Source organism: Diabrotica virgifera, chromosome 1, assembly GCF_917563875.1.
Source record: "Diabrotica virgifera virgifera chromosome 1, PGI_DIABVI_V3a".
In the NCBI taxonomy this organism is placed as follows: Eukaryota; Metazoa; Arthropoda; class Insecta; order Coleoptera; family Chrysomelidae; genus Diabrotica; species Diabrotica virgifera.
In genome coordinates this window covers 107494069-107638247 of record NC_065443.1, presented here as the reverse complement: position 1 = coordinate 107638247, position 144179 = coordinate 107494069, and the positions used below count along the sequence as shown (strand labels likewise).

Genomic DNA, 144179 nt, shown 5'->3' with positions numbered 1-144179 from the left:
ACATCAGATAATTCCAACGACAAGTTCGACCAAATGGTTGCAGTTGCAGGCCAGTCTCTAAACCAAGTAGAAAAAAGGAAATTAAGGGAATTTCTTCGGCAATATCGTGACATATTCGTACCGAAAGGAGGAAAGACAGGAAGAACGACAGTTGTCAAACACAAAATTGACACTGGTACCGCTAGGCCAATTCGTCAAACAGCTCGACGATTACCACAGGCGAAGAGAGAGGAAGCTGAAAGGATTGTTCAAGAAATGAAGAAAGACGGGGTGATAGAATCTTCTACGAGCCCATGGGTCTCTCCGGTGGTCCTGGTCAAGAAGAAAGATGGAACTACGAGGTTCTGTGTGGACTACCGTTTGTTGAACAATGTTACCAAGAAAGATAGTTATCCTCTACCTCGGATCGACGACACGTTGGACACATTGGCTGGAAGTAAATTGTTTTCTACGTTGGACTTGAAGTCTGGATATTGGCAGGTAGAAATGGATCCAGTGGACAAGGAGAAGACGGCCTTTACGACAGGATCTGGATTATGGGAATTCAACGTTATGCCGTTTGGACTCTGTAACGCTCCTGCGATATTTGAGAGGCTTATGGAAAATGTGTTGAGAGGGTTATCTTGGAAAACGTGCCTGGTGTATTTAGACGACATAATCGTTTTGGGAGAGACGTTTGAAGACCACCTGAAGAATTTAGAAGACGTTTTTAATCGACTTAAAGCTGCCCAGTTAATGTTAAATCCCAAGAAATGCCAGTTATTTCAAAGTAAAGTCAATTATTTAGGTCATATAGTCAGCAAAGAAGGAGTGGCCGTGGATAAAGGAAAGATCGATTCCATTAAGGAATGGCCTGAACCAACTGATAAACATCAAGTGAGAAGTTTTCTGGGACTATGTACATACTACCCGAGATTCATTAAGAAGTTTGCAGATATTGCTAAGCCATTAACGCGACTTACAGAGGAAGCAAGGGATTATTGCTGGGATGGAGACTGCCAAACGGCCTTTGAAACTTTGAAGAGGCATTTAATTACAGCGCCAATATTAGGGTATCCACTGCCAGAAGGAGAGTTCATCTTAGATACGGATGCAAGCAATGTGGGAATTGGAGGAGTGCTGTCGCAGATCCAAGGAGGACAGGAACGAGTCCTTGGATATTTTAGTAAAGTGCTTTCAAAACCTGAACGAAATTATTGCGTCACGAGAAGAGAACTTCTAGCAGTAGTAAAATCAGTGGAACACTTCTATCAATACCTCTACGGAAGGAAGTTTCTAATCCGAACCGACCATGCCGCCCTTAAATGGTTAATGCAGTTTAAGAATCCAGAGGGTCAGATAGCCAGGTGGATTGAACGACTTCAAGAATATGATTTCAAGATCGAGCATCGGGCCGGAGTTAGCCACAGGAACGCTGACTCTCTATCTAGAAGACCGTGTCCAGCAGAATGTTCCCATTGCAACAAAACAGAGTCAAAGGAAGCAGCAGTACTAAGAACAACAGTGGTCAACGACGAGTGGACGCCTACTAAGATCAGGGAAGAACAAGAAAAAGATCCAGTTTGACAGAAGATTCGAAAATAGAAAGAAGAAAATCGTCGACCATCTTGGCAAGAAATATCAAGCCTAAGCTCAGTAGTTAAGACGTATTGGGCCCAGTGGGACTCATTTATCTTGGAAGACAGCTTGCTTAAACGAGTAATAGAAAATGATGATGGTTCAGTGAGGAGAACACAGTTGGTGATTCCAAAGAGCAGAGTAGCCGAAGTACTTCGTCAGTTACACGACAGTCCATCAGGAGGGCATTTTGGTGTAAAGAAGACCCTTCAGAGAATTCGGGAACGATTTTATTGGATGAATAGTTCCGACGATGTGAAGGACTGGTGTAAGAAATGTACTACCTGTGCTACAAGTAACGGGCCCTACCGGAAAAGAAAGGCTCCTATGAGACAGTACAATGTTGGAAGTCCGTTTGAAAGAATAGCTTTGGATATTGCCGGGCCATTTCCAGAAAGTGACAATGGATGAAAATACATGTTGGTGGTAATGGATTACTTCACGAAGTGGGTGGAGATCTACGCAATTCCAGACCAGAAGTCCGCCACTATTGCAGATGTGTTAATCAAAGACTGCATCAGCCGATTTGGAGTACCTCTGGAGATCCATAGTGACCAAGGAAGGAACTTTGAGAGCGATCTATTTCAAAGAATCTGTGATAAACTAGGCATGAAGAAGACAAGAACCACGGCCTATCACCCGCAATCGGATGGAATGGTGGATCGTATGAATAGGACAGTCGGCAAGTATTTGACAAAGATGGTGTCCAATCATCAACGAGACTGGGACCAGTACCTTCCGTTCTTCGCAATGGCCTATAGATCTGCTGTTAATGAATCAACTGGGCAAACACCAACAAAAGTCCTATTTGGACGTGAGATGCGTCTACCCTGTGATCTAGAGTTTGGATGTCGATGGAGAAGATGTTGCTGGTAAGGATTACGTGAATGAATTACGAAGAATGGACGATATACATGAGTTGGTCCGTTCTAATCTTCAGATCGCTAGCGACCGAATGAAGAAACGATACGATACCCAAGCCGAGAAGGGATGTTTCAAGGAGCACGACAAAGTCTGGCTTTATAATCCAAAGAAGCGAACAGGTTGTTCTCCCAAGTTGCAGCAGTTCTGGGAAGGTCCGTACCTCATTGTCAAGAAAATCAATGACGTTATCTACCGAATAAGCAAGATTCCTAGGGGAAAGTCGATGATAGTCCACCATAACCGGTTGGCGCCGTACGAGGGAGACCACGACGTAGATGAAGAAGTGGAAGTCAACCAAATTCGAGGAATACCTGACCTTACCTTTGAAGAGTTCATGGGTGCCTACGGAGGTACCGGTAAAGCAAGACATGGTGTTACCACTGAAGAAAAGCGAGATCTTCTCGCACTTCCCGATGACTATTCGCTGGCCCATACCATCCCGGCCAGTATCAAAGACGCACGAGGGTTGGCATCCTCCTTCCGAAGGAAGTTTGGTCGAGTTGCAGAACTTCAATGCCAACTGCCAGCTCCTGGCAAAGCATTGAAACTCCAAGATGCATCACGTTACCTATTCTATCTGGTAACAAAAGACACTGTCCGTGACCAACCTACCTGTCAAGATGTATGGGATGCATTAATTCAATTGAGAGAGCACGTGTTGGAGTCCGACGTGCAAAAGTTAGCCATGCCAAAGTTAGAATGCAGCCAATTAGACTGGAGAGTTATCCGAAATATGGTAGAAGAAATTTTCCAAGACACCGAGGTCCAGGTGTTAGTCTGTTGCAATCCGCATAGTTACTGGTGCGGAGAGAAGACCGTCCCCTGCCACTTTTATACAACTGGGAGTTGTAAAAGAGGGTCCAGTTGCCGATACCAGCATCCAGTTCCAGTCCTGACAAGTTTCCAGGAGGAACCATCTTTTAAGGAGGGGGCAATGTGACGAATTTCTAACTGAGGCCGGTCCTGCCCCTAGCAGTCAACAAACAACAGCGACACGTCATCGACGAGTAATGTCTCCGCTAATCCAGAAGTTTCCCGATGATAGGCGGAGACCTGCCTCAGGCCTTCCAAATGTTCTCGAAGCAGAGCCGTATCTATATAAGCGGATGATTTTTAAGCAGCAGGGAGTCAGTCAATGAACGAGCCGCGACGCGTGATGTAATTGTATTCGAATCGGATTTAGTGAAATGTATTTATTAGTTATCGGAAGTATGTTTAGTTAATTAAATCATAAATTTGAGTTGTAAATAAATTAGATGTGTTAGTTGGTGTTATTTGTAATTATTAAATAAATAAGCGATGTAAAAAAAATAATATAAGTAAGTCTTCCTTTATTTAAATTAGTGCCTAAAAATATAAATAAATAAAATAGTAGAGTCAACCGCGTAAAAAGACAGATTTATAACAATATTTTACATCTATATATATATATATATATATATATATATATATATATATATATATATATAGTGTGAATTGTTCGTAAGGGGATTTTTCCACATTCTCTATTTCATCTATTTGATTTCGTACGAGTGGTCGTTAAACCAATAACCTTGGATCTTTGGTTCACTGAGTGTGTTTCAAAGATCTACATCTTATGTTTTTAAACATATATTTTACTTACTTTAAGTAATTAGGGAATTAAAACTTGAGACTGTCATTGTCGGATTTGCCGTAGACTTACGCACCTTCTATGTCTAGGTCTCGAATGTTGTTTTTTGATTAGAATGTGTCTAAAGATATTCAACCTCTTGTCTTTACCGACGAGCCCAGAGAGGTTGAAGAGGGCGAAACACATTTCTAAGAACTGGTGTTTGGATCTTTGATTCTATTCGAAAAATTTTTCCCAGCCCGAAATGGTGGATGTGTGAATTGTTCGTAAGGGGATTTTTCCACATTCTCTACTTCATCTATTTTATATATATATATATATATATATATATATATATATATATATATATATATATATATATATATATATATATATAGATACAAGTTTTTATTGAGGTTGCAGTCAGTGTAAGGGGCAGGATGAGAGAAACTCTTTGTTACAATCGATTAAAATAAGGATATTTTTATATAATTATGTTTTGTGGAAATGTTAAATTAATGAACTAACCTCACGTTCTAATCTTGACGAAGCAAATAAATTTTGCGAAAGCTCGATTGTAACAAAGAGTTTCTCTCATCCTGCCCCTTACACTGACTGCAACCTCAATAAAAACTTGTATCTACATATTGTCAGTCAATAATACCAAACTACTTTATATATATATATATATATATATATATATATATATATATATATATATATATATATATATATATATATATATACATTACTCTATTAATACCAAGCCCACTATATTAGTCAGACAACCGGAAGCCCACCCTTAATACGCCCGATAGAGGAGTGTATTTTATGTAGTTATATAGGAAATTCTAAAGTTAGTAAAGGCAACCTTTGAGGGGTAAGTTATTTTAATACACAAATAGTAGATATATGGTTTAGGTCTTTCGAAGCCCAAACATTTGAAGGTAATACGAAGCCAATTGTATAAAATGTTTATATTTACCAGACTATATGAAGCCCGACAGGGTTGTCAGATTTCTCAACTTTCACTATTTTATATTGCGTACCTGATCATATTTAAAAATGATCTTTTCGTACAAAATTCGGATTTGTTTAGGTTTAAACATTTTTGAAAATAAAATATATATTATTTAAAAGTAATTTATTGGAACTAAAAATAATCTATTACGAGTATGTGGTTCAGTAAAATTAAAAATAAGCAATCACTTCCTTTCACGGAATGTATTATACACATATGTTTTTATTCGGACCCAGTCCTTATTTTCGAACACGTGTGGATGTAGTTTCAGTAGTTCGTCACATTCATGTTTCCGAGGGGTAATTTTTTTTTCAATATGTTTTTCAAAGTACTGAAGTAAAACTTGTTTTTCATTATCTGACCATTTGGCTCTGAATCTCTGGATAGATTTCGTGGATGATTCTAAAAACGTCAAAACGTTAAAAAAATACAAAAAGAATCACGTATGAATATATTTTAACTAAATATTTTAATATCTAATATTATTATTTCATATTTTTTCCAGGGACGGATCCACAGGAATAATCCAAATTTTAAGCACAGAAAAGTAAAGTGGTCGTTTAAAAAGTTATGACCTATATTCATTTAAAGTTTTATTTTAATATTAAAATTTCTAACCCCCAAAAATATTTTCTGTTAACCTGGTAATAACGGTGGTAATTTTGAAAAAACAAAAGTAGGGAAAAATCTCAGGTATTCCCGTTTTTTCTTTCTTTTATCTTTTTACTTTTATATTTATTCATTGATAACGTAACTTTAAACAAAATATGGCGGAATATCAAAAAATTTTGTTTTGTGATGATCGTAGACACTTTTACTTATTCATACCTTTAGTTTTTTTTGTTGGTGGTTCTTCACTATTTTCTTCATTAGATTCGTGAAACGGCCTAGTCGCCTTTTTAAAATAATTTCTTGATAATGTGTTTTCATTATGTTGATCACGTTCCGTTGACTGATGCACATATCTGTCAGAATCTCCAGTATCTAATTCGTTTTCAGGTTTTTTCCCCTTGTAACCCGCTTTAGCAACTTCTGCATAATCGGTTCTTCATCGCCTTCGTATTCAGAGCTATAGTATTCGTTATCATCTATATTGATTTCACTTAATTTTTTTCCTCGGTACCGATTTCCCTTGCCTTTTTCCATAAGTAAAAGAATCTTGGCTACTTTAGCAGTCTGGTAGATATCTTGCGGTAGTCTAAAAGTATTTTATTAATTTTAAAAGGATTTAAATGTCTATGTAGATACATGGTTTAGGTATCCATCGAATTTACCTTATCGGAAACAGTGAGAGTCTAATAGAACAATAATTTATTTTAAATACGGATTTATGAAGCATACATTCTAACAACGATTTTCGAATATTAAAGGGGAAATAACGATTTTTCATATATCGCATTCAAATATATCGGAAAGGCTGAAAGAAAATATGCTGGTAAATTTTAAAAAGAAATGTTTATTCATTAAACAAATTTAGACTCAACACGCGTTTTGCTAAGTTCGGACAAGGAACAATTAACACCCGGTTTTAACTATTTTTCAAAGAAAGCTTTTTTAAATATTTTGTGTACGAGATACCTTTAAAGTAAACTTTTCGAAACTTAACCATTGTTGCTAATTCTATTACATTATGTATGATATATCATGTCAAGCATAAAAAGTTTAAAAAAATCCTAACCAAAATTAACAGTGCATGCATACTCTTAAAGTTGACATTAACTGTTAAACTCGGTATGTGTCTTCTTTGTATGTCCCATAAAAGTGGCGATTTGTTCCATTTCGTCATCATCGAGGGCTAATAATTGCAGAGTCGTGGCAATTTGTTTCCTAAATCTAGTTGATGTCAATAGTTCTGGATGTTTGGCTCCACAATTAATAGCTATCTTTCTAATTGTGTTTGCGCCAGACATCCAGCGATATTCGGAATCAGGATTTGCAAAAAGATATGGATTGGTTTCTGGTACAACATTGGTTTCTTGTCTGACTTTTAGTAAAAGGCTAATGTATTTTTGCGTCTGGATTGAAAATAAAATTGAAACAGGTTTTGAGCCTTTACCTCCAGTTACAACACGCCTATGATTTTTATATATAATCTTTTCAACTTCAGTGAGTGCCTCTGTAAAACTTTCTTGATTAAGTGTATCGTAGTTCCTCCCGTAGGTTTCTACTGTTAAATACTGCACGTCCCCTACTCGGTTAAAAATCACCGTCTTAGCCAAAATACATTCTGTCAATTTTTTATAATTACTTCTAATATTGGTATTTTCCTGAAGTAGTTTAAACGATTCAGCTGATAGCGCATTTAAGTAGTCATTAAAAAGCTTTATACAGGGTGTTTCATTGGGAAACGGAAATACTTTAATGATGAATAGAGGTCACCAAGGCGGTTCTAGGTATACTAAATTTTTTGCCCTACCCACTTTTATATCCGAGTTACAGGGTGTTTTACCGATTTTGCTCATTTCTTTCCTAAGCCATAATTTTAGAACCACCCTGTATATTTTTTTAATATTTGGTACACATATCTCTCATATAAAACCCAAACGACCGACATACTAACCACAAGAAAAATCCAGGTCCGTATTAACAAAAAATTATAAAATTATTGTGACCTTAAAACAACACCCTGTATATTGAAATTTTAAAAATCTGTTTGCATATTTGAAAAGAGCACAAAAAACTAAGTCTAATAGTTCGCTTCGATGTTTCGGCCAGACAATTTTTTGGTTTTAATTTTGAAATTAGATTGAATTTTTTTAAGAACTCCACATTAATAAGCAGGAAATACTCATTTTAAAATGAATCAATATTTATTTACCACATTGGAAAGACCCAATTATTAATCACAAGAAAAATCCAGGTCCGGATTAACAAAAAAACATAAAGTAATTTTGACCTTGAAACAACACCCTGTATATTGACATTTTCAAAAATTGTTTGCACATTTGAAAGGACCACAAAAATCCGAGTGTATAGATTCACTTTGATTTTTTGTGCAAATATTTATTAACTTTAATTTTGAAATTAAAAATATTAAAATTTTCAAGAACCCTGAAATTAATAAGCAGGTTTTTAAAGCACTTTTATTAATAAATCATTCAAGTTAATGAATAAATACTAATTTTAAAAATAATCAGTTATTATTTACAGCATTAGAAGGACTTACTTACTAATCACAGAAAAATCCAGGTCCGTATTAACAACAAAATACAAAGTAATTCTGACCTTGAAAAAACACCCTGTATATTGAAATTTTTAAAATACGTTTGCACACCTGAAGAGAGCACGAAAAACTAAGTTTAATGTCCCGCTTTAATTTTTTGTGCAGACAATTTAATGACATTACTTTTGAACTTATATCGAAATTTTTATTATGAGTTCCCAGAGTTCTTAAAAATTTCGACATAATTTCAAAATTAAATTCATTAAATTGTCTGGCCAAAAAATTGAAGCTAACGATTAAACGTAGTTTTTTGTGCTCTTTTCATACCTATGTGCAAACGGATTTTGAAAATTTCAATATACAGGGTGTTGTTTCAAGGTTACAATTACTTTATATTGTTTTGTTAATCCGGACCTGGATTTTCGTTGTGATTTGTAAGTGGGTCATTCGAATGTCGTAAATACTTATTGAATATTTTTAAAATGGGTATTTATTTAATAACTTTAATAATTTATTGTTAAAAGTGCTTTAAAAATCTGCTTTTTAATTTCAGTGTTCTTAAAATTATCAATATATTTAATTTCAAAATTAAAGTCATTAAATTGCCTTCACGAAAAATTAAAGCAAACCGATAAACTCAGATTTTTGTGGTCTTTTCAAATGTGCAAACAAATTTCGAAAATTTCAATATACAGGGTGTTGTTTCAAGATCACAATTACTTTACTTTTTTTTGTTAATCCGGACCTGGATTTTTCTTGTGATTATTAGGGTCGTTCCAATGTGGTAAATAAGTATTGATTAATTTTAAAATGAGTATTTATTCAATAGCTTTAATAATTTATAATTAAAAGTTAACAATAGCTTCTTTTTAATGTCAGAGTTCTTAAAAAATTCAATATAATTTTAAAATTAAAGTCATAAAATTGTCTGGCCGAAAAATTGAAGCGAACAATTAGACTTAGTTTTTTGTGCTCTTTTCAAATATGCAAACAGATTTTCAGAATTTCAATATACAGGGTGTTGTTTTAAGGTCACAATTACTTTATAATTTTTTGTTAATCCGGACCTGGATTTTTCTTGTGATTAGTTTGTCGGTCGTTTGGGTTTTGGATGATACACATGTGTACCAAATATCAAAAAAATATACAGGGTGGTTCCAAAGTTATTACTTAGGAAAGAAATTGGCAAAATCGATAAAACACCCTGTAACTCGGTTATAAAAGCCGGTAGGGCAAAAAATGTAGTATACCTAGAACCACCTCGGTGACCTCTATTTACAATTAAAGTATTTCCGTTTCCCAATGAAACACCCTGTATCACTTGCTATTGGCAATTGCAAAGGCTTTTCCCAGTGTTTCTCTTTAAGGGTTTTCAAAGCTAAACTAGACAGTTCGTTACATCAGTGACCCTCAATTAACTTTCTTAGATCTTTAATTTCGGTTTTTTTAATTTTCTGATCGATCCATTCTATACCAGGAAGACGTTTTTTTTCTAGAACTAGTTTGTATGCTACATCACAAACCGTTTTTAAGTTGGATCCCATATGCAACGCTAGTGATGGTGATTTGAAGCTTTTACTCTCTACACTATAACCACTTATTTCTTTGGTAGCAAGTATTAGGTAATTAAATAGTTCTGGTTTCAAGGCATCAAATAAATTTTTAATATCATATGATTTTTTTAATGTAATAAGTAAACGGCCCAACTCTCTCATTTTATTCGAAATAACATTAATTATGTGTTTTCTTTTATGTTTTGAGAGAAGAGTTTCGCCGTACATACAGATTAGGGTATCATTCTTTACTGTTTCACTTATGTCATCAGGACGCATGATACTGAATACTTCGTCTTTAATTCGAGAATTTTGTAAAAAAGTTGAGTTTTTCACATTAACCATCGCCATAAAAGTTTGTGAAGCAGATAAACAATTCTTTAGGTTTGACGATGACCTATTTTTACAGCTTTTAACGTGTTTGCTTAAAAACTCTTTAGTGTAATGTCCCAGACAATGACTACAAACAAAGTATTTTGGATCTAGTTTTTTTTAAGATTTAACAGGGCGTGTAATATTTTTTTCTGTTTGTAGAATAAAATATCCTTGTTTTCTTAAAGCAGCTACAAGTTCCATGCGTTCCTTACTTTTGGGCTTTAGATATTTGATTAACTGAACTTCCTTATTATCTGGATGGTGCCTGAAAAGGTGTCTGGTAAAATGAGTAATAACGTCTTTGAAGCAAATGGCACATATTGTTGGCCGCTCTCTTGCTGAAGGTTTTCTTTCGTAGTTAAACAAGAATGTGTGTGTACTTTGTACGCACGTAAGAAGTTATACTTCTACTACATATTATCTGATTTTTAAGACAATACCAAAAATTTAAAAAAATAAAAGAATAAAACGCACACAAACACATTGAAAAATGCCACAAAGAAAAATGATTTCTGAACGATAATAATTGTTGGCAAAAATTTTAAATACGCATTTTCTGAAAAAAAATTATATAACAAATATACTTACAATCATAACATGCATAAAAAAATAAAACTTGCATCGGGAATTGAACCCGTGAATTTCGTGGCGCTTGGATTCGTAATCGAAGCGTAGACTCACTCGTCCAATCCCACATTATTTATCATGTGGAAAAATACGGTAACTGAACGTTTTACTGTTTGACAGTTGTTTTGAAAATTAAATTATGTAGTTTAAATTTTGTGGAAGAAAATATAAAAATATAACAAAACAGTAAGAAAACAATATATTAGATGAAGATTGGAAGAACTTTTGTTGGTAATCAAATTAAGTATGTAAATCAAAGCATTACATACCTACTAGATAAATAAATCTACGCCAAAAAATCATAATTTAAAAATAAAAATCGAACCTAATTTGGGATTTCTCTCTAAAATCCGCATTCTTGAGAAAATAAATGTATGTATTTCAACCTAACCCAAATGTATAATTACAATATGATTATAATAAAAACTACTTACCAAATTAGAATGAGTTTTCCTTGTCCAAAATAGTCCAAAAATATAGGTATATGAAAACTATTTAAAAACGCAGTATAACTATTAACTAACTTTTGTTTGTTGTTTCTTTTCACACAAATTTTAAAACGCAACAACCATAAAAATAATCTTACAGCTGTGCCACAGCCGCCATATTGAATAATTTTTGACATGTCATTTGAACATCCAATCAGAACAAAGTTATAATGCGCATGCGCCCGGTCGCTAGGTTTTACCATATAAAAATTCACCCTCTATCGCCGGTAAAGAAGTATAACTTCAAAAATATCTGTTTTACGGACGAATGTACTTTCACTCTGAACAATGAACCCAATATACAAAATTGTAGGATATGGGCTACTGAAAAATCGCAGCTTTTTCTAGAAACACGCACCCAGTACCCGAAGAAGACAAAGTCTGGTTGGGAATAATAGGTCATCACTTAATTGGGCCCTTTTTCTAAGAGGAAAATCTAACTGCAGAACGTTTTATAATGTTATTAGAGAAAGACATTTTGCCTGCTTTGGCAGAGGTTGTCCGAGAAGACCACGAGGTGTGGTTCCAAATGGACGGATGTCCTGCCTATAATAGCCAGACTGTAAAAGAATTTCTCAACAATTGTTTTAATGATTGTATTATTGGACCAAATTGCCAAATTAATAGGCTCCCTTGGTCTGGAGATCTTGCCCCAAACGATTTTTTTTTTGGGGCATTTGAAAACCAGGATTTATTCCGAAAAAAAGTTAAATTCACTAGAAGAACTTAAAAATAGTATATGCGAAGAATGTAGAAAAACTTCTCCTCGGATATTGGCTAACGTTCGTAGAGAATTTTACAATAGATTAGGGTATTGTTTAGTTCAAAATGGTGGAATATTCGAGCACTTGCTTTAATTAAATATTAAAACTGTGTTGTATGTTAAATTTTATGATTAGTGTATTAAGTATTAGTATTATTATAGTATTAAATCATTTAAAATAAATAAATCATTTTGCAGTTATTTTAGTGTGATAAATTGACGATAATCTTGTGCCAACAAATATGACAGATCTTTGAAATTTTTAAAAAAAGGTGTTGATTGTTCCTTAATAACTCAAATAGGTGATGGAAAGGGGAAGATATTTTCGACAATTTTCACTCCACGACTAAAATAATTCGTTTTTTGAGAATGCCATCTGATATAAAAAGTAATTTGCTACCAAAAAAGTCTTATGGACTTTTTAGCTAAAACAATTAGGGAAGCGGGAATATGTATTTCTTTATTTTTGCATTGTAATTCCTATGGTGCGTAATGAGATGCAGCACCCGGTATATATTTTTGATATACTTCTATAAAAAACATCATTACAATTTAGAAAGCTGGCTCATTAAATCCGCACAAGGTGTCTCGAGTATTAAAAACAATCGCCAATACTTTGAAGCAATGTTGCCAATTCAACGGGACTCGTACTGTATGTGAATCAACTCGGGCTTCGAATACGCTGTAAATATATTAAATGTGTATATAAATATACACCTAATGTTCGAGACGCCCCCTACCCATCAAATCGATGAACTAAATGGCGTATGTTTGGAGATACTCCCTGACAATTCGAAGCCCAAAAAAAAAATGTGTTATTGATAGCGTTGTGCAGCGTACAGTTTAGGCTCAAACATATACACGTTAATCTTTAGGAAGCCCGGAGTCGGGCCTCGTATTGTCGATGCGGGCTTCATATTAATAGGGCAATATGGAACTTTTGGCTTCGTATTATCGGTTAATGAGTATATATATATATATATATATATATATATATACAGGGTGGTTCATCTTATTCGCCTCGGTCTCTGTACAGAAAACCATTTGATATTTTAAAAAAATTTCTTCACAGAAATATACAGGGCCTTTAATACTACAACCTAAAAATAATGTGAATTATACAGGGTGTTCCAAAAAAGAGTGGTATATCAAAGTTATATTTTTTCTTATGGAATGCCCTATATCTGATGACATTATTGAATTGACCTTAAAAAATAAGCTAAACTTTCATAAGGGTTCCCTATACCTAAATACAGGGTGTTTTGATTTATTTCGATTTTTATAAAAATGTAAGGTTTTAGAAAAAAATAAATATCTACGAATCTAAGAAGCAGTAACAAATTCTTTCTTGGATCTTAATAATAGACTATTTAGCATACTTAAACAGATGCTTATTGCAACAAAATTTCTTACAGGGTGGTCAAAATATGATATTGTTCTATTAACAAATTCAAGCTGTAATAACTTACTTATTTTAAATGGAACACCCTGTATCTTACAAGTCTATCGCGTAGAAAATTTACTTAGCTTTCAATTTGTACTAGGGTTTCCTATACCTATCTTTTTACAGGGTGGTCAAAATATTAGATTGTTCTATTAACAAATTCAAGCTGTAATAACTTACTTATTTTAAATGGAACACCCTGTATCTTACTAGTCTATCGAGTAGAAAATTTACTTAGCTTTCAATTCTTATTAGGGTTTCCTATACTTATCTCCCTTCATTTTTTAAATATTTAAAGATTTCCTAATTTGTAAGCTTTAAAAGTTAGAATTAAGTACCTATGTCGTGGTTATGTACAACACATCACCAACACCGGCAATATACTTAAATATCTTAGTCAAGATAGTTTCATTAATAAAATTCACATTTTTATCATTTAATCACACAGAGTGTTCTTATTTTAAATGACATACTCGATATTATATTCTTTATAATGGAAGATATTTAAAATCTCTTCAATTCCATGTTAACATTCTCAATACACATGTTATTCTGTAGATATAAATTCCCATGTTATTCTGTAAATACCCATTTTTACATATTTTTGTACAATAGGCTCGTTTTCGTCAAAGTAGCCATTGCATTTAATTGTTTGTAATTGCGATTTAAAGATTCAAACAAAAAGTGGCGTTCTTAAAGTTACTTAATAACCGTTGGGTTAAGATATGGAAAATACTTATACGGAATGAAAATAATTTAAATATCTTCCAGAATACGGCATCTAATATAGGGTATGCAGTTTAAAATAAACGTATTATTCAATTTCACATGTAGGCCAAAATCAACTAAAATAATACAACACTCTGTGTGACTACATGATAACACTGAAAATTTCATTAACGACAGTATCTTGTCTAAGTATATTGCCGGTGTTGGTGATGTGTTGCACATAAACACGACATAGGTACTTATGTAATTCTAATTTTTAAAGCTTGCAAATTAGGAAATCTTTAAATATTTAAAAAATGAAGGGAGATAGGTATAGGAAACCCTGATAAGAATTGAAATATAAGGAAATTTTCTACTCGATAGACTAGTAAGATACAGGGTGTTCCATTTAAAATAAGTAAGTTATTACAGCTTGAATTTGTTAATAGAACAATCTAATATTTTGACCGCCCTGTAAAAAGATAGGTATAGGAAACCCTAGTACAAATTGAAAGCTAAGTAAATTTTCTACGCAATAGACTAGTAAGATACAGGGTGTTCCATTTAAAATAAGTAAGTTATTACAGCTTGAATTTGTTAATAGAACAATCTCATATTTTGACCACCCTGTAAGAAATTTTGTTGCAATAAGCATCTGTTTAAGTATGCTAAATAGTGTTTTATTAAGATCCAAGAAAGAATTTGTTACTGCTTCTTAGATTGGTAGATATTTATTCTTTTCTAAAACCTTACATTTTTATAAAAATCGAAATAAATCAAAACACCCTGTATTTAGGTATAGGGAACCCTTATGAAAGTATAGCTTATTTTTTAAGGTCAATTCAATAATGTCATCAGATATAGGGCATTCCATAAGAAAAAATATAACTTTGATATATCACTCTTTTTTGGAACACCCTGTATAATTCACATTATTTTTAGGTTGTAGTATTAAAGGCCCTGTATATTTCTGTGAAGAAATTTTTTTAAAATATCAAGTGGTTTTCCGTACAGAGACCGAGGCGAATAAGATGAACCACCCTGTATATATAAAAGACAGTCGAGGTTATGTTAGTTACATCATTTATAACTCGAGAACGACTGAACAGATTTTTATGAAATTTTACACGTATATTCGAGCGGACTGGGAATAGGATAATATGGAGTTTCATACCCCTACGTCATAAGGGGGGTTGCCCCCTGATATATTGTTTTAATTTTTAGAAAAACCGTTTTTTACTATTTTTATGAGATGTAGAAGCAAAAGATACATGCAATCCTAAATTTTCAATTTTCTATCTCAGACTGTTATTTTTTAATAGCCATTTAAATATTTTACATCTATATAAAAATTCTCCGGTCGCAGTGTTTGTTACCATACTCCTCCGAAACGACTTGACCGATTTTTATGAAATTTTGCAGGTATATTGGACTGGACTGGGAGTAGGTTGCTGTCTATATTTCATACCCGTACGTCATTAGGGGGTTGCCCATGACGCCGTAACTCTCACAATGACGTGAAAAATATGAAATTAAGAAGGTAGACTCCTTGCTGAATTCCGAGCAGAACCGTACTAAAATTTTTTCTCTAGCACAATCGGTGTCCGAAATACAATATCTCAAGCCGTAGCAATATTCTGAGGACAGAAGAACGAGCGACAAATTCCATAGAAGAGAAGTGGAACAGTTTAACTTTGAGACTCAAATTGGGCAAAATATGAATTTTTTAATTCTGCGAAATTTTCAAAAAATATCTCTAAACGGAACCGTAAGCAGGAGAAAAATTCTGAGCACACGAAAAGAACAAGCAGCAAATTATAAAATTTTATTTAATTTTAATTAATTTTGTTTAATTTAAGTATTTGATTTATTTTCGTTTATTTTATTTTATTTCATTTTATTAAATTTTATTTATTTTTATTAGACTATATTTTCTTTTATTTAATTTTATTATTATTTTTTAATTTATTTATTATTTTTATTTATTTTTTTTTAGCTTTATTTAATTGTATTTAAGTTAATATGATTTTATTTATCTGTATTTAATGTTATTCAGTTTTATTTATTTTTATTTACGTTTATTCAATTTCATTTAATTTTAATTTACTTCATTTACTTTTTTATTTAATTTTAATTGAATTTAATTTTATTTAATCAACACCTATAGACTTAGAATCTCCCCGAACCCAATCATAAATAGAGGGTTGTTTTGAATGTCGATATATTAAAGCTGTTATATTCATTATAAGATAAACAAATTTAAGATTGTAACTGTTGCACCGTTGACTGATAAATATACTGGAAGATACGAAACTAAATGAGCGTTTATGTACGACACCAGTGGTTTTAGAAATAGATGGCGTTAGCAGCTTTCTAGGTACGAGATTGAATTTACCTGAGACAACGATGAGACGTATTCAGGTAGCTTTGGTTATCGGAATTTGGGGTCGGTCGGGTCGAACGGATTATAATAAAAATTATTTATTTCTTTTGATGCATTTAAATTTGAGTTCTCATTCAACGATAACAATGGCAATCTTTAAAATAATTATTGGAGTGTACCTATGTATTACTTTCTAAAAACTCGTTTTTAAATTAGCAAGAATAATTGTGGTTGTAATTTGTCTTTTAATTTGAATTCTTGAAACAAATCATTGAATATTCTAAAGTTTATTTAATAATTTTATATAATATATATATAATAATATAATTTATTTAATAAAAAATTTATTTAACGAGAAAAATACTCAGTGGGTGATTTTAGATATTGTAAATTTCTTATTTGCCTAATAATCTCGATACAAAATTAGGTAGTTATTTTCGTTAATTACAGTCTCTTCTGATGATTGTATATTTTGTTTGGAGATATTGCAACCGTATTTACTTAAATGAAATTGACTTAGTAACCCGCTCGGCCACTTTAAACTCTTCGAGAGAAAAATGGTAAGGACTCGTAAATTGTTGCAATCGCGATTTCCTACAATTTCTTCCAAGTTTTTTCGTGCGATCGATATTTTCCGAGTTAGGGGGAAAATAGTGACTAATATAAGTATAATTATTGAATTATTTATTATTAACTTTACTTCTTAAAGGCGCCGTGTATTTCTGCGTAGGCGTCCACCGTGCATTGTATTGTCAGGTGTGAGATATTAGATAGTCACGATTACATTATTCTAATAAGAGTAATTTCATTAATATCATTTGGCGAATATTACCCAGCCATGAAATCTTTTTCTAGACCTCTCTTACCCTCTATGTTTCCTTCGAGTTCCAGTTGCCGACAAGTATATCGTTCTCCTCGCAATATGTCCCTAAGTATGTCCATGATATTTTAAGCATTCGGTGCAGGCACCTCATTTCAAAGACTTCAAGCTTGTTAGGAGCTGGCCTTTATTATCCATGCTTTCATTCCATACAAGAGAACAAGCTAAACGTAACACTTTAGCGTACTGTTTGTATCTCAGGTTGAAACCCAACTTTCAGTGGACAGTCATAAGAGTTTGGAAGTCGGCATCCCATTGTTTATGAGAGATATTTTTCATTAAGTTGAGCCCGTTTGAACTGACAGTCGGAGTGAGTGTATATTGTCTTACCAAGATAGACGATTATCCAGTTTTATTCCCAAGAACTTAATCAATTCTGAATAATTTATTGTAAACTCTTTAAGAACTACTTATTAACTTTTGCGTTCAGAACGAATTTCGAATAAACAATACGTTCTTCAGACACAAAGATCAACAAAATATACATTCAAAAATACAAGCGCACACAGATCCGATATTGATTATATATTGAAAAACAGAAACATCCATCATTCTCAAGTACTAGTAATAAAATGTTTAAGTGCAGCTAATATCGGAAGTGATCACAACCTAGTACTTGGAAAAATCAGAATACATCTACAAAAAACAGGAAAAAAGACCCTATTAAATGTGAGACAAGAATAAAGGTAGAACAGCTACAAGACTTGTCAACACGAGATTTTTACCAGAAAAGACTGCAAAAAGTACTGAACGAAAACTACATAACACCAGATGAAGACATAGAAGAAAGTTGGAGGAAGATTAGAGATAATATCAAAATGGCAGCAACGGACGCACTTGGAGAACGTAAGATAAGTAAACATATACGAAAGAAAAGGAGAACACCATGGATCTGTGAAGAAATAAAAATAAAATGCCAAGAAAAAAAGAAAATCTAGCTAGAATACAAATTCAAAAGAAGGAGACAAACATATGAAGAATATAAAAAAATTTGAAATGAGTTAAACTCAATAGTAAGAAGGAAGAAAACAGAACATTGGTAAGCATTTTCAAAAGAGATGGAGCACGACTTATACGGGATGCAAAACGAAATGTGGAAAATGATAAGAGGTCAAACAGCAGAGATGAAGGAATTGATAGAAGTAAAACATATTGATACAAATACATGGACAACCCACCTAGAAAACCTGTATCAAACAGCTAATCATGAAGAACTGGAAAACCAGGATTAGAATCGGATGAGCAAATAGAAATTAAAGAGGAAGATATAACAAACGCCTTAAAACAGATGAAAAATCGAAAAGCACCAGGGAAAGATTGAATAGCTAATGAACTTTTAAAATACGGAGGAGAAAGACTTCACAAAGAACTGAATATCCTGATAAGTAAAATAATAAATACAGGAAGAATTCCAGAAGAATGGAGTACCACTCAGATGATAGCGTTATTTAAGAAAAGTGATAGGGCAGACCCCAGTAGAGCACTATACTGAAACTCACAACAAAAATACTGATGAAGAAAATAATGGCGTGCATAAATATATCGGTTTAACAACAAGGATTTAGAAGTGGAAGATCATAACGATGCAGTTTTTGTGATAAGACAAATGGCGGAAAAATCATTAGAATATAACAAGCGAGGGATTTTCTGTTTTATATACCTAGAGAAAGCGTTTGATAGAATACAATTAAAAGATGTGATACACCTACTAATTAATTAATTAATAACTCCTGGACAAAATTAACGCACCACTTTAATTAATCTAAATATTTGCAATATGAACACAAAATAAAACTAAGTTACATTGAAATAATAATAAACACCTACAAAGAAATCCAACATGACTTTATCATGACCTTAAGTTGCCTTATTGTTTCTTTAAAAATTTGTTTTTGCCGGAAATGCGTAAATAAGCTAGCATATCTCCAAATTACAAAAAGAAAAAAATCAGGAAAGTAACACAATAAAATGCATCTGGGTCAACACTAATACACTGTAGGCCCTCCTCTACTTCTTATGAACGCATTTATGCGTCGAGGCAAGCTTGATACCAAATGTTCAACAAAAGCTTGCGGAATATTCTCCCATTCTTCAATAACTGCCTCAATGAGTTGGTTGTGATTGGCAATAGGGATCCTACGACTTCGAATCTTTTTCTGAGATAGTCCCATAGATGCTCTATAGGATTCATGTCCGGACTGTTAGGTGGCCACTCTAATAATGGAATGTCAACATCATTTAGGTAGCCAATAACCTGTCGAGCCACATGAGGACGAGCGTTGTCTTGCATGAATAAAAAATTAGGTCCAAGAAACGGAGGAAAAGGCCTTACATGTTCGACAATAATGTTGCCTAAGTAATAATGGGCGTTCATAGACCTCGTACGTATGGGGACCAACTCCGTACGAGCTTCAAAACAAATTCCCCCCAAAACATTTTAGAGCCACCACCAAAAGGTACTTTAGGAGAGAAATTGGAGCTGCCAAACCTTTCTCCACGCCTTCACCAGACACGCTCACGACCATCTGGAGCTTTTAGGCTTACTCTAGTCTCATCGGAGAAAAGAACTCGTTTCCAATCATCGATGGTCCAATTTTGATGCAATCTTGCAAAATTCAATCTCTGAACCCTGTGTTCTCTGGTAAGCAAGGGTTTTTTGGCCGGTTTCCTGTTGGTCAATTCTGCTTCATGTAAACGTCTTCTAACTGTTCGAGACGATATTGCGACATTTCGAACATCTGCTAGTTCATTTTTTAGCAAATTGCTGGTGACTCTCCTATCTCTGAGAGCACGTTGTCTCAAAAAACGATCATCAATTTGATTAGTGCAACGTTTTCGCCCTTGCTCTTGTCTTCGATGGTACGACCCTGATTCATTATATCGCCTCACCTTGCGACTGATGCTGGAATGATGTCTTCCTAACAAACCTGCAACGTATCGCATTGAATACCCTTCATCTAGGAGTAGGACAGTCGATGCTCGCACTGCCTCCTCCATTGACAAATTTCTTTGGCGGTTCATTTTTTTATTTAATTTTTGTGCAAATGAACTTCCAAACATGCAAGTGATGAAAAATATCACAATAAAAAGCTTGCTTCTCACAAGCACTTTTCTTTAATCGGCACTTTTTATGAAAAGTTTAACTCACTTTTAGTCTAAAACGAAGTTTAATACAAATTATTGTTAAAACAAGACTATTATTAGCTTACATAACAACTGTCACTATCAAACAAGGTCCATAGGCAACTTGTCATACAGTAAATTATCAATAAAAAAAGATTATTGAGAAAAATATGAGTGGTGCGTTAATTTTGTCCAGGAGTTTATATGAAAAAAATTTACCACTGGATATTATAAAACTGATAGAAAACATTTAAGTACGAAATAAAATAGGAATGAAAGTCAATGGAATAATAACAGAACCCATATAGAAGCAAACACAGGAATCAAGCAAGGAGATTCACTAAGCCCTCTACTGTTTAACATAACGCTGGATGCAATAATAGAACAAGTGAAGAAAAAAAGAGGGTAGAAAATAGGCGATAAAGAGATAAAAATACTCTGTTACGCTGATGACACCGTGTTAGTAGCAGAGGGCGAAGACGACCTACAAAGATTACTGAACGAATTCAACATTAACGCAAAAGAAATGAATATGAAAATATCAGCCCAAAAAACAAAAAGCTTAGTAATATCCAAAAACCAATAAGATGCAAATTGGACTTAGACAATAAAAGTAAATACCTGGGAATTAATCTATCAGCCGACAATAATATCGAAAAAGAGGTTAAAGACTAATAATTAAAGCCAATAAAACGGCCGGATGCCTAAACGACACAATTTGGAAAAACAAACATCTTAGAGTGGAAACAAAGGACCGAATATATATATAAGTCATTTGACTGAAGTTATTAGACCAGTTATGACTTACACTGCCGAAACAAGACCAGATGCAATCAAAATACAAAGACGTCTGGAGACCAACGAAATGAAGATCTTAAGAAGGATTGCTGGAAAAGGACTACGGGATAGGGTAAGAAGTCAGGAAATCAGATGCATATGTGGGGTAGACAATATAAATACCTGGGTAAAGAATAGAAAAGAAGAGTGGAGTGAACACATAAGCAGGATGTCTGAACCAAAGATAGTAAGAATAGCCAGGGACAAGTCACCGTTAGGCAGAAGAAGTATAGGACGCCCAAGGAAAAGATGGAATGACAATTTAGGGGCAGAATGAAAGGCACCATTGAAGAAAAACAGGCAGTACTACCTTTATAAAAAAAGAAGAAGAAGAAGCAATTCTTTAGGTAGATTTTTGGTAGTATAATGTGCTTCTTTCGAGTTTTACTGAAGATTATTGTTTTCGTTTTAGTGGGAGAAAATTCTAGGCCAGTAGTGTTCGACCAATTCTCTAATTTCTAAATGACTAGTGGGTTAAGTGATTTAGCGATGTCATTGATGGCAATAAGGAAAAGTGCAACGAGTAGACCATTGAGGAATGTCGTTTAATTGGATTTTTGAGTCTAAAAGAACGTTATCTATTCGAATAGTTTCATCTATATAGGAAATTACTAATAAATTTTATATTTCCTGGAATTGACCAACTTAATAGAATTCTTACATCTAATCCCCAAATGGCACGCATTATAAAATATAATAAAAATAGCCATAAGCCAAACATACTTGATCACATCCAAATGACCCATGAATTACAGATTCAATATCCACTAGGTTGTCTAATGTAGATGTGGACTTTCTAAATCCACTTTGTATAAGGCTAGGTAGCTATAATAACAATAAGTCTAATACTACCTAGTATCTATCAAGTGGATAAACTGATTAAATTGTAGCAAGTTTTGTTCTATTGAGTTTTTTTACTAAGCTAATAATTTTCGAGTTATTTGCGAGTGAATATGTTCGTTTTTTAACAAACAAAAAAAACACGTTTTTAGACGGTTTTACGCAAATAACACAATAAGTAAGTATTTTATCGAAAAAAATATTCAATAAAAATATAGTTTATAAAAACTTTAAAAAAATGTATGTATCAAGTCTTTATACTCAGTAGAAGCAGAGTTGTAGCTAATGAAAAGTAAGTTCTTATTCGTCAAATTCCAAATCGAATATTTCAACGTGAAATAACCAAAAAATGAAGCACATTTCTGGGAAAACTCATCGCAACTTTTTTAAAGTGTTTAAAAAAGCTTTGTTTTTGTTTTTAAAAAAGTTTCTAGCATTAAAGTAAGCACGTTACGCTGAAAATAAAGTTGGTCCTTTTTTGTAAAAGATAGTTTTAAAAAAGCGTGAAAAAGTATTTTTTTTACAAAAAAAAAGGGATCAACTTTATTTTACGCGCAACTTGTTTACTCCTGATACTAAAAACTCAAAAAAAATAAAGCTGTTTTTAAACTTTTTAAAAAAGTTATGATGAGTTTTCCCCGAAAAGTTCTTAATTTTTTGGTTATTTCATGTAGAAATATTCAATTTTGAATTTGACAAATAATAAGAATCTACTTTTCATTAGCTACAACTCTGCTTTTACTGGGTCTACGACTTCATATGTCATATTTATATAAAACATATTTTTTCCCTTTTTGATAAGCTGTATTTTTGCTATGAATGTTTTTTTTTGGTGAAATACTTCCTTTTTAAGTTATTTGCGAAAATCCGTCTAAAAACGTACTATTTTTTGAGAAATGAATATATTCACTCGCAAATAACTCGAAAATTATTTACTTGTGAGGTCAAGACTAGTGAAAAAAAAAACTCTATAGTCAATTTATATTTTCAACATTTTTGCAGAAACAAAAACAAAAAAAAATAATACAGATTAATATGATAGTGACTGCTGCGTTAAAATTTTGAATACGGGCCACGTAAAATAACCGCGTGTTCTTGGCTAGTTCCTTCAGTAGGGAGAATTTTACACTTCCCTCTAAGGCTAGTTCCAACAAATTTAAGCTAGGCGCGCCACTATACGGGCAGGTTTTAAAGACAACAAAATAATGCATAGGCTTTCGTATCTTTCAGTATTTATCAATCAACGGTTGCACTACAAACTTTATTTTGTTACTTCTAACTAAACTTTATTATTTCAAACATCATGTGTAATTAATTAAAAACAATAATAAAACCTCATTCACATCGAGCATTTTTGTTTATTAATTACGAATTCCTTTTGTTTATTTTAAGTTTATTGTATACAAAAGTTTGTTTTTATCTATTGAGGCAGTACGAAGTCTGCCGGGTCAGCTAGTTACTTTTAAAATTAAATCGAAATTTTTGTTGAGTTCTTAAAAACTTCGACATAAGTTCAAAATTAAAGTCATTATATTCTCTGCGCAAAAAATGGAACCGAACCATTATAATTTAAATTTTGTGCTCTTTTCAAATGTGCAAATGGCTTTTGAAAATTAAATTTCAATATACAGGCTGTTGTTTCAAGGTTACAATTACTTTACATTTTTTTTTTGTCAATCCGGACTTGGATTTTTCTTGTGATTAGTAAGTGGGTCGTTCCAACAGTGGCGGATCTAGCCTTAGGGGGGGGGGAGGTAGGGGAACTTCTAATGAAACACTTAAATGCATTAAGTTCCCTTAATTTTCCTAACTAGCGTGTTTATTGGGATAAATTAGTCTTTGTGTGGTTTAACTTTTATGTCGGTTAATATATCTTTGTTTCAAATTTTTTTTTCTTTGATCTTGGACCTTGCTAGGGGGGAATTCTCCCATTTTTCCTCCACGTAGATCCGCCACTGCGTTCCAATGTAGTAAATAATTATTGATTATTTTTAAAATGAGTTTAAAAATCGGCTTTTTAATTCCAGAGTTCTTAAAAATTTCAATATATTTAATTTCAAAATTAAAGTCATTACATTTTCTGCACAAAAAATTAAAGCGAACCTATAATTGTGCTCTTTTTAAATGTGTAAACAGATTTTGAAAATTTCAATATACAGGGTGTTGTTTCAACGTCAAAATTACTGTTTTTTTAATCCGGAACTGTATTTTTCTTGTGATTACTAAATGGATCGTTCCAATGTAGTAGGAACTCGTTTTAAAATGAGTATTTGTTCATTAACTTTAATAATTTATTATTATAAGTTAATAATACCGGATTTTTAATCTCACAGTTCTTAAAAACCAATATACAGTAAAACCTGCCATATCCGGATCAATGTGGCGACAGACCGATCCGGATATGAAAAAAATCTGGATATCAATCAAGACCACTTCTTTTATAGTCTCTAAAACGTTTTCTCCTTCATACATTCCAGTAATCAACGCCGTCAATAACCTTCGTCGATAGACCTGTTTTATAGATTCTATAATACATTAATTCGCCATCTTTTAGTTCTTTTGTGTCGAGATGAGACGGTGTGTTGTCCAACAGCAGGACTGCAGCTTTTCTCGGTATATTTCGGTAGATGCGGACGGCAGAACCGTCCGGATATGGGGAGGTCCGGATATGGCAGGTTGTACTGTAATTTCAAAATTAAACTCATTACATTGGATGGGCAAAAAATTGAAGCTATCTATTAAACTTAGTTTTTGTGCTCTTTTCAAATAGATGTAAACGGATTTTGAAAATTTCAATATACATGGTGTTGTTTCAAAGCCCCAATGAATTGTATAATTTTTTTAGTCCGGACCTGGATTTTCTTAGTAGTTGGCTGGTTTGGGTTCTAAATGAGACATATGTGTACCAGATATAAAAAAAATATACACGATGGTTTTAAAGTTATGGCCCAAGAAGGAAATGGACAAAATCGATAAAACACCCTGTAACTAGGTTATAAAAATCGGTGGGGCAATAAATATAAAGGGTGTAACAAAAATACAGGTCATAAATTAAATCACATATTCTGGGACCCAAAATAATTCGAATGAACCTAACTTACCTTAGTACAAATATGCACATAAAAAAAGTTATAGCCCTTTGAAGTTACAAAATGAAAATCGATTTTTTCGAATATATCGAAAACTATTAAAGATTTTTTATTGAAAATAAATATGTGGCATTCCTATGGCAGGATCATCTTAAAGAAAAATTATAGTGAAATTTGTGCTTCCCATAAAAATTTTATGGGGGTTTTGTTCCCTTAAACCCCCCAAACTTTTCTGTACGTTCCAATTAAATTATGATTGTGGTACCATTAGTTAAATTCAATATTTTTAAAACTTTTTTGGCTCTTAGTATTTTTTCGATAAGGCATTTTTTACCGAGTTGTGGCTTCTTCTTCAATATGTTTACATAAACATTTTATGGGGGTTTTGTTCCTTTAAACCCCCCAAATGTTTGTGTACGCTTCAATTAAACTATGACTGCGATACCATTAGTCAAACAAAATGTTTTTAAAACTTTTTTGCCTCTTTGTATTTTTTCGAGAAGGCAAGTTTTATCGAGATAATATGGCTTTCTTTTTTAATACGGTTCAAAATATACCTAAAAATGTAAATCATACATAAATTTTCATATTATTACCAAGTCTCCATAATCGTACTTAACCATATACAAATATGTGGTGGATTTGACAAATATTCAAAATATCTCGATAAAAACTGAATTTTCGAAAAAGTACTAAGAGCCAAAAAAGTTTTAAAAATATTGTGTTTAAGTAATGGTACTACAATACTAATTTAATTGGAACGTACACAAAAGTTTGGGGGGGTTTAAAGGAACTAAACCCCCACAAAATTTTTATAGGGTGTCCAAATTTAACTATAATTTTTTGTTAAGATGCTACTGTCATAAGAATGCCATATGTCCATTTTCAATAAAAAATCTTAAATAGTTTTCGATATATTGGAAAAAATCGATTTTCATTTTGTAACTTCAAAGGGTTGTAACTTTTTTTGTATGCACATTTGTACTAAGGTAAGTTAGGTTCAATCAAACTATTTTTGGTCCCAGAATATGCGATTAGTTTTATGACCTGTATTTTCGTTACACCCTGTAGTATACCTAAAACCGCCTCAGTAACCTCTATTCACCATTCAAGTATTTCCGTTTCCCAATGAAACACCCTGTATATTTGCCGAGTATAAAAACTTAAATATTGTGTGTTCAGCACAATATTTCTTGGACGTCTTCTTCTGGATTATTTTTCTTTTAAAGAGATCGAAGGATATTTATCTATCACTGAATTTGATCAAAGCTTTATTTTTTGGGAATCACGATGGGGAAAGTCTTCTTTTTGTGTAGACATGACTGTATGTTTTTTCAATGTTCCTCCAGTAACTTGTCGTTTCATCGTTTTCGTGGTCTTCCCACTAATCGTGTTCCTACTGGTGAACCGTCTCTCGCCGTACTGACTACTTTATTTGTTGCCATTCTATTCTACTCTTCGGTTTCTTGCCCAGTATTAATGTTCTCCACCTTGCATCTCTTTCTAGCTCTGTCCATAGTGTCTTACCATCGATCTTTCGAAATTATCTCTACTGTTTCTAGTATCAATTTTGCCCTGTCTGTGCCAGGTAGTAGACGGAGAAACAGCGCTGAAAAATCTCTTTGAATTTACTAAAGCTAAATTTTTCACAGTTGTTGATTACTGTGATTGTGTAGAGAAACATACTGCGGTCGGTCAAGCGAAACGTAGAACAGGGGTTACTGAGAGGGTATCAAAGTTGCTTTCCTACGAAGGTAATTAAATCCATTTACTAAGGTTGAAAATCAGTACACACATTCTAAATTGAATATAAATAAAAGTTATTATAGTCGGTCAGCTGTATAATGGGACAGAGCCGGTCGGTCGGCCCCAATGAATGTGCAGGGTTATTCACTATATTTTGACCCCCTTGTAAACTGCTTTATTTACAAAATTAGAAAAAAATGTAAAATACAAAAGTAACAAAAGGAGACTATAACATCGAAAGCGTAAAATTTTTTACATATCTAGATTCACTAGTTATCGCAGATAACAATGTCAGCGAAGAAGTTAAGAGAAGAATACATATTGCTAATAGAACATATAATGGAATAATTAAACATCTAAGATCTAACATCACGAGAAAAACCAAATGCATAATATACAAAACCCTGATAAAACCGGTCCTTATATATGGATCAGAGACGTGGACACTGTCGAAAAGCGATGAGAACTTATTAGGTACGTTTGAACGAAAAATCTTAAGACACATATATAAGGGGGTGAAAGAAAATGCCGTATGGCGCAGAAGATATAATTTTGAACTATACGCAGCATACAACGAACCCGACGTCATAACATCCATAAAGATCGGACGTCTGCGCTGGATGGGCCATGTTGAACGAATGTTGGAGACCGAAACACCAAAACATATAATGAGGCAAACACCAGTAGGGAGAAGGTCAAAGGGAAGACCCAAACTTAGATACATTGAACAAATGGAACAAGATCTGAAAACACTTGCGATTACCCACTGGAAGAACAAAGCAAGAAAGAGAACAGAATGGCGGAAAATCCTAGAACAAGCCAGGACTCAAAAAGGGTTGTCGAGCTACTGATGATGATTCGATTTTTTAATTATGTGCCATCCATCTGGGCGTGATAACGTAATCGACTATTTTTTTTAAATGAGAATAGGAGTCGTTTGCTAGCTCATTTGAAAGGTTATTCAATTCTCTTTATTCAGTACTATAAATATTAAGATCATTATTTATACAGGGTGTCCAAAAATTTTTTTTGAATTATTAATCAAACAATTAATTTAATTTAACATTTTTTTTTGGAGACCCTGTATAATTCATCATTATTAATGTTTATATTACTGAATAGGGAATTGAATGATCTTTCAAATCAGCTCTCGACCCCTATTCCCATTTAAAAAAATAGTTGATTACGTCATCACGCCCAAATGGATGACGTCACTAGTACGATATATATGTCAAAAAATCATAATTTAAAAATCGAATAACTTTTGTATTATAAATTTTTTTGTAATTCTGTAAATAAAGCAGTTTACAAGGGGGTCAAAATACAGTGAATAACCTGTACATTCACTGGAGCCGACCAACCGGCTCGTGTCCCGTCATACAGCTGACGGACTATAATAACTTTTATTTATATTTAATTTAGAATGTGTACTGATTTTCAGCCTTAGTAAATGGATTTAATTACCTTCGTAGGAAAGCAACTTTGATACCCTCTCAGTAACCAAATACGTTTCGCTTGACCGACCGTAGTATGTTTCTCTACACAATCACAGTAATCAACTGTGAAAAATCTAGCTTTAGTAAATTCTGCCGTGTTTCTACCGTATGTCATTATTTGTCTGATGACTGTTGTATAAATTCTGCCTTTCATTTCTTTTCCGAAATTTTATTTTTCCTCCATATTGTTTTATTCAGGCAACCGACGACTCTGGTTGCTCTTGATCTTTCACTTCTGTCAAGCTTTCCGTAGCTAGGCAGTGTGATTCCTAGATACTTAAACTCTTACTTGTTCTATTATCTGACCGTTCAGTCCTAATTTATATTTTAGTAGATTTGCTGTTATAACCATGCATTTTGTCTTTTTTGGGGAAATTAACACGTTAAATGTTCTGGCGGTTATATTAAATTGATACAGCATACGCTGTAAATCATCTTCATTTTGAGAGATTAGTATTGCATCGTCTGCATAGCAGATTATTTTAAGTTGTTTTTCTCCCCATTTGGTATCCTTTTTTTAGTTCTCACTTTTTTATTGTTTTATCCACGATTAAGTTAAACAATAGGGAATCCCCCTGTCTATCTCATTGCCAACTTCAATTGGGTTACTTAGTTCTTCTACTTTAACTTTTATTGTGTTATTCTGGTAGGTATTTTCGATCGTTTTAATTATTCCTACAGATACCTATCTTGCGTATAATAAATGGATAACGTCCTTTAATTCGACCCTATCAAATGCCTTCTTAAGGCCAACAAAACAAATATGTAGGTTTGTTGTAACGTATAAAATAAACGAACATGAAAGACCGTCATGTGTAAAACATTCTTTAATAATATTTATACATAGAAATCTGAAAAATATGAAGCTTTTAATAATATACAAAACTATATAAACCAATAAATTTACTTCAAAAATATGATATATTTTTATTTTTGAGACATTAAACAGAAACCAATGTGACGATTACTTTATTAACAGGTTATCATAATTTACATAACTATAACAAGGTTATAATTATTAATAAAAAATACTTCTTTCAATGGTAAGTAGTTTGAAGGATAAACAAAATATCACTGGTATAAAAATTATGACTTACAACTAACTGATGTCTTTCTTTTCATTAGTACCAGCTAAATTATCGATTAAGGGGCTATCCTAGTGTAAAAGTACGAAATTCATATAATTTTTTGGGAATTTCTAAAATAAAAAGTACTGTACCAATTGATTTGAAAATGTAAATTAGGATTTATTATAAAAAGAAGTACCTTTAGAACAATTTTCATAAAAAGATATTGAAAATTAAACGATTTATGCGCCATCTTCTAACACTGCGAAAAAGAAAACATAGCTCCACTGCTGCAGTGGTTGGGACTAACAGAGATCCATAAACATAAAATGTCAAAGTGATTATTGAAATATAAGTTTTTTCTTATACCATCAACTAGGATTTTTGAAAAATATTAAAATTTGGAAAAATGAAGTGTTGAAAAAAATTTAAAATAAGCTAAAACATTCTCAGTTTCAAAAGCTGCCAAATTGACATTTTTTATCCAATCAAAAAAATTCCTAATTGAAATTTTATGTTTCATGATCTCTATTAGTACCAATCACTGCAACAGTGGAGCTATGTTTTTTTTCGCGGTGCCAGCAGATGGCACATAATTCGTTTAATTTTCAACATTTTTTTATGACATTTTGTTTACGTGTACTTCTTTTTATAGTAACTGCTCATACAAATTTTCAAAACAACTGGTACAGTTCTTTTTATTTTAGAAATTTCCAAAAACGTATATGAATTTCGTACTTTTACACTAGGATAGCTCCTTAAAAGTGAAGAAGCAAATAAATTATCCATTTATATAAATATAATACAGTTGTAATACAAAACGGTTATAATAACCTGTTAATAATTTACGGCATTTTTTAAAAATGAGCAGCATCAGCTTTCGATAGTTCTAACAAGGCATCATACAACGGTTGTGGCGTTGAAAACCTTTCAACCCAAGATTGGACCAAACCTTCTAGCGATGGTTCGTATGATTTCAGGCTAACGCCATTTTCTGCTGTAGATGTATTGGCTTGGACAAACATTTTTCTTGGTTGTTTATTGGCTAGTACAATTGACCTAAAAAAATTAAATTATTCATTATAAATGAAGACTCAGCTAATTCCAAATCGAATCTTTCAAGGTGAAATCACCGAAAAATTAAGCACTTTCAGGAAAAACCCATTTAAACTTTTTTAAAGTGTTTATAAAAAGCTTTGTTTTAATTGTTAACAAAAGTTTTAGCATTGAAAATAAGCGAATTACGCTCAAAATAAAGTTGGCTCTCATTTTTTTTTGTAAAAAATCATGAAAATCTCGCCGTGTTTAGCTCCCCAAATGAAATTAATCGCTACCGCTTTACAAACAATTTATTTACCTATCTATATTTTATATGATCTGTCAGTCTCACCGGTTTAAAGTGTTTATTTTTGAACGGGTTATAATTGAGAAAGCTTGAATGGGTCACTAATCACGAGTGTATGCAAATTTTGAACAGCCATATCTTAACCAATTTTTGTCTTACGGAGAATCAAAATGAAACTAGCATATTTATAATAGCAAAACCTACATTTTTTTACTCTTTAAGAATTTTCTTATCACTAATACTTTTTAAGTTATTTTGAACAAATGAAATTTTTCAAAAATTTTTAGAAAATTTTCTTTTACTATAAAACCAAATGTTATCAAAAATAAGCACTTCAATAAAACTTACAGATCATATAAACAATACATATACAGTTAAAATAGATGGTAAAGCTAAAGCCTTAATTTCATTTAGGGTGCTAAATAGAGAGAGGTTTTCACGATTTTTTTACCAAAAAAAGGGGCCAACTTTTTTTTTCAGTGTAACTCGTTTATTTTTGATGCTGTAAACTTTTGTAAAAAACAAATAATAAGCTTTTTTTCGATACTTTAAAAATATTAATTAAGGATTTCCCGAAAAACGCTTCTTTCTTCGGCGATTTCGCGTTGAATTATTCGATTTGGAATTAGACGAATAAGAACGTATTTTTCATGAGCTACAACTTTGCGTCTACTCAATTTGTAGACTTTACTGGTACACCATTTTTTTCGATAAAATATTTACTTTTTGAGTTATTTGGGAAAAACGGTCTGAAAACGTAGTTTTTTTGTCGAAAAATCAACATTTTAAATCGCGAATAACTCGAAAAGTATTGACTTACGTAAAAAACTTTATAGAAAAAAAGGTGCTTAAAATATGTCAATTTATCCATTTCCGGCCTTATTTTAAACAGGCGTTTTTCACCCCCAAGAAGGGGTAAATGTCACCCCCCGAGTAAAAGCAACCAACGGCACAAATTCAACTTTTAAGTGGAGGGTAAGTAGAACCTAAATCCAAATTTTCATGCAATTCGGAGTTGCCCCTGGAAATTACACTCCAAAACGGTCATTTATTGGGCTACTACTAACATAAAACAGAAGATAACGTCATATTTTGACCATGTAATATAAAAAACAGTATTGCAGTGCTTTTGAAGTTAATAGGGAACTAACATAAAATTTTAAATTCGAAAACAATGTTATAAATCACAATAGAACATAATTTAAAACATGTATCAAAGATAAAAAAGTTTTGTTTGTCTTTCGTTTGGCCCTTAAAGGCGATTACAAATTCAAATTATACCAGCCAGCTCAAAACGCGTCGTGACGTCATCCGGTTATAAGTTTACATTTTGCACCAACAATGTAAACAAAATTGTATATAATTTTAAATTAGACATTATAAACGTCAGTAGAAAATACAGTTATGTGACGTTACAAGTGTTTTTGATCGTATGAACTATTCATAGAAAACGTAGAATGAAGTAAACACTTCTGTTGTATATAGGTATATTATAAATTTATTAAAAAATTTTTAAAATTCATCCACAAGGGAGTGGTTGTACAAAACGTTTTCGGTCAAACTGACCATCCTCAGTGTAAACCTGGAAATAAGTGAACCACTTAGATTGAAATGCAAAAGGGTGAAATTTTGACAGTTAAAAAAGAAAATGTGGTTACTTACGTCCAGTGTACAAGTAATTGAAACTAGCCACTTGAATAGGTGTAAAACCTCAAAATAACATTATTGTTACATTATGAGCTGTATAGTAATCGACAATAAGTCGATGTCTTAAGATTAAAAATGTATCACATGTGGATGTATGTCATCCTTGCTCGGAATTAGCACAAGGTTGTGATCAGGTGAGAGGTTAACAACCAACTGATTAGACAGATTGGTGCCTGAAAATTCATGACAAGATGTCAAAGAAGATAGGTGGATTTCTCAAATGTCAACCGAAAAATTTTTGACAATGTGCATTAATATTTAACTTAATTATTCAATTGTGAATATGCAACTATTAAATTTGTTTGATATGAATTCTAAATTGTAAATAAAGGTTAATAAGCTATAATGATATATTCATTAGTGCACCGTAAACAAAAGCAAAATTCTACTCATATGCTGTGACGTCATAGACTGTTTGTCTACTGTATAGGACTGATAATAATTATATTAATTTGAGCAAAGTTATAATGAATGAATATTATTGAAAATTATATAGAAAATTTTTAAAATTTTTTTATCAAAATATGATATTTTAATAGAGTAGCAGCTGTAGAATTGGAAGAAATGCCAATAGGGAATGGTCGGTTGCATATGTTTCAGGGAACCAACGAATATAATGAGAAAATACCAATCTATAGATCTGTAATGTGAATTATTGGAGGTATTAAAGGAAATGATATTAAAAGAGGGAAGTGGAATTGAAAAAATGTATGTACATATCTTAATCAAGAAATCTTCTCTAAAAATATTTTGTTATGACTGAATGTAAAAAGTTTGTCCCATATAGAACTATTGAAAATCTAAATTTAGAAAAATTATTAAAAAAGGTGATAAGGTAAGTTGCCTATGTTCAGTGGACAAATAAATGAAATATAATTACTGTTTTGAAATTAAATTGTGTGAATTGTTAAATGGATAAAGACTGATATTAAATTAGGAAAACTGCGCTGAAAGAAATGTACATGTTTTGATCAAAGAAGAAAATTAATTTTGATTGTAAGCTCTAAATGTAAAAAGAATATGTCACATATTAAACTATTGAAATTCTAGATTGAATATTGTATTGACCAAAGTTGATATTAAGTAAATTTATTAAATGTTGATAGCTGAGATTTATTTTTTAATTTTAATCTAAATGAAAAATAGAGTGAATCAATTAAAATGTTGGAAATTCAACAAAATTTTTGGTTATTGTCTATATTAGAATGTCATATCCGAAAAGATCAAGGGTTCTCTAAAAATATTTTGTTATGACTGAATGTAAAAAGTTTGTCCCATATAGAACTATTGAAAATCTAAATTTAGAAAAATTATTAAAAAAGGTGATAAGGTACAAGATAATCGACAAGCTCATCCGGAAAAGAGAATCCAATCGTCTTCAGCAACTAGCTTACAATTCAAACCCAGTCATCACACCAATCTATAGGTCCCTACCTTTTCATAATACTGTCATATCTGAGAAGATCAAACACATTCTCTGTTCTTCGGACAATGTCCACATATCATTTAAAGTCAATAACACTCTCAACAAAACATTATCTAACACTAAAGATCCAATCAACTTTATGAATCGTAGTGGTGTTTACAGATTATCTTGTTCCGATTGTGATGCCTCTTATGTAGGAAGAACCTATAGATCACTGTCTACTAGAGCAGCAGAGCACACTAAACGTGACAATACATCAGCTTTCTCTCACCATCTCAAAGTCAACAAACACCACCTTAACATCCCAGATGGTGTGACTTTGATTCATAACATCCAAGATAAGAATACCCTTCGTTTAGACCTATATGAGGATTTAGAGATTGTCAGGGACGCAAGGACAAGTCCAAACTGTGTTAACCGTCAACTTTCTCTTAACCGTGATTTCACCCCCATTCATAGACAATTATTTCCATAATTCTATATTTTTATTCACCTTCACATTGGCCTTCTTTCCTATACATACCACGACAAACCCAAAATAAACAAAAAACCCAAACATTATACCTAATCAAATATTCTTTTAGTACTTCCAGTTTCTTTCACTCTGTGCTCCTGTCAAGACTCTATCTCTTCCATCTCATTCTTTAATTATTTTCACTTAACAAAATCATTTTCTCATTATATCAAAATCACACCATGGAACCCTTGATCTTTTCGGATATGACATTCTAATATAGACAATAACCAAAAATTTTGTTGAATTTCCAACATTTTAATTGATTCACTCTATTTTTCATTTAGATTAAAATTAAAAAATAAATCTCAGCTATCAACATTTAATAAATTTACTTAATATCAACTTTGGTCAATACAATATTCAATCTAGAATTTCAATAGTTTAATATGTGACATATTCTTTTTACATTTAGAGCTTACAATCAAAATTAATTTTCTTCTTTGATCAAAACATGTACATTTCTTTCAGCGCAGTTTTCCTAATTTAATATCAGTCTTTATCCATTTAACAATTCACACAATTTAATTTCAAAACAGTAATTATATTTCATTTATTTGTCCACTGAACATAGGCAACGTACCTTATCACCTTTTTTAATAATTTTTCTAAATTTAGATTTTCAATAGTTCTATATGGGACAAACTTTTTACATTCAGTCATAACAAAATATTTTTAGAGAACCCTTGATCTTTTCGGATATGACATTCTAATATAGACAATAACCAAAAATTTTGTTGAATTTCCAACATTTTAATTGATTCACTCTATTTTTCATTTAGATTAAAATTAAAAAATAAATCTCAGCTATCAACATTTAATAAATTTACTTAATATCAACTTTGGTCAATACAATATTCAATCTAGAATTTCAATAGTTTAATATGTGACATATTCTTTTTACATTTAGAGCTTACAATCAAAATTAATTTTCTTCTTTGATCAAAACATGTACATTTCTTTCAGCGCAGTTTTCCTAATTTAATATCAGTCTTTATCCATTTAACAATTCACACAATTTAATTTCAAAACAGTAATTATATTTCATTTATTTGTCCACTGAACATAGGCAACTTACCTTATCACCTTTTTTAATAATTTTTCTAAATTTAGATTTTCAATAGTTCTATATGGGACAAACTTTTTACATTCAGTCATAACAAAATATTTTTAGAGAAGATTTCTTGATTAAGATATGTACATACATTTTTTCAATTCCACTTCCCTCTTTTAATATCATTTCCTTTAATACCTCCAATAATTCACATTACAGATCTATAGATTGGTATTTTCTCATTATATTCGTTGGTTCCCTGAAACATATGCAACCGACCATTCCCTATTGGCATTTCTTCCAATTCTACAGCTGCTACTCTATTAAAATATCATATTTTGATAAAAAAATTTTAAAAATTTTCTATATAATTTTCAATAATATTCATTCATTATAACTTTGCTCAAATTAATATAATTATTATCAGTCCTATACAGTAGACAAACAGTCTATGACGTCACAGCATATGAGTAGAATTTTGCTTTTGTTTACGGTGCACTAATGAATATATCATTATAGCTTATTAACCTTTATTTACAATTTAGAATTCATATCAAACAAATTTAATAGTTGCATATTCACAATTGAATAATTAAGTTAAATATTAATGCACATTGTCAAAAATTTTTCGGTTGACATTTGAGAAATCCACCTATCTTCTTTGACATCTTGTCATGAATTTTCAGGCACCAATCTGTCTAATCAGTTGGTTGTTAACCTCTCACCTGATCACAACCTTGTGCTAATTCCGAGCAAGGATGACATACATCCACATGTGATACATTTTTAATCTTAAGACATCGACTTATTGTCGATTACTATACAGCTCATAATGTAGCAATAATGTTATTTTGAGGTTTTACACCTATTCAAGTGGCTAGTTTCAATTACTTGTACACTGGACGTAAGTAACCACATTTTCTTTTTTAACTGTCAAAATTTCACCCTTTTGCATTTCAATCTAAGTGGTTCACTTATTTCCAGGTTTACACTGAGGATGGTCAGTTTGACCGAAAACGTTTTGTACAACCACTCCCTTGTGGATGAATTTTAAAAATTTTTTAATAAATTTATAATATACCTATATACAACAGAAGTGTTTACTTCATTCTACGTTGTCTTAACAAAGGTATACAGCCAACTACAGGGTTTACCCTTTTAATGTTTTATTCATAGAAAATTTGTACTTTTACAAAATGGTTTTATTTTCCATAGTAAACCTTCTGTCCTTTCCTTCAATAACTATATCAAACTCCAATCTCAACAAACTGGTATATATTATTACAATGACATACGATAAATGTCATTAGAATATAAATATTTTTCCTTTATTCCGCGACGACTAGCTGGCCAAATACCCAAATAGGTGGAGGCCAATAAACTAAAGAAGAAGACGAAGAATATACCTAAATATAACCATAAACGGAACTATGTGACGTAACGGGTCGTTTGAACTATTTTAAAATACAGAAGACTTCAAATTTGTACTTCTAAGTTATTATGAGGTTTTGAAGCGTGAAATTTTGGAAATCTCATTTTTATACATAACTGAACATTATTATGTAATAAAAAAATGTGCAAGTTCCCTATTGAGAGAACTAGAAAGACCTAATCATTCGCGGTTGAACAATGTAGGAGATTGGGATGGTTTGGACTCACTTTCACAATTTGGAGCCGCACAAGATAGACATTACTTCGCTGACATTCTTGCCAGCTTTTAATAGAAGATGGTACCATAAGACGAAGATAAACTAGTATCAGGAGTCATGGTGCTTAGCCGGATTTGGTGCTGTGGCTAAAAGACATTTAGGCTATTTTCGCAAGTTTGCAACTCGTTTTTTTTGTCACCTAGCTCGTTACTAACCAAATACATACTCAGTGATCTACTGAGAACATGACAAGGATTGTAGCTGTCTTTAACTGTACCTACATTTATTGATTGAACATCACACACAAAATATAGATAGATAGACATCTACACCATGTTCATGGGAAAATCACTAGACAGTCGTACCACAACTGACTGTACTGCGACTATTGTGCTTCCTAATAGGAGGTAGCTTTTGTCCAAAAGTTGCTATAAATAAATAGGTTGACATGGAAAATTTTCTGTAAACTTTCAAACATAGCATATTGGCGTTATAAAACAATTTTCAGCTTGTGGGTATAAAATCAATATTTTTCCACAAAAGTCAGACAGTTGGCGAACAGTGGGGTATTACAGCCTTGATAAGATATTGGCTCAATGTCATGCTTGACAGCATTTCATCCTGTCTCATGAGATTCAGAAATCAGTTACTTTTCTGAATCAATAAACATGAAGGAACAAGCAAAAAGGCGACCACGGTCACATACTTTGTATCTGTTATCTTTCTACAGTGAAAAATAATTACACTTTTATGAAAAAGAACTTTTTTTATAATAAAACGTTTTTATTTTTTATAGGAGAGAATATAAAAGAATTTTTGACAATACAAAATGCTTAAAATTCCAAAAATTACACTATAATTAAAAAGTACTTTTTGTAATAACACGGTTTCGTTATATACAGGACACAACATGTTTCGAAAGAATAAAATATGAATTTTTAGTAGGTGTATTAATTATAATTCCAAAAATTACACTAGTATAAAAAAGTAATTTTTATAATACCACGGTTGTTTAAAATGGTATATATATTTATATATAATAATTAATTTATAAAATATGGATTTTAACAAATTGAAGAGTCTCAAATGCAGAATTCACCATTAAAATGGTAAATAGTTATTTAAATCTGAGACTCTTCGTGTTGAAAGTTCCTTCTGGTACATCCTTAATCTGCGACTTTTACAATTTATAAGACCGCAGACGGCGAATATAGAAAACAAAAAGGACTCCTTGCAATCACATTCCGTTTTCATTCGTCTAGGAAAAGGACAGAAGAGGAACTTTCTAGTAATCAAATCTGAGTAAAGATAGAAAAGTAAATAGATGGTTTTGCTTGTTTTCGATTCAGAGGGTTACATAATCGCTCGACAGCTGTTTCCACCATTTCAGGCTTCCTCAACAGCGCTAGCATGAGTGCTAGCAGGAGTGCATGCTATCGCTGTTGAGGAAGCCTGAAATGGTGGAAACAGCTGTCCAGCGATTATGCAACCCTATGAATCGAAAACAATCAAAACCATCTATTTACTTTTAATACGGATTTTAAGTATATCAACTTTTAATTATTTATTTAAAAAATTAAAAAATATACGCAACAGCCGTGTTCGAACTAGGGAACTCTTGATCTGCAGTCCAATGCCACTGACCCACCATCAATTTGTAGATATCGATTTATTAATGTACTTTAAAATATCATTGCATTAGTCATATTATTAAAATAGTTTGAAATTAAAAAAAAATCGATTTATCCATACAGTGGGATTGATTAGTGGGAAAGAGCTCCGTAAATCCATTATAGTAATAGATAGCAATAAAAGTTAATAACAAAAATTGTAGCCAACTTTGATTACAGATTGATAATCAGTAATCGTAAATTGTCAATTTTAGACAATTCAGTCATGGCTTACCAAAAATTTGGAAAGATTTAGACCCGTAATTAATAATTTGGTCTGAAAAATGAAAATATCTCGAAAACTAATAAATTTGGACATAGGGAATGTTATATAAAAATTAAAGTACGAAAATGGTTCTTTTCGACAGTGATATAAAATACAGGGTGTTACATTTAAAATTACTGAGAAAATAATTTACTTGCGTTTTGACTCACCCTGTTTTTAATATAAAGAAAATTAGCAATATCGATCATTTATGAAAATTTTGACAATAAATAAAAAAATATGGCATCAATAAACCATCGCCATTGTGCTTATTTTTATGTACATATACAGGGAGTTAAACTTGTTACGATTTTCATATAAAATTGGTTATAACTTTGTAAATACCCTGTATAACATACCAACCCTTTATATTTTTTTAATGGAGAAGTTAAGATTTCGAATATAAAATAAAATACAGGGTGTCCCATTTAAAAACATAACTTTGATCTGCCACTATGTTATCGAACACCCTGTAACATTCTAACTAATTTTGTAATGTGAAGCTCAAAGTTGGCTACAATTTTTGTTATTGACTTTTATCGCTATCCATTACTATAACGGATCTACGGAGCTTTACCCCACTAATCAATCACCCTGTATAATAGCAGTTAAATATTGCATTGTTAGCTAGTTCTAAGCTATTCTGAAAATTTCAGGTACCTAGGTAGCCTAGAACTATTTTTAAAATGGATTACAAAATTTGCGGAGACCGTGACAACAACCAAGCCAAGTACCTATATAAAAACGTTTTAATAATTTCAGTTCTTTCTTTCACACCTCAGTTCACAGAAGTCATTTAAAATATCAAATTTTAATAAAACTATCTTACCTCCAACTCAACCATGGTTCTGTCACTTCGGCGTAGTGATTGTACAGTTCCTGGGCTTTTTCCAAATTTCCAGTTGCTTTGTAAATTTGTAATTGCAACAGGAACTGACCTATGGCTACCCTACCAGCTCCCTGAATTGCTGATCGGTCCAAAGTTACCAAGAGGTCATTTTCTGAAGGTTGTGTGACTGACACTACTCCAGCTTGAATCAATACTCGGGATAGTACGAAACGTGCCTAAAAAACAAGCATCACGATCATATCTTTCTAACTTACTGTTCTTACAGCACATAATGTCATAATAGTGAATATACTCATTGACATTAGACGTGCTACACCCAGAGGGAATAATTCCTTGATCTTAATCGTTTGGCAACACAATGATTATATTTTAAAGCATGCCATGATAACAATATCAATGTTTTACCTTACAGAAATTTTCAGTGATTATTCCTCAGTTTATTTATTGTATTCAGTGTAAGAAAAAGACTCGAGTTCGAAGACACCTAAATTACCACTTTAAAAAGGGGGTAAACTCTGTAGTTGGCTGTATACCTTCAATATAACAACGTGGGATGAAGTAAACACTTCTGTTGTATGTAGGCATATTAATTTATTAAAAAATCCTTAAAATTTATCCACAAGGGAGTGGAAGTACAAAACGTTTTCGGTCAAACTGACCATCATCAGTGTAAACGTCCAGTGTACAAGTAATTGAAACTAGCCACTTCAATAGGTATAAAAACCTCTAAATTACATTATTGTTACATTCTATATTAAAAAGTGGTCGACATGAAGTCGATGTCTTAAGATTTTACAGATCACATGTGAATGTATTTCATCCTTGCTCGAAAATTGCACAAGGTAAGTACTTGTGTTCAAGTGAGAGGTTACCAACCAACTATGAGAGTTGCGTATGTATGACAGCTGCGCGTTATGTTGATGTCATCTTACAAACCACTTTACGCTGTCGACACGTTCTTTTTCAGCAAGACAACGCGCATCCCCATATTGCTCGTCGAACTATGGACTTTCTTCACAGTTTCGGGTCACCGTGGCCACCTCGTTCACCGGAATTAAATCCTATCGAACACGTGTGGGATATGATGGGAAGGATACTGTCCATTTTGCACCATCCTCCACATACTCTGGCACAATTAATGGATGAAATTGAAATTGCTGGTAACGAGGTGCCTCAAGCAGACATCGATCATCTGATTTTATCAATGCCTAGACGAGTACAGGAGTGTATTCACCTAAGGGGTCGCCAAACATATTATTATTTTTTAAAAACATGAAGAGAAGTATCCATTCTCAAATATGGTCTCGAGGTAAGGAAGTACAAAACTCAAAAAGTACTACAAAATGTATATATTAATAAAATGGTCATATAAGGACGCGTTTCGGCTCTTCACAAGCCATCACCAGCTTAAAAATACAGGAGCAAAGACAAAACTGACCAGACCAGGAAGGAGGAAGAATCTACTAGTTTACATTTTTATGGTTCTATAGACTTCATTATTAAAAGTTTTTTTTATTTTTTATATGTTGTATTAACATTTAGTTAATTTGAATGTAATTTTTTTTTAAAAATTCTTTAAGACTTCCACGTTGGGAGGAACCATCTTGCGAACCAAGTGTTAATACAACATATGAAAAAAAAAGAATGTGTGTACTTTGTACGCACGTAAGAAGTTAGACTTCTATTATATGATTTCAACGAAATCAATATACTTTAAACAGTTTCTCTACTACTTTCCAAAAATTTTTATTAAAACAATACCGAAAATTAAAAAAATAAAAGAATAAAACACACACAACCACATTGAAAAATGCCACAAATGATTTCTGAACAATAATTGTTGCCAAAAATTTTAATTAAATGCGTATTTTCTGAAAAAAATTATATAACGATATACTTACAATCATAAAATCTACAAAAAAAAAAAATAATAAAAAAATGATATAACTTGCATTGGGCTTGAACCTACTTCCCGTGTATCCCGCCATACGAGAGTCGAAGCGATTTCAAACTGCACCACCTTCGCGTATACGTCATGTGGGAATATTCACAAACTGAACAACTTTTTGACATTTTGTTTATATGAATTTTTATTAGTTTGATTTTTGTCGAATTAAAATACAACAATATATAGAGTAAGAAAACGATACATTAGATGAAAATTTGTAGAAAGTTTGTTCGTAATCAAATTATGTAAATTAGAGCATTGCCTACTAGGGGTATAGCATAGCAAGTACTAGGTAAGTACATTATTTTTGAAGTGAAAACTTCTTTAGGCACGTTGTGCACTTTCTTTGGATAGGGGAAAAAGCATTGAATTCGCGACCGTCATCGCGACCGTCATTGCGACCGTCATTGCGACCGTCATCGCTCATGCTATATATTATGTGTATGTATATATACATTGTGTAGACGTATTTACATTTATAATAAATGTAAAACCTATTTTACGATGGGGAAAAAAGATTCAATTTCGCGACCATCATAGCGACCGTCATGTCTTCGGCGAAATAAATTTTGTATATAAATATTAATTTATTATGTGTATCTATATATAAATTGTATAAAAGTATTAAATTTAAAATAAATATAAAACCTATTTTACGATGGGGAAAAAAGATTAATTTCGCGACCATCATAGCGACCGTCATCTCTTCGGCGAAATAAATTTTGTATATATGTTAATTTATTATGTGTATGTATATATAAATTGTATAGAAGTATTAAATTTAAAATAAATATAAAACCTATTTTACGATGGGGAAATAAGATTAATTTCGCGACCATCATAGCGACCGTCATCTCTCCGGCGAAATAAATTTTGTAGGTACATATATATTTTTTATGTGTATGTATATATAAATTGTGTAGAAGTATTAATATTTAAAATAAATGTGAAACCTATTTTTGGAAGGTGAAAAAGGATTTATTTCGCGACCGTCATAGCGACCGTCATCTCTTCGACGAAATAAATTTTGTACTTTTCTATATTATGTGTATCTATACATAAATTGTATAAGAAGTATTTAAATTTAAAATAAATGTAAAACCTATTTTTCGATAGAAAAAAGGATTTATTTCGCGACCGTCATCTCTTCGGCGAAATAAATATTTTGTACGTATATGTATTGAAGTTAAAACTTCTTTAGGGACGTTGCGCACTTTTTGGATGGGAAAAAGTATTAAATTGGCGACCGCTGTTGCGACCATCATCGCCTCGAAGAAATAAATTTTTGAAGTGAAAACTTCTTAAGGGTCGTTGTGCACTTTTTAGATGGGGAAAAAGTATTAAATTAGCGACCGTCATCGTTTCGACGAAATAATTTTTTGAAGTGAAAATTTCTTTAGGGACGTTGTGCACTTTTTAGATAGGGAAAAAGTATTGAATTAGCGAACGTCATCGCGACCGTCATCGCTTCGGCAAAATAAATTTTTAAAGTAAAAACTTCTTTTGGGGACGTTGTGCACTTTTTAGATGGGGAAAAAGTATTGAATTAGCGACCGTCATCGCTTCGGCGAAATAAATTTTTGAAGTGAAAACTTCTTTAGGGACGTTGTGCACTTTTTGGATGGGGAAATATTATTAAATTTGAATGGGGAGAAAGTAATAAATAAGCGACCGTCATCGCTTCGACGAAATAAACATTTGAAGTGAAAACTTCTTTAGAGACGTTGTGCTCTTTTTGGATGGAAAAAAGTATTAAATTATCGACCGTCTTCACGACCGTCATCGCTTCGATGAAATAAATTTGTAAAGTGAAAACTTCTTGAGGGACGTTGTGCACTTTTTGGTTGGGGGAAAAGTATTGAATTAGAGACCGTCATCGCTTCGACGAAATAAATATTTGAAGTTAAACTTCTTTAGGGACGTTGTGCACTTTTTCGATGGAAAAAGTATTAAATTAGCGATCGTCGTCGTTTCGATGAAATCAATTTTTGAAGTGGAAACTTCTTGAGGGACGTTGTGCACTTTTTGGATGGGGAAAAATATTAAATTAGCAACCTTTATCGCTTCAACAAAATAAATTTTTGAAGTCAAAAATTTCTGTAGGGACGTTGTGCAATTTTTGGATGGGGATAAATTACTAAATTAGGGACCGTCATCGCTTCGACGAAATAAATATTTGAAGTGAAACTTCTTTAGGGACGTTGTGCACATTTTGGATGGGCGAAAAGTATTGAATTAGGGACTGTCATCCATCGCTTCGACGAAATAAATATTTGAAGTGAAACTTTTTTAGGGACGTTGTGCACTTTTTCGATGGAAAAAAGTATTAAATTAGCGACCGTCACCGCTTCGATGAAATCAATTTTAGAAGTGGAAAGTTCTTGAGGGACGTTGTGCACTTTTTGGATGGGGAAAATATTATATTACCGAACCTTCATCGCTTCGAAGAAATACATTTTTGAAATGAAAACTTCTTGAGGGACGTTGTGCACTTTTTGGATAAGGAAAAATGATTAAATTAGCGACCGTCATCGCTTCGACGAAATAAATTTTTTAAGTAAAAACTTTTTTAGGGACGTTTTGCACTTTTTGTATGGAGGAAAAGTATAGAATTAGAGCCGTAATCGCTTCGACAAAATAAATATTTAAAGTGAAACTTATTTAGGGACATTGTGCACTATTTCGATGTAAAAAAGTAATAAATTAGCAACTATCATCGCTTCGACGAAATAAATATTTGAACTGAAAACTTCTTGAGGGACGTTGTGCACTTTTTGGATGGGGAAAATTATTAAATTAGCGACCGTTATCGCTTCGACGAAATAAATTTTTGAATTGAAAATTTCTTTATGGTCATCACTTCGCTGAAATCAATTTTGTACATATATAAATTATGTGTATGTATACATAAATAGCATAGGGCATACGCATCGCGCATATCGTATATGATATAGGTACAGCACTTTTTTTAGGATGGGGTAAAAGCATTGAGCTCGTAATGTATGTACTATAAGAAGTTTTCACTTCTGTCTGCACTCCCACGAGTGCCTTCAATTTTTTTTTTTACATTTTCCAAATAGGTATGAAGATAATTTTTTATTGGAATACAACTGAAACATTTAGAATTACGTACCTGTGGCTTTTCAAAACTATTTAAAAAGTCACTGTAATTATAAATTTGATTTTATTTCTGTCCTCACAACAATAAAAACTAATAGATTATACAACATTTTTGTTTACCGATAACCTCCATACTCCATATTGAACAATTATTGACAGATCATTTCAACACCCAATCAGAGCCCGTATAAAGACTAATACCAAACTGTCGGTGTGCGCAAGCGCGCAGATCAATATAAATTCACCCTCAATCTCAATCGCGCCTAAAGAAGTATAACTTCAATAAAAAACTTTAATAATGAAGTCTATAGAACCATAAAAATGTCAACTAGTAGATTCTTCCTCCTTCCTGGTCTGGTCAGTTTTGTCTTTGCTCCTGTATGTTTAAGCTGATGATGGCTCGTGAAGAGCCGAAACGCGTCCTTATATGACCATTTTATTAATATATACATTTTGTAGTATTTCTGTGAGTTTTGTACTTCCTTATTATTTTATTTTATTACATGTTAATAAAAATTCTTGCTAACTTTATCGTTTCATTCTAGATGTAAATCTGCCATGGTGCCAAAAATCAAGGTCAATAAATTATTCCTTCTGTGTGTAACACTTCTAATGTCACTGAGTATAATTTGCAATACAATCTTACCTGTGAATGTGCTTGCAACCATCCTTTACTAGGCTCCCACATTTCCAATCCCCTTCCAGCTCCGGCCCACACAAGGGAAAGCCAATTGACGTAAGTAATTTCTTCCGCTTGCTGACCTTCGTGTCCAAATATTCTTAGTACATCCGGATCGAGACTTAAATAGAGTCCTACGGCTTCTGCCCTGCATTCTTCATAAGTCGAACTTAACGGACCGAATTTACTATCATAGGTGTCACCTGGTTCGTAGCATGATGCCGGAGGTTTACCGGTAAGAGGGTCTAGAAGATTGGAGGGGAAGTTGAAAGTACCGTCTTTTTCTTTTCTTAATAATTTACCGGATCCGTGTCCTAGAAGTTCGTGAAGTCCTACCTGTAAAGTAAGTCATTCATTATGTAAGTCAGTAATTTATAATTACAATTTGTAATATGCTTTATTATGATGTTTATGTGGGATTGAGCCAAAATTGTTTGTGTAATGAAAATTAGTTTTATTAATGAACTATTGTTTGACGTTTTGATTTCCACTCCGGTAATTGTCCTCAGATGTAGACAGAAACGCACTATACAAAGCCATGATAGAATTTAATATCTGAATACACTTAGTGAGATTGGTGAAAGCAACCCTCGCAACAGTCGAGTGTAAGGTTAGAGTGCAGAATGGAATATCAAGAACTTTCCAGACACAACCAGGACTTCGACAGGGGGATAGTCTATCTTGCCTTCTATTCAATATTGCCCTAGAGACAGCTATTAGAGAATCGGGCATAACAACAAGAGGGACCATTATTAACAGGAGTGTACAAATACTAGCGTATGCAGATGACATCGATATAATAGCAAGAAGAAAGGCGGACCTGGTTCAATCGTTCACGGCATTGGAAGCAGCATCAAAAAGAATGGGGCTACAAGTTAATATTGTGACACTATTTAGTCCGCTCACGAATTGGCCTATTTCTTCCCGAAGCTTCACGGCGTTACGAGACCATACCATTCCTATCCACGGCGTTCGGAGACGACCGCTGCCGAAGTATATATAGAACCGAGATTCGAGCACAGGCCAGTCATTCATTCATCGAAGCGCGTCGCGTAATTTAATGTATTCGAATCGAAGATATGAAATGTATTTATTAGTTATCGGAATTATTATGTTTAGTTAATTAAATCATAAATTTGAGTTTGTAAATAAATTAGATGTGTTAGTTGGTGTTATTTGTAATTATTAAAATAAATAAGTGATGTAAATAAAATAATATAAGTAAGTCTTCCTTTATTTAAATTAAACTTAGTGCCTAAAGATATAAATAAATAAAATAGTAGAGTCAACCGCGTAAAAAGACAATTACGTCACACTGGTGATCAGAAGTGGATAAAAAATAAATAAGTAATATAAGCTCGGTTTAATACAGTGTGGAATCTTTAATAATAAGTCACATCTTTGATATTTTATTTTTAAATAATTATTTTACCTTATTTCCTTTAATATTTCATTAATCATTATCTTCTTCTATTTGGTTTACCCATTTTCCCCTTTAATAAAAATCGGTTGGCGCCCGTTCTATAATAGGCAACCCTATTTACATTGTATCATCTCTTGTGTTCCATGTTCGTGATTTCAAATTTCGTCCAAGGTTCATTGTCATGTCATTTTTATGACAGTGACAACCCCCATATTTTATTCTCCAAAATAGTGGTGGTAATGTTTTAAAAGGCAGAGCAGCCTCAAAAATAAATCATTTTTATTTCAACAATTATTTTCCTCTTGGGGTGAGTTACATACAGTTTTTTTAATAATTTCTTACAGTCATTATATTCCATCCATACCCAGCTTTTTATAATATTTTTTTTATATCTAACCTAACTTTCAATGTCAGACCATGTGTTCTGATATTTTAGTTTTAAATATATTATCTTTTTAATTTATATATATGCACGTTTAGTAATCAGAATTTTAACTATTCTCATCTAAATTTCATTTTTTTATTCTTGTCATCTGCTACTCTTTCTGACGATTAGAACGGCAGATGGCACACGTTGGTTTTTCTTCTTGATGATTGATATGTGTCTCTATTTTATAGTTTTTGGGAATAAAGATCACAGTCCTCCCTCCGGGAGCTTCAAGCCATCCACACCGGTGATGGAACTAGGGCTATACCACAACAATGGACCATGAAATCTAGGATGCAACACTGAACATCTTTTGCTGCACTGACCTAGGGCCTCAACATCTGCCCAGGTCAAGAGAAGTCCACAGCAGTACCATTCGACATCAAGAAGATACCATCAATACCAAAAGCCATAAGTATAATCCAGAATTGTTAGTTTTTGGCAAGAATTTGAATACATTTGTCAATGCAATTTACTAAGTCATTTTTTTTATTATATCTTTATGAACAATAAACATGATTAGTTAAAAATATTGTTTTGTTTGCTTCCATTCCAATTTTCATAGTTCATATCTAAGGTTAGGACAAGACGAACACACACCTGAGTGACTGAGATAAGCTAAGGGTGTAACGATGGCTATCTTGGTTAGTTGGGGTAATATTTTCGAATATTATTTCAATTAGCTGGGTAGTCCATCGCTTATACTCGTTTCAAAGTACAAAAAAATGTTTAAAATTAAATGAAAAAAGCACAACTCCGGTCTTACCCCGCCACATGCTACGAACTTGCCCCATGCACTAATATTTGCGGGGCGAGACCAGAGTTGTGCTTTTTCCAGTAAATTTCAAATAATCTAAAGGATTTATTTAACGTAAACTTTAAGCAATGTTTAATATCTACCAAAAATAAATATACAAGACGCAAAATTTGCTGTAAAATACCGGCATTTGTTAGACAGCTCTAGGTTAGATATGTACTGCACACGTACTCACATTTTATAAATGGCAAAACAATGGAAGAATTACTTCTGAGTAAGAGACATATATGTCAATCAGTTCATACTAATCCAGAAAAGATTTCTACTCCTTAACTTGTACAATTGAATGTATCTTATGATATTTTTAGAGCAATTACGAACTTGCCCCGTTTACGATCTTACCCCACTTCACCTTACAAACTAAAAATAAACCGATATAACTTCGATGATTAAAGGTTTAATCAGAAGGGAATATACTGACCCTTCCTACTGACTTATATCTAAAACTTCCTGGCCCTGCAACTCAGTTGGCTGGTATCTTTGGTTAGACCCATACATGGTCGCCATTTCGAGTAAGGGGCAGTATATTCTCTTCTAATTAAACCTTTAATCATCGAAGTTATATCGCTTTATTAAAAAACAGCTTATGTTTCAATTCGGTTCAGAGGTGATGCACCATCCGCATACGTACGTTTCTGTCTCTCCAGACGTCTTCAGAGGGGCTACAGAGAAATGAGAAGTCCCAGATTTAAACAATAAATCTGAAAATTCTCGTGGAACCACTTGCTGGTAACATCTTTAATCTCTACCTTTTACAATTTATAAGGCAAGGAGACGACGAATAAAGAAGACCAAAGGGACTCTACAATATGCAGGCTTTTTGGTTTTTTTACTCATATTTTGAGTACATATATGGAATCAACTTCCCTTGGAATATTTCGACGGAATAGACGGTGACTGCATATTGTAGAGTCCCTTTCATCTTCTTTATTCGTCGTCTCCTTGCCTTATAAATTGTAAACGGCAGAGATTAAGGATGTTATCAAAGAGTGGTTCCACGAGAATTTTCAGATTTATTGTTTAGATCTGGGACTTCTCATTTCTCTCTTTAAATCGCTTTATTTTGAATTGTTATAACATTTATAATGTAAATAATCATAAACGTATTAAAACGCCTCTAGACAGTGCCGAATTATCAGATGATTGGAAGAATACCGAAGTCGTTTAGACTAACCTGAAGTTCAAAAGCAGGGACTCGCCATTTTTGTAGGAGGTCTGCGTCTTGTTGGGTTAAAAATGGTGTTACGGATGCTTGATAACTAGCCGGAATTACATTTCCCAAGGAAACATTTTTAAATCCTTCCTCTTGACGGATTTCATCATCTAAAAAATTAAAATAATAAACAAAATTGATCACCGTGTATGTAAGAAAAAAAATATTGAGACCCTCAACAGCTTATAATCAGTAAGATTACAAAGGCGGAGTTCTCAATACCAAAGAAACTCATTCGGATGACTAAAGTCTGTATGGAGGGTGGAATATCAAAAGTACGTGTAAATAATAAACTGCCTGACAGCTTTGAAATCAACAGTGGACTCAAACAGGGTGATGCGTTATCTCCACTACTTTTTAACCTTGTACTAGAGAAAGCCACGAGGTCGGCCGAAATAAAAACAGAACTGCTATCGGTTCAAGGTCCTAAGTTATTACTAGCTTACGCAGATGACATTGATCTCGTTGGGGACTCCATCCTATCCACAAAAGCCATTTTCAACAAGGTGGAAGGACCAACAAGCGAAGTAGGGCTGAGGATTAATGAAGAGAAGACGAAATATGTGTATAAATAGAACGACACGAAGAGACACGATAGGACAAAATGTGACGGTCAACACCTTCAATTTCGAAAGAGTACGTTTTAAGTATGTGGGGGCCGTAATCACAGGTGACAACGATGTTACTGAAGAAATAAAAGACAGAATCCAATCAGCAAATCGCTGTCTATTCGCACTGGATCTTCTTCTTGTAGTGCCTATGCGTTTCGGATGTTGGCGACCATCATGGCAATCTGTACTTTGCACACTGCTGCCTCTGAAAAGATTTGTAGTGGTTGTGTTGAACCACGTACGCACTGGATAAGCTTATAAAATCAAAAAATCTTACAAGAAGTTCCAAAATCAAAATCTATAAATCCATCGTCAGACCTGTACCAACATATGGATGCGAAAGTGGACCATGACCAAATCAAACGAAGAAAAGCTCAGACGTTTTGAACGAAAAATACTTCGGAAAATTTTCGGACCTCACCATGACATTAACACACACCAGTATAGGATCAGAACCAACATCGAATTAAAAGCACTCTACAATGACACCAATATTGTCCAAGAAATTAAATCACAGCGACTAAGATGGGCAGGCCACATGCACAGACATCATAACGAGAGGCTTGTAAGACTGATATGGGAGGAGATTCCTACAGACAAAAGACCACTCGGACGTCCCAGAATGCGATGGAGAGATAACATCCAATCAGATCTCCGAAAAATGAACATTCCATTTGACCCAAGGTTGATGGAAGACCGAACAAATTGGAAGAAAGTTGTATAGTAAGCCAGAACCCACCTAGGGTTGTAGCGGTACGTGATGATGATGAAGATGTTACAAATGAATGAATCATTCTGAATTTACGAATTTTCTATATTACTAATTATCCCACAGTCCTTATGTAGACCAGTAGTCCTATGTAGCATATATCTCCATCGATCCCCTCTTCTTCTTCTTCTAGCGCCGACTCCACTAATGAAGGTTGGCTACAATAACCAACGAATTGCAAATTCGTCTCTATCTTCTGCTTTTCTGCGTCTGTGTGTGTAACCCGGTCCAGTCGCGAATGTTTTTCAGCCAGAATATTTTGTCGTCTACCAGGCCCCCTTTTCCTTCGATCTTACCGTAATTATCATTTTTAAGTATGTGCCCCAAATATGCTGTTTGGGGACTAAATATGGACAATTGATGGATATAAAATCGAAGATCGAACTAGACTGATTTAGCAACATTTAGTGCGCCTATGGGTATAATAATTATTATTATCACAATATTGTGCCCACGTTTTTGATAGAAGTGTCACGTACTGCCGACGCACAGTGGTTCCAAATGCTGAAAACGTGGTCATGACGCGAAAAAAGTCCCTATTTAGGGATTTTCATGTTTAGTTGTTTTCTCATACTATTGTAGAGTACTAATACGTAGGTATGAGGATCAGACTGGATGTATTCTGGTTCACAGCTCAGTAACAAGTGAGCCATGCCCGAGATTATAGTGGCCGGCAGGGAAAGTGAAAAAGAACGCATGTATTGAAAACGCTGTAAAACGTTTTGCAGTTTATCAATTTTATTGCTGTAAAGCAGATTCTTCTTTTTTAAGTATGTAGTAATGTAATATGTAAGTTAAATCAACATTTATTAACAATAAATGCCTTAAATTTGTTAATGCATAAATAGTGAAAACATACTTGAAATAATTAAAATTTTGTAAAGATGCACTCAAAAAGTACAAAATTCTGCATAATTCTGCGACTAATGTTTATTAATCTTAAAATATATAGTAAGGAGATACAGAATCACTTTGATTTAGCTGCCTATAACTGCCTATGCATTACTGGCAGTTGTTTGAATACAAAAGTGGGAAATGACGCATATTACATGATCCTGGCGATTGTTGAGTATGTATGGGCAGTTGTACCTAAGTAATAGGTTCTGAATATTGTACTTCACAAAGAAAATCTATTGGTAATCCGCAGTTTCAAAAGACCCTTATAATAAAAAATTATGCGGTTATAAACAAAAATGCGGTTAAAATAAAATTTTCGAATTTCTTTCGTCCATATTGGATCCGCCATTTTGTTTAAAAAAAAAGTAATGTTAGATTTGTAATTAGCGACCTTAACCTACCAAATCTGACAAAATTTTTTTTAATTGCTATTTTCAATTTCTTTCCGCCATTTTGTTTTTCAGAAAAAATAATGTCAGATTCGTAATCAGCAATGCCAAAAACCCTTATGAACGAAAGTAATTCCGAAATGTATAAACGCTTTTAAAGGTTCATGACCACGTTTTCGGCATTTGGAACCACTGTGCGAAGCACTGTTGAAAGTTCGCAGACCTTTCGAAAAAATAAATATTGATGACGCGCTGATGTAGCCTCAATAATATTAGTTATGGAGTTTAAAAAAATATTACTTACAATTTGGTATATTTATACCGGCTGGTATTCCACTGCCAGCGAAAGTGAGAACATCCAATGATGTGAAATCAGGTTTCAAAAATTTGTCCTTTTCGAATCCCTTATTCCAAGGAAGAAGTGTCAAGAATTGTTCAGCATTACTAACCAACGTTGCAAACTTGGCTGACATTGCTCTATTTACAGCTGCCACAAATCCTTCGAATTCTCCTCTTACACCAGCGGGATCCCTAGAGCAAAAACGATTATTAATATATCTTCTCTCTTTACACTATTCATTTTATATAGTCATAGTGAACCTGGCGTTGGAACAGTAGAAGCTCTGTATAGTTTCGAAACTCTTGCCTAAAAATGTCGACAAATGCCAACGAAAACATTTTTTCGTCACATTTACAGACTATGAGAAAGCTTTCGACAAAATAAATACCTGTAAGTTTCTATAAATCCAATATAACTTTCTACAGCAGGTCCTTTATCTTTAATCCAATACCTAGAACCCAACTTGTGATCATCTAGGGACCCAGTTTGAAATGATGAAATGTAAGCTTTAAGCATATCAACTTGATTCTGATTAGCAGCGTATTCTATAGCTTTACTAAGGTCTTTGGCAGCTTGTCCTATTAAAGGAGAATAATCTCCACATGATATCTGATATGTTACATTGCCATCAGTGTGCGTCTTTAATACTTTCTTGTCTTCAGACGCCAGTCTAATATCATAGGTAATCTAAAACAAATAAAAAATTAGACACATTGGAAAAGTCTAGGGATATTTCTAGAAAGAGACGTAATTTTTTCTTTGTAATGATACGCCGCGAGCAGCACGTCGACAGATCGAACCGTGGGCGTTTCACCGTTCGCGCAACACGAGATCCCACTCGTTTCCACTTCTCCAAAACAGTCCAGACAGAGAGCGTACTTAAGGAGGCCACCGAGCCACAGCATAAAAAACGCAACAGCAGTGACACACTAGAAGGAGGGAAAAGTTCGCGCACTATTACTGCGCAGATCGTCGGCCATTATTCGCGTAGTACCAGACAGTGTAGAAAATCGACAGTGTTGCCGATTTTTACATATAGTATTTTTACTACAAAAGCAAGATTACGTAGGTCAAAATTTCTGACGTAAAAGCACTGTCAAAACATTAGAATGTGACTTTTCTCATGGCCACGTTTATGTCATTACTTGTCAGATATTTTTCTTTGTTTTGTTTACTATAAAAATAATGTCTAATTCTTTATTCTAATTAATGATGTCAATCGGATTTCATCAATTGCCGAATTATATTAATCATATGCCAAAATATTTGTTAATGTTAACGAAAATAATGATATTCCATAACATCAACTCTAGAATTGAAATTTGTGTAGCACAGCTAAAATACGACACCAACACGGAACTTCCCGGTCTTGAATAAGCGTCCACATGGTATAATATTTTAATAAGAAAAACGTAATCGCGATTACATTGAGAAAATTTAGAATTATATTAATTAAATAACCAAAAACATTTATTATTATCAATAATATAAATTTTGTAAAACAATTATTTAGGTTCAATATTCCAAAGAAATAATAATTTTAGTTAAATATTTTAGACATTCGTACGTACGCTGCTCATACATTAAAAAAAGGCAAATGACAGTTCATTGTTGCTGGTTGCGGTCAATTATGCTGTGAGCTGTGAAATAATATATTTTAATGATTATACCTACACTATGATAATATTCTAATAATTAATATATTTCGACAAGTAATGAAAACCAATTGACATCATTAATTAGAATAAATAATTATAGATATTATTTTTTTAGTAAACAAAAACGAAGAAAAATATCTCTGACAAGTAATGACATAAACGTGGCCATGGTGAAAAGTCACATTCTAATGTTTTGACAGTGCTCATACGTCAAAAATTTTGACCTACGTAATCTTGCTTTTGTAGTAAAAATACTATAATTATCAGATTTACTTAACTTTTATGACATTCTGATAATAAATATTTTTTAACATAATTTTATACGTATGCCTGTGGGAATTATGTTAATAATTGGGGCATAACACAAAATATTGACGATGAATGGCGATTGTATTGTTAATCTTTTGCAGAAATTCCAGAAAATATTTAAATAGAATCTCTTACGGGTAATAAAGTTAGTGCAATAACTGACTGCAGCAATGCAGAAATTAAAAAAAATCACGTTTTCTTAGATATCGTTGTCTGTCGACGTTTAAATGCGATATGTGAGCAAATATTAAATTAGTGTTAGCAAAAGTGAAGGAGTAAAAAAATGTTACTCCTTTCAAACAGACAAAAAATATTAAATTATTTTAATCACATAAAGTCTTCATTTTCACAAGATGAGGATGAGGAAATTTTATTTGAAAGCGTTCCAGCTGTAGTTTTATTATAGTATAATATATGATATTACATATAATTTTGATACAAGTATTTTTGAATTAACAAGTGAAGTTGAATAAAATAACTTTTTTCTTAATGTATTTTTATTACCCTTAGAAACTACCAAGATCAAAAATTTTAACATAATTTTTGACAAAATCTGATCATTTTAGCAGTGAATTAATATAATTTCATATAGTGACATCGGCAACACTAATCACCACTGAGATGTACTACTCGATCAATGGCGGCTCCGTACTTTTTAACTTCAAAGGCGGCATCGTAGTGTGTCCTTGCTGGTTTCGTTTATTATGCTGTGACCGAGCAGAGAGTCTTCAGTCTTGTAGCGACAACTCTGGACTCCAAGGCCAACCAAGCGGAGTGAGCAGGCAGGCCGACCTGAGTAGCGAGGCACCGCATTGAAGTGATTCGCATACTCGTAATTAAACGGTAGCCGTGGAGCCACATCGTTTTATTGTTTTCCAGTTGCAGGTCAGTAGTTTCCTCTCCCACGCAGAGGTACACCGTCTTTTGCATGTTCATTATCAAACCCCATTTTTCAAATTCTTCATTCAATTTTCGTGTCATGTACTCGAGATCCTCTTTGTCATTTGCACATATTACTTGATCATCGGCAAATTGGAGGGTATACAAACAAGTATCATCGTCCACCTGTATGCCCATTCCTTTGCATTTCGATTTCAACTGGTGGAGAGCTTCACCAATGTAGATTTTAAAAAGTGTCGGTGATATACAGCACTCCTGTCGTAGGCCTTTTTTGACTCTGAATGGTTCCGATATTCTGTTGCCTAATTTTATCTGGGCTTCCATGTTGTTGTATATATTCTGAACAGCCTTTATGAGTGTATGATTGATTGAAGTTTCCTGGAGCACCTGGCATAGTTTCGAGATAGGTATGTTATCATATGCTTTTTCTAAATCTATGAATGTAAGGTGTGTTGATCTATTCCGTGTTAGTTTCTTCTCTATAATTTGTTTCAAGCAGAACACGTTGTCTGTGCAAGATCTACCAGCTCGAAACCCGCTCTGCTCCTCTTCCTCTTGGTTTTTGTATTCGTCTTCGATCATATCTCTGATTATTCTTCCATAGATCCTACTTACCGTACTCGTTACTGATAGCCCTCGGTAGTTATTGCAGTCTAATTTGTTACCTTTTTTATATATCGATGTTATGAAAGCTGTTTTCCATTCTTCTGGGATGCTTTCTCCATTGACGTACTTTGTGAATATGTATGCAAGAGATCTAAACAATTTCTGCGTTCCGTTTTTTATCAATTCTGCTGATATTCCGTCGGGCCGGGGGATTTTCCATTTTTAAGCTGTTTTACTCCTTTAGTCACTACTGCTACATCAATTAGTACTTGTTCGCCTTCTATATTTATTTCATTTTGAGCTTGATCTTTGTATTCTGTTCTTTCTTCGGTAAGTAGATTCTTATAATGATCTATCCATTTTTTTGTTGGTATTAGCTGTATTGGGTTCTAGGATTTTTTATCGACTTTTACATTGTTAATGAATTTCCATGCTCACTGCATTGTCTACCTCCGATATAAGTATCTATTTCTTTGCACTTTTATCCCATGTTTCTCTTTTTCCTTGCATGATCTTTCGCCTTGTGTCTTTTTTCTTTTCTTTGTATTTTCTGAAATCTTCATCGTGTTTTGTGTTTAGCCATTTTAGATATAGCTCCTTCTTTTCTCTAACCAGTTCTTCAATCTCAGAGTTCCGCCAATATTTATTGCTTCTGGTTATTTGTCTAATTCCCAAGGCTTCTTTAGCAGCTTTTATTATACTGAGCAGTACTTTTTCGTATGCCTCCTTTCCGGTAAGATCCTCTGTTTCTTGAAGATATTTATCTAGCCTTTGTTGATAAAGATATTTTGTACTATCATGTCGTAGGCTTTCTAGATTATACTTTTCCTCTGTGATATCTGTTGTGTTTTCTTCCGGTATTTGTGTTGATCTTTGCTTGTTCGATTGTACTGGGAAAAAGATTTTAGTTTTAAGCAGGTGGTGGTCCGATATGTTACATATTCCTCTATATACCCTGACATCCTCAATATCTAATACGGTTTTCTGTTTGGTTATCATAAAATATAGTTGTAATAAAACCAAAATTAATAAAAAGTATGGAGTCCACCCTGATCTATTATGACTCTACATCTGTCGTTCATAGACAAAACGCGAATGTAGATATCCTATTGACGTACGTTTGCCCATTCTTCTATCAGACGCTCTCTGAAAGGAAATAGCATGTATATGTTACTCATACGTGGAGTAATTATTCGCTGAAGCATATCCTATACATGGTCTGTGGGATTCATGTCGGAGGATTGTGCTGGCCAAGGCAACACATCAATACCGTCTTTGGTAAGTCAGTCTGTCACTACTCGTGCGACATGTGGATGAGCATTATCATGCACGAGGTGGAAGTTTTGACCAACCACACTAGCAAGCAGATGAGCGATAGGTTGTAGAATGGTGTCGAAGTACTGCTGAGCTGTAAGGATGCGGTCTGGAAAAACGAGGTACGTTCTTCGGCCGATTATTATTATACTCCATACCATTACTGTACCACCTCTGTATGTATAAACGTCCTGAACATGTTTTAAGCCTTCTACATTTCCAGATCGAGAATCTGGATGTAATCCGAATCTAGATTCACCGTAGAATAAAACTATAGCGCAATTATTTGCATCCCTGTTTTGATATTCTTGACACCAATATTGCAGCGAGATAGCCTCTGGAGATAGGTGGACATCTCAATGGCCTTCGACTGTGCAGATTGGCTTCATGGAGACGATTCTTACAGTGGCATGGCCTATGGTTACCTGGTGCCTTGTGCCTTGCCTGGTTTTTGTGCCTTGTAAATCGTCACTATTTGTTTTTCAGTTTTAAATTGTTTATAACTCGAAAACGATTAACTTCAGAGAAAAATTACAAGACCCTTTTTGTTCCCAATGATCAAAAGAAACTAAAATAATATCTGCCCGGGCCGAACAAATGATTTTTATAATTTGTTTTAATTTTTTTTAATAAATTTTATTACATGAAAATAATCAGTATCTTTTAAGGACTTCAAAACAAAAAATATACAGTGTGTCCCATTGGAATTAAGAAACTTCATTAGATTTCCAGAAAAACGAAAGATCTGACAACAATGCAAATACCATCACAATATCGGCCGCATTACACTACCATTACTCACTAAAATCTATAAAAATCCTTCAAGCCGTTTCCGAGATAATTGAGGTGTTCCATACATAAAACTCATTCTGTATCTTCTTCTTCACGTGCCATCTCCGAGACGGAGGTTGGCAATCATCATGGCCATTCTGATCTTATATGCTGCTGCTCTGAATAGTTCGGTTGATGTGCATCCGTACCATTCCCTCAAGTTACGCAACCACGAGATTCGTCTCCTTCCTACACTTATCTTGCCCTGGATTTCCCCCTGTATAATCAACTGAAGTATGTTGTATCTCTCATTACGCATAATATGCCCCAGGTACTGCAGCTTTCGTGTCTTGATGGTTTCCAATATTTCCAGTCTTTTGTTGACTCTTCTCATGACTTCGTTGTTTGTTATATGCTCGGTCCATGATATCTCCAGGATTCTTCTATACACCCACAGTTCAAATACTTCCAACTTTTTAGTAGTCGATGCTTTAAGTGTCCATGCTACTATCCCGTAAAGCAGAGTCGAGAAAATATAACACGTTGCCAGCCTAACTCTCAAGTCTAATATCAGTTCTCTTGCACAAAGTACCTTTCTCATTTTATTGAAGTTTGTTCTTGCTTTCTCTATTCGAACTTTGGTTTCTTTGGAGTAATCGTTTGTGTGATTAATTATTGTGCCAAGATAGTTGTAGTTCTCTACTTGTTCTAAAGTTTTACCTTTAATTGTCAGGCTTTCATCATTATTTTGGGTTTTTGATATCCTCATAAATTTAGTTTTCTTGACGTTTATTGATAATCCATATTCTTCTCCATACTCAACTATCTTATTCATTAGCTTTTGGAGGTCTTTAAGGTTGTCTGCTATTATGATAGTATCGTACGCATATCTAATGTTGTTAATTGGCGTTCCATTTACCTTTATTCCTGCTGTTTCTCCCTCAAGAGCTCTTTTCATAATTTCTTCAGAGTATGCATTAAATAGTAGTGGTGATAATACACACCCCTGTCGCACTCCTCTTTTAATTTCGAACTCTTCTGATGAGTGTTCGTTAATGCGTTTGTGTGCTTGCTGTTTATAATATAGATTTGTTATAATTCGAAGGTCATTGTATTGTAATTGTTTTGCTGTTTTTCTGTATAAATATAATAATATTGTATCACATAAAATCAAAATATAATTACCTTGTCACCTACTACAGTTTTGAACAGTCTTGTATTATAGCATTCCATATCCTGGGTCTTGAGCCAGTTCTGAACCTTTTCATTATCTTCTGGAGTACAATTATGTGACAAGTACGTAGTAATGCCACTGGGGCTGTATCCCAAACAACATTTTCCATTTTCTAGGTCATATAATCTATCTTTGAACTGAAGCCAGATTGGTTCTAATTCAGGCCAAATTGGACTGAGTTTTAATAAGGCCCCAAAGCGGTCTTTCTCGAGGTTCGGAATGAATTTTGTATCTCCAAAACCCTAAAATAAAATAAATTGTACAATCTTTTTACGACCGCAATTTAAATACATTTGAAAAAAATGATAAAACAACAAAAATATAAGAAATTAGAGAGAAATATAGAAAATAAACTAATGCAATGGTGAAATTTCAGAAGCAAATTTTGTTCTTGGTTGCTCGAGAAATTGGGTCTTTCTTTGAAAGGTAATGACAAAAGTAAATTATCTTAAAATTAACAAAACTTTATAGTTTACAACTGAAGTAACTAGAAATGACCATGTGCTTCATCATCATCATCAACCCGTACGCGTCCACTGCTGGACATAGGTCTCCCTCAGCTCTTTCCATCTTTTTCTGTTTTGTGTGACTTGCATCCAGTTGCCGACAATACGTTTCAGATCGTCAGCCCATCTGGTTGGTGGTCGTCCTCTGCTCGGTAGTGCTTCTTCTCGTGGCCTCCACTCGACAATACGTTTTGTCCATCGGTTGTCTGGCAATCTGGCGACGTGTCCTGCCCAATTCCATTTGAGCGACGCGATTTATCCATGTGCTTAGCGGCATTTTGAATACCTCTTCTGTTACTCTACCTTTCTTCTGTTTGTCAAGGTATTTCCTAGGGCTTCCAATCACGGAATTCCGAGATCTCGGTATTGCGGGATCCCGCGTCATTTTCCAATCCCGCGTGATGCGGGATTACAAGCGCGGGATCCGCGGGATTTGCGGGACTGAAAAAAGAGTACATTCGACCTCTAGCCAGCGCTATCGCCCGGTGACTTTTGTGAGTTTTGATGCTTTAGTAAATCTAAAAAATATCTTGAAGCCGGTAAAACTTGCTGTTGAACTCCTTTACCGTCAAGATGCCAATTTCATTACTGCTGAATCTACGCTCAAATTTATTGTCAAGAAACTGGAAGATAATCATTCAACGTTAGCTTCAGAATTAGCTTTGTCTTTGCGATGACTTATTTTACAACAACATAGAAATGTGACTGCACTACTAATTTATCACGCGTCGTGTGACGAAGAGGCTGGGAGCAATGATGACGAAGAGGCTGATCAAGTAAGAAACGTCAATGTAGAGGTTCCGTCATGCGGTTCCGATCTTGACATGGGGTTCCGATCTTGATCTTACATTGCAAAAGGAGTTAAAGTTAACTTTATCGTCAGCATGTAATGTACTTTTGCCCGTCACCATATCGAGCTAACACATTTGAGTTCATCATAAAAAAGAAATGACTCTATGAATCTGGGGGTCAATGGGAAAATATGTTACATTTACATATAAAGCCTTAAAAGGAATACCGCCGACAAGTGTGGAAGCCGAAAGGGCATTTTCTGCTGCCGGCTATATTGCCTCTAAAATACGCAGTAGTTTGGCAGACGACAGTTTAGATATGTTGTGTTTCCTTCGCATTGAAATAATTGAAAGCTTTAGCTAAATAATAGTAACCTATAGCTAAGTAATATACCAACTAAATAAGTAAAGTAAATAACATGTCAATTTTCAGTTGAAAATGTGTTTTTTTGTTGATTTTTAAAACTTGGTGTATTTTTTGTTTTTTCAGTATTTGTTACTGTTTTTTGTGAAGAATAAACGGTGTAATTTGATTGATCTCATACCAATAGTGATACTTAAATAAATGTGGAGTTAATTGATTAATTCATTGTTTTATTTGCCTTATATAAATACGACTATTTTTAATATACGGGATCTCGCAAATACCGAGATCCCGCGGGATTGAAAATTGGTAGTCCCGCAAATACCGAGATTGAACTCATGCTGCGGGATTGGAAGCCCTAGTATTTCCCTTGATAGTAAACTGAATTAATATATTCCACTAATGAATTTATTAAGAAAGGCTTTCTAAAACTAATTCGTCCGCAATGGCCAACAACATTCTGGTACGTAAGTGAAAATGGTGTTGAATAAAGGTTTATGTACTTCACAAGTTCACCGATAGAAAGGCAGATTTTTTTTAACACACTTTACAACTTTTGAAGGATTTTCATTATACAACCATAATGCCAAATTAATGTAATAATGAATATATTCCACTAATGAATTTATTAAGAAAGGCTTTCTAAAACTAATTCGTCCACAATGGCCAACAACATTCTGGTACGTACGTGAAAATGGTGTTGAATAAAGGTTTATGTACTTCACAAGTTCACCGATAGAAAGGCAGATTTTTTTTAACACACTTTACAACTTTTGAAGGATTTTCATTATACAACCATAATGCCAAATTAATGTAATGCTTTTCAGGCTTGAGTTATAATTAATTACGGAAATTAAAGAAAGGCTACCTAAAACGAATTCGTCCACAATGGCCAACAACATCCTGGTACATAACTGAAAATGGTGTTGTTGAAGAACGGTTTATGTACTTCATAAGTTTATCTAAGATAGAAAGGTAGATTCTTTTTGCAAATAAGTTTTACAACTTTTGTAGGATGTTCATTGTGCGGACAGACTACCTTACGATGGTGCAACTGTCATGTGAGAATAATACAACACATTTAGTTTTCGAGTAAATATTAGGCGCTAAAATAGGCAACATTACTTATGGGAATCAGTTGCATTGCCACTGTAGATCTGTAGAATGACTGAATGAATCGGTACGAATCAAGTGCGTTAGGTGGAGAGCGAGGAAGCAGTGTTGCTATTTAAAGTATAGGCTGTATATCTAATTTAAAACTGAACAGTCTGTATATAGTGCTCTTCGGGCTAGAGTTTGGAAACATTACTCAAGTGCAACATTTATTCACTGTTATGCCTATAAAGCTAATCGTCGACCTAATCTGTTAACTGCGTAACTCCATTGATTCAAATTTTACAGGAGACACAAAAAACTATCTCTCTAAATATGACTAATGCGAATACTATGTATCTTCCATTTTAAAAGATGGTAAAATGGAAATATTTTATAGACACATACCACTAACATTTGTATATTGTTTAATAAGTATTTAATATTACTTACCCCCAACTTTTTCTTGAAAATATCACTATATAAACAGTGATAGGTCAGCCGTGTGGTATGACAAACTAGGGAGTTACGTATTTTTCGTACTAAATTTGGCGGCAAGGGAGATATGGTGTATCTGAAGAGGTCGCTATTTATGGTACGGGAGCCCAAGCGGGGATTTTTGCAGTTACTCGAGCGCGTCAGATTATCATTTGGGGAGAAACCTGGTACCTTTGTACCTCTATCATATAATGGCTCTTAACACAGGGGAGTTCGTTAAGGGGGCCCGAAAAAAAATCTATCCTTAAAGAAACTCGAAATTGTCAGATTAAGATAAGGTAAGTTAAGTACATGCAAAAGAGTTTATATTTCAAAAATCTGACGATTTCAGCCGGGAGTAAGAAAATGGGTGAATCCCAAAGTTTCACAAGAAAAAAGCGAATATTTCGCGAAATAAATGACAGATCGAAAAACTAAAAAATATGTGCTCAATATTTTTTAAAAATCTATCGAATGATACCAAACACGACCTCCCACGGAGAGGGGTGGGGGGTACATTTAATATTTTAAATATGAATACCTCGATATTTCGCGAAATGAACATCAGATCGAAAAACTGTAAAATACTTATTCAATATTTTTGAAAAATCTATTGAATGGCACCAAACACGACTCCCACAGAGGTAGAGTGATTTGGATTCCTTACGTAAAAATAAGTAGCTTTTATTCCAAACATTTTTTCGAATTATGGATAGATGGCGCTATAATCGGAAAAAACGATTGTTGGAAATGGAAAATTAAATTAAAAAATGGCAAGCGCCCACTAAAATGGAAAATTTTACTTAACTTTTTTTGGTTTTAGGACCTACTCTTCACAACCCAATAGGTCCCCAAAACGCTCGAGTGACTGCACATTTAGCATATTTTGCTCCCCTACCATTACTCATCCGGTAAAAATATGCACATGCGCCCTTTTTTAAGACGACCTAGAACTGGAAGATGTTGACACCTTCATATACTTAGGCTCGCTGCTAACTAAAGATAACAATGTCAGTGAAGAAATTAAAAGAAGAATAGCGCTCGCCAATAAGTGTTACTTTGGCTTAAGAAGACAGATGGCCTTAAACATACCTACAAAAATTAAATTGACTTTCTACAAAACAGTAATAACACCAGTGCTAACATATGGTTTAAAAACTTAATCACTTACACAGAATGACCAAGAACTGCTCAAACGTTTTGAGCGAAAAATCCTAAAATGAATATAATATGGAGTGATAAAAGAACAAGTTTTGTGGCGCAGCAGGCGTTACAACAGAGTTGTATAGAAGTTTTGGAGAACCTGACAATGTAAAAGCCATTAAAGTAGCATGCCTTAGATGCAATCAGGCGAGAGGAGGCCATAGTCAGAAAAGTGTTAGATCGAAGAAATTGGATAGGACAACAAGCAATAGGAAGACCGAGACTTAGGTACCAAGACAACCTAGAAAATGATTTGAAATCTACAGCATTGAATTAGAGCATGAAGAAGAGTTGCCAGAGACTGGGGTGAATGAAGGATTCTCTGAAGAAGGCTTTGGCTCATAAAGAGCTGTAACGCCACTGATGATGATGATATCTTTTTTTTTTAATGATAAGTAGGGACTTTTTGAAACAGATGGCAGTAACAACTCGTTTTTAGAGAATTATGGAGTTACGCAGTTTACAGATTAGGACGACGTAATGTAGTTTTATCTCGATCAGAGAGTCCTGTTGGATACTTTTAGCATAGACCTTGTATTTTGTTTTATTACTTATTTTAATTAAGACTATTAACAAGCAAAAATTCTTCAAAAATTTTATCAACTGTCAGGGTTGTTTCGTTTTAAACATTTTGTTTTAATTAACTGTTTTAAAGAGGTTTTAAACATTTGTGTATGTTTAAAACAGTTTTTGTTTAAAACAGTTTAAAAAACTTAAATTAAACAAGTGTTTTTCTTCATTTTTTTTATTATAATGAACATAAAAAAATCATTAAATACATTATATAAACTTTTTAACATACATATTATTTATTTATTAATAATCGGAACACAGAAAAAAAATTGGAAAACTTAAAACATTTTGCATACAAGAGTTAATCAATTTCTCAAAACTGTTTCAGTCTCATAGTAATATTGTAATCTAAATCATCAATCTGATCAGTCACGTCATCACTGATGGAATTAAGTTCCTTAAAAATTGAAACCAACTTAGAAGCTTTGACATTGCCTTCTGGGCCTAGCTGATTACGTAGTTTGGAATGGTAAACCGTATGATGAGAATATTCTTTCTATGTTGGCTGACGATGCAATAGCTCTGTGAAGCTGTTGAGCAAGTTTCAATGCTGTAGTATTTATATTTTGCTTAGAACGCCACCATGCCTATGGTTTTACATTCTCAATTAGATGTTTAGAAAACATATGGTTTAAATAAAGGGTACACACTTTGCCTGGTAATAATAATAATAATTGAAAATGCTTCTGGATGATAATTTATAATGGATGGATGATAAGTTTATTTCCACTAAAGCGATGATGAAGCAAATTTGCCAAAAAAAATGAGCTGGGGTCACCACAAAATAACTGACAGTAGACACTATTGCAATAACTAACTTACAATGCGAATTTATAAATAATAAATAGTCTGGGGTTCCCCAGGGAATTTCTTATCTATTATTTAGTAGAATAATAGATCAAACACCTTCAATTAACGTTATGTTTAAGAAAATATGATTTAAACAATGTTTTCTTCTAAGTTTTATTTGTTTAAAATATTAAATTAAAAAACAAAACAAAAAACATGTAACAAAAAATAGGTTTAAAACAAAAAAAAACATGTGCTTTAAACAAGTCTTATTTGTTTAAAACATACAATTTAAAAACAAAAAAAAAACATGTTTAAAACAAAAAACAACGTTTAAAACAAAAAAACATGTGTTTTGTTTCAAATTAAAAAAACATGTTTTTTGCAACCCTGTCAACTGTTTACATTCAAGTATTTCTTACAGGATTTAGTAATTAAATATTTTCTCATTCACTAAAGTTTTAAATAAACAATAACTCCTTTTTATAGCTATTAATGAAAGCTTTTGTTTAATGTAGCACACATTTGTTCATTTTTATCCTAATATTATTTGTTTAGATAAAAGTAAAATATCATACAAACAAAAATATATTTAATTTTGCAGCCAGATGTTTGTCAGTGACTTTACAATATTTTTTGTTTACAAAATACTGTGCTTTAGAAATTTAGGAATAAAATATAAATAATAAATGGTATCCATATAACTAATTGTAATAACCCTTTAATAAAACAATATTCATATAAGGCGTACGATGAAACACTGTTTTTCAAGACAAAAAGTTGAAGTCAATTCTTCTCAAATCAGTCAGTGCTTCTGAAATTTCAGAAAAATAAACTTCAAAAGAAACATCTGAAAAAGATTTGGCCAAGCCTTACTTACGAAGAAATGCCTGATCTAGAGGCTGAAGAAACCAATTTGTTAAGGGACCTTGTTAAAATACTGCTGGCTATGAAGAGGCGAATAACAATGATGTAGAATGTAGAAGAATGGTTGCGAGCTGATAATGATGGCCACGAGATATATGATGATCAGCAATATTTGCAATAATATTTTACTGTCATTTTCAGATATATAAAGTAGTGGTTCTTAGAGTAACTGCATATTTATGTTCCCCAAATCTATTGCTAAATTCAGTTTCAGATTAAGCTGATTTTCAGATTACCGAAGTTCGGATTAGTGGGGCTCTACTGTGCAAATAACACACACTGAATAAAGGACTAACAGATTAAAATAATTGTTCATTCAGGACCCATATTATCTGCTATATTTGGAGATAAAATGCTATTTTGTTGTGTTATATTAAAAGTTTTTTCGCTCTTGGTATTACTTGACAACTCTGAAATCTTTTTTTTTATTTGGCTTAAATGCCTCAACAACTAAGGATATTGGCAAGGTACAGTGTGTGTGTTGAGTAAATGTCTTGTTACTTAGTAAAGTCAACTTCATTGTCTTTACAAAGAGACCCTAATTGTATCAGAACATCTGTGGTCTCAGGTGAATATCAATCAACTCTGAAATCTTGCTAGAGCACTTATACTTTATGAACTTCTTGGTAAAGTGCTTGATCTATTTGGGATATATTTATATGCCAATTTCTTCTTCTTCTTCTTGTAGTTCCCTCTCCTATTGGAGGTTGGCTATCATCACAGCTATCCGTACCTTATTGGCAGCTGGTCTGAAAAGATCCACTGAGCTGCAACTACACCACTAGCTTAAATTTCTCAGCCAGCAAATTCTTCTTCTACCTTGTCCATTCAGAACTTTGGCAATTAACATGGCTATTCTGACCTTGTTTACAGTAGATCTGAATAGTTCGGCAGATGACAATTTGAACCATTGTTGCAGCAAGTTTTGGAGCCATGAGTGTCTCCTCCACCCTAGACCACTTCTTCTGTCTATTTTCCCTTGGATGATTAGATGTAGTACTCTATATTTGTTGTACCTCATAATGTGATCCAAGTATTCCAACTTTCTTTTCTTTATAGTTATTCCTACCTCTCCCTCTCTTTACATATACTCCGGTCAACTTACGCATCCGAGGCTACAAAAATTACCATCAAGCTGAAAATTGGCAGGATTGTTCAAAATACCATCATAAATGAAATCTAAAAAGTCCTCATAAATCCGACCCCTGCTAAAAATTTTACGCGGGGTCAAAGGTCACCAAACATGGTTTTTAGCGATTTTCAGCGAAACGGTAAGTTTTATCGTAAAATTAGTTCTAACAAAAAATGTAGATTAGATGATTATCTATAAAAAATGTCTTATTACTTTTTCTCCTGAGAGGCACCGTTTTTGAGACATAACGATTCAAAAAGTGGTAATCGTCATAATATGCGCACACGTTTCCACGCCACCTTTGAGGTAGTGTACTTAGCGCATTTTTTTAACGTGGTTTCCCCAGTAGGCCTATTCAACGGATCTGTTATGATTCTGTTTAATTTAAAACTATTTAATAATTGATATTGGCAAGGGTTAAAAATGATAAAAGTTATATAAAGCGGTATAAATTAAAAAAGGGAAATTTATCAAACTGGTTCATAATTTTCTAATACTTCTGCTTCCCTTGTTTTTCTTCTCATTGTTCTTCTTCCTCTTCTGCATCTTCTTGTTGTTGTTGTTCTTCTACTTCTTTTTCTTGTTCATCCTGGGTGCAAGTAAATTGTCCCAATAATGACACATCGCATGGCTCCTCGATAGAATCAAATGAATCCTCAATTGTTGCTGATTCAACATTGGAGCACGACCGGTTTTGACAATTAGTCCCTGCTACCGAACAAAACTTTTTTGCAATCACATTTAGCGCTACATCCCTTTTTACAGTTGCAAAAAATTGTGTTCAGGAGTTTTTCCGGCGCAGTGGGGAGTAAAGTTTGAATTGGTTCTAATGAACTGTCGACTAATTTCCATCCCCAGTCTTTTGGATCTAGCTGATAACCAAGCCACACTTGAACGTGGTAATATACCCGAAAAAGATGTTGATGAGCAGCCGCTGAGGTTGGAGGAAGACAAGATAACTTTTTTTTTTTTTTTTTTTATTAAACACAAGCTGTGTTTAGACTACTGAAATCTGGTCATCAGTTGACCAATTATCAGTTCTTCTTTAACTAATATTACTAAATGATACATAATCTAAGATCTTAACCCTATGGTGTCCTCTTATTTTTTTAACAAGTATGAAATTTTAATAGTAAAACTAACACACAATACAACACTATGCTCTGCTTTTACACTAACACTTTACACTAACTCAAATGGTTTTCTTCGTTTGAGTCTTCTTTCTAGCCCAGTATTATCGAGGAGCTGGATGGCCTCGATGTTTACATGACTATGGAGCCGTTGTTCGTGACTACCTGCCATCTTCTTGATAACTTTGTCTACATCTTCCATCTCAAGATCCTTGTGGAGGTCGACATTTCGGATATACCAAGGAGCATCAACGATGTTCCGTAATACTTTATTCTGGAATCTCTGGATAATCTGAATATTACTTGAATTGGCACAGCCCCAGAGTTGGCAACCATACATCCATACTGGTCTAAGTATTTGTTTGTATAAAAGTATTTTGTTATATGTGGACAATGCAGAGTTTCTTCCCATCAGCCAATACATTTTTTTGTAACGGATACCTAATTCTTCCCTTTTCTTTTTAATGTGGACTTTCCAGCGAAGCCTTGCATCAATTGTGATACCTAAATATTTTGCAGAAGATGCATATGGTATTTGGGCATCATTTATTCTAATTGGAATGTTTTCGATTTTTTTATTTGTAAAATTGATATGAATAGATTTAGATTCATTTAATTTGATTTTCCATTTTTTAGTCCAGTTGTGTATTTTATTGATTGCCAACTGTAATTTTTCTGCTGCTTCTTCGCTGGTATCACCTACTGCTAAGATAGCGGTGTCATCTGCAAATGTGGCTATAGTATCATTTTCCATTTCAGGTATATCGTATGTGTATAACAGGTAGAGAACAGGACCTAATACGCTTCCTTGAGGGACTCCTGCTCTGATTTCTTTTAGATCAGTGTACACGTCTTCTTGCTTAATTCTGAAATATCTGTCAGATATATATGATTGTAAAATTTCTGAATATTGTTTAGGCATAAGAATTTTGAGTTTGTAGACTAAACCTTCATGCCAAACTTTGTCGAAGGCCTTAGCTACGTCTAAAAAGATTGTAGAACAGACTTTCTTTTCTTCTAATGATTTCTCAATTATGTTAGTCATTCTGTGTACCTGATCAATCGTAGAATGTTTATTTCTGAAGCCAAATTGGTGGTTTGGAATCATTTTTTTCTCTTCTATTATTGGTTTTATTCTTTTTAGCAGAAGTTTCTCAAAAAGCTTCGACATCACTGGTAAAAGTGATAATGGTCTATATGAAGACACTTCATTTGGTGATTTTCCTGGTTTTGGTATCATTATAACCTCAGCTATTTTCCATAAATTTGGAACATATCTCAATCTAAATGCAGCATTGATGATGTTGGTCAATTTGACTATGGCTTTACGAGGCAGGTTTTTTAGTAATTCTCCAGTAATTAGATCATATCCTGGTGCCTTCTTAGGATTTATATTGTCTTTTATTTCATCAGCTACTTCCTTCGGGGATGTTGGTCTGATTCTCTCCTCTGTCTGATTAGGCTCTATCGATATTTGATCATTATTTTGGTCATCATGCGGTTTAAATGTATTTTCTAAATATGTGGCAAATCTCTCTGCCTTTTGCTCATTACTTCTAGCCCAGCTACCATCTTCTAGTTTAATGGGTGGAGAATGGGTTACTGGTCTTTTTAGCCTTTTTGTAGCTTTCCATAGAGAGTACTCTGTGTTACTATTATCCGTCAACTCTCTCAGGTAATAACTGATTGACTCATTTTTTATATTTTGAATCTCTCTTTTAAGTTTTTGACTAGCATTGTTTAAATTTGTTTTATCTTGGGGTGCTCTGGTTTGCTGCCACTTCCTTCTAAGTTTTCTTTTCTCTTTAATTAACTTTTTAATTTCTTTCGGATAGTTGTTTCCTTTGACGTTTGATCTTATAGTAGGAGTACTTTCCCATGCTGATTTTTGTATATTTTGTACAAGAAACTCAACTTCCTCATCTAGTTGTTCAGGTTTTTTTAATGGTACTGCTAGTTCAATTCTATCTTCAAGGATTGATCTAAAACTTTCCCAGTCTGTTAGTTTATTTGTTAGTATTGGGTTACAATCCTTTCTGATAATCGTGTCACTCACAGTGAGTATTATGGGTGAATGATCTGAATTCATATCCCAACCTTCATTAATATCTACATAGTTGGATGAAATATTTTTAATAACAAAGAAATCAATTAAGTCCGGTATTTTGTTTGTATCTGTTGGCCAATAAGTCGGTCTACCTGTTGATATTACTTCACATTTCTATTCTTTTATGGCTGCCAGTAACTCTTTTCCTTTAGTTGTTGTTAATCTTGATCCCCATTGGGTGTGCTTTGCATTAAAGTCACCTCCAATGATATATCTTTTTCGCAAACTTTTCAAGTATTCTACATACTGTTCTTTTTTAATGGAATGCCTAGGGGGGCTATAAATTGAGCTTACATTAACTTCGCAATTAGTTTTGAGTTTGACACATACCGTAGTTGCTTGTATGTGTTCTGTTTCATATTTTAGCTCCTCATAATGTTCAATGTTATCTTTTATTATTAGTGCGCTGCCTCCTTTGGCTGCATTGTCAGGATGTATAGTGTGGTATACCCTGTATCCTCTAAGCTTTATAAAAGATTGTTTCGTGAAATGTGTTTCAGCTATGAGACATAAATCAACTTCTTCTGTATCTAGGATAGTTTGCAGTTCATTTTTATGTTGTAGAAGCCCATTGGCATTCCATTCCATGATTCGTAGTTGCTTAGCCATTTCGAATTTTCGGTATAGCTCCTTTAGCGCTATGTTCCAACCTAGTAACGCGTATATCTATTTGTGTTATTTTGTCATCTATCTTGATGAGTTTTTCTAATATTATTTTCAATGTATTCTCGGTTTCCAATTCTTGGTGCGTTTGTTTTACATTATTAACTACATCACTGTATTTTCTATTTGCAGTGACGTTTTGTGCTTTTGGCTTTTCCTTCTCATTGACCCTTTGTGGTGGTTTTGGTAGACTGGCCTTATTTGTTCTCTGATTTCTCAGCTTTTGTATTTTTTTGGCTACATAACATCCTCGGAAGCTTGCAGGATGATTTTCACCACAATGGATACACTTTGGTTCCTCTTTTAGTGGTTTCTGACAATCTTTGGTAAGGTGCTTACCGATGCATTTAACACATCTTGGTTCCTTATTACAATATTTCCAGGTATGACCATAGGCCTGGCATCTTTTGCACTGTGGTACCAGCTTCAAGCTCCTTAGTGGTTCAATTTCTACTCTCATGCTCAAAATGTCAGTTATTCCAAAGATTTTGTTTATATCTTCATCTTGTCTGAACGTCAGGATGAACATATCAAGAGGTTTTTTAGTTCTCCACTTCAATTTTTTATCAGCTTGTATAGCTTTATATCCTCTTCTTTGTAGCTCATTTACTATGTCATTAGGCTGATAGGAATGATGTAGTTTCTTAACCATTACTCTGATTGGTCTTTCTTGTTTATTTTCATATGTGTGATAGGAAAGTTTACTCGTGTTTAAACTGTTTATTAGTTTTCTATACTCATTACTGTCGGGTGTATTGATTTTTATGACTTCACTGTTTATTATTTTCATGGTGAATTTAATACTAGCATCGGCTAGAGTCTTACTTAAGTTGGCAGCATCTTCGAAACCTTCTACTACAACCGGAGGTGGCAGTTTTGGCTTTTGAATTTGCTTTACAGCTGTTGCTTTCTCTGGAGAGGGAGAAGATAATGAAATATCCATTTTGCGTTTTTTGGTCCTCCTGTTCTCTTGTCTTATCCACTCCGTTTCGTTGGCTAAATCTTCTTCATCGGTAAAATATTCAGATTTGTCTGTTTTGGTTTTTGTTTTATCGGCGCTTGCTGTTGACCCTATATCTTGTTGGGTATTCTCAAGCTTTGCTAATCTTTGCTCCATTGTGATAATTATTTGATTTAGGCGCTGATTATCTATATTAAGTTTTTGAACATTATTTTCTGATTGAACCCATGCATTATATAATGCTTGTTCATTTTTCGAACGTTGTGCATTTTCTGAAAATAAAACGTTCTTTTCCTGAACTAATATTGCCTCAGTTGGCGTCTGATTAGGAAACATTTTAAAATAATAATTGTTCCTTTATTTTTAATAAAAATAAAAGTAAAAACTTACTTATTAATCGACTTTTGGTTTCTGGTTTCGTGATAACATAACGACCATTTAATTGGATCGTCGGACATCACTCACGATAAATAATATCCTTAATAATATACTAATTTAACTACTCGTTGATAAGAACGTCTCGGATACAACCTTACCGTTCGGAAGTCTATTTGTTACTACAACTGCACTTGTTTTTTGTTTCGAGTACTTTTAAAAAAACATGCATATCGAAACTTATCTAAGCAGGTAGTTTTCTTAGGCGTTCCATACATAGAGAGAAGAAAGCTAATTCCGTTGGAAATAACTTCTTGTGGTGTTGAATTAGTTTTGACAAAAACTTCAGCACATTCAAGTAAATCGTGTTTTTCAAACATATTTAAAAACAGTCGTCTTACCCCTCCTGAAAAATGCAGATGTCATATCACAGCCAGTTATTATGTGTAAAAATAGTATATGATTTTGACATTTTGCAAAAGTAGATAAACTTTTCGATGAATATATTTCCGATTGGTGTTGAGCTTTCCAGGTTTTAGAAAAATATAGTTTTTTTCGATTGGAGTTCTACCAGTGAGTAATATGAGCAAGTCTACATTTTCACCTACAACAATAGTTGTATTTGTTAAATTGAATTGCTCTATGGCTGTTTCAATTATCATTACGTCAGCATCATTATTAGCTTGTTTTACCGATATATTTTTAGCAATAAACTTATCTTTCAGCATTGAAATGAACCGAGATTTGTTGTGAGTACTTGCAAGAAATTTCTGTTGAGTGGTAGATACTGTCATATATTGATCAAATAAAATATTAGAAGCTGAAGATGTTGCTGAAGTTCTACGACGTTGTCCTGCAGCTTTAATATTTCTCGTAAAATCATTATAGCCATCAAATACGACAGTAACTCTGGGACCAAAATGACGCCGTACATATCAATTTACTATTTTTGTTGGGATTAAGCCGTAAAATTCAAATAATTCTTATTATTTTTGCGTTACATTAACTTTGTAAAGATTTTTTTATTGGCACTGTAATATAATACAGCTTATACATTGCATCCCTCGGTAGACTTCAAGATGTATAGTAGAAACATTATCATATTTATAATTTTATATTATTGTGTGTAATATAAGTTAAGTTGACCGATAGAATATTATGTTTACTTGTATTACAGCTTCAGTGATGTATATACCTGGTGTACTAATAAATATATATTATGACGATTAGAAGTCTTTCAACTCTTTGAATCGTTGTATCTCAAAAACAGTGGCTCTAAGAAAAAAACTATTAAGATATTTTTTATAGATAATTATCCAGTTCCAATAATTACTGGCGAAAGCACATATTTTCCTGCTCTGTTAATGATGTACAATTTAAGTGATATTTATTAGTGTTTAATGTGTTGTTTTGTATCAAAAAATCCGTAAAAGTTCAGACCCTATTATCTGTAAGTTATCTTTCATTTTTATTAGTGAATGTTTCAGAAATTGCATTTATTTGCAATTAGAAGCACATATTCTCCTAATTGAGTTCAACAAAAACTTAAGTACTCTTCATAAAAAGTTATCAGTACTTCTACAAATAATATATTTTGAAGATAGGCCAGTGCTTGATCTAAACTTTTAAATATGTCATGCACAAAATGTTTGTTGGATGTCAGTGGTGGTGAATGTTGGGTTTGTGATGGTTGCGATCAAAATATTCATCATCAATGTGCCAATCTGACAGCATCAGAAATCAGGGTGTTGGAGTTGAAGGGTAGAAGAGTCCTTAAACTTTTTTGCGAATCCTGTGAGGATGGAATCAAAATGATTCCTATGATGAAGAAACAAATAAGTTCTCTTGAACAAAAGGTGGAACAACTTATTAATAATCAGGCCATGGACATGATTGAACAAATAAAGTCTTTTAGAAGTGAGTTGGACTCTTTGAATGGCTCTTTTCAGGTAAGCTTTAATGAACTTAAATCTGAAATTCGATCTGAAATATCCAGTTTGAAAGATATAAGAGTTGCTCAAACAACTGAACCTACTGAACAAATCACAACAGACCAATCAGTGTTAAGTGAAATGATCGAGAGACAGAAAAGATCCAACAACATTATGATTTTTAATATGCCTGAGTATGGTGAGGATGACGATTTAAACAAAGCCACAGACCTCTTGTCTGGATTAATGAACTCAGCCATTGATATTGCTGAGGCCGTACGAATTGGAAAAAAGAACAAAAATGGATACCGTTCATACAGAATTGTCCTTCGTAATCATAAAGACTATCTGGCAATACTCAGAAACAGAAGAAATATTGATAGGTCACTAAAGATTTTTATCGATTCAGATCTTACCCCACACCAGAGAACAGCATTAAACACTGTCAAGAGTGAACTTAAGGAAAGAGAGAGAAAGGGCGAACAAAACTTATTTATCAAGTACTTAAATGGCACTCCTAGAATAATGTCAAAAAACTAACACAGTCTTCCTCTGGACTGTGGGTTTATTTCCAAAATGTAGGAGGTCTCAGAACTAAGCTTGACCATTTGTTTATGAATGTTTCCTATTCTCACTACAGTATCATCATATTCAACGAGACCTGGTTGACATGTAACTATGCCGATGAAGAGCTGCAGTTGTTTGACCTCAACGTATATAGAACTGATCGCTCCAGTGAAACAAGTTCATTCTCAAGAGGTGGTGGAGTCCTTATTGCAGTTCATAAGGGCTTAAGCAGTAGATCTTTAAAAGTTAACGGGACAATCGAACAGCTTTTTGTCTTGGTGACCGAAGGTGCAAATCAGTTTATTATAGGAACAGCATATTTTCCACCTAAGTCTACATTGGACAAATATTCCATATTTTGTGAAACCCTGGAAAAAATAGCCGAAGATTATCCATCTGCACACTATTATCTGGCTGCTGACTTCAATTTACCAAACTGCGAATGGTTTTCAAATGATATGTGCTCTTCAACAATTCCTCTGCCAGGTGCCACAGCTTCTGAAGTTGAAGCCCTGCAGGTTGTGACTGGTATGTGTGCATACCACAATTTGTTTCAGTCCAATACTATTGTGAATGCAACTGGTAATATTCTGGACTTGGTGTTGGTCGATGATGCTGATGTAACTGTGTCCAGAGCTAATGAAGCTCTTTTGAGGGAGGGTATGCATCACCCACCCCTGGAATTTGAGATAAAGATGACCAAAAGGCGCCCCAATGATGGTGGTTTGGTTAGTGACGGTTTTTATAGGGACTTCAAGTCGGCTGACTATGTGAAAATAACTGATTTTTTGTCACAGTTCTGTTGGGATAATTTATTTTTAGGAAAAACACTGAATCAAATTGTAAATATTTTCTATGATATAGTTTACTTAGCTATAGAATTATTCATCCCCCTAAAAAGGTATTCAAAACGTAGATTCCCTCCTTGGTTCTCTTTAGAGTTAAAGAACCGGATAGTTGAGAAAAAGAAAGCTCACAAAAAATATCTTTTATCTAAATCAGTTCTGGATTATCAGACTTTTTCACAGCTGAGGGCTAATTGTAAATTGTTAAAAGCTGAAAGCTACAGAAATCATATTTACTTAACAGAATTATCAATAAGAAATAATTTGAAGGGATTTTGGTCGTTTGTGAATTCACGGAGAGGAAAGCCCTCTATGCCCGCTGTGTTGAGGTATGGTGGTGTTGAATCCGGTCATGGACCAGATATTGTAAATCTTTTTGCAGAATATTTTTCTAAAGTATATTCCACTCAAATATGTGTCATACCCAGTGACTCACCTACATTTGGTCTTACTAATCTGACTGGTTTCAACATAACTATATCTGATATTTATCTAAAATTATCAGAACTGGATGCGAATAAGGGTCCTGGTCCTGATGGATTGCCTCCTAGCTTTCTCAAGAACTGTTGTTTTATATTATCCAGACCTCTTTTTCACATCTTTAATCTATCCTTAAATACGGGTGAATTTCCAGAATGTTGGAAAAATAGTTTTTTAACACCCATTTATAAAGCGGGAGATAATTCATTGGTGAATAATTACAGGCCCATTAGTATAATTAGTGTGATACCAAAGATATTTGAATGTTTTGTATGTGACTATCTTAAAGCTTCACTTGAAAAACAACTAGTAGACCAACAATTTGGATTTCGGAATAACAGATCAACCGAATGTAACACACTAGTATTTGTGGACTTCCTGAGGAAGGCATTGGAGAGGGGTTGTAGGGTACATGCACTATACACCGATTTCTCCAAGGCCTTTGATCGGGTCAACCATAATATTTTAATATTTAAACTTAAACAAATGGGTGTTAATGGTCCACTTCTTGAGTGGCTGAGAACATACTTGATTGACCGAGTTCAGATGGTGCGTATCAGGGATTTTGTTTCCAGTGAGATTAAGGTTCATTCAGGAGTACCTCAGGGTTCACATTTGGGGCCCCTGTTATTTAACATATTCATCAATGATATACACCACTGCTTCCGACACAGTTCACCTCTGCTTTTTGCAGATGATCTAAAGTTCTATACAATTATCAACAATACAGAAGACTGTATTAATCTTCAACATGATCTTGATCGGTTGAATGAGTGGTGTATGTTGAATGCCATGGCCCTGAATGAATCTAAGTGTCATGCTATTTCTTTTGGACGATCGAGAGACCCAATAGAATATAATTATAATATACAGAATATTCCTGTTGACTGGGTTACTGAAATTCGTGATTTGGGAATTAATTTAGACTGTAAACTTTTATTTGAATCACATTATACATCAAAAATTTCCAAATCTTTACAAATGCTTGGTTTTATAAAAAGATGCACTAGAGACTTTCAGAATATTGATGCAATTAAATTACTATATTGTTCTTTAGTTAGACCTCATCTAGAGTATTGTTCTTGTGTTTGGTCTCCATCTTACAATATTTACATAACAAAAATCGAGACAGTCCAACACAAGTTCTTAAGGTACATAGCATATAAACTGGGTATACCTTTTGAGTTAAATCAGTTAAATTCTTATCAAATTGAAACCCAATTGGGTATTCTCTCATTGCGTGACCGACGAGTAATTAAGGATGCAAGGATGCTCTATGGCATAATTAATTCAACAGTTTTGTGTCCTCAGCTACTTGAGCAGGTTGGTCTCCATGTACCTCTCCGCAGAACTCGATTAAATCAAACATTCTATGTTCCTATCCATAGAACCAACTATGCATATAACAACTTTTTATCTCGAGCACTAAGATGGGCAAACACTCAACCTGATCTAGATTTCTTTGCACCGAAGTCTGAATTCATCTCTGGCCTCAGACGTTTGTTTGTTTGAGTAGTTGTTGGATATTCATTATTGTGATATATGAATCTGATTTATGTGTTTAAGTTTGTGATATTTATATTTTATTGTATTATTGTTTTATTATTACTATTTTACTGTAGTTTTATTATTATTGACACATGTATTATGTATATTGGACTTATAAACTTGTAATCTTATTGGGCAGTGTCCCGTTGAAAATAAATAAATAAATAAATAAATAAATATCTAACCTACATTTTTTGTTAGAGCTAATTTTACGATAAAACTTACCGTTTCGCTGAAAATCGCTAAAAACCATATTTGGTGACCTTTGACCCAGCGTAAATTTTTTAGCACGGGTCGGATTTATGAGGACTTCTTAGATTTCATTTATGATGGATGGTATTTTGAACAACCCTGCCGATTTTCAGCTTGATGGTAATTATTGTAGCCTCACTCCTATTTTTGAGTCTAACTAGACCGGTATAATATCTGGCATAGTACTTCCTTATTGGTCACATGCTCAATACAGGATATATTGTACTTAACATACAGGGTGTCCTGAAAAGATTGGTCATAAACTATACCACAGATTCTGGGGTCAAAAATAGGTTGATTAAACCTCACTTATCTATATACAATAATGCACACAAAAAAAGTTACAGCCCTTTGAAGTTACAAAATGAAAATCAATTTTTTTTCATATATCGAAAACTCTTATGAGATTTTTTATTGAAAATGGACATGTCTTGTGTCATTCTTATGGCAGCAACAACTTAAAAAAAAAAATTAAAGTGAAATTTGTGCACCCCATAAAAATTTTATGGGGGTTTTCTTCCTTTAAACCCCCCAAACTTTTGTGTACATTCCAATTAAATTATTATTGTGGCACCATTAGTTAAACACAATGTTTTAAAACTTTTTGCCTCTTAGTACTTTTTCAATAAGTCAGTTTTTATCGACATATTTTGAATATTTGTCGAATCCACCACATATTTGTATATGGTTAAGTATGATTATAGAGATCAACTTGTCAAACTTGTCAAAAAAAGACTGAGAGGCAAAAAAGTTTTAAAAACACTGTGTTTAACTAATGGTACTACAAAAATAGTTTAATTGGAATGTACACAAACATTTTAAAGGAACAAAACCCCCATACAATTTTTATGTAAATATATTAAAAAAGAAGCCGCATCTCGATAAAAACTGGCTTATTGATAAAATACTAAGAGGCCAAAAAGTTTTAAAAACATTGTGTTTAACTAATGGTACCACAATAATGAATTTATTGGAACGTACACACAAAAGTTTAGGGGGGTTTAAGGGAACAAAACCCCCATAAAATTTTTATGGGGTGGACAAACTTCACTATAATTTTGTTTTAAAATGTTCCTGCCATAAGAATGATACATGTCCATTTTTAATAAAATATCTCTAATAGTTTTCGATATATTGAAAAAAATCGATTTTCATTTTGTAACTTCAAAGGGCTGTAATTTTTTTTATGAGCACATTTGTACTAAGGTAAGTTACGTTCAATCGAACTATTTTTGACCCCAAAATGTGTGGTATAATTTATGACCAATCTTTTCGGGACACCCTGTACATCAGTAAGCCCACATTTCGAAGGCCTCTACTTTTTTCATTAATGTTGCGGTCATTATCCACACCTCCATTCCATATAACAAAACCGGGAATACATTTCAGAAGTCAGATTTTGAGAGGTAGGGTGAGGTTGTTAGAGGTGAAAATTTGCTTCATGCTAGTGAACGACACTCTTTCTTTTTTCTATTCTTATACATATTTAACTGTTATTCCTAAGTAGATGTATGAATCCCCGTGTTCAATTCTTTGACTGTCTAATATCCAATGAACTGTCAACACGGATGGAATGGGCATGAAGCGAATTTAATGCGGCTAGGATGAGAGAGCAATAGCCAGGGAAAGAGGGAAGATAATCGCCATCTTTCGTAAACAAACAAATTGATAGTGATAGTCAGGGTTGCCAGATCGGGATATTTTCCTACAATTTTGGAGTAATTTAAAAGCGTCTATGGGATTTTTCTAAGCAGAAATGATTGGGGGATTTTTTGGGGGGAGAGTTATGGAATATTTTAAGGAGTCATCGGAAATTAAATTTGCGAATGTACATAGAACTGTATATTATACTCTCATATAATCGAAGAAGATAGGACCTATGAATTATTTCCAGGGCCCTCTGTTGATAAGTAGTATAATTTTGGTTTACTGTTCTCTACATTTGACTACTAATTTATTAACATGCGGAAAACATTTTAATTTGCGGGATTTGAGCTTAATTTGAGGGAATTGCAGTTTCTAAGTGGAGGATTTATAAAATCACATCTGGCAACTCTGGTGGTAGTTGTAGATTGCAGGAATATCCAACCAATGAAGAAGTCAAATTTTCCCTTGCAAGCTCTGTCTCTCTCTAGACCTCTCTCTTGTATGTTGGCCGCAATCTCACTTCACTATTTGAATGGGACGGGGCCATTCCATCCGTGTTGACAGTTCATTGCTAATATCAGTTATCAAGTGGATAAAAGAAAACAAACATGCAAATTCCTCAAGGTTCTCTTCTTTTATCCTTATATTAATGATCTGCTAACTACTTGAATAAATTATAGATTAAATAAAATATGTAGGTACATGGCTGGAGCTAAATATTTTAAAGATCTTTAAGTATTGTTAAGATGTTATTGTAGCCCATTGGCCTATTGTATTTTGGATTTCTCACTGTTGATCTCAGTGTAATCTGAAGTCATCAGTTAGACACTCCTAAGTAACAACTCGTTGGAAAAAAACCAGCAGGGAATGTGTCAACACATTCGCTGCCACCTGAGTTAGATGCCACTGAAGCCTTTTGGTGTTCATAACCTGTAGAATTAAATAGGGTTCTTTTCGTATTAGCATCATACGAAAGTGACTGAATATACATAGTGGCAGCGAATGTGTTAACAGACCAATACAGAGACCTGAACGTTTGAAAAATAAAATTGTTTATTTTGACACGTCATTTGACACTTCTATTTGCTGTATAATCAGAGTTAGAAACAATTTCCTCTTGATCAAAATCAGGCATTCTGTCACTTTGATAAAATAACATTGATTACTTTAGCTTTAATATATACACAAAAAAACCTTCAGGCCATTCAAGTATTACGTAACGCAGGTTGGATGGGTGGCAGGTCAAAAATCTTCCCTTACGCAATAGTTAAACGCCCATTACAGTGTGTTACATAGGGGGGAGAGGGGTCAAAAATCTTCAAAAATCGCATAACGTAATACTTGAACGCTCCCTTCACAGATCAGCCATAATCAATTTCTTGAATAGAAGGGTACAAAAATGTAGTTATGAACTATTGTTTGTTAACTTCGTTCGAGTTTAATACATGGTAAGGAATTTTAGAACAAGATCAGATTTGCAACAGTTTTCTGCTCTTATAAGAACATGTAAGGTAATTAATTGGTTGATACACTCACCTTATAATTTCCAGAGTTAGTAAAAACTCCACAAGTGTACACAAAAACAGCTGTCACTTCGTCTTCAGTGAATCCAGAACTTATTGCTTTAGCTTTGAAGTCTGTTGGTGACTGGGAAGAAAAGAGTTTATGTAAAAGCACCAATACTGGTCCCGATTCGGGGCTGGTTTGGAGGAGTGTTATTAGGCCCCCATGCCATGAAGCTTTGCTAAGATGATGTGCATATAATTTTTCCTTTGTAGTTAGGCCATCGAATGCAGACTTGACTTCCAAAGAGACCACAGGCTGGTTGTTGGGCAAAATATACTGGGAGGTATTTTTGTTACTCATGGTACAAGCCAAAAAATAAAACTAAAAAATAGAACAAAGAGCAGTTATTTTCCCTACACAAGAAATCTTTCTAAAAAACCAAAGCACAGATTATCTATTTTATCTAGAAACAATACCGGCTAGCAGATGACACCGACACGTCATGTCATTAATGTCATATCAATCAATCAGCAGGTGTAATGTCATGTCATGGCGCCACTGTCAAGGTGGATTGTGGGTTGTATAATCAGTAGTCGAGAGAAATTATCTACTTAAAATGCATTTATGATAATAATAATTATTGGTACAAGTTGTAGTTTTAATTGGGTTTAAGAATGATTTCTGTTTTCACAACAATATGGATTTAAAGTTAAAAGATTAGCTAGTACTCTTGTAGATTCTTTTTTTGTATTTATGATCACCAGGCGCGGATCCAAGGGGGGGTCAATGGGGTCAATTGCCCCCTCCTTGAGACTTCGCCTGGTGTCGCCTTTTTTTAAGAAAGAGATAATTACGATTGAAAATAAATAGTGAGTTTTGTGTCCTGTTGACAACAGAATAACGAAATGAAACATAAAACAGAATTCCTTATCCAAAGTACGTGTTCTCGGTCTTACTGTATGGCGTCGAGTCTCGGACTGTGAATAAAATCGATCTACTTACCTAAATCGCCTTGAGGCTTTCGAAATGTGGTTCTATAGAAGAATTTTAAAAGTATCTTGGGTGAAGAAGATTCGAAATTCCACAAGACTAGAACGTCTCAGCAAGACTACTGAGATTATAGAAGGCATCAAGAAGAGAAATGTGGAGTATTTTGGACATGTAATGAGAAGTTTCAAATATAGGTTGCTACAAAATATTATGCAAGTTAAAATAGAAGGCAAACGCACTCCAGGACGAAAAAGCACTTCGTGATTGATTTAGGGTGGCAGTGAATAAAATTAAGATAGCTATGATAGTAACCAACTTTCTGAAAGGACATGCTACATGAAGAAAAATAAAGTAACAGCTCATACCGAAAAAGAATCCTGCGTACGCGAGTGACGAGAAATTTTTTATTTCATTGCCCCCTCCTTGCAAGGTTGCTGGATCCGCCGTTGATGATCACCAATTTAGATTTTATTAGCATTCTTGGCCACTTCACCTTTTTTGTTTCCTTTTGTAAATCTAGCTTTTATTTTTATTCTTCACGTCCATTCCTATAATTCTCAATTTCAAATAGGTACCACTCTCCACCTTTACAAATCTGTAGATATAATAATGTTCGTTTAGATTTATTTCTAGATAATTACCAAATACTATTGACTGTAATACATCCAACTCCCACAGAAATCAATCTTGGAAGCACGTTGCCACTAGCGCGCTAGCACCACTGTCGGCTTGAAGTGAAACTACGTTTTGAAAATGTAAAATTTGACGTAAACATTCAAATTTAATTTTATAAATTTTTGAATAACGAGCTAATTTTGCTAAATTAAATTAAAATAAAAATGGTTCAAACACTTATACAAAAACAATAGGTATAAATAAAGCAATTTTATAAATGTAAGGTTAGATTGCTCTGGTTATCACCGCACACCACTAGATGGCGCTATATTGTTTGCTTCCTCAAATGTAATGGGAAATGTCAAGAGTTGCATGTATTACAGTCAATAGTATTTGATAATACCTACTGGGATAATGCCTACCAGCTTTATTTCATTTTCTATTTCTTGTTTGTAATTATAGGCCTACACTCAACCAATATGGAATCAATATGTATTTGAAACCTGCAGCTTTTGAAAACCATAGGTGTAAATGTTTTAGTTGAAACGATAAGAAGAAGAGTTGCCGTGCCCAATGACTATATAGCAGGAGGAAGTTATGGGATCCCGAGTTAACACGGAACACGGCAGCACAAGATTGATCACGTAAATTGGTGTCTTCCACACCAAAACTGAACATTGGAAATTGGAAAAGTGTGCTATTTTCAAACGAAAGTAGGATGTGTAAAATAAGATGATTACGAATTCGTGTACTTAGAACCAGTGGCGTAGCTGAAGATTGGGGCCCCCCGCGACAATTTTTGTGGGCCCCCGTCTTGCCGTCTTTATAAACATAACGACAACTAATAGGTAACAGTATAACTACTAAAATATGTGTAAATGACAATGTTTGGCCTTTCTTTAATAAGTCTTCATCAGTAAGTGTTAATAGATTTTTGGAAATAGACAGTTGTTGCAATATTATAACTAAATTTACATTGAAAAGATGAACTTCAAAACTTTTTTTGCTATAAGTTATTTTTTATTTCATTAGCCCATTGTAAAAATTTTTATACGTTATTGGTTTATTTTTAAATTCCGCTATTGTCAAAACTGTCAAAACATTAGAATGTGAGTACACAAGTTTATAATAAACCATAGAGGTATATATTAACATAGAGTGAGCCGGAGTGAGCCTACTTTCCGCGCTTCCTGACGACAAGATCTCATGGACTGGTTTGCGACATCTCTTTCTAACACATTGTATCGAGAATCTGTGATGACATTCAGTGTGAGTATAGGCACGGAAGGGGAGGACAACTGTAGCAGCTTTACTATGCGTAAGAGTGAAACAGCACTAATCCAAATAAAAAAGATGGTGTCGTCACTTCGCTCTGAATGACACTCTCTCTATGCTAATATATAACTCTATGTAATAAACATGGCAATAATGAAAAGACACATTCTAATGTTTTGCCAGTTCTCTTGCGTCAAAAATTTTGACCTACGTAATATCGCTTTTGTAGTAAAAATACTATACGCCTGAATATACACCACTCATAGCGCTTGTCCCATCATACCCCTTTCCTCTGCAGTTGTGTACCGAAAGGTGCTTTGACTGTATAAATTTAAAAATTTTATTTACAAGACCTTTGCACTTTGGTCTAACATGCGAATAAATCCCAAAAAAACTTTCAATAACTTCTGCTTTGGAAGGTAAATTATTTTCATCACAAGTTATTTTACGTACCGGAAAATAACACTAACAGTAGGGGAGGAAAGTATGCTAAATTTGCAGTTAATCGAGCGTTATGGGGACTTATTGGGTTGTGAAGATTAGGTCCTAAAACCAAAAAAAGTTAAGTAAAGTTTTGCATTTAAGTGGGGACTTTCCATTTTTTAATCTAATTTTCCATTTCCAACAATCGTTTTTCCGATTAAATGTCTCGAATAACAGTTACTTATTTTTACGAAAGGAATACCAAATCTACAGTGAAAAATGGGGCTCCTGTTTAATATTTTAAAGTAAGCCCCCATCCCACCTCCGTGGAAAGTCGTGTTTGGCGTCATGCATTCGATAGATTTTTCAAAAATGTTGAATACGTATATTTTGCAGTTTTTCGATGTGATGTTTATTTCGCGAAATATCGCGTGGTTCCTATTTAAAATTTTAAATTTACCTCTCTCCGTGTCGGGTCGAGTTTGGTATCATTCGATAGATTTTTAAAAAATATTGAAAACGTATTTTTTAGTTTTTCGATCTGACGTTTATTTCTCGAAATATTCGCTTTTTTCTTGTGAAACTTTGTGACTCACCCATTTCCTTACGCTCCGCTCAAACCGTCAGATTTTTGAAATATACACTGTTCTGCATTTATAGTCGAGGAAATGAAGCATTTTGGCTCGCAATTTTTTCGTCCAGCATGGATTTACTTGAAATATTCACAGAAGGTAGGAAATAGTCCAAGGATCATTTTCTATATCATGCCGCTGTACGCTAAAACCTTGGGGGTGGTTGCCACCCCTTCTCGGGGGTGGGAATTTTTTATTAAATTTTAACCATATAAATCGATGTAAAACGTAATTCTAAAAAAAATGTATTTTACATTTTTTCGTAAAACTAATATTTTTCGAGTTATTCGCGATTGAAAGTAACAGTTTTTCGACGAAAAAATCCACTTATTTAGAGAGTTTTTGAGAATAACTCGAAAAATATGCATTTAATAAAAAAACTGTAGCTATCGAAATTGTGTCTTTTTGTAACAAAAGCCAAATTCTTTTTCTAGTTAGGTTAAAAGTTAGCTTTTTTCGTCAAATGTTTAATTTGAAATATTCAAAGCCAAATAACGGGAAACTTGTATTTTTCGAGGAAAACTTGGATAATATTTTTTCAAGGACACAATTAGACCTTTCAAAAGAAATAAACAAGAAGCTTCTAGCATAAACAAGAATGTGTGTGTACTTTGTACGCACGTAAGACGTAAGAAGTTATACTTCTACTACATATTATGTGATTTTTAAGACTATACCAAAAATTAAAAAAAAATAAAAGAATAAAACGCACACAAACACATTGAAAAATGCCACAAAGAAAAAATGATTTCTGGACGATAATAATTGTTGGCAAAAATTTTAAATACGCATTTGCTGAAAAAAAAAATTATATAACAAATATACTTACAATCATAATATGCATAAAAAAATAAAACTTGCATCGGGAATTGAACCCTTCAACTTCGTGCCGCTTTGACTCGTAATCGAAGTGTAGACTCACTCGTCCAATCGCACATTATTTATCATGTGGAAAAATACGGTAACTGAACGTTTTACTGTTTGACAATTGTTTTGAAAATTATGTAGTTTAAATTTCGTGGAAGAAAATATAAAAATATAACAAAACAGTAAGAAAACAATATATTAGATGAAGATTGGTAGAACTTTTGTTGGTAATCAAATTAAGTATGTAAATCAAAGCATTACATACCTACTAGATAAATAAATCTACGCCAAAAAAATCATAATTTAAAAATAAAAATCGAACCTAATTTGGGATTTCTCTCTAAAATCCGCATTCTTGAGAAAATAAATGTATGTATTTCAACCTAATCCAAATGTATAATTACAATATGATTATAATAAAAACTAGGTACTTACCAAATTAGAATGAGTTTTCCTTGTCCAAAATAGTCCAAAAGTCAAAAAATATAGGTATATGAAAACTATTTAAAAAGGCAGTATAACTATTAACTAACTTTTGTTTGTTGTTTCTTTTCACACAAATTTTGAAACGCAACAACCATAAATAATCTAACTACAGCTGTGCCACAGCCGCCATATTGAATAATTTTTGACATGTCATTTGAACATCCAATCAGAACAAAGTTATAATGCGCATGCGCCCGGTCGCTAGGTTTTCCCATATAAAAATTTACCCTCTATCGCCGGTAAAGAAGTATAACTTCAAAAATGAGTGACTTATGATCAAAAAGAGGTCGGTACCTGCTTTTCTTTATGAAATAATCAGTGAAAACAACCCCCTAACTACCCTCCTAATTAAAAACTGGTCTTCACCTTCCTGTAATTCCTTTTATATTTGTATTATCAATACACCCAAGAAGTTTGAGCCATTTAAAAGGCCTAATTCCAGAAAAATTAGAGTTTAAAAAAAAATTGATTTTTTGCAATTTCGTATTTTTCACCATTTTCTTCAAAATATCTCCGAAAATACTAGAGATACGAAAAAAAGATGGATCACTAAATTGTAGCTTTTTTCATGACTAAAATTTCTTTATACATAGATTTTCATTACAGTGAACAGTTAGCGAGATATAGCTGTTTAAAACCTCAATTTACGAGCAAACATCCCCTTATCGAGCCTTTTATACCCACCCCAATTAAAAACTAAGGGATCTAACGGAATTTAATTTACATAGTCTTTCTTATAGCTCTTCAAAATTTTTTTATCGCCAAAAATAAAGGAGCTATGTTTATAAAATGAATTTTTTTTTCGAAAAATTCGAATAGTCCGCTATAATCATTTGCAATGTATGTATATAATACCACATAACTAGTTCGTATACTGGAAGATAACTAAAAAACTATTTGTGTTTGTATTTGTACATATTTGTAAATTCGTATTTTTGTGTAAATAAATGTTTTTGTAATTCTTTAATTCTACTTTTTTCTGTATAGATCTATTAAATTATCTACTTATAAAAATTGCAATGTTATTAAGGGTAGTTTTTAAGGGTTGAAATATGATATTATATCCTTTAGCATAAAACAATCATTATTTAACCAATCACAACCAAATTTTACCCATATTAAAGTTTACAATGTTTGTATATAATTTTTGAAAATCAGGGGTAGTTTACACCGCTAAAAATAATCAACGCCCTTGAACATGATATAGAATATGAAGTACAGGGTGAGATGATCCTAATCTCAAATTTTTATGTAAATCGATGCAAGCCGAAATTATTCTTTTAGGATAACTCAATTTTTTATGTATAGCTCCAACAAAGGTGGTTGGAAGGGTTTGAATATTATGATATTATATCTTAAAGCATAAAACAATTATTATGTAACTAATAAGAATGAAATGTTGACAATATTAAAGTTTAAAATGTTATTTTATAATTTTTTACAATTAGGGGTAGTTTTTACCCTTAAAAAACCAAAAGCGTACAACGGCTTAATATAGAATATGAACTAGAAGGAATGAGCCTAATCCCAAATTTTTGTACAAGTCGATGCTGGACGAAAAAATTGCGAGGTTTTGCCATTTTTTCAGTTTCATTTCCTCGACTATACTTAACTTACCTTATCTTAATCTGACGATTTAGAGTTTTCTAAGGATATAATTTTTTTTCGGCCCCCCTTAACGAACGCACCTGTATTAAGATCTAATATATGGAAGTGGTACATTTTGTACAGGGAACAAGGTTTCTCCCCATGTCATATTCTGATGCACTCGAGTAACTGCAAAAATCCCCGCTTGGGCTCCCCTACCATATAGTCCTGTCGCCAGGGGGGGGTATACAACGGCCTCCTTAATTCAGGTCGACTTACCCAAGTTTTTTTTATGTATTTTGACCCGTAGAACACGATTTTTTTGGGTAACAGTTGATCCAGATGTCGATAAGTTTGTTATAAACAAAAAACTTGAGGAATTACATAGCAGCGATTTTTCGCAAAACAAAACATCTTTTTGTATTTTTTGGGTGATTCTCAGCAAAAAATGGTCTTAAAAGTTTTTTCGTAGGATGCATAGTTTTAGAAATAAACGCGGTTGAACTTTCAAAAAATCGAAAAGGTGCAATTTTTGAATCTGAATAACTTTTGATTAAAAAATAAAATAGCAATTCTGCTTACTGCATTTGAAAGTTCAAGTCAAATTCTATCGGTTTTGATTATTTGTATTGTTAAAAATTAAGTTTTTATTTGTTAAACAAAGCCATAAACACATAGTGTTTCCCGTGCCCAATGCATGCGTTTTAATGTACGTAATCTATGTAGAAATTGTGTGTATGCGCGCCTACTCGTTCGATTTCAAATGGGAAATGTATTGAAAACATCATTCAATCACTATGTGTTTATAGCTTTGTTTAACAATAAAAAAATTAATTCTTAGCAATGAAAGTAATCAAAACCGATAGAATTTGACTTAAACTTTCAAATGCGGTAAGCAGAATTGTTATTTTATTTTTCAATCAAAAGTTATTCGGGTTCAAAAATTGCAATTTTTCTATTTTTTGAAAGTTCAACCGCGTTTATGTCGAAAACTATGCATTCTACCAAAAAACTTGTAAAAACTTTTTTTGCTTAGAATGACCCAAAAAATACAAAACAATGTTTTGTTTTGCAAAAATCGCTGTTATGTGATTCCTCAAGTTCTTTGTTTATAACAATCTTATCGACATCCGGATCGACTGTTACCCACAAAATTCGTGTTCTACGGGTCAAAATACATAAAAAACACTTGGGTAAGTCCATCTGAATTAAAGAGGCCGTTGTACCCCCACTGGCGACAGGACTAATATGCTGATCATGTTTTGAAATATCTTGAGTGGTATCAAGTTTGAGTGGTATAAATTATATCAGTTTCTTGAGCCAGCAAATTTTTAACTTCGTTTTCTGTTTGGGGGCTCAAGTAATTTGTTTTAAGTTATTGTGTTTATCGATTAATTTAGCTAAAATAGGATCATATTATTTAGCTAGTAAAAGAACCACCGACAAAAAAATTACCTTTTTGGGATTCATTTTCATCTAAACTACCAATATGTCCACTTAACGCTAAATTGCACCCGGAAAGAGTAAGACCCCGCGCAGACTGCAGACTTTTTAGTCGGCCGATAGTTATTTTGATTGAAAAATTTTCATTCCCTAGATGGGGTTGTTTTTACCCCCAGGGCAAAAGCCCGGTTCGGCATAGGGTAGATTTTGAAGAAGAGGATCAATCGAGCTTAAATCCAAATTTTCATTAAAATCGGTGTTGATTCTCAAAATTCCACGGTTTTACATTTTTTTACCACTGATTAACCAATTTTTGTCTAACAAGAAAACAAAAAATCCAAAATATTCAGAAAAGCAAAACGTACATTTTTTTTACTCTTTGAGATTTTTGGTATCACTAATAATTTTTAAGTTTTTTTGAAAAAAATGTAATTTTTTCAAAATAAAAAAAAAATACTTTAAAACCAATTTTTTTTAAAAGCTCTTTGAACCGATGAAACTTAGTTGTAATGAGTTTACCCCGAAAAGTGCTTCATTTTTTGTTTATTTTTCGTTGAAATAGGTATTTGATTTGGAATTTGACGAATAAGAACCTAGTTTTCACTAGCTGTCCACATGCATACACCATTTTTTTTCACTTTTTTATAAGCTATGTTTTTGCTAAGAATGTTGTTTCGATAAAATACTTTTTGAGTTATTTGCGAAAAACGTGTGTTTTTTTTTTGTTGAAAAATGGACATATTCATTCGCAAATAATAATCGAAAAGTATGTATTGACTTAGCGAAAAAACTCTATAGAACAAAAGTAGCTTAGAATTAGCCAGTATATCCATTTCCGTACTTATTTTAAACGTATAGTTTTTCACCCCTGAGAAGGGGTAAAACTCACCCTCAGAGCAAGAGCACACATCGGCACAATATCACTTTTTTTCTTTGACATGTTAGCTACGCTTATGCCAAATTTCATTTCAATCCAAGCGGTGTTTTAAAATCCGGAGCAAAAACCGTGAGTAAATGGACTTATTCACTAAGTTGCAAAAAACTACTTACAAGGGGAGGAGGAAAGGGGCGCCTAAAATTACTTGCCCCGGGGCGCTTGAAAGCCTTGGCGCGGCCCTGGCTGTCTCTTTTGTAGCTTGCTTCCAAACTTCTGCATTTTCCCATTACATTGTATTTTATGTGTACTCGCCTCATCCGCTCCTTCCCTTTGTAATATTTCTATTTTAATTTTGTTTCTTTCTTCTTCTACAAGCTGTAAAGTATCTTTACTTACTCTTTTTTATTTTTTCCTTCTTTCACCAAATTATTTCGTTTTCCCATATTTCTTCCACTGACTGTCTGTTATGTTGTGTTGTTAAGCAGTCGCTTTGGTCTATTGCAGAGGTGTAACCAGGATTATCCTAAGGGGGGTTACATCTAGTTGAAGGTCTCTGGGGGTTATGGAATATACAGGGTGTAACAAAAATACAGGTCATAAATTTAATCACATATTCTGGGACCAAAAATAATTCGATTGAACCTAATTTACCTTAGTACAAATGTGCACATAAAAAAAGTTACAGCCCTTTGAAGTTACAAAATAAAAATGGATTTTTTCCAATATCTCGAAAACTGTTAGAGATCTTTTATTGAAAATAGGCATGTGGTATTCTTATGGTAGTAGCATCTTAAGAAAAAAATATAGTGAAATTTGGACACCCCATAAAAATTTTATAGGGGTTTTGTTCCTTTAGACACCCCAAACTTTTGTGTACGTTCCAATTTAATTATTATTGTAGTACCATTAATTAAACACAATGTTTTAAAAACTTTTTTGCCTTTTAGTACTTTTTCGAAAAATCAGCTTTTATCGAGATATTTTGAATATTTGTCAAATCCACCACATATTTGTATATGGCTAAGTACGATTATGGAGACTTGGTAATAATATGAAAATTTATTTATGATCTACATTTTTAGGTATATTTTGAACCATATTAAAAAAGAAACCACATCTCGATAAAAGGTGCCTTATCGAAAAAATACAAAGAGGCAAAAAAGTTTTAAAAATATTGAATTTAACTAATAGTATGTACCACAATAATAATTTAATTGGAACGTACACAAAAGTTTGGGGGGGGGGGGTTTAAGGGAACAAAACCCCCATACAATTTTTATAGGGTGCACAAATTTCACTATAATTCTTTTTTAAGATTTTCCTGCCACAAGAATGCCACATGTCCATTTTCAATAAAAAATATCTAATAGTTTTCGATATATTCAAAAAAATCGATTTTCATTTTATAACTTCAAAGGGCTGTAACTTTTTTTATGTGCATATTTGTACTAAGGTAAGTTAGGTTCATTCGAACTATTTTTGGTCCCATAATATGTGATTTAATTTATGACCTGTATTTTCGTTACACCCTGTATAGTGTAATAGAATACACACAAATGGGTTGTGCGTATTCTATTAGGTTTGTTTTATGTTTTAGACTTACGTTGATGAGGTCCAACTTCTAACTTCAGGGATAACTTATGTTATCCATTCTTGTTTTCTGTTGGTTTTAGTGAATCTGATGTCTTCTTCTTGAATACTTATTATTTTTTTTAGTGTAAGTTACTTTATTGCCTGTCTGTACCAAGTTCCCTATCTTTTCTATTTCTTTCTCAACTTTGACACTTATTTCTTTTAACTTTACGAAATTCATCCTTTATGTCAGTCGCATTATTTCCTATATGTTGTAAAATTCCTCGATTCAGCATTTAGATTCGTTTGTTTTAGGTATGGTCTATTTGGTTCTGCTATATTCCTTTCCGGAAATCATAGTTTCCACTTACTTTTTGAGTTATTTGTCAAAAACCGCCCAAAAACGTGTTTTTTTGTTGTTGTAAAATGAAGGTATTTACGCGAAAATAACTCGAAACGTATTAACTTAGTGAAAAAATGCTATAGAACAAAATGTGCTTAGAATTAGACGTTTTATCCATTTCCGAACTTATTTTGAACATATATTTTTTCACCCCTTATAAGGGGTGAAACTCACCCCTAGGATAAAAGCACACAGAAGCCCAATATCAGTTTTATTCTTTAACATATTATCTATGTGTTTGCCAAATTTCATGTCAATCCAAGCGGTGCTTTAAAATTTAAAGCGAAAACCGTGATTCAATGTATTATAAGCTGCTAGCCGTTGCTAAGGGCAACCGACACAATAAATCACAGTCGAAACGAAAAATAAATCTCCACTACAATTTAAAAATCATTTTTAATAATTAAATGTAACTTTCGGTCAAAATAATTTTAATTTTAAGATAATATCAGTCTTTCTTTAGTCAATGACTGTGAAATAATTTCTTAATTGTTATAAATAAAGTCACTACGATTTAAGAAAACAAAAACAAATATGTATCTTGGTCGTAGAATATTTTTATGTGGTTTTGAATCTTTATTTTGGCTTCAGCAACAAAATCTGCAAGTTAGAAACTCATTGAATGTACAGGGGCGGCTTCAGTTCTAAATGTGTATAACAAAATTTGCCCCCTTATTTTCTTACCCGAAATAAGAGGTTGAAAAATGTAATACGTATTTATTTACATCAGAATATGAAAACATAAGTCTTTAGGAGTCTAAGGAGAGTGGATCTTGGATTAACTCTGTACGTAGTTTTTTCAAAAAGTTATAGCCTTGGACATTTGACCTCTTGGGATAAACAAATTATAATATCTAAGCAACAAGTTCACAAATCGGGCACTACAAATTTTTTTATGTTTAGTATTGAAAGATCTTGATCTTTATTTTAAAGCCTTAAAAAATACATAAAAGTTATTTTTACAATAAATAACGGAATTGCAAAAAACGGCCATTTTGGACTTTTCGCAGGCTGTTTTGCAATAACGTATTAACGAAATTAAACTTGCAATAGCTCAAATTGTAGGTTTTTTTAATTTACTACAATTTTCTATTTAAAACTTTTTCTCTAAAATGAATATCCTAAGCTGCAAAATTAAAAATCTTTAAAAATTGCAAATTTAACAAATGAAAATCGTCATAAATAACAAACCGCACAAAATTTTTGGTTACATTTTAGTATAAGTTATTCCTGGCATCGTCCTTTACAACACCTGATAGGTTTCAAAAATTCCTGAATTATATCCTGAAATCGACCTATTTCTCACCCACAGCTTGGACTATATCTAATTTCAGTACTTTTTTTTTTCTCTGATTCTGGCTTTGGTTTAGAACTAGAACCTTTAGCCACGTAATTGTATAACTTATCACTAAGTCAGGGGAGTAATGTGTAGTGTGTGTGTTGAGTAAGTGTCTTGTTACTTTGCAAAGTCGACGTCATTGTCTTTGCAAAGAGACGCTAATTGTTTCCGAACGTCTGCGGTCCCTCCGGTGAGTACCGATCCCACAAGAACAGAAACTATTTTTCATTTATTAATTTATAATAAATGAAAAATTTCAGTACTTAGTCTTCGATATTAATTTTTCCGATCACTATCCATTTTGTGATGCGAGATGCGATGCTTCACTATATTTCTACACTTACATTAGGAATGCAATAAAACCATAATATATTCCATTTTGTTTTCTTTTTATTAATTTAACAGTTCACAAATAGTCATAAAACTACAATTGGGCAACAAAGAAAGTAATGGTATTTTGCCTTTTTTTACATAATTTAGCTTTCCAAAGAAAATTAGGATGACATTTATAAATATATCAAGATTTTATGGCTTTATTTATGTGGTAGAATATTTTTAATTTTCAGCCAATGTAAGAACCATATTTTCTCAAATAAGAGAGTACATACAGTATGGTGCAAATGTATGGAATAAATTCGTTATTTCGTAATAGTCCAGAGAAATAAGATTTTTCTCGTGACACATCCCCCTCCAGGCCGAAACCAAATTTTTTGAGTAGTATGGACATGTATATTATTAACCTATATGTTTCCTGCAGCCGATTTTGATGATATACATAGTTATAAACAAATGAAGACCAAAAAACGCTAAATTTTCGCTTTTTTCGTCTATTACCAAAAAGTTAAGCACTCTAAACAAATTTGAGTGTAAGAAACTCATAAATCGTATAAAAAACTTCAATACGGCGTTCGCTGAATATGTCCATCCTTATTGGTTGCTTAGAAAATTGCAAAATAAATCATAAATTTTGAGTTTTTAAAAATATTCATAACTTATGTAAAAATTAACTTAGAACCTTCTTATTACAAGGAATGCTGATACTTCTTGTACTTAAATTATATTTTAAATTTCAAAGCAATTGGTCAAATAGTTTAAAAGTTATTTAATTTGTTTATCCCAAATTCATTTTTTTTGCAACACTACAAGTCAGAAAATTATGAGGCTACAATCATACTTCGGACAGTTTATGAAAGAAGAACATTTATATTATTACCATTATTAAAAATAAATGACAAAAAATAATTTTAAACAGTGTAAAATTATTTTGAAAAAACATGTCGATTTTTTGCTTACTTATAAACAATTAGAATAATTTTTTAACCGTTACCTGTAGAGAAATTATTTTTTCATATTTAGAAAGACTGAATTTTTATACACATTTAGAAAGAAAAACAACTGTCCTAGGACAATTAGGGACAAAGTTAGCCCCCCCATTTATTTAATTCACATGTTTTTGCAAAATAATTTTGCAATATTTATAATTATTTTTTGTAATTTTTTTTAATTAAATTAATACTGTAAATTTCCTTCTTCCATAAACTATCCAAAGTATTACTGTAGCTTCATCATTTTCTCACTTACAGTGTTGCAAAAAAAATAAATTTGGGATAAACAAATTAAATAACTTTTAAACTATTTGACCAATTTCTTCGAAATTTAGGGTATGAATTAAGCACCATAAGTCTCAGCATTCCGTGTAATAAGAAGGTTTTAAGTTAATTTTTACATAAGTTATAAATATTTATATAAACTCAAAATTTATGATTTATTTTGCAATTTTCTAAGCAACCAATAAGGATAGACATATTAAACAAACGCCATATTGAAGTTTTTTATACCGTTTATGAGTTTCTTACTCTCAAATTTGTTTAAAATGCCTATTTTCTTAGTAATAGACGAAAAAAGCGAAAATTTACCGTTTTTTGATCTTCATTTGTTTATAACTATGTATATCATCAAAATCGGCTGCAGGAAATATATAGGTTATTATTATAGATGTCCATATTACTCAAAAAATTTGGTTTCGGCCTGGAGGGGGTTGTGTCACTAACAGGCTATTTTTTTTCGTTATTTCTCTGAACTATAAGCCGATGACCTTAAGGGAAAATCCCGAGAGAGATCGATTTTTATTTTTAAAACATGATATGAGAATAGGGGTCCTCTTCTAGCTCATTTGAAAGTTTATTCAATTACCTATTTAGTAATATAAACATTAACAAAATTATTTATACAGGATGTCCAAAATTTTTTTAATTAAATGAATTGACATAAAAAGAAGAATGTGCGTAATTTATTTAATTCAAAATAGATTTATCTGCTGCAAGCAAACAGAAATAAAATGTTTAGGTATTTGACAAATAAACATTGCCTTTCGCTTAAATTAAATGTTCAAACTGCCAAGAGGCAGTTGAGTGGCAGCTTGAAGATTGAATTGAAGCGACAAGTAATGTTTATTTTTCAAATAAACATTTTATTTCTGAAAAAATAATAATAATTGTCAAACAATATAAAATAAGTTTAAAATTATGATGTAGATACGAATATAAAAAAATAACTAAACATTTAAATTTTTGTCACAAAAATTGCGTTGAACAAAAATGAGCAGTTTTTATGGTGTTTATTTATAATATTCTGTAGATAAGAGGGATCTAGAATATACAATTCAAATTACTTTGATTGACTTCAATAATGATTCTAATTTTTGATAATATATGTTTAAAATAGCTTAAGAAAATTAAAAACATTTTTAGACCACCACATTTACAATTTAGGTCTACATCCTTCAAAATTACATTCCTACATCTATCACAATAAATTAAAAAATAAATAATAATATTTTAGCTAAGATTAATATTTACATTTTTGGAGCTGAGTATTATAAACCTCAGTGGTGTACTATAAACAGTGAGCATTTAATGTTTGTTCCAAATAGGCATTAGATAGATCATAAATATTTGATTGTAAAAATGTCAACACACTTCTTTCTTTCTTTCTTTCTTTCTTGTAACCGTTCTTTTCATACTTATCATTTTCCCACAAATTTACCGATTTCATCCAATCATTTATTTTGGACTAGATTGCTTCTAGCTTCTTTTACTCTTTATTAATTTTAGTGTTCAATTGATTTGTTTTGAAACATCACGATATTTTTGTATTACGTACTTGTCTAGGATAAAAAATGCCATTTTAGTATTTTTCTGTGTCTTCAGTTGTTTCCACATCTGTTAGTGTGATATATCATAATGCGTTTCATGGTTTTTCGAGAATTTTTAATTTTTCCTCACTTTTATTTGCCAAATCCATAGTGTAAGTTCTATTAAACTCGACATAGAGATGCCCTTAATAATTAAAATCAAATTATTAACTCGACTCAGCTTGATTTTTAGTTGGAGGATTGTTTCTCCAGATTTTGAAACTATTGCTCTGTAAAGAATAGGTACTCATAATAGTCAAATTCAAATTATATGGAAGAGAATTAAAAAAGAGTTATCGTCGCACAGTTTTTTTTCACCCGTTTTTTTATTATTTCAATGTACACAATTATTTTTATTAGACTTAGTGTAATAACAGATTTAAAACACTATTGTCCTATCAGTTTGCTTTTACACATAATATATAAACTTTCCATTACAAAAATTATCAAAAAAGACTGGAGGCTAAGTTAGACTTCTATCAGCCTAGAGAATAAGATGGATCTAAATCGGGATACAGCACTAACGATCACTTACTAGTAATAAAGAACCTGATAGAGAATTCTGCGAGTTCAACAAACCATTGGCACTGCTATTCGTGACTACAAGAAAGCATTCGATAGAATAAGCCAGCAGAAAATGTTAAAAGTATTTAGAGAATGCCGAATAGACTATCGCTATAATAAAATAATCACATATACCTACCAAAATGCCACGGCTAACGTAAGACTATCTGCAGTGCCCGGCGCTAGGGTATAAGGCGCCCGCCTTCAAAACTAGCACAGGCGCCCTTCGTTTTTTTTTTAATTTAATTAGATTCAGACGCGAATCGAAGGGGGGGTCAATGGAGTCAATTGCCCCCTCCTTGAGACCTCGCCTGGTGTCTACTGACACTTTTTTTCTTTTTTCTTTTTTTCTCATAATCCATAGTACTCTTCAGGGCATTGGATGTCGGGTTCCGTCTCTTATCCATTTCTTCCAATCGCTTCTATTGCTGGCCAGGTTCTTCATATTTTTTTACTCATGTGTCTCCTTTCACATATATCCTGGATCTAGTCCATCCATGTCTTCCTCGGCCTTCCCTTTTTTCTTTTGTTTCTCATTTTGGCTTCATGTACCTTCTTTGTTAGTCTCTTTTGCTATATTCGTTGTATGTGGCCAAACCAGCTCAATTGTTTGTTTTCGATCTTCATCATTATCGGTTCTTGTTCCAAATCTTTTCTTATAGCTTTATTTCTGAATTCATTAAACTTCATTCGACACCTTTTTTTAAGAAAGAGATAATTACGATTTAATAAAACCCCCGAATAAGAGCTGCTTTTAGAAGGATGTCCAAGGTATTATGTAACCGTGACCTAAAATTCGCATTAATGAACCCTCTACTTCGCTCCTTCGTGTTCTCGGTCTTACTGTATGGTGTCTAGTCTTGGACTGTGAATAAAATCGATCTAAATCACCTTCAGGCTTTCGAGGTGTAATGCTATAGAAGAATTTTAAGAGTTTCTTGGTTGGAGAAGATTTGAAACTCCACAATACTAGAACGTCTCAGCAACACTACTGATATTATAAAAAGCATCAAGAAAAGGAAAGCTGGAGTATTTCGGACATGTAATGAGAGGTCCCAAATATAAGTTGCTACAAAATATTATGTAAGTGAAAATAGCAGGCAAACGCAGTCCAGAACGAAGAAGAACTTCATGGTTGATTTAGGATAGCAGTGGATAAAATTAAGATAGCTATGATGGTAACCAACGTTCTGAAAGGACATGGTTCATGAAGAAGAAGAAAATAAGAGCCCACCCAGAAAAGGAATCCTGCGTATGCCAGTGACAAGAACATTTTTATTTCATTGCCCCCTCCTTACAAGGTTGCTGGATCCGCCGTTGATTAGATTTAGGTATTTCATTTTTTGGCAATGGTACAAGATTTAAATGAGATGTAAATAGGTAAAAAATATATTCTCCTTGTTTCGATGTTTACAAAATTATCAATAAGATTAATATCTAATTTATTACCAAACACTATTTACTACAGTGAATGAACGTAAAAATCAATAATTTGTTACCTCCGATTTCGGTGAACCTTCATAAAATTTCATGAAAATTGGTGAGTAGTTAGAGGATACCTAAAGAAACAAAAGTGACATGGTGCCAACTTGCGATTTTACGCTGGGGATGAATGCCACCCCTTCTCTGAGGTTAAAATTGTTTTATTAAAAATAACGCCAGAAATCGATATAGAGACAAATTCTAATCAAAATTTGGCTATATAGCTATTAAAATAAATCAATACTATTTAACCGGTTTTTCATAAATAATTCAAAAAGTATAATCTTTACCAAAATTCAAGCTAAAAAAAGAAATTAATTTCTTACTTGAAAATCCTTTTACTATTGAAGCTATCAACTTCTTCTGAAGCTCATTTCATACGTATTTCTGAGTACTTTGATAAGTGTTTAGTAAGTATATTTTATAAAATGTATCGTTTTCCGTTATTTAAACTTGAACACTTAAATTTTCAAGTAAGGAATGTTTTCGATTTTTTATTACCCTCAATTTGATGGGAACGGGTAATGATACTTACTTTGTAAAAACTTTTGAGTTAATTATGAAAAACCGCTTTAAAACATGCTACTTTTTCACGAAAAATTAAAATCTTAAATACCCAAAAAATATTGATTTATTTTAATAAATTTATACGACAAATTTTACTTAAAATTTATCCCTCTATCGATTTATGTGGCTATTTCTAATAAAATAATTTTTATCCCCGAGAAGGGGTGGCATCCACCCCCAGGGTAAAAGTGCAAGTTGGCACCAACTCAGTTTTCTTGAGGTATCCTCTAACTACTCATCAATTTCAATGAAAATCGATCGAGGTTCAACGAAATCGGAGGTGAAAACCTTCAGTGACTCAACTAATTTTGTATTGAAATTAATGCTAAAGTATTAAGTCTAAACCAGATTTTCTTTTCCATTTCTTCTTTTTCGGCTCTTTTTTTTCGATTTTGCACCCCGGATAACTTTTTTTGAATCCATTTTTATTTAACTACACACTACTTAAATTAGATATGCCACAGGGGACAGAAACAGCTTCAGAACCATGTTTATTTTACCACAAATCATTAATGTACTTCTATAACTGCTGATACAAAGATTATAAACAACTTGAAAGAAATTTGAAGAAAATAAACAAAATATTCCCAATACCTAAGCGCAAAGATGTTTGCGTACGTGCGATATGTACGTGTGTGAGGTGCAAAAATAACAAACAAGGTTAGCGATATCTGGAACTTCAACCATATTTAAAAAATTAATTTTTCTATTTTAGTATATTATATTATATGATACCAGCAGAAAAAAGCTCATTTTGGCGCCCCCAAACAGTGGCGCCCGCCTGCAGTGCATCCTTTGCAGGCCCGCTATCGCCGGCCCTGACTATCTGAACAAGAAGCAAATAAATTATGTAGCGAGGAGTACGGCAAAGGGACACCGTTTCTCCAAAGCTCTTCACGAAGCTTTTAGAACATACTTCTTGTAAGGAGGTATATCTGAACGAGTATGGTCTCAGCATAAATGAAGAGAAGCTCAGTCATTTGAGATTCGCACATGTTATCGTCGTTATAGCTGATCGTATGAATAATGCAATAATAATGTTAGAAACAATTATCTCGCTAGCTTGGATGTCGGACTAAAGATTAACATGAACAAGACTCAAATAAATATTACTGTTGATGGAAGGAGTATTGGGAAGATAGCCTGGGAAACGTTTGGTAAATTTATGCTATGTATTTAAATCAAACCTATCATATGCCTCAAAAGGAAAATCTTTGAGCAGTAGGTATGTGTGTTATCTGTACCACTTATGGAGCGGAAACATTAACTGGCGAACAAATTCATCATTATAACTTTAAATCTTTAAAAAATATATCATGAAAATATTTCATTTATAGCAAGAGATACATCAAACTTCTATACCGTCAATACATTGAAAAAACTACTCTTTACGCTGTAGTCATCTATATAGGAGTCTATGAGAAAATTTACCTCTATGTCAAACAACAAGCGTAGTAAAATGGTGCTATTATTCGTTTACAGAGTTAAAGGATAGAGATTTTTCGGATAAAAAAAGATAAAATCGGTAAACGAGACTGAATAGGTAACTAGAAACTAAATAATCAGACTTTTTGTAACGATCTACTACCATTTGGATACAAACATTTAAATAGTTTTGTTCTTAAGCTACTAATACTATCAATCTATCTTACAAAACGTCAATTGATCTTTTATTTTTGTTACATAACGTTTACTTGCATTTTTGTTCTCATATCACTACCTCTACAATTTATTACTAGATCTACACTACATCAATTTTAACATCTTGTTCGTGATCACTATCACTATCACTATAATTAATTTTTTTGATTTCCTCGTTATGTACTAATCCACCATATGGCTGGTGAATACCAAAACAATCAAAATTCAAAGGTTTCGATCGCATTACTGGCTTCTTCAGTAATTCCTCGATGGAATAAGGATTTTTCTTTTTTTGTTCGTTTCGACTCGGATTGGTTATGGATGCGTCTTTTTTGTCTTCGTCCCTGTATGTAGAGTGTTCTTTGGTCGTTTCAGTGTGGTAGGGAACAATAAGGTTAGACCAGTTGGCTGCAGTTGGAATTTCGACCGGAGATGTTGTTGCAATGTGCAGTTGGCGCTGAAGGGAGGAAAATCGGTTAGCGGGAATGAAGGCGGGATCGTTTATGGATGGGTAGTAGGGTATGGGGGTGTTTGGTGGTGAGATGGCCTTGGAATACATGTCTCCGTTCAAATCTGTAACAAATACATACGTTTTAGGTTTACATATTTTATAACTACCAACTACAGTCAAATTGTTTAATAAATAAAAACAGTTAACTTTTATACTTCCTTTAAATGTATATCTGACAATTTCCTATTTCGTTTATACACCCAATTTCCTAATGAAAATATCATTGATGACTGTACAAAAAGGATTAAATATGAACACATGCTTCACGCTAAGGTAACCTTCACAGAGACTTTTTTAAACAACAATACAGGCAACGGTTAAACGCAAATAAAATGAAAGGAAAGACAGTAGAGAATACGACAAATTTCGCACTCGCACACCACTGTTTGGAAAAGGCAGTTTAAATTTTCCGTCTGGTACGTTTGAAGAATTCCCATAAAGTCGTAAAAATGAAAAAAACTTTATTCAGAAAAGATCTGACACCGGCCCTCAGACGAATCTATACATTTGCCATTTGCTTTGGGAGGGGAAATTTGCTTTAGTGATGAGCGAGACTTGTCTTGGTTTTGCGGTCTCGGTCTTGGTCTTGCAGTAAGACCAAGACCAAGACCAAGACCAAGACCGCCTTTTGGCCTGCAAGACCAAGACCAAGACCAAGACCGAACCTTGCAAGACTACGCAAGACTCTTGCACTTTTTTGCGTAATTGGTTTTTTATTATTTAACTTTATTTTTTTAGTTCAATAATATATAGGGACATTGTAATAAACCTTAAACAATATCGAATTTTTAAAATACATATTTTGGTTATATTTTTAAGTCGCTTTGATTAAGTCAAACGGTTTGCATTTTCTCAACCTTCAAAGTGTTCAGAAGGCAAGTTTTCAAACGGCGACAGTTCAGTGACAATTGAAATTACTTGTAAGACAAAAAAATGTAATTATAGATAGGGAAATTCATTAAAAAAATGCCATTAAAAACGGTTTTTATATACCAGTAGTTTTCGCTTTTTTGTCTAATAAAAATACTGACACTTATTTCAATTCTTTTCGCATAATCGAGGAAAAATGTAGGTCGGTAAATTTAAAATTAATACCAAAAAATATCATAATAGATTTTAAAAAGGGATTCACAATGCTGTGAAAGCATTGTGGCCTGAATAAAAAATAACTGGTTGTCGATTATAATGTGTCAAGCTTGGTATCGCAAAATCCAAAGCTTAGGTTTAGTTTCTGAATATAATGACAAAAATTCCGATACTGGGTAATTTTTAAAGTTATTTTTTGGATTAATTTTTTACAATCAACGAAAGTTGAAAGTTGAATTATTTGTGAAAATCCCGGATGACAAACGCGTAATGAATTTTACTGATTTCATAGTTGAAAACTATTTGGAAGAATCTAGGTTTCCCCCAGAAAGGGCCAGTACTACAAATAGTACGTTCTGCACTTGAAATGCATGCGAATCATTTCAGTGTGTTTTAAATTCTAGTTTTTACTACCCACATCCAAATATTTTCAACTTTTTAAATGTCATAATGGGTATTCAATCCAAAAATATGTGAAAATAACAGTGTTCACGTTCGATACATCATTTCAATAGGAATTTTACGTCTGGATAAAATTGAAGGTTTTTTAAATTTTTTCTCCACATGAAAAACACAGTTTTGCTTTTGCCTTGTATATAAGTATGTATAATAAATAAAGCGCGTATTTCCTCCAAATAAAATAAAATGTAACTAATAACTTTTTCGTTTTTCTTCTTTTATTTTTCACTTTTTTTTTCTTTTATATCATATGCTATTGAATGTATAAAAAGAAGGTTGTGTCTCAATTCAACTTAAAATTGAAATTTGAAAATAAACCTTTATATTTGAAACATACTTTTTAATGAAATAATTAGGTGAATGTATAATGTTAAAATTGGTATCCGTTTGAAACTACATTCTACATTCTTTTAAAATTTTAAAGCAAAAAATATAGTTTCATTCTTCACATCTTTATTTATTTCACTGTACATTTTATTCGAAATTGTTTGGTTCAAATTATTATTACCAAAAAAGCAAGACCAGCAAGACTCTTGTAGCAAGACCAAGATCAAGAACAAGACCGGCTAGTGCAAGACCAAGACTGCCTTTTGGCTGTAAGGCCAAGACCAAGACCAAGCTTGCAAGAACAAGACCAAGACCAAGACTAGCCTGGTCTTGGTCTTGTTCTTGTTTTGCTCATCACTAATTTGCTTTAGGGAGGCAACTTCCAATGAAACACCAACAAAAAGATAGAAAGAATTAAAATCAAACTACATAAAAGTCGTAAATAATAACTTATATGCATTAATTTCCCTTAATTTTCCTAACAAGCGGGTTTATTGGGTTGAATTTTTCTGCCTGTGATTTAAGTTTCATGTCAGCTAATATATTTTTATGTTTCAACAATTTTTTTCTTTAATTTTAGACCTGGTCAGGGAGGAAATTTCCCCATTTTCCTTTCCCGTAGATCCGTCACTGAAGTGAATTTATTTCGCTCGGCAATGTTTACATTTCAAATTGTATTGATTTTCAACTTTTAAAACAGAAGGATGAAGCAAGAAGAATGGTTATGTTGTTTATGCAATACAATATTGAGCATTCCAAATGAAGATAGATACCAAAATAATAATGACATTAAAAACAAAAAACCTCTAAGACAACATAGGTCAAACGTAAGTAGAAAACATTTACATATTTTGGATAATAAACTCACAAAGATCGCATTGACCCTATACTAATATTATTACTAGGCATTTGATCTAAACATCACACCACACCTCATTTGGTGTTACATGGCAAAAGGTATAATTTTACTACACTAACATAAAAATACCACTTATCATCTCCAAAATGAACCGAGTCAGATATCTTCATCCTATCATAAAGAAGCCCAATCAACGATTTGCCACCCGTAATTTTAAATTTTTGTTCCAACACTTAAACTATCACCTGTTGTAATAAAATATTAATTTCTTGCAAAAAGTCGTAAACCTTTTCGATTACTGACCATGTAATTTTCGAGCCGAAATAGATTTTCTGCGAATCAGGTCGAAAAACACTGAGTTTTACGCTAAAATTCAATATAGTCTCCAGTACACCGTCTTTTGTTTGCATCTAATTTTGAAAAAATGTGAAAACTTTGAATTATCCACGTCAGTCTGTCCGTCTGTCTCTGTCTGTCTGTCTGTCTGTCCGTGAACCTAGGCTAGTGAGAAATTTTACCTAGGCTGTCTGTCCGTCTGTCCGTCCGACCGCGAATATAATTCCTCCGTCAGTATACCAGTTAGAATTACAATTGAGGTGTCAAATGAAAGCTTATAATCCAAGGATAATACTAAAAAATGTGTGAAATTTGACCTAGGCTGTCTGTCTGTCCGACCGCGAATATAACTCCTCCGTCACTATACCAGGTAGAATGATAAATAAAGTGTCGAATGAAAGCTTGTAATCCAAGGATGGTACTAAATGTGAGAAATTTTACCTAGGACTTCCGGTTTTAGAAATGCGACCAGAAGTACTGTTTTAAAGTCACCGGAATAGTACAAGTGATACATTATTCGACGCGCCTTCGCAAGTTGAGAACAAATATATATTTCCGGTTTTATGACTGTCTGTCCGTCCGCGAATACAACTCCTCCGTTATTAATACAGATAGAATGACAAATAAGGTGTTGAATGAAAGTTTATAACCCAAGGATGGCATTAAAGATGATACATTTGACATCGGACTTCCGGTTTTAGAATTGCAACCGTAAGTACTGTTTTAGTCACCGAAATAGTATAAGCGATATATCATTCTATGTGCCTTAGCAAGATGAGAACAAATTTAAAATTTTTGTTTTTCATTTCCGGTTAAAAAGTTCTAACCAGAAGTGCCATCATAGTCGCAGAAATACTACATATAACACATCAATCGAAGCGTATTGAAAAATTGAGTTTGAATCGTTAGTTCCGGTTTTGCAGTCATTTCTGTTTAAACAATGATGACCCAAAGTCATTAGTCATTACTTATAAGTACCAATAAATACCCATAGGTACTTATTTTATTATTACTAAATCGTTATTTAAATCGCAAAATTAATAGTTATTTATGTATTTAGAGCGAAAAGTGATACATTATTGCTTGAGAGTAATAGTTACCGCGCGACGCGAAGCGGAGAGCGGTAATTACTCGAAAACAGTAATGTCACTTTATGCTTGTAATACATACAACATTTTTTTCTACAATTACTTAATAAAATGAAATTATTTTTAAATCATTAACTTTATGAGTTTGAATGTTCAATTTGTTTGTATTGGATGGTGGTATGTTTGCTACGGACGACGCGCGTTTATCAAACTTTAACACGCTAGAGCGATAAAGTGACGTACTCACTAAAAGTCAACTTTTCGTTGCCATTGACAAGCAAAAAAGTCTTCTTTATCAAGTGATTGTAGAAAAACAATATTTAACCCTTTTAAATTTACCTGACGGATGACTGACTCTGTGATGCAGCATATCTGGAGGATCTGGCCAAACGCCACTGTTCCTTAAAATCCTGTTTACAGAACTCACTGAAGGTATGTTGTGTGGCTCGCATATCCTTTGAGATATGAGTTGCTCCCGTATTTCCCAAGCGAACATTCCGGGATTTTCTTGCTTGAATCGTAGGATTTTCTTTACAACTGTTGGTGTTGCTACTTGCTGAAACAAGAGTTTAAGTTAAATATTGTTAAAAATTGAGCACAGAAATGTAGAAAAGTTATATATATATATATATATATATATATATATATATATATATATATATATAAAGGTGTAGAAGTTATTGGTTCAACGACCACTCGTACGAAATCAATCAAATGAAATAGAGAATGTGGAGAAATCCCCTTACGAATAATTCACACATCCACCATTTTGGGTTGGGAAAATATTTTATTAAATATATATATATATATATATATATATATATATATATATATATATATATCTCCATTATGGTACAAAATATCCAAAGAATAGGAAAAATGTAGGCAACGATATTCCTCAGGCTTGGATAAAAAGCTGAATTCTACCGGGTTGTAAATAAACTAAGTGGTAAAACAAACATACAATTTTTCTCTCCCAATTCTCCCAAGGCCTCTCCCAATTCAATCCAGTGTTGTCACCTAAGGTGTACAGTCTTAAATATGACAGGTTAATTTTAACTTCCTGTGGAACTGTCATTTCTGCTTGTCATCGTTCAGAGGTCCTATCTATCTCATTGTCACTTGCCGTCATACATTCAACATGTAAACAACTCAAATCCACATCTCAGATGTTACCTGGGGCAGATTAGCTAAATATTTTAAACATCCATACTTTATGTAGCTTTTTAAACCAATGTTTCCTTGACGGACTTCTTTTATTGGGCTTTGCCCCTAATATTTTTGTTAAATACTATCTTGGTGGTTAGCATGTACATTGCACTTGAGTATAACTGATAATTTTTAACCCTAGTCAAAATTTCAATATCTTTGTATTATTTTATCAGGTTATATTCATTTTAGGTAAGCACTGATGATGACTGGTAAACCAGTCGAAAACTAGTTATGTGATTTTGATGTGGCCCTTTTGAGGGTTTTTAAATATACCTTTTATACACGATTGTACTGTTTTTTTGTATTACATGGTATATAGCCAACCACAGGAAAACTTTTTCCTTGTGAATTTTTAGATTTAATAATAATTATTAATCCTCCCGTGTTAGTTGAATACCTATGCATTTTATACATGCGTTCTTTTGTTTATATGTCTTTCAATGTCAGTTTGTAAATACATTATCAAAGTATGCTTTCGCTGAATTACTAGAATTTACTTTAACAATGAGTGCCCCAGATTTACTAATCTTGCGGGTGTGTGGTAGTTATTTAGTCAAAACAATATCGTAAAATATAAAATTTTTAAAATTTTTTGAAGTTATACTTCTTTAGGCGCGATTGAGATTGAGGGTGAATTTATATTGATCTGCGCGCATGCGCACACCGACAGTATGGTATTAGTCGTTATACGGGCTCTGATTGAGTGTTGAAATGATCTGTCAATAATAAATAATTGTTCAATATGAAGGTAAACAAATGTATAATATATTAGTTTTATTGTTGTGAGGACAGAAACAAAAAAGTTTATAATTTTAGTGACATTTAAATAGTTTTTAAAAGCAACAGGTACGTAATAATTGTAAATGTATCATAGGTACCTACCTATTTGAACCTACCAAAATACATAGTATGTAATACTTTTATTTACATAATTTGATTACCATCAAATAATATATTGATAATATATTGTTTTCTTACTCTATGTTTTGTTGTATTTTTTCAATTCAAAATCAAAATAATTTAATTTAATTCAAAAATGTCAAAAGCTTAATCCGTTTAGTTAGTCGATCTTTGCACATAATGACACATTGCCTCCGTGGCGAAGCGTTTAAGGCGAATGAACCCCAATATACCAACCGCGCTGATAGCTGGTTCGAATCCCAATAAAAACTTTTATTTTTTTATACATTTTATGATTGTAAGTATGTTTATTATATAATTTTATTTTCAGAAAATACGTATTTAGTTAAAAATTTTCCGACAATTAATGTTCAGAAATCATTTGTGGCATTTTTGATGTGTTTGTGTGTGTTTTATTCTTTTATTATTTTAATTTTTGGCACTGTTTTAATAAAAATGTTTGAGAAGTAGTAAGTATAAATTAGTTTAATATTTAAATAAAATATAAATAAAAAGTATATTAATTTCGTTGAAATCATATAATAGAAGTATAACTTCTTACGTGCGTACAAAGTACACACATTCTTTTTGAATACTGAATTAAATTCCGTAACACACGACAGTGAACGCCAGCAACGGTAGCAGTCAAGAGTGTAGTGTATGGGGACTCGGGAGACTGAAACCGGGAAGCTCTGAGGAAGACTCCAGAAAGGATGTCGAAAGTTTGGCACAGTGACAATAAACGCGGATTGTTGTAAGCCGAAAGCGCTCAGCTAGGAATTATTAAAAATTTTACACACTTCAAAAACACTTTTCTTTTCACTGTCGTTCAATTCTTCTATTGATTTTCTCAATTTTTTCTCCCATTAGAATTGGCAAAATAATAAAAAAACTTATATACAAGTGAATACTAATTTGATATCCCTGGTGTATTTTTATATCAAGCAATTTACGAAGCGTTTGTCCGAGGACAGAGCCCTAGAAACGATCAGTAAACATCAAGAAATAATGCAAATAGAACTAGAACGCCACGTAATTATGGAAATGACACGTTAGCCACCGAACACATGAAAACATTAAGATCATCCTCACTTGATAATTATTTTTATTCTTCGTCACGTTATTCCGCATTATATTCCGTAATATCTGATTCTTTTTATGGTCTGATATAAAAGTGACTTTGCTGATTATTATATTTATTTTAGACAGTGGAACACAAAAACTATCTAAAAAAAATTGAAATACAACGTTAACTGAATCTTCTGGAAGTTTCTGATAATAATTATTAATGTATGTGACAAGTAATCGGTCAGCTACTACTTTTTTTATTTTTTAAAGTTGTGCAAGAGCAATACTGAAAAATACCGCAACCGATGACAACTGCCATCAAAATTGGAACAACCCTTAACATACATAGTAATAATTATTTTATCATAATATATAAAAATAACGAAAAAGTTATTAACGCTTATTTTAGCTATAACGGAATATCGCTTATTTTAGGAAAGTCTTGTCGATACCAGAAAAGAACTATTGCGTTACCAGGAGATAATTGCTAAGCATAGTGATCTTGCGATCATTTCCATAAATATACTCAGTGACATTAGAAGTCTTACACGTTTCATTAAGAATGAAACAACATTGGAAAGACTTTTTATTGACATGTAATCAAAAAAATTAATAATGTGTTTGGCGACTCCCTAGCTGAATACACTCCTGTACACGTCTAGGCATTGACAAAATGAGATGATCGATATTTGGTTGAGGCACCTCGTTCCAAGCAACTTGAATTTCATGGATTAACTGTGCCAGAGTCTGTGGAGGGTGGTGCAAAGTGGACAGTCTCCTCCCCATCATATCCCACACATGTTCGATAGGATTTAAACCTAGCGAACGAGGTAACCACGGCAAAAAATTAAAGCCAGCTTCTTGGAAAAAGTCCATAGTTTGACGAGCAATATGGGGACGTGCGGTGTCTTCCTGAAAAAGGGCGTTTCGACGGCCGTCTAGATAAGGCAGTAAACTGATTTGTAAGATGTCATCAACATAACGCGCATCTGTCATACTGCCTCGAATAAACAAAAGTGGTGATCAGCTACCATAGGTATTAACCCCCCAAACCATTACTCCAACTGTCCTGTGTAGATGCCTCTCAACAGCAAACCCGATATCTCGTCGACTTATCGTCTGGCGATAAGGCGTCGTATGGCGGCGTCTCTTACGACCATCATGCATACCTAAACAAAATCGCGATCATCGCTGAATGCTGCATTATGCCATTCTGCCACCCAATGTTGCCGTTCTCTGCACGAATTCAAACGTTGAGGACAGTGGTAGTGGTCCGCAGTCAAAGGAAGCACTCGTGGTGGGCGGAATGCAACCAGTCCAAAGGCTCAAATGTTACGGTATAGGGTACGTCTAGTAACAGGTCTACTTTCTACTCCAAACCATTGGTCAGCTATTTGACTCGTAGTAGCAAAACGGTCTCTCAGACCCAGACCCAGGAGTCTAAAACGCCTATCTTGATACCCTGTAGTACGCCTCGGTTGACCAGTTGGTCTTCTTCGTGTTCCTCTACCTTCGTTTGTCCATACACGACATACTCGCATAACTGTCATTGCTGTACAATTAACACGACGGCCAATTTTGCGATACGACAAACCCATATCTTTAAGGCAATAATTCTACCCCTGTAAAAATCGCTAAAATGGTGATAATTTTGGTGTCTTCGAACTCGAGGCATATTCTTGCACTGAATACAATTAGACTGAGGAATCATAACTAAAAATTTCTGTACTAACCGGTCTTTATAAATTGGTCTTTTCACAAAAAAATTTAAAGATAAAACTTTATTTTTACAAAAACTATAAAAGATAAAACATTGATATTAGAGAGTTATTGCCACCGGCAAATAAAGGCTCCTTTATTACAGGATACTTTAATAAAGGACAAATACAGGACGGGTCTAAAAGAGTGGTATTGCAAACGCAGTTAAAGAATCTTTTATTTTGACAAATGACATGAAATATTTTTGTAAATATAAAAATAACCTATAAAATTCCATTTGTCGATATAAATTAAAATAAGATAATTGAAGAGTAAAACGTTAAATTTAATTATTTTGTCATTTAAATATGTTTAGAGAACAACATAATAATATTATGTTATAATACTCATTGTTCAATAATATGGAAGTGCAATAAATTGGAAATACTATTTTAGGAGTTTTTAAATACATTTGCATTATGGGTATATGTAATGGGGAATTTCTGGAGAATATATTATTAGGGAATAGTGGATATCCATTCCTCAACTACAACTACCGAATGACACCATTCCAGAATTTTCAGACAGAAGTTGTGTTTTTATAATCCATCACAAATCCCTTCAAGAATTGTTATTGAAAGAACATTTGGTATTGTGAAGAGATTTCCCATTTTACCATATGTAATGAGATGCAAGTTACCTTTTATTCAAAGAATAATATCAGCTTGTTCAGTTTTACATATTGCAGTAGTACATAATAGAGAAAACGTTGAATTACTGGCAAATGAGTGTGCTGTTGATATTGATATAGAAGCTGTGGCAGTACATTTTCAACCAGGAGCTAATCTAATGCGACTAAATTGTGTGTGTGTTTGTTTAAAATTATTGTTCGACATTTAAAGCTAGCGCTTAAACTAATTTTATTTTTATTTATTGGACTGCAGTTTGTTAATACATTTATAAATAAATATAAATATTATATTGGTGACTGATTTTAACTATTTTATGATCATTAGCAGGTTTTAAATAATAAATTTATAAATATATACATACATGCTATTGGCGTTTGATCTTTTATCCATTATGGCCCTCTCTTTCTTTCTTTTCACCTCTGGATAACTAGTTATCAGGAAGTTTATCTGACAGATTAGATACTAATAGATATCTGACAGAGAAAAACTTCCCGTTAACTAGTTATCCGGAGCAGAAAAGACAGATACTAAGGATACTGTTATATAAACTTCCCAATTAGTTATCTGAAAATGAAAAGACCTCTAATCTGTCAGATAAACTTCCCGATATACAAAAAGATAATAGAAGAATTAAGCTTTATGCTGGTTTTTATTAATTTTTTTGGCAATGTTTAAATAAACAAATACTGATGGCATGAAATGGATCACGAACAAGGAGGAATGAAGAAGGAATTGGAGATTGTGTTTACCATTAAACGCATAAAACTACAGTATCTGGGACACATATGATAAATCAGCACCATTGGAACTGTTTCGAATCGCAGCTAGCAAGGTTACGATTGCTATATGATTTCCAACATTCGAAACGGATAAGAACCAAAAGAAGAAGATGGCATGAAAATGAAAGTGTATTAATACTTTTGATTAAAAACTTTATAGATTCTAATCTATAAAAGATTAAATTTTCAAAAATAAATACTTGAACCTTTGTTTTAGTTAACCTGTTGTTATATATCTGTTGAATAGAACTCTATTTTGAATCTAGAATTTTAACAAATCCTAACTTTCATTAAAATTTATTGATCTTATATCTTCAATCTCTTATATCTTCAATAAATATTTATTTCTATAGAAAAATGTAAAATATATTGAGTTTAATAAATGAGTTACTGATATTTTAAGTCTGATCATTGTAATTAGTAACAATGTAAAATTATTTAGGTAATAATCCTTTTTACAACTTCTTGTAATAACTCAAGCTTCAATAAAATGTTCTTTTCTATATTCGTTTGGGTCAAAACATCAATAATCTATATCTCAGAATATTAGAGTTGTTTTTAATAAATAAAACCCAACATACAACTTTAATGATGAAAGTTTAATCAAATATCAATCCCACAATACATAAATTATCAATTCAAAGAAGCGACAAGATAAATTCAAAATACAAGTGAAGTTAGACCTTTCTTCACATTTTTGACACGTTATGTCAAAATAAAGGAACTTTTATTAAAATAAAGGTGTCCTCTAATTTTCCTTAAATACAGGCGGCCTGTATTTTATTAAAAGACAAAAATAAAAGACGCAATACTGCGCATGCTTATATGTCAAAATAAAGGATCTTTTATTACAGGTCGACTTAAAAGACGTTGACAATAACTCTCTTTGTTATCATAGCATGCCTTAAATATAGTCATTGTGCTGCCAAAAAATTAAGTTCAAGAAATGATTCCTTCTGGGTGTCACTTCTAATGTCACTGAGTATATTTGTATGACAGAAAGTTCCTTCTTCGAACGGATCACGCTGCTCTAAAATGGCTCCTACAGTTCCGTAATCCAGAGGGCAGATGGCAAGATGGTTAGAACGATTACAAGAATAGGATAACGAGATCGAACACAGGGTTGGAAGTTCATCCAAGATTGGAAGTTGGGAGTTCATCCAAATGCTGATGCCCTTTCGATACGACCATTCAGTGCCAATTGTAATCACTGTGTTAAATTAAGACTGCAAGACTGTGTGTTGCCCAAAACCTCGAGATGACTAAAGCAATCTCTTTTTATTCAATATTCGATAGGAAGTCTGCTATTAGAAGATGGTCGTCGATTATTGCTGTATATGGTGACCAGGAAGTCTTATACTTACAGACAAGGCGAGACTACGTGAACATATGGCGGCTCTAATTAATTTGAAGAAAATCGTGTGTAATTATGATATCAAAAATTTGGCTTTTCCAATGATAGATCATGCACTAGTAACTGGTTTACGAATTACTGTATGTTGCATTAACCAGAAGAGGTCGTGCCCTTCAAAGACCGTAGACTGTTATTTCTTCTTGAGGGGTATATGCACAGCTGGAGAGTCCTGTAATAGTTTAAAAGCTACATGTTTCGGAAACGCTTATTATTAATCAAGTTTATTAATAGTAAAGGAAACATCCTTAGTTCATGTATTAATTAGGGACATTTAGACTATAGCAGTGCTCTCGTGTGTTTCGCAGACTAAGTGTAAATTGGACATAAAATGGGCGGTTTAAATATAAGAACTTGACTCCAAAACTTTGACCAGATCTTAACTTAGTTATAATAACAAAGTTAGTCATTAAATTACATATTTGTTAATGCTTGTGTTCTTATTTTCCATGTTAATGGGTGGTTCTTCCAATTGAGGGGGCCAAACGTAAAAGGGTTTAAGTGCAGTTTTGATAGTTCTGAGATAATCAGCTTCAAAGTTTTTTGAGTTTTATAAATTCTAGGAGTCATTAAACTAAAACATATCTATTAGTGTACACAGGGCCGTCTTAACCCGGGGGTGCAAGGGGTGCGAAGCATCCGGGCGCCAAGTCCAAGGGGCGCAAGCCGAACTCTTGCCAGGCTCAAACTTACGCTTCTTGTCCTTAAAAAAACTACAAATAACAAAATTATACAAGTTCACTTTCGGTATTTTTTACAAAGGCATTAATGCTTACTACACCTACGATATGAAAATGAAATATGAAACCAATTTAGATTAGGAGCAAAGTTCCAATTCTGCTGACAAGAGTATAATTATTGCGGTTTTGCGGAGCTATATATGTAAAAGCGCCGCATTACTATGGTCTTTTCACAGACATTTTTCAGTGCGTCACAAGTAGTGAGAGAAAAAAAGGTAAGTCCGTGATAATACACATTTATAACATGACATTTTAGTTAAATCTGACAGTGACAGTTGTCAGAATCGTAATCAGCCAAATATGAAACGGGTATTGCAGTATAACCCTTTTATTTGCAATTTGGTATAAAAACAAATCAATTGTGTTTATTGCATTTATAAAATGGTATTTTCTTTGATTTGTATACTCTTATAAATTGTACAGACTATAGTCGTATATATATATAATTCGTAAATCATTTTTGTTCGATTATAGCGCCATTTATCAACAGCTAGAGTAAATGTTAGAAATGACTGTAATCACGGAAGTACTTTTTTTCTGTCACTTCCAACTTAATGCATTAGAAAAAAATCGAAAAACTGTGACGCACTGAAAAGTGCCTATGAGAAAGAGATTAGTCGTTATTTTTTAAAGTTGGCGGTAGAATCTTTTATGATGGCCGAATTTAGTCTTTTATGATGGCCGAAGTTTTTTACCGGTTACTGATACTACCGAACAAAGATTAGCAAATTACTTATTAGAATGTTTGAAATTAATGAATATTGATTTAGATGATTTACGACGCCAAGGGTATGATAATGGGATAAATATCAGAGGAAAAAATATGGGCCTTCAAAAAAATGTTTAGCCTTAGATTAATCCTGGTGCTCTTATGTTCCTTGTGCAGCTCACAGCCTTAATTTAGTGCTAAAATTATGCTGTTAAATGCTCATTGGAAATAACAATCTGTTTTTTCAATTGTTCAAGAAATTTATGTTTTTTTCCTCATCAACATTACGGTTGAATGTCATAATGAATAAGACATCTACCCACTTTTACATTAAAACCGCTTTCAAATACGCGATATGAGAGTAGAATTGACTCATTAAAATACTTAGTTTTAATATGGGGAAAATTTACGATGTATTATCCTCAATTTTTGACAACAACAACTACGACAATGACACAAGAAACATCGCAAGCTGATTGATGACAAAATTAAAGAACTTTAAGTTTATCGGCTCTGTCGTGACATGGTACAATATTTTAGCAAAGGTTTAATATTATTATCAACAAAACTTTGCAAACGAGCGATATCATTATTTCCGAAGCTGCCAAGATGCTTGATCAAGTCAATAAAGATTTAGACAATAACCAGAGGAGGATTTGAAGATTTGCTGTCCCTGGGCTATCCACAATTTACCGCCCTCCCCTCCGCATTTTTTCCTTTTTTATCAAAATTTGCCGCCCCTTAAATTCTGCCGCCCTGGGCTATACCCTATTTAGCCCATATGTAAATCTAGCCCTGTCAATAACCACACTGACACTGCGTTTGAGCAGATATTAATTTACTCAGTATCAATTGCTAAAGAACTAGATTGGGAAACTAAATTTTCTGAAACTGTTCGTCCATATCCCCGAAAAATACATCTCAATCTTAATTACGAGGCTGCAGACGAGCCTCTTTTAGACTCAGAACAAAATGTTAAAGTTAAATTATTATTATTTATTGGACATTGTCATTGCAAAATTAGGTGAAAGATTTGAAATGTTGAGCAAACGTAATTATAATTTTTCTTACCTGGAAAATGTATTGAGTTGGAGAAACTCCGAAGAAAACTTAAAAACAACGCAATGTTTAAATTGAAAAAAAAACTAGCGCATGAAATGAGAATGAATTAGAATTTCTTACCAATATTTTTTATAAATAAAGACATAACCCCACTCGATATTATCAGTTATATATTGTTATATTTCTATTTGATCTGAAAATTAAATTTTGATAATTATAAAAAGGATTCAATTTAATATAAAATATTTTCTATTTTTTCTCAACCACGGGCATATAAATTTAGAACAACCTGTATACAACAAATTGTTATATTTAATTTTAAGAAGTGATTAAACGAAACTCGGGAAAATGCGCTTAGAATAAACAAAGTAAATGGCGCGTACCATTATCGTTGTTCGCGGAAGGTTCGATCATTAGCCTATGCTAAATAAGACTCAGTTGGAATCGATAATAGGTCATTATCGTTGTTCGCGGAAGGTTCGATCATTAGCCGATGCTAAATAAGACTCAGTTGAAATAGATAATAGGTCATTAAATTTTGTAAGTAGTAGAAAGTAATTTTCGAATGGGAATTAACTATTTTTTTTGGAAATCCATTAAGCATATTTAGAAAGATTAAAAATTGGTTTTGAGGAATACTGCGAATGAGAGTTGGTGGTGGAAGGTTGATTTGTGAATCTGGAAGGGATATTTAGAAAGTAGGGGAATGAATGACAAATAGAGAGAGAATGTTTTGAGCTGTCGAGAAGAGAGGTCCAGTAGTGGACGGTAGTGTACGGAGAGTGAAAAAAGCCGGTGTAGTTCCGTGAGTGTGGAGTATCTATCGTGGAACGAGAGGTAGGCCAGGTCGAGGGTAAAAGAACCTCCTTGAGCCAAGAGTGTCCCGGTAGCTGATTGCAGTTTCGAAAAAGGTAGAATACAGCATCACGACAGAAGCAGGAACGAGAGCTATATACGAGCTAGTTTTCAAAGGAGAACATTACTGAAAGCCAGGACGAGGTTTTGATCGCAGCCAAGGATAGCAGGAAACGGGTCTTGTGTGAAGACATTCTCAGTTCACCAGAAAAAGGTCAGTCTCATTTGTTTGGACATGAATGTATGGGTTTTTCGTATTAAATACCACATTAAAAATTGAAGAACATAATCAATAATATCAGAAAAGCTTCATCAAACTTAAATAGAATTGTTGCAAATAAATCCTAATAGTTAAATGTTAATAAAAACTTTCAATTGGAAAACAAAAGGAAATAAGATTCCCATTTGTAAATGTTATGTTTAAGAATAATAAGATCTAGCAAATATTAAGCAGTGATTGCCATTTAAATAAAATAAACAATATTTTGATATAATTGTAACCCATATGTGTGTATTATTTTACTCTTTTCTTTCCTATCCCGATTAGGAACCATTGAGAAATATTTAGAAGCCACGAAAGTAAGTAATTAATTTTATAATTCGCCCTGAGATTGAGAACATATTGATATGTGATCTGGTTAAGTAATTAGATTATTATTAATGCATTGATTAAATTAAATGACATATAAGAATATTATCTCATATCAATAATCAAGATCACAACAATATGTATATTCTAATAATTTACTCTCTGTTTCCCAAATTTTCTAGGTGTCTAAGGATATATTTAACACTTCCAGTAACAGTAGCTGAAGATAAAAGGTCTTTTTCTAAACTTAAATTGATCAAAACTTATCTCTTATCTATCTGCACTCAACAATGGCCCAAGATAGATTAACAAACCCGGCTTTAATACTTAAGTATAGAACAGCAAGTAAAAATAGGTACCACCGAAGTAATAAAAACTTTTGCCAAATTAAAAGCTAGAAAATTTGACTTTGATATGTGTTATAAAATTGATCTTGTTTGAATACTGAAACTACGTTTTTTTTAATATAGTTTAATTTAGTTTAATTAGTTTTAATTTTATCGTAACTATAACCTATATGATCTTCTGACCAAAGGGGGCGCAAAGATGAGTATTGCACCCCGGCGCCGTGTGTGCTTAAGACGGCCCTGAGTGTACATTGTACTTACTATAAAATAATAAAAATGTAAGGGTATATTATTACTCTTACTATATCCTTCCTTTTTTTCAATTATGAAAAAACTGTACTTAATCGGTACATAGTGTTGATAAATGTTCCTGATAAAACGGTTCAAGTGCAGATGTTAACTACATATTACTAATCATTTTTGTCCCAGTTGATATCCACAGTGTAACTACAACTGACACGTTGCATAATACTTAATTAGTCTTCAAAATTGGTCACAAATGCATTATTTATTTACTTGAAATTAATCCTGTATTAACATGTATTTACACATTACAGAATACTAAAATAGTTTTGTGGTAAAATGGTTCAAGCGCACTTAAACCCGTTTATTACTATTTTATTTTTACAGAATACTAAAAATAGTTTTGTGGTAAAACGGTCCAAGTGCACGGTTAAACCTGTTTACTACCAAAGCAAACTGCAATTGTTTTCATTGAACAAAATGTAGTGGCGATAGATGGCGCCTGTAGGGCGAAATATGCTTAGATCAATTTACCACCAAGTTCTAATACCATTTAAGTATGCGAATCTGTACTTGTGAAATTTAAAAAAAAGTGCACTTAAATCCTTTTACTTCTAACCCCCTCAATTATAGTTTACTACATTGCTTATTACGCTCTAAATGGTAGTAAGATCGCCATCCTAATTTGTTGTTTATCTTCCTACATTTTTGTTGAACAGATCTTTCGTTTATTTCTACCACTTTTGATGGTAGTCTTCGAATCTGATTTTGAACCATTTTTTCTGCAAGTATCTTTTGCCAACCCTTAAAATAAATAAATAATAATTTCAATAAATAAATATGATATTATAAAATCGAGTATCCCTAGACGAAAGTAAAGAATATAATAACCATGAATAATTAAACGGAACAAAGCATAGTTAATACCGGCATAAAAAAAACTCATCAGTATTTAAGTGTTGTAATAACCGAACATGCACACAAATAAGAGCAGGTTATATCGCGTTAACATCTGTATTGTCCACATCGATGTTGACTAGCAAAGACAAACATTTCGTGTGCTTAACATGCATCATCAATCATGTATTTGCACACGGGTCGAAATCATAATTTTCAGTATTTTATTTATATTGGGATCATTACCATTTGATGGAGAAAATAATAATATAACTACAGAAATACAGAAATTTATTACAGCTTAATGGCAATGTGTAAATGTACATTATACTGTACATAGTGCGAGAGTTTTTGGATTGAAAAACTAAAAATCTCTATGTTAGGTGAGATTTAAATAGAACATATCGAGATATAAAATTTATTAATGGTGCTATACCTTATGCTGAATAAAATCATAACTACGGCGTGCGAATACCTTCCCTTTTTTTTATTATATATATATATATATATATATATATATATATATATATATATGTTTCTTTAAAACTTTTTTTCCTGAAAACCTTATAAAAGAGAACACAAATACTCTATCCTGGTCCTATATCCTCCTATATATTCTTCGTAAGGATGTAGAGGCGTAATGTATTTTACTTGACTATTTCTGTCAAATTATCTCTTTTCTGTGCATGTTTTGTTTTGCTTCGGAGAATGAGTAAACTTATCATGTTCTTTATTTGGTCCGACAATCGCACTGAAAATCTTCCTCTGGATATTTTGCCCGCTACATTATCTTCGACTATCATTCGTTCCATGCCTTCTCTTCTTCGAGTTATGGGTCCAAAATATCTCAGTATATTTTGGTTCATAGTTGTGGTGAGTCTAGTTTTTATGTTAGTCCTGCTAGAATAGAATTATTTGTGCGATGTGCTGTCTATGGTATGCGCCACATTCTACGGTAGACCCACATTATAATACCATTAAACGCTTCGAATTCGCTTTTTTGATCGTCCGAGTTTCTGAAACGTAGGTGGCGATAGGAAATATCAATTCTCGAACAAGGCGTAATTTTGTATTTTTTGTAATGTTAGTGTTCTTCCATATTTTTGTGAGTTTGGCTGTTACCGATCTGGCCATTGAATGGCCTCGACGGATCTCCTCTTCGCATCATTCACTGTTAGATAGTAATAAAAGAGCCTACGTAATTAAATTTTCTGACCTCTTCGTAACCTGCCATGTTCCTTATCTCTGCTTGGTTGTTTCGGATTGTATCGATGATCATTACTTTGGTTTTCTGTAACAGTGTCATCAGATGTTTCCAATATAACAGTGTCATCACCATAACGTAGGTTTTTGATTTTTCTTCTTCCTATCGTTGTTCCACGTTGCCAAGGACCGGCTGTGATTCTGGGAGTAACAAAGGCTGCAGTACGTCGGACTGTAGAGGACTGGATCCGAGAAAATCATGAGCGATATTCGGAGAGAATCCCAAAGAAACACATGGGAAATTGGTTGACCATGTACAAAAAAGAACAGAGGAACATATGGGCAGGAACAAACTGAGAACAGTAACAGGAATGTTGACGAGCATACACTAGTGAGAGAATTTCTGCATAACATAGCCATTTAAAATGGAGACCTAAACTGCAGAATTTGCGAGAAGGAACAGAAACTGTAATACATGCATATGAGGGGATTGTGAGGCGCTGGATCGCAAAAGACATAAAAACAATTAATTCAGTTTTCTCAAAACTCAAAAATAAAACCTTAAAAGACAATATGTTAAATAATATAGAGTATAATATCCCATGCCCAAATTGCAATCTGCAGTATATTGGCCATTCTTCGAGACGATTGAGGAACTGTATTACTTCTCACAAGAGTGATTCCAGGAGAAATCTATACAGATGTAGCTTTCATGCATTTCCATGAAAACAATCATCTAAAGAACTATACAGAAGCCAAGGAGAAACAATTATTTTAAAAGGTTGTTTCTTGAAATGGCTTTTATTTATGAGACTGATTTAACTATAAACAAAAAATCAGACATCAGCTATTTTAACACATCAAACATGGACCTGTTTTGGGATTTTTCCTTAAAGTCGCCGGTTTACGAAACAATGAATTTATTCCTTTCATATGCACCATACTGTATACTTTTTATAAATGTAGTGTAATAAGGTTAAAACTGTCACTTAATTGTAAAAATTTAATCTAAAGGAAACAAATATATTATCTGCATACTGGCATTAGGGAAATAATGACCAATAAATTGTGGGACACCACTACGTCCGTCATACCTACACGATTCACTGCCTTTATTTGGTCATTAACTGCTCTAATGCTTAAAAATCCTCCCACCCTTCATGGTTAAGTGATTTGGCAATGTCCAGTGGTAGTGCAGCTAACTAGCAAAGGCCATCGGTCGTGACAGGATCACATGAGACCCGGTGTTTGTAATGTCAACCCCGGGTTTATCAGTAAGACACATCTAGAGATGGCTTCCGTTCACCAGGGGCGATTCAGGGATATCCGACTCCTATGTATATTATAACACCGTTTATGATACCATCACTTTTATGATGATTGAACTAACGGTAAATTTGCATATCTTTCTTAGGTTCCTTATAAAATTGGTGTTTTGTTTGCAAACGACAGAGAGCAGATTTAAAAGCTTGGTTTATACCCAAAAAAGTCTACTAAAAATATCACCACATTTTTATTTTTTATGTCGACACTTTTTCTCCGTCACTAGATACCTCAGAAGTCTTTCGACTCGTAATTTTATTCAAAGATAGCCTGTAAGTAATAAAACTAACTAACATCAGTTTTTCTTTGTTCGTTCTTTATTAAATTTTTTTGTGTAAGTGCATTTAGTATGACAGAATTGATTCAAAAAATGACATAACCCAGACATCCAAAGTGAAAGTTATCCTCCAACACCAAATTGTTCTATATGGTCCACATAATGTTCAGAAAAAAGTCACACCTTTTTGTGAGTCGAGTTTGGGGGGGGGGGGGAGAGGGGGAAGAAGTCGGTAAATTCGTAGTTTTTACGTTTTTCGTCAATATTTCTAAAACTATGAGGTTTAGCATAAACAACTTTCTATACAAAAATGTTCTATATTAAATTTGAAATAAAAAATGCCCTATACGTAATCCTTCTAAAATGAACGGTTCCAAAGTTACGGAGGTAGTATAGTATAATTGGTCCAAAAAAGGCCTAACCCATACATCCAAAATAAAAGTTTTCCTTTAACACCAAATTGTTCTATATGGTCCACATATTGTCAAGTAGAAAGTTACACCATTTTGAGCGTCCGGTTTGGGGGGGAGATGGGGAGAAGTCGGTAAATTAGTAGTTTCTTTACGTTTTTCATCAATATTTCTAAAACTATGTTTAAGCGTAAACAATGTTTTATACAAAAACGTTCTACATAAAATTTAAAACAAAAATGGTCCTATCCATGATTGTTATAAAATCAACGGTTCCAGAGTTACGGAGGGTGAAATGTGGAGGTTTTCGATATTTTTTATATTTTTTGGGCAATTGATGATGATTTTGTTGGTGAGGTTGACGTTTCTACAAGGGCTTATCACTAACATACCATCGGCCACTGAAATAGTAAATCCTGTTAAAGAAAATTTCTTTCAATCAGTAAAAATATTATAAATTGCCCAACAAATATAAAAAGTATTGAAAACCTCCACTTTTCACCCTCCGTAACTCTGGAATCGTTGATTTTATAACAATTACGTTTTAAATTTGATGTAGAAAATTTTTGTATAGAACATAGTTTACGCTAAAGCATATTTTTAGAAATATCGACGAAAAACATAAAAAAATTCTAATTTACCGATTTCTCCCCCACCCCCCCCCCCCCCCCAAACCGGACGCTCAAAATGGTGTAACTTTTTACTGAACAATATCTAGACCATATAGAACAATTTGGTGTTGGAGAAAAACTTTTACTTTTAATGACTGGGTTAGGCCTTTTTTGGACCAATTATACAATACTACCTCCGTAACTTTGGAACCGTTCATTTTAGAAGGATTATATAGGGCCTTTTTTATTTCAAATTTAATGTAGAACAATTTTGTATAGAAGGTTGCTCATTCTAAACCGCATAGTTTTAGAAATATTGACGAAAAACTTAAAAACTACGAATTTACCGATTTCTCCCCCCTCTACCCCCAAACCCGACGCTCAAAATGGTGTGACTTTTTTCTGAACATTATGTGGACCATATAGAACAATTTGGTGTTGGAGGATCTTTCACTTTGGATGTCTGGGTTTGGATCCAGTTATACCATACTAATTGTCGTATTTATTAGATTAGTATTTACGCTACACATCGATTTTTAACTGGCGATTTTCATCGCACATCCAAATTTCGATAGTGAACCACATGCGAGAATGGGACATTTCACACACGCCGACCGCTTAATCGGTGAGTGACGATAAATATCGTTCAGCAGCCGGCCGTACTTCCACGGTATTCGCCGGCACTGATTGTTTCAACGGTAAATATCGATGTGTCTGCAAGGAATTGCTATACCAGTCAAATATCGGGCGATAAAAATCGATGTTTGTATTTAGCGTTACAGATAGGTACTTAAAAATCCAAAAATGTTAGAAGTGCCGAAATACTACATTTAATTATATGTATATTAAACATTGCAATATATATTTGCTTTCATTAAACTCCTTAGAAAGACTAGAGCGCACGATTCATATACAATGTGTGTCTTATATCATCACTTTATGTCAACCTCGTACTATCAGCAGTTTTGTATAACACACTTGACCCAGTAATGTGGTAATGTGTCATATAACCTTGATGATATAAAAAGGAGAAAATACGAGATTCGAAACACTTAATAATAGACTGGATAATAGTAATCTCAGTTACTCAGAGTACGGGACATCCCCATGCGGGTGTCGAGTAAATCGCGGTACATCGTCAATTTATTAAGTACTAATTCAAATCATAATTGTAACTTGTAAATAAGTATGTCACCAAGAAAGGTGTAACAACAGGGTTTATGTGTATCCTGACTCTCCGCATCAGCTAATACTTAGGCAAAACGTCTACCTCAGTTAAGTGTTACCCACTGTTCCAACATAAAATGAAAACAATGGTGTCAGTGAATATTATTACATTAAAGCTGCAAAAACCTTCAGACTTAGGATGTACCAGCACAGTCAAAAAAGGTAAGACGACGACTGAAGATTTTCGGATTAGTAAAGGATTAAAACAGAGATGTTTCTTAGTGCCACTATTGTTTACAATATTGTAATATAATTATAATACAAAATATATGGTAAATAATGATGAAAACAAGAAAGATCTCGTTACAGAAAAACTTAGTACTAAGCGTTTGTGGATTCCACACGAACATTGGGTGATCCACATCATTGTCAAATAAACAATAAGTAAGTTAACAATCAAAATACTTCTCACTTGACCACGGTTAGACCATGTAAGAAATGATGACATTAGAAGACTTATGCCAAAGCTAATTACGTGTCAGGATGTCTGAGGGATGTCATGTGATGTGGAGAAATAAAAATATATATAAGGCTGGAAGGGAAAGTACGCATATACAAATCATGTGTAAGACCGATGATGACGTACGCGATAGAAACAAGATGTGACAGAGCAGAAAGTAAGAGGATACTGAGAACATCAGAAATGAGAACGTTGAGGTCAATAACTGGGAAAACACTGAGAGACAGAATACCGAACGACAGAATAAGATATCCCTGTAACATACAAGAAATAGTGCAGTGGGGAAAACAGAGAAGACAATAATGGAATCAGCATGTGACGAGAATGGACAGCAAGATAATAGCCCGTGTAGTCAGAGATTCAAAGCCAACAGGCAAGAGAGCAATAGGAAGCCCCTTTAAAAGGCGGCGAGAGAGTTGGCAGTCAACATGACAGCTACGAATGCAAGCTCAAAATCGGTTAAGAACAGGTCAAGAGGCCTAATATAAAAAGAAGAAGAAGAATTATGAGTATATGATACTAAATGGTCAACAAAAATATGAATTTTGGTCCCAGTAGAAAAGGGAGGCTTCCATGAAACAAATTAGGAGGAATCCGTATTTGAAGCATATCCCATACGTGTCCGATCGAATTAAGATCTGGCTATTGTGCTGGCCACTGTAAAAGTATAATATCCTCATTATAAAGCCATATTGTTACTGCAGTATGTGGCCTTGTATTATTCTGCATGTAACGCAAATCAGAAGACAAATTGAAGGACAATAGGTTCTAAGATACGATCAATATATTGATATTGATCCAAAGTGCCTTCCACAAAAACGAGATCGCTTCGATCATGACAAAGTATTCCAGCCCACATCATAAATTGTAGACCAACAATATGAACGAAAACCCGTACATGCCCGAGGCTCTTTTGTCGATCTTCTCCATATCCATATCTTCTACAAACTCTCACTCTTAGTGAATCAGGGTAGAGGCAAAACGTAGCTTTATTTGTAAATAACACAGAACTTCATTCTTGCAAGCTCCAATGCATACGTTGTTGTGCCCTTATATGAACGAATACCCTGTACATACCTGAGTCTCTTTTGTCGACCAAGTCCTATTCAAATGCTCATTCTTAGTGAATCAGGGTAGAGTCAAAACATAGCTCCTGTCTGAATAACATATAGACCAGGGCGCATCTGTAAAAATATTATGTAGTACATTTGGATGTTGCGAGGTGACTCAATTTTTTTTGCAGAAATTGCTTGAAATTATCTCATAAAATAATAATTGAGTTATCCTCCCACTCAAAGAGGTCCGGAACATTGTTTAAATAATCAAAATGTCAAAAAATGAAGGAATAATTCGATTTTTTTCTTCGTTTTTTTTTTATTATAACTTTAAAAGTATTCACTTCCGAGAAAAGTTGCACTAACATAAATGTTGCCTAATTCAATTTACTACAATATAGAATTGGTTAAAATTTTTAAAAATTGTCACCCTTGTTGCGAAATAGCAATAATTTCGAAAAATCCATAAAAAAACAAGTATTTGCATTTTACGTTTTTTAACCATTCATGCTACACTTAGGACCTTTATATTTTACTCAGAAAAAGTTTATGGTATAATAAAACAATACTGTAAATTTCATTAAGATCGGTTTAATAGATTTTGCAAAATAAATTTTGCAATACAGGTTTCGCAAAAAAAAATCATTTTTCAAAATGTTACAGGACTGAAAATAAAGCAGATAGCAAGTTGAAATTTCTTTTATAGAAGAATACCGTACTTTTTATTTGCAATTTGCAAAATTAAAATCGGTTAACTACCACGGCGTCAGGAATTTTTTTAAATAAACATTAATTTTTGGTGCTACGCGCAGGACAGCGGATACGTTTGCTCTGATTGGGCATTCCAATGACCCTTGATAATGATTGATAAATTTTAATTTTTAGTACATTTCGATATAAAAAAATAAAATTGTTTATTGCAAAATAAAAACACTCTTTCCTTTGAAATAAAACTTTTTTTAGCAAAAACTTTCTTTGTTCATATATTCTAACTTAGAGATTAAAAGTTTATTATTTTTAAACATATGCAATTGTTTAAGCAATATTTATTTCACAAACAATAATCAAATTAGTTTGATTTTTGTGGAATTAGAATATTAAAATACAACAAAATATAGAGAAAGAAAATAATATATTAGATAAAGATTGGAAGAAATTTTGGTGGAAATCGACTTGTGTGAATCGAACACCGCTGTCCTGCGCGTAGCACCAAAAATTAATGTTTATTTAAAAACATTCCTGACGCCGCCCGTAGTAGTTAACCGATTTTAATTTTGCAAATTGCAAATGAAAAGTACAGTATTCTTCTATATGTAAAAGAAATTGCTATCAATTTGCTATCTGCTTTATTTCCAGTCCTCCATTTTGAAAAAATGAATTTTTTTGCGAAACCTGGATTGCAAAATTTATTTTGCAAAATCTATTAAACCGATCTTAATGAAATTTACAGTATTGTTTTATTATACCATAAAGTTTTTCTGGGTAAAATATGAAGGTCCTAAGTGTAGCATGAATGGTTGAAAAACGTAAAATGCAAATATACGTTTATTTGTGGTATTTTCGCAACTATAGCTATTTTGCAACAAGGGTGACAATTTTCAAAATTTTCAACCCATTCTATATTGTAGGAAATTTAATGAGGCAATTTTTATTGGAAGTGAATACTTTTAAAGTTATAATCAAAAAACGCAGAAAAAAATCGAATTTTTCATTAATTTTTTGACATTTTGATTATTTAAACAATGTTCCGGACCTTTTTGAGTGGTAGGATAACTCGATTATTATTATATGAGTTAATTATAAGCAATTTCTGCAAAAAAATATGAGTCACCTCTCAAAGTCCACCTCAAAACAGATGCGCCCTGGACTAATAGAACTTCAGTTTTTTTAATCAGGCACAATAACAAGTTATTGTGGCCACGTTAATCTGAGTCCACGATTTCCATGACCTAACATGGGAAGCCTGAATGGACGCCTGGCGTGCGAGCCAGTATCATGTAATGTGTTTCTCAAAGTTTGGTCACATACAGTAATATTGTGGGTTCTTTCTGATGCCTCTCAGAGTTCATGTGCAGATATATCTACATTTCGACAAGCTAATGGTACCAAATACCGATCCTGTCGAGTAGTTGCACGCTGACGATCTCCATGTGTTTTAGCGACATTAGTAAATTGCTCATATCTCTGCCACAACCGCGAACTCACTCTAAGGGTACGGCCAGGCTTGCGAGCAATTTTTCTTGAGAGATAAATCGTGGACGACTGAGCTACAAAAAATATTTCAAACCCAATGAATATTATTATAGTGGCCATACCTACGGTGACCATATGTACTTATTTAAGTAGGACAGTACTTCTTTTTAAATATTGTCCTAATGTACTTTAAAACCTTTCTAAGGACACGCAAATGTACTTATTTTTTCTAAAAAGATTAATATTTTTATCTTTTATAAGTACCGCATTTATACTCAGTCCTATTGGACAGGGAATTGGGCAGAGAAGTGGATAGTGTGAACGTGTAAATAGCTCACTCGCGCTGCCGCTGCTAATTCTACTGCCATTGCAGTTTCATGAAGCGATTCTGAAAGTAGAAGGTGATAAAATAAATGCGGCAGAAGCTGCCCAAGAATACTTTAATCTTAAAAACAAATTACTACATCGGTTGGACGCATTATTTTTGCCGCTTAAAGTGAGAGAATGTCTTGGTAAACTTGAAGACGGGCAAGCCGCTACTGAAAACTTCAGTACACAAGTGAGACATTTTTACACAAAATGTGTAACCTACCTAGAAAACTGGAATACAAATCTTCATGAGTTCAAACTATTCAAATGGATAGATCTAAGAAATGAAATAACATGGAACGATGTTTGCTATTCACTTGAAGCTTTTAAACTGTATATCAAGGCAACCATTTTAAATGAAGATCAACGCTTTGACGAACTGGGAATTTTGAAAAAGTGGCTACAAGTGAAAAAATTGCTGAGTTTAGCAGAGAAAAAAAAATAGTCAGGATCGATGGCTTGAACTTTTTAAGTGTGTAAATCAATTCCAACTGAAAAACTTACAAATATTATGCGAATTTATGTTTTGTCTTCCGGGTACTAATGCGGCTATCGAGCGTTTATTTTCTGTAATAAATAATTATTGGACGTCGGAAAAGTCACAAATGTCCATCTCCACTCTCAAGGCAGCGATGCAGGTGTACGCAAATTTTGATGAGACTTGTAATGAAATGTTTCATTTACTTCAGTCGAAGCCGGATCTTCTTAAATTAATTTTAAGTTCAGAAAAATATGAATGGTACAAAAAACCGGAAGAAAATGAGGCTATTCCAGGTCCCTCATCTAAAAACTTTTAATTACAGGCTTCTAACTTTTTTAAAGTTAATATAATATGTTCTGTTTAATTTAATTGATATACTTTTTTATGTTTAGCTACATAGATTATTTATTTTTATTGACAAAAAGTTATGTTTGTCAAATAAAAAGATACATTTTGCATTTTTAATACATTTTGGTTTTTTTGTACTTTTTTTTCTTTAAAAAGATATGGTCACCGTAGCCATACCTAAAAAATCGCTCAGCGGCTAAGCGTGTCGCTCTGTTTCCAATTCGGTTTGATTTATAAGCGACTTTAGTTCCATTTTATCTTTATCTCCAAACTAAAAAGCACGATGTCTTGTTCCAAAGATATTTTAATTTCCGAAGGGTAAAGTAGACACATTTTAATTTTATTTAGGTGTACGTCAAATTTGTTTATGCTCATTCTGAGATACTGGAAAAATTTCTGAGTATTTTCGTAACTGTTTGTATAAGTGATAAAATTCCCCGTATGCTTTCCTATATCTATTAATGGGATGTGCACCATACTTAATTTTGCCTTTTAACAAACCTCTATGAATGGATCATCTTCTAAAAGAAGGGAACTTCGACGCCTTCGTGTGAGAATCATGACAAAAACTGATATTTGAATCGCTTTTCGGTGGACAGCTTCTCGCTTGTCGCCCGCTACATTGTCGTGAACGATTTATCTCTCGCGATAAATCGCTCGCAGAAGACGTCTTTTTTATCCAACAAAAAAGACGTCTTCTACGTCAATACAAGGCCAACAGAAATCCACTAATCAAAACAGAATACAACCGGATCTGCGCCAGGATAAAGAGAGAGATATCTGACCTAACGGCTCGCCGGTGGGAAGATACTACCTCAAAACTGGACTACAGAGACGGTAGTAAATTCTGGCACAAATTCAAAGTCCTAACAAAACAAAAATTATCTCAACCATCTCATCTGTTGGTCAACAATCACATAGTCAATTCCCCAGAAGGGAAAGCTGAAGCATTCAGAAATTCGCTTCAAAATAATTTCACAAACACCAGATAACCCGAACTTTGATCGCTTATTCAAACTCCACACAGAATACATAGTAAATGTTACTCTCAACTACCACGTTCCAGTCTATGATCCAATCATGGACCCCCTCACAAACAGGGAAACGGAGAGCTTTTGCCAAATTGGCAAAAACAGCGCTCCCGGACCTGATGGCATCAACCGAAGGTGCCTCAAAAAACTTCCTGAGAGTATCATCCCTCTTCTAACTAAAATATTCAATGCATGTCTCAAAAATAGCCACTTTCCTACTCCTTGGAAAGTGGCCAATACCATCATGCTTTTGAAAAAAGGCAAACCCCCAACCGACGTGGAATCCTACAGACCAATATCTTTAATCAACACTCTGGGTAAGGTTCTTGAGTTAATCCTAAAAGAGAGGCTCAATGACTTTCTCCAAAACCACAACATCATACCAAAATTCCAATACGGATTCCAGTCTGGTAAATCTACTAAACATGCATTAATAGATTTCACAACTAAAGTTACCCAAACCATCAACGACGGTTCATTCGCCATAGCCACATTTCTGGATGTGCAGAAGGCTTTCGATTAGGTCTGGCACGACGGACTTGTTCGGAAACTTTTGGAGATCGGGCTACCATTACAATTTACCAAAATTGTACACTCATACCTCCACAACCGAACTGTCAGAGTGAAAATAAGCGATCAAAAGTCCACCCCTTTCACTCCACAAGCTGGAGTTCCCCAGGGTTCAGTCCTAGCACCGCTGTTGTACATCATCTACAACAGCGATATCACCAATCAAAATATCCCAGGCACTCGGCTGTTTCTGTACGCAGACGATACGGCTCTGCTCACAACAACCTCTCGATACAACCCTAGACTCATCCATAGAAGCGCCCAGGCTCTGTTGGACGGGGTCGGTGAATGGTGTTGTAAGTGGAGAGTCACGCTGAACGCGAACAAAACAACAACAATTGTGTTTCGCGCCCCTTCTGTGTCACATAGAATCATAATTAATGAAGACGACCAATATCCATTGAGACTGTTGGGAGAAAGGCTTGTTGTTAGCCCGACTGCGACCTATTTGGGAGTACTGTTCACCAGGACTCTTACTGGGACGCAGATCTAAAGGAAACTTTAGATAGGGTAAGGAACAGGGCCAGACTTCTCAACCCTCTCTCTGGACGAATTGGCAAGACACATAAGAAAACTCTCATTCACACGTACAAGACCTTTATTCGACCAGTAATAGAATACAAGTCATGTCTCTACACTCTTTGCTCAAGAGCAAAACAAGAGAGGTTGTTGCGGGCGGAACGTAGAATCTTGCGTGTATGCAACTACGAGCACTGGAGATATCCCTCAAACGAAATCCATAACATTTCAAACATCCCCAAAATCACCGAGAGAATAAACTCTCTGAACAGGAACTTCACAATCAAAGTAATCAACGATCCCCCCTCCGACACACAAGAAACTCTCAAATGTTCCTGTTCATCTTCCGGCCACGTACTCTACCGAAAGCCCAAACACAAAAAGATTCATTTACCGTCCGCTCTATTGCAAACATGCATTGACGAACTCCCGGTAGAGTACGAAAACATCCTCGAGGCCACCCCGTTAGCCTTCCGTACCCACCTTTAACATCTCCTCTTCCCTACCCTGTGAGAAGTTGGTTTTTTGCGGTTTCCCAACTTCATTGCACAATTATACCTGTTCGTCCCAAGAAAATAGCCGCAACTATTTTCTCCACTCGAACGCACACTGTCCACGCCGCGCTCAAAGCCACCTCCTGACCGCCGACGAGGGACGCAGGTTCGCCTGTCGTTGTACAATGGTTTCTAGGGAGATTGGTCTAGAGCAAAGCACGGACAGTACACGTAAATGTCTATGGAACCAACAACAATCCATCAAACTTTCTTCTCTGTTGACTTCTTAGCCTTCTGGACACCACCGTCCGGCATAACCCAGGATCCAAAAAACACCAGGATACGGCGCTTGCCCCAGTGTGTTTTTCGGACTGTTTGCTTTTGCTGCCAACATTATACATTCACTACAAACCCTGAAGAGGACAAAATCCTAAACGGGGACAATCATTGATCGCATTTCCACATAGCATTATATCTATACACGCAAATCAAACAATGATAGTAGTAGTAGATACGTTAAAATGACGAGCAACGTCAGCTTGCGAAAGACCAGCCTCAATCATATTCACAGCACTTATCTTTTAAAATTGAAGCACTTTTTCTTTACAATTTGTAGCAATTAATCGTACGAATTTGAGGCTTTTATCACTTTTGCCTTAATATAAAACAGTGCAATCGACAAATTAATTTTCATGGCATACCTTGATTTGTAGAGAACAAATTTTCAAATCGAATGGTACCTACATATGTACCTATTAACAAAAAATTGTTAAAGTTTTTATTGAAAAAAAGTGGAATAATAGTGGTGTTCCCTAGACATTTTTGATATGTGTCATTTCATTTAGTTTTGTTGTGACAATTCTACCTTTGGATCGAAAGGTCCGAATGGTCGTGAGTTCGAATTTCACCTGGGTAGGGAATTTTTCATTTATTATAAATTAATAAATGAAAATAGTTTCTGTCTTTGTGTGGTTGGTACTCACCGGAGGGACCGCATACGTTCGGATACAATTAGCGTCTCTTTGCAAAGACAATGACGTCGACTTTGCAAAGTAACAAGACACTTACTCAACACACACACTACAGATTACTCCCCTGAGTTAGTGATAAGTTATAGTCTAAAAAATCATTATGAAATTAACTTGCCAGTTGGTGAAGACATACCTGATTAAAGTAGAGAATTTTGCACAAAAATTGGAGATAATGAAAAACAAAGCTAAATTAACTAGGGGGAAATATAATCAAGTATATATAAATAACGACTTGACCCAAAACGAAAGAAAAATTCAACAAAAACTGAAGGAAATTGCAAAACAAAAAATAGAAGAAAGGAAAACCGTAAAAATTGGATACCAAAAACTTATAATCAATGGGCAGAAATGGACTTGGAATACAAAAAGCAGCGAATTGGAAAGGGATAATGCCAATACAAAAAACTGGACAAATTAACTGCAAGGAAAAGCAAGTGCAAGGACCATAAGGAAACGACAAGGCAAGAAATAGGTAATGACAATGGCAAACAGGATAAGAAAAATATTTGGAGACTAGCAACGTGGAATATCAGAGGACTAAATGGTAAAGAAATAGAATTGAGCTACGAGTTCGATAAAAACAAAATAGAAATATTAGGTATTACAGAAACAAAAAAGAAAGGAATTGGTGAAATATACCTAGAAGGCGGTCATTTGCTTATATATAGCGGGGTTCCACCGGAAAAGAGAGCAGCTGCAGGAGTAGGTACTATAATTAAAAAAGAAAAAGTAATAAATATACAGGACTGGAAAGGCTGGTCAGAAAGAATAGTCGCTCTTGAGATGAAAGATGAACAGGGAGAGCCACAGACAATAATTACGGCATATGGACCCGATGAAAATGAGAAAAAAGAAATCAAAGAAAACTTCTGGACAGACCTAAATATAGCAATAGAAAACAGTAAAGGGCGGATTTACGTCATTGGAGACTTCAACGGAAGAGTAGGAATCAAAGATGAGACAGTAACGGATGTAATTGGAAGGTACGGTGAAGAAGTGAGAAATGATAATGGAAAACGGTTAATAGAATTCTGCGTACTAAATAATTTAATAGTAACAAACACACACTACCAACACAAAGACATACATAAATTTACTAGGCAAGGACCAAGAGAATCAGAAAAGTCAATAATTGATTACATACTAGTAGAACGCGACAATCGAAAGGTAATTCAAGATGTTAGAGTCAGAAGAGGACCAGAAATAAGTAGTGACCATTATTTGTTGGAAGCTAGAATAAAGAATAAAAACAAAAAACCCCAGGAACATACAAAAGAAAACAAAAGAAAAATTGAATACGAATCAATCAGAACTTACAAGCTCAGAAACAAAGAGATTGCCCTAAGATACAAAGAAATGGTTGATTTAGAAATAGCAGCTCTGGAAAATGCAAATGATAGTAACAACCTAGAACAAAAATGGCAATCATTTAAAAATATATTACTGGAAGCGGCGAAAAAAGTATGTGGCATTAGTAAAAGGAATGACAAGGTGAAACAAACAAACTGGTGGAATGCCGAAATAAAACAACAAGTGAAAACTAAGAAAAAACTTTGGAATAATTATTTAGGAAACAAAACAGTAAACAATTACAACAAATACAAAGAGGCAAGAACTGCAGTAAGAGATATGATAAAAACAGAAAAGGAAAAGAGTTGGCATCAATTTGGACAACAGCTGGAACACAATAGCAAAGAAAATCAAAAACTATTTTATAGAACATTAAAATCTCTGAGAACAGACAAACCTAGTAAGGATATGAGAATTAAAAACAAAGAAGGAAAAATAATCACAGAAGAAAAAGAAATTATTGAAATATGGCGACAACACTTCCAAGAATTATTAACTACCACAAAAGAGGATAGGAATAAAGAAAACAGTAACGCGACAGGTAGTGAAGAACAGAGAAGAAGCATCGAGATAACAATCGAAGATACAGTAGAAGCAATAGGCAAACTTAAAAACGGAAAGGCACCTGGACACGACGATATACCACCGGAAATGCTGAAGTACATGGGAATGAAAGGCGTAAAACAATTAGCTGAAATATTCAAAGAAGCAAGCAAAAAAGAAACAATACCGAAGGACTGGGAGATAGGAGTAATAGTACCGATATATAAGAAAGGATACCACAAAGATTGTAACAACTATCGAGGAATTACACTGTTATGTTCTTCTCTCAAAGTCTATGAAACAGTACTAGAAAAAAAGCTGAGAAACATTACAGAAACTACTTTAAATGAAGCACAGAGTGGCTTTAGAAAGGGACGAGGAGTACAAGACCATATTTTCACGGTAAAACAAATAATTGAAAAAACGTTACTGTCTAAAAAGAAAGCATATATGGCCTTCATAGACCTGGAAAAGGCATTCGACAGGGTGAAACGACAAACTGTGTGGGACAGCTTGATAAGAAGAGGGGTTGACGATAAACTAGTTGAAATCATCAAAAGTCTTTATAAGAGAAATAGGAACTACATAATACATAAAAACATGAAATCAACAGAATTCGAAACAACTGAAGGACTAAGGCAAGGAGGTGTCATGAGCCCAACCCTCTTCAACATCTTTATGTACGAAATCATGATAGAGTGCACACCACAACTAAAGAAATTGCATGTAGGGTACAGGAATCTCCATAGCGTAACCATTTCGGAATGTGCATTCGCAGATGATGTAGTAGTTATCTCAGAAAAAGAAGAAGACCTGCAAAATAACCTGCAAGCATGGAATCACGCATTATGTAAACAGGGTATGAAGACAAATACACATAAGACGAAGACCATGGTAATATCGCAAGAACCAGTCGTAATAAATATGCAAATTAATGAGGAGGCAATAGAACAAGTAAACCATTTCCAATACTTGGGCGTTACAATCGAAAATAATGGAAGGCAGGACAAAGATGTTGAAGAGAGGATAAGTAAAACATCAAAACTATTTCATGCAATAAAAAATAGCTTCTTAAACAAAAAGGAAATCACAAGAAAAACCAAACTAACTGTATTTAACACCATATATAGACCAGTGCTTACATACGGCTGTGAATCATGGATACTAACTAGAAAACTAAAAAGCAAGATACAAGCCCTAGAAATGAAGTATTTACGAAGAGTTAGAGGAGTGACAATGAGAGACAGAATAAGAAGCACAGATATACGCACAGATCCTAAGACGAAATCTGTACTTGAGTATATTGAAGAAAAACAACTAAGTTGGTGGGGACACATGAAAAGAATGAAAGACAACATACCGGTGAAGAAAATATGGGAAGCTAGGATACAAAAGAAAAGAAGTAGAGGAAGACCTAGAGAAGATTGGGATACAGTAGTCGCTAAAATCATCCAAAGGAAGGGGAAAATAATAGCAGAAGCAAGCCGATTAGCATACAATAAGAAACAATGGTCAGCATTTGTACACACGTGAAAGGATGTGCCAGTCCCGACACTGAAAAGTAAAAGGGACTCAAAAGACTATATATATATATATATATATAGGTACAAGTTTATATACATATATATATATATATATATATATATATATATATATATATATATATATATATATATATATATATACAATTAAATTTTGTATTTCTTGGGTTTAGGTTCAGTGAATAATGTTAAAAAAATTTGGAATTAGATTTTATTTTTCCATTTAAATCGACGTTTCGGTGGATATCTCTCACCTTTGTCAAGATTCTAAAAATGCATACAAATGAATACCAGATGTTATTATAAAACATGTTCAAAAACTTACCTACACGTAAATCGACACACTCACAATAATGGTAATTTACGTGTAGGTAAGTTTTTGAACATGTTTTATAATAACATCTGGTATTCATTTGTATGCATTTTTAGAATCTTGACAAAGGTGAGAGATATCCACCGAAACGTCGATTTAAATGGAAAAATAAAATCTAATTCCAAATTTTTTTAACATTATTCACTGAACCTAAACCCAAGAAATACAAAATTTAATTAAATATAGTATGGTTCAAGAAACATAGAAAAACTATATATATATACATATATATATATATATATATATATATATATATATATATATATATATATATATATATATATATATATATATATATATATATATATATATATATATATACTTGCCAGTTGGTTGTGAAAACCAGTGCCAATAAAACACAAGATACACACACACGTTGTGACAAATTTTATTCAAGACCGGACCTGTGTCCAACCACAACGCTTCCACATGCCCTAGATATAATTATGAGACAAAATAACTGGGAACATCGCCCATTACATGATGTCTACACGTTATGTTTTCGAATTGAGATTATAGAGATTATTAATTTCGTTATCAAAACATTAGATACTTTCGTGAAACATTTCCATCAAGATAGAATTATTTCGGGAAAGTGGTCGTTTAAAAATTATTACGCTAGATATTTCAGATGTTATTGCATTTAATGATGTTGTAGTTGGTGTATTACACCAAATTTATGATGGTTCGTTTAAAAAGACGGACAATTTTTAGTTAAACGCATGCCCAGACGATACACGAGTATTGTATAGTGTAAAAAATGGATCTATTCATCTTGTGTTGTCCGGTCTTTGTACCTACACAAATCAGTGAATAAGAAATATTAAGTGACATTAAACAGGATCTCAAACTGTGTTCTTGTATCATACTTTTACTACATGTCGGTTTATAAACTTCTCCTTCATTTTCTAAATTCGAATCACCACTTCGCCGCTTGTTCCATAGGTCCTCTTCTACGTTTCTTTCTCTCAGCTCTTTGTCTATTCCTTCGCTTCAACTTTTTCTCGGTATACTTCGTTTTCTATTTTCTTCTGGTTGCCATTTTAGTATTTCCTTTGGTATTAGTTGATCATCCATTCTTTGTATTTGTCCGAACCAGATAAGTTGATTTGTTGATAAGTCATTCGTGATTGTTCATTTGATTTCCATTATTTCTCTATTGCGTTCGTTGGTAATCCTTTCTCTTCTAGATCTTCCTGCTGCTCTTCTCCAAGAATCACTTTCCGTTACTCTCAGCGTTTCCAGTGTTCTTACCTCACAGCTGTATAGATACTTTTCACTATAATCTCATACATCCTCTTTTTATTTTCTTTGCCGATGTATTGGTCCCGTTAAATACTGTTTAACATTGTGGTGGCTTTTCTACATGACGTATTTCTTTCTCTTATGGCTTTGTCTAATATTCCATCGTGCGAAATATTGATACCTAGATATTTGTAGTGGTAGCAGTGCTTTATCGTGGTAATGTCGTCTACTATGAGATCTTTTTGTTCTCCTCCAATAAGTATTCGGTTTCTTTTTTATTCAGTTCGAGATCACATATCTCTTCTATCCCATATAGTTTAAATCGTCATAATCTTGAACCATTACTTGATCGTCTGCAAGGTTGAGCGTATATACCAGGGGTGGCCAAGCTCCTTGATAGTCGCTGTTTGGATTTCACGATTTTTAAACTCAAATAAAATGGTTTACATTGTTGTCTCAAATATGCAAATAATTCTACAAGCAGCCTTTACTAATTCAGGATAAGGATAGTTCGATTCTTCATCATCCTTCCATTTTTTGCTGGGACGACCTACTGATCTTCTATTGTCTCTCAAAAACACTGTCTTTAATTAACACTCTGTCTTCCTCTGATCTACCACATGACCTGCCCATTTTATCTTAGCGTTTATATATGTCTCACGATGCTTTTAGTAAAACACAGTCATCAATTCAGCTTTGCGGGAGGCGCCTTCTCCACTCTTCTGTCAATTCATCTCTTTGAGGACCAAATATCATTCTGAGAACTTCGCTTTCAAATACCAGCAGCTTATTTATTTCCCGCTGAAGTAGAGTTCATGTAGGTCGAATAATTGGCTGTACAGTCGTAATTTAGATTGTCTTTTTAACAGCTTAGGTCTTAATAATGACGATAGGGAATATAATGCAGCTATTCTTGCTGAGACCTCTTTTTATATATGGTTGTCATGTGTGATTACCGCCCTTAGATATTTAAACTCTTTTACTACTTCGAAGTTGTGGTCATTAATAGGTATGTTCTGCCTAACTCTTGGTGTTGGATTTTTGGTTACTAGCATGTATTTCGTCTTCTCTTCATTTATTCGAAGGCTCAGACTACCTGTATCTTCCTCGAGTTGTGAAAACATCTCTTTCACGTCTCTTGTAGAATGAGCGACTGCAACTATATCTTTAGCAAAGGCCAACAATAGTTTTGATCCTAGATTTGCAAATCCTCCTGCCAGCTCAGATGATATTTTACTTATTACATATTCTAAGGCCAAATTGAATAGCAAAAATCATAAGGGGTCTCCTTGTCCAAGTCCTGATCTTGATCTTACACTTAATCTTTTATATTTGTTGTCAGTAATTTAAGACATTTTGCAACAAAAAAAAAATTAAAAGTAATTCACGTAGATTTACTGAGAGCCACAAAAAATCCTTCAAAGAGCCAAATGTGGCTCGCGAGCCACAATTTGACCTGCCCTGGTATATATCATAGTGTTGGTGAGTGGTACCCCTATTGTTCTACATTTTTGTTTCCATCTTTTAAAATCACTTTTGAGATATATTTTAAATAAAGCGTTCAAATCCTGTTGTTATTTGTCGTTGTTTTTATTTTGTGGGTTGATTTTATAGTACTTTGACGGCTTTTATTAATTCTATATTAATATTCGTGCTATCCATTGATTGCCACAGCTTCTCTAGTGGAACGCTATCGTAGGCTCTCTGTGGGTCGATGAACAACATATGAATTTGCATCATAGGGTTGCATCTGTTTGCCAAAAACTCATTTTAAATAGTAACTAGATAGCAAAATTGGAAATTGCGGTATGTCGCCATCAGTAGCGTAATAATTCATTTGTATAAATTTATTTGCTACTATGTTTTTACTAGTATCTAGTATTATTTTGTTTATTGAATTGATTCAATAATATTTTGCCACTTCTTCTTCTGTAGTATAGTAGTTCTTTCTTGTATAGACATGACACTGTCTGTTTCTCAATGTGCCTCTATTAGTAAGTTGTCATTCCATCGTTTTCGTGGTCTTCCCACTAGAGACCGACCGAATGTGATTTTTTTGGCCGAAGCCGAAGCCGATGCCGAAGTTCGGCCTGTAGGATACCTTCGGCCGAAGCCGAAGACGAAGCCGAAGGTGACTAAAAATATATTGTAAGTCGATGGTCGATGTTTTGCCATTAATATTTAGGTAGTCAAAATATCAGTAATCTTGAGTTTTAACAAATACCATAAAATTATTATAGTTTCTCAGAATTTTACTACGCCTACGTGAGAAATATTCAAATGAAGATCTTTGAGACATCTTGGCCTATTGTTAAAATTTATATCCTACCTACTTACCTAAAAGTTTGTAAAACATTTTAGTTTAGGTTATAAAATACATAGGGTGTAAATATTATTCAAATTATCAAAGACTCGCCGAAGCATATTGTTTAGAGATTATTTATATAGTATAGTATACTGACAGAGCATTTTATTATTCCACCTTCGGCGAAACCTTCGGCTTGGTTTTGGCCGAAGCCGAATGTTGGCCGAAGGTTTAAATATTGGCCGAAGGTGGCCGAAGCCGATGCCGAAGACGATTAATCGGTCGGTCTCTACTTCCCACTGATCATCTTCCTATTGGGAAACCGTCTCTCGTTATCCTTATCGAAGGGACTCGAGTCATGTTAACAATGTAGACTTGACTAACTTTCGAGAAATATGCAAAAAACTGTCTGGACTTGGGTCCTTTTGTGTATTAAACGAAAAGCACGCCATACGATTTCTCTATTATAATAGAATGAATCGGACCCCTTTTTACCATAAACGATGTGCCTACCATCGTAGTGAATGAATCCACTTTTAACAACAAATAACAAAAAACTGACTCAGGTCCCTTTCTGAAATAAGCTGTTCATTTGTTGTCATTCGGCTTATGTGGTCATTCCATTCTATTCTTCTGTTTCTTACCCAGCTATTATGTTGTCCACCCTGCATTTCCGCCGTGTATCTGTACCTGTTTTGCCACTTGTACCCTCAAATAATGAAATTAAAGGCAGATGATACGGCTGCTGGATCATCGATATTTACATCTTCATATATGGTAGAAAATTAAATATTTACAATCGAGAATATAATATGTACCTATTTTTCTTGTCAAAAAGTAGTTTACTAAAAAGTAGCTTAAAATAAAGAAACAAACCTTTGTTTTTGAACCACCAATTGAACCTGGCCGAATAGATCCTGTTTCGTAAAACCTGGTCAAAATTTTAGACACGCATCCGTGGGACACCAAAAGTTGTCTTGATATATCACAAGGTCGGACTCCGAGAAGGGCCAGTTCGACTATTCTTCTTCTTACGCAGTCTGGCAAAGGACGACCGTTCACGAAAACACCTCCAAGTTGATTTACGCCCGCCTGGCCTAGAAAGAAAAACATAATATTTAGAGAATTGTAGTACCTATTGAGAAATATATACTAAAAACAATTGTAAGCTAAGACAAATTATGCAAGACTCTTTATATTACAATATTCTTTCATATGTATGAAAAATGTACGTGATATGTAGTTAAAATTACGAGTTTTTTCTCTAAAGATCGGTTAAGGCTATGGGTACATAATTCGCAAATATTTTACGGCTATCCCTACCTTTTCTGTTTTTACATGGCAAATTACGTGTAGTAAAATACACACTGGTATGGATATGTACATATTACTAGAATGTCATTCTACTTGACAATGTCATAACTAGCTTAAAGAGATGGCTTTTGAATGTTCTTGGATAACTGTTATTTTTTGTATAATTGCAAATTATTAATTCAGTTATGTGATAATTTTTTCACTAGCTATGTATTCAGTGATTGTAATAATTTATATGTACCTACAACAAAAACTAATACTCAATCGAGAAAAGAGGAAAAGTGTTAAAGTGATTTTTTAATAAACGGAATAACTTTTAACGGAAACTTTTTTAATAAATGGAACGCTTACAATTTTGAACATCTTTAACAACAAAATACTTGGATCACAGAATATATCTTGATGTATTCTCTGCTTCTATCTTCCATAAAGAATACACAATAAATAACTTTTCATAAAGTTCACCTTTTAAATAAATTATTTATCAAATACACTATATATCAATATTATTTTCCGCAAATCGCCAGGAAATTTTGACATTCCTGTCAAAATTTCTTGAAGAAAAAGTCAGGACTTCCTTACTGTAAGGAAATGTCATTTCCTTACTGTAAGGAAATGATATTTCCGTACAGTTGTTAGTGTTCTACATAAATGATAGAAAACACATTGCTATTAAAACCTTGTAAATTACCTTAATCATTAAATTTTCTTTATCTGGAGCTTCCTGGATAAATTTTTCAATTTCTTCCTTCGTTAAAATCTTAGATTTCTTTGCCCTATAACCTTGAGCTTGCAGTTTCAATAAAGAACGAAGTTTTGATTATGTAGATATATCTACATTGTGTTTAAGTGCAAGGGTTGACTTCAGCATTGAATAATTGGCCCATAATGTTGAAGATTTCATCTTTAAACAAAGGTCTAGGAAGTATGCCATTACAACATTTTCTGAGAAAGAACTCGTATTTTTACTCATGCGATAATCCATAAAACGTCTGTATGCATTTTCGTACTTTTCTCTTGATTTATTTGGCAATAATTCTAATGAAGCAGTATTCACTGCCTCAACCAGCTCTGGAGGAGTCCCAGGAATGGAAATTTCATCATCACTTATCATTTTACTTTCGAGAACACCAGCAATTAAATTTATAAGCGTCAAGTTTGACAATTCAACCTCAATACGTTTCCATAGTAACCCAAGTAATTTTATTAGGAATTTCAAAGCACCATTTATTTGGGAATAAAATTATCGCGTTCTTTTAAATCAATCAATATCTGTCGAATTTTAAACGATTTGCGGAAAAATAGTATGTTTACCTCGTAGGCAAAGCCACATTCCTGGACTCTGTGTTGCTAAGTCTCGGCTTGCGCCTCGACTTAGCAATCTTCATAGTCGTCCAGGAATGTTAAGCTTTTCCTACCCGGTAAACAATGTACTATTAATCAACAATTAAAAATATTCCCGATTCATGTCAAATAATTATTTAAAATTGTCACTGATTGTCAGTGTCTGACTGACAATATTCTATTCGACTGAGTGCGTTGTATGACAAAGATAGATTTGGAAAATTACCACGGACATTGTGTTCGTTTTTTTCGAATCCTGAAAAAACCAATAAATATTTTTGAAAAATCTAAACGCAGAATGAAAGACTAAATTATTACCGAGGGCCGAAAGTCCCTTAGAATAAATAAAAAGGTTATTTTGAATGAGATATTTGAAATTAAAAATAACACTAAATTTTCTCTTAGTTTTTCACCCCTGTAACTTATTAAAATAAACATTATAGAAGTTTTCAGGGACTTTCGGCCCTCGCTAATAACGCAATCTTTCATTCTGCGTTTAAATTGTTTAAAAATACTTATTAGTTTTCTCAGGATTCGAAAAAAATGAATCCCCATTTGAATAGCATTGCAGCCGAAAAAAACGTACCGATCCTCTTAATGAAAATATTTAAATAAAATAATTGAATACTAGTTTTTTATGAAATTTTCATACTTTCAGAAATACAAGGTATGTACGGAAGGTTAGGGTTAGGGTTAGAGTACAAGATTTGTGCAAGATATAGATATAGATATTTGCTTTTTCAATAAGCTAGGAGTAAAGATATACTAGGTATACCTATGTCCCATAGTGTCTTACCATCGATTTTTCGAAGAGTTTTCATCTCTGCCGAGTCTAATATTCTTTTTGTTCTCTCTGTATCAGGCCAGTTTCTGCCGTGTATGTTATTATTGTTCTGATGACTGCTTTGTAAATTCTGTCTATCATTTCTTTTTAGATATTTTTATTTTTCCATATTGTTTCATGCAGCCAACCTACGGCTTGTTTGCTCTATTCACTTGATCTTCCACTTATGTTTCGAGCTTTCCGTAGTCAGATAATGTGATTCCTAGATATTTGAACCCCATCACTTGTTCTATTATCTTTATATTAAATTGGTGCAGAATTCGTTGTAAATAATTATCTTCACTTTGTTAATATCGCATCGTTTGCATAGCAGATTATTTTAAGTTGATTTTCTCCCATTTGGTGTCCTTTTTATGTCTTACTTTTTTTTATTATTTTATCCATGATC

General features: G+C 33.4%; 2 protein-coding genes across 2 annotated transcripts; both read right to left on the bottom strand.

Moving 5' to 3' along the window:
• Positions 1-29480: 29480 nt before the first annotated feature.
• LOC126879755 (dipeptidyl peptidase 3) lies at positions 29481-82026 on the bottom strand. Its single transcript, XM_050642991.1, has 8 exons — positions 81537-82026; positions 59592-59882; positions 53237-53535; positions 52813-53039; positions 49804-49952; positions 45930-46298; positions 40195-40430; positions 29481-30794 (listed from the first exon to the last, which is right to left on the bottom strand). The coding sequence occupies exons 1-8, from the start codon at positions 81864-81866 to the stop codon at positions 30593-30595; spliced, it is 2103 nt and encodes a 700-aa protein (XP_050498948.1). The 5' UTR covers positions 81867-82026; the 3' UTR covers positions 29481-30592.
• A 14601-nt stretch (positions 82027-96627) lies between these two features.
• Positions 96628-143768, bottom strand: LOC126891443 (paired box protein Pax-2). The gene is made up of 4 exons (XM_050660622.1): positions 143744-143768; positions 141166-141386; positions 106468-106684; positions 96628-102035 (listed from the first exon to the last, which is right to left on the bottom strand). Exons 1-4 carry the CDS (start codon positions 143766-143768, stop codon positions 101563-101565), a joined length of 936 nt encoding a protein of 311 aa, XP_050516579.1. The 3' UTR covers positions 96628-101562.
• Positions 143769-144179: the final 411 nt, after the last annotated feature.

Excerpts from the sequence above, each read along its gene's own strand:
- LOC126879755 (XM_050642991.1), bottom strand. The coding sequence starts at position 81,866 with ATGAGTAACAAAAATACCTCCCAGTATATTTTGCCCAACAACCAGCCT. Across the intron at positions 53,536-59,591 it reads AAACTGTAGTAGGTGACAAG|ATTACCTATGATATTAGACT; the intron begins GTAATTATATTT and ends TATTTGTTTTAG. Across the intron at positions 46,299-49,803 it reads TCCCTGCTTTTGAACTTCAG|GTAGGACTTCACGAACTTCT; the intron begins GTTAGTCTAAAC and ends CTTACTTTACAG.
- LOC126891443 (XM_050660622.1), bottom strand. The coding sequence starts at position 143,768 with ATGAAAACTCTTCGAAAAATCGATG. Across the intron at positions 141,387-143,743 it reads AACTCTTCGAAAAATCGATG|GCCAGGCGGGCGTAAATCAA; the intron begins GTAAGACACTAT and ends TTTTCTTTCTAG. Across the intron at positions 106,685-141,165 it reads TTGGTGGTTCAAAAACAAAG|CAAGTAGCAACACCAACAGT; the intron begins GTTTGTTTCTTT and ends CTCTTGTTTCAG.